Raw genomic sequence first — 135988 nt, forward strand, 5'->3', positions numbered from 1 at the left:
ATACATTATGGAGATAGAAAGTCAAAAGACTATCTAAACAACTAGGTACAATAAATAAAGATAATTTACACTATCTCCTATTTTAGTCCTTCTCACTTCACTAATTATAAATAGACTTAATAATTATTTTAATAATTCTTCTCAAGTTGAAGCATATATGTAGTACCAAACTTAGAACAAATAAATTCAATCTCAGATCTCCTTAAGGATTTAGTCAACACGTATGAGTTGGTTATTTGATCCAATAAACTCAGTATATATTTCTTTTGTCAACAATTTTTAACGAATAAAATGACAATAAATTTCTATATGTTTAGTTCTCTTATGAAACATTAGATTTGATGCAATGTGAAGAGCAGCTTGATTATTGTAATACATATTCATAAGTTAAGCTTTTGAAGGAACTATTTCACTTATATAAGTTCACACGTTAGTGACGTCATTGTCCTATATTCAACTTCAACTATTGATTGAATCACTACATTTTGTTTTTTACTTTTCTATGAAATAATGTTTCTTCCAAGGAAAACACAATACCAATATAGACCATCTACCAATAGGAAAACCTACCTAATTTGCATCACAATACCCAAAGACTCGAATGCTTCCTCTATCTTCATATAACAAATTTTGCCTAAAAGTCTTTTTCAAGTACCTTAGAATGTGAATGATAACATTCCAATGGTCAACACATGAGAACTTGCTTGAACTGACTAACCACTCCAATTGCAAAAGATAGATCCAACCTTGTAATAGTGAGATAAATCAGTTTTCCAACCTATATCTCTCTGGATCGAAGATTAATTCACCTTCTTCTGTCTTTAATTTCTTATTTGGGTCCATAAGATTGTCTACTTGTGTACAATTAATCATACATGTTTCTTGTAATATATCAAGAATATACTTCCTTTGAGAAATTATAACTCCATCTTTTGACTAAGTTACTTCAATGCCCAAGAAGAATTTAAGGCTTCCAAGATCCTTGGTTTAAAAAGTCTACACAAGTACTCATTTAGTTGAGATATTCCAATAATATCATTTTGTGTAACGACTATATCATCAACATATATTATTAAGCAAACACGTTTCCTAATAGATGTATGACAGTAAAAGACCGAATGATTTGCTTCAGTGCGTCTTAGCCCAAATTTTTAAACAACGAAGCTAAATTTTCTAAACCAAACACATGGTGATTGCTTGAGACCATATATAGAATGGTGCAATTTGAATACCATACTAGGCTCTCCTTGAGAAAAAAATCTAAGAGGTTGCTCTATATAAACTTCTTCCTTAAAGTCATCATGGAGAAAGTAATTTTTTATATCCAATTGATGAAGTGACCAATAACGAATGGCTGCCAATGCAAAGAAAAGATGGATAATACTCATCTTGATCATGGGAGAGAAAGTGTCACAATAATCAAAGCCATAAACCTGAGTGTAGTAACTAATCGGGATTTATGCCAGTCAATTTCACTATCAGGGTTAACTTTAATTGCTTACACCCATTGGCAACCAATTGGCTTTTTGCTTGGTGGAAGGGGCACGAGATCCTAAATATTATTGTGGTTAAGAGTTTGCATTTTTGCAATCATGGCTTATTGTTACCTAGGATGATCAAGTATTTCATTCATATTTTTGGGTATAACCATATAATACACTGAAGATAAAAGGGAACAATAGGAAGGTGACAATTTGTGATAACTAAGAAAATTATAATGGGATGTGGGTTTCGAGTCGAACAATTACCTTTTGTTTAAAGCAATGGGCCAGCTTGAATTATCTTCACTAGGAGTCATGGTATAAAGTGCAAGGGAGAAGAATCTAAAGTAGGGGATTCACAATTTTCTTGGAAAACTAGACTATCCATTGGCGGCTTGTGTTTAAGGATATCAATATGTGGAGGCGATGGTTCAAGAGGACTTTGATCAAGACTTAGATTGACAGAGACATTGGAAATATTGGACTCAACCACTGGAATAGGAAGGACCTACTGTATGACATGAACATCTTAAACAAATAGAGAGCAGTAAGGAGTTTGTTCAAAGAATTTAACATTGACAGACATGTAGTACTTCTTGGTTTCAGGAAAGTAACACCAGTATCCTTTTAGAAGTTATGAATAGCCTAAGAAGACACATTTGATAGCACAAGCAGAAAGCTTGTCTAGCCTTGGAGACATGTCATGAACAAAACATACACAGCCAAAAAATCGGGGAGAAGTGTGAAAGAGAGTATTATTTGTAAATTAAATAGAGAAAGGAACCTTATGATTGAGAGAGGAGGAGGGCATCTTTTAACAAGAAAATATACAATTAAGATGGCATCCACAATGATGGACGGGAATATGGACATTAAGCAAAAGGGTACGAGAAATTTTAACCAAATGTCTATTTTTCTTTTCTGTTATACCATTTGATTGTGGTGTATGAGGACAAGTGAACTAATGTAATATACCATGTGAACCTAAAACTGTAGAAAAAATGGATGTCGATGAACCGATAGAAAACATTTATTGACAGCGTTAAACAGTTTCAAAAGACAATGAACAATTACAAATAGAGTTGGACAACAACGAATGGAGTTGGATAATTGTGCACGACAATGACTAGTATCGGTGGATAAAACAAGACAAAAACTAGAACATGATCTACCCATTTTAATACCAACTTGAGATTAAAAAACAGAAAAAATTAATTTTACAAGCCTATTGGAACTTCTCATATTATATTATTTATATTAATAAAAATAAAAATAATAAATAAATAAAATGTCAAAAGACTATCTTAAACACTTAAATATTATAAATAGAAATAACCAACACACTATACTCCATTTTAGTCGTTCAATAATTATAAATAGACTTAATAATTATTCTAAAATAATCATTTATCTTTTAAATTTACTTCAGTTTTGTATTTTCATCCATATTTAGAATTAATGTTATCAATAGTTATAAAATAGCGGTAAAAAACCAACATAAATGTGTCATATTTAAGTTTATATATATATATATATATATATATATATATATATAAAAGTATATATATTAATTGATATTTTCATGACTAATATCATAATAGTTAATTATAGGAATTAAAGAAAAAAATGAAAATAATTCATAATTTAGAAGTACAAAAACTGCAAGCGTAAACATATTAAAGCCTGTCTAGAAATTTTAAAGGTCACAAGCCCTTTCAAAAGATGTTTAAATTTCATACTCAATTTTTTTTATATGGCTCCCTGCATTTTAAAATCGATTCAGGGATTTATTATCCTATGTATTTTGACCAAAAAAGTCTAGAACAAAATTATTTCACCCAAGCATGACCTAAATTCGAAGTGAATATTGTTCACTTTTATAAAATTATGTTTTTTCTTTTTATCTATATGTTTGAGCCCATACTCTTAAAATTGATTGAGAGTTCCAGATCCCATAGAACGAAATTAAAATCGGTTTCATTACGCTGAAGAAGGAAATCACATACCCAGATTTTTAACAACCTTTTATTTAGTCTCACCCCTCAAATCATTTCGAATTTGATAATTTTATGATTAAATGTGTTTTCCCATTTAAATTTTCCTAAAATGTTATAAATTTTTTAAAATTAATCTATATATTGATTTCATCTCTATGTTTAATAAATATTATGTAAAGTATTTTTTTCTCCATATGTTATATAGAAGACATTCTACGTGTTGTCAGAGGAATATTTTACATAACTTTCGTAAAGTGTAAAAGAAATTATATAATTTTTAAAAATAATTTAAAGAAAAAATAACTTTAAAACATCAATTTATAAAGAATTTGGAATATTTTGTCTTACTCCTTAAAATAAAATTGTTTGTAATTTCTTTTTTCCTCCTAAAGTTTTGATCGAAACTCTGTTCTTTGTAAAGTTAGTGGGCATCTCGATTTCGCCGAATAGAAAGTTATAGGCCCTGCACCCTACTTTTTTTTATTTCCTGCAGCTCCAAAATTTCGTAATTCCTATTTTTACCCTCTAATATTTTGTTTTCCGGATTTGTTGTGACACCTAATTCCAAGATTCATTTACACCTCATTTTCGGATTCATTAATCTGGTTGTTACGTTTGATTGTCTCAAGGTTTTGATTAAAAAATAATGTTAATGTAGTTGGATTCAAATTTTATTAATGTTTATGTCTTTTAGTGAACTTTTAATTCGATAGGTCAATCGTAGTTTCAAAATCAATGGTTTGTTTTGGTGGTCGGCTCAAAACAAAACTAGTGTAGAGTCTATCTTAACGAGATTTATATGAACATATTGTTTCACCCGCTATTGGATTACTATCAGACCATCTATTAATGTCTAGTTTTACGCTCGAGATGTATATACCTTATTGTGAGGATGTTGAAAATTCTACCTCAACTAAAGATAAAATCAATTTACAGCATATAAATAAATGTAAACCTTACTTTTCAGTTTTTTAGAATTAAATTAGACTTAAAATTCACTTTTTAATATGTATTGAAAGTCTTTCGATCGAAGATAAGCACACTGGAGTTTATATTACGGGTGTGTGATAAGATAATTATAGAATGTGGTCACATGGTTAACCGGAACATACAAAGATATTTCTTGATGATGTAATTCAACAGTATAATCCGATCACCTTTTCCTATATCCAAAGATAATAATCTAATTCTGCAGTCTGGTAACTACATCCTAAGAAACACCAATGGATTGTGTGTTTTGGTTTATGACATCCTCGTATCACGTACGTAATCTGGTGATCAAACCCATATCTAGAGATTTAAACCGGATTTTATATTTCAAGGTACACAAAACAAACCAAGATTACATAATCCGGTTCATGTTACACCCACTCCCACCCGCAAACTACCAGAACCGGAAAACCCACACTCATAATACTAGTATTATACTTCAAATCCAAACCATACCTTGATTCAATAGGTGAACTTGAAAATCAAAGCTTTTTGAAGTAATCCGTTGCAAAGAAACTACAATTACGAAAAGTGAATACCTAGTTATTTAATATATAATTAACAGGGCCCAAAGTTTAAATTGAAATGAGCCTATTCCGTTGGGCTTTACGATTTCTTAAAACCCATTTGTTGATTTGATTGAAGATGATGACGTATTTATTATGCAGGTGTGTGGGTGGGTCCTGAATCATTTTTGAAGTCAAAGTAAATGTATGCTGCAATCATTCGACAAAACACAAAAGGAAGGAAAATGGGTGAAAGGGAAAGGCCATCATTGTCCTGAGCAGTTGGTAATTTGAGAAAGAATCATCATGAAATGATTCCTAATAAATTTTGATGATGGACCCAACAAATTCTATATCTTTTCTACTCATTCATCTTCTTCATCAAATTTGGTATCAAGTATTCAACCATCATTCCTCAAAAAAAGAAGGGTTTTTTTTAATCAAAATGTCCTTAACAAATATGGTATCATAAAGTAATCACTTGAAAATGTATTGATGAAAGAGAGCAAAAGATTAATACGGTTTGGAAGGTCAAGACAAAACTTCGCAAACCAAGTTATTCAAATTTAAAAGAAGATTGTAGTGCTAGGGTTTAGGTCCTTCCTATCTTATAATCGTTTCCATTTAATGGTCATTTGATTCATCTAACATTAATCTATATTTAATAAGTAAATTGTGATATTATCATTAAAATATTTTAGTTATTTTAAATAACATTAAAGGAATATCTCTATTAAATGAATATATTGAAGATAATAGATAAAAAAATTTATGAAAATAATTACATTAAATAAGAATAATAATGAAAATAATAATAATAATACATTGAAGAGTTTAACTTAGAGTTCTCTATATTTTCTAGCTAGAACATTGAGCTTGTCTAGTTTTAGAAAGTTTATGTAAAATGAAGATGAAAGAGAATTCCACCAATAAATTATAAATTATAAACACATAAAGGTATTTGTTTCTCTACATAGAAAATCTTTTATCTTTTTTACTTAAAATATTAAATAACTAATTCTCTTAAAATATTAAATGAACAACTCAAAATATAATTCCAACTTAAATAAGTAATAGAGAAGGATAACAAAATAACAATGAAATGAAGTTTACTAACTTGTTTAATCAATAAATTGTTTTAAAAGAAAAAAAAATAGTTGACCACTTTTTTTTTGGACTTTATTTTTTAATCAGATTTTTATTTTATTTTTTATATATTTTTTAGTTTGGATCATAAATATTTGTGAGAGAATATGTTCTTACAAAATCGACAATGTATTTTGTAAAGACTTCAACAATTTTATAAATGCTTCCAATTTTTTATCTTTAAAATGTTTGTCCTCCTCTTTAAAAAGAATAAGAGTTATGTTTAAAAAAACACTTTGATTGTTTATGTAAGTCTCTAACATCATCTTAGAATTAAAAGTGTAGTTAATGAGAACATAAAAAAATGTTTTGATGATTGTGCTATTTATAAAATTATCTCACTAAAAAAACAAGCATAATCGATAGTAAAAATCCATAGAAAGCATTAAAAATTTGTCGGTAATGACATATCTCGATAGATTTTTTTTTTGTTGGGTCGGGTTGCGGGTAGGCACTATCCGTGCCCGACCCGACCCGTTGCCATCCCTAGTCTCAAGCAAGGAAGAGTAATCAATCAAGAGAGTATTTGCGTTTTTATCTATGAGATTTGCACGTATTGGTGCACCGAAATTTTGTAATTTCTATACAAACTTTGTGATTGTCTTTGCTAAGTAGGCAAGGTTGTAAAAGAGTGTATGTTTAGCCTTTCTGGATTTGTATTTTTGTGTGTTAGAGTGTGTGAGAGGATACATTGAGAGATTTCTTGTATTCTTGAACATTATTAAATAGTGAAATCTCTTCAACTCAGGTTGTTAGATAATGATTAGATGTAGACGCGATTGAGAGTCAAATAAGTATAAAATTGTTGTATTCTTTTGTTTAGTTTATGCATTTTCCAATGTTGGTTAGAAAATTCTTTGAAAACAGATTCCAAGAACTTAATGTTTTAAAAGATTTTCAAAAACTGATTTCAATCCATCTCATCCCCCTCTTGGGATTGAGATATAGAGACTTCAATTTTAACACAGAAAACTCTTTAATACTTAAGTTAATAGAGAGTATGAATCGCATGACTATATAGAGTATTTAGTATTGAATGATAGTGTTTACTTCCTATTATAGAGTACATATATTTAAGATTTAATAGACTCTTGTGTTATGTTAATAACTGATATAAGATAATAATAATATAATAAAAAAATAATTGCATCTGAATATATTAATGAACATGGATTGAGCCAATGCAATCTAGGCTTCATGTCTAAGAGTTGAATCTCTTTATTTTAAAATGATTTTGGGTCTTGAGTAGCCTTGGACCAAGTACGAGTCCTCCAAACCTAAACTCTCTAATGTAGGTGGATTAAGATGGTGATTGATGTGATTGTTTTGATTTGATGTTGATCGAGTTGAGATCGAAACCAATACTATTGGATTTTGGTACAAAGTCAGTTAGTTGTAAGGTCAAGCTTAAGTCAAAACTTATCTATCCGTTGTGAGCTCAATAAATGAAATTATTGATTAATGTGTATGTCTTCTCTTCCATCTTATTAATCTCCTATAGTTGTAAATGAAAAATTGCCTAGTGGATCTTCGTCCCTATATCCTTAGAAGTGATGGAGCCTTCCCTGTCTTTGTTGATGATGGTTCCTACCGTCCCAACAGAGCCTTCCTTGCAAAAGTTAAAGGTTGTGCCAGAGGGAACATTCCATCAGAAGTAGAAAAAGATCTTGAGGCAAGATTAATTTCCCAATATTTCTTACCCAAGTAAAGATAGGGTATATATGAAATCAACATTTGGAGAAGCCGACTTCAACTTTGTATAGGAGTGTTCTTTTCAAGAATTGTGTGTTGTGTACTATGTGTGTATCGAACAACATTGACCGACTTATCTGAACCGACCACCCTTTGCTGACCATTCTAGGTCGACCACCCTTGGCCAAATATTATGGGTCGACCACCTTTGACCGACCATCCTTTGACTAATCATCCTTTGGCAACCACTCTAGGTCAACCACCTTTGGCCGACCATCCTTTAGTTGAACTCTGAGCAGATCATTTGTGGCTGACCACCCTTTCACGACCACCTTGACCAAACGGCATGGTCGACACATTACAAAATAAAGGTCAGATTAACATGAATGATAATCACGAATCAACCTACTATGATTGCTAATTAAGGTATAATTAGGCTGTGATTATACCGATAAAAAGGTAAAAGCCTATAACGACTAATATAAATAAAAGTCTAAGGTATAACTTTCATATACATGCGCAACACATGCATCATGCAACTAATGCGTTTCTGCTTAGTCATCTATTGACTTTAGCATTAGAGTACCTTTTGTAGATACCATCCGAGTAGTTTGGATGCACGGGAGGCTCCTCAAACCAAATAGCATTTACATTTGTAAGCGACTAGTTGGAGACCAACCAATTGACGTGAAGATCGCTTAGAGTTCGGCTAGTTGACGTGAAGACTTGCCAAGCCCTCCTTTAAACATGTTGTATCCTTTGACTGATTTTGAGTGTGATGTGTATTGGGCTTTGAATATAGTCTCCAGTCAACTTCATCCTAATAGTCAGGCTTTTTAAAAATCTTTCAGTCTTATGTCATCAACTCGATATCACCTTCATGAATAACATTTTTATATATTTCTACCAATTGAAGCACGGTCCCAAGGTTGTATATGATTCCTAGAACAGAGCTCAATATGGTTCCCTTTTGACCATGTACACCTAGTCTCTCGAGTACTTTAAAACTAGGTTATTTGATTTGAAACACATCCAAAGTTGTTGACTAAGTCTTGTTGTTTAAAAGTGATTGTTCTCCTAAGTTTCTGTTGCACTGGCGTTACTCTTATAAATTCAAATCCATAGGTGAAAATCAGTTGATTGTCGACGAGAAAACCAAGTATGTCCAGTGTTTTAATCGCCCACCTCGAGTTGATCATGTTTCTACCAAATTGACTAGAAGCAACTCTCTATGGCACGTGAGAATGAGGGGACACCATGCTCAAACTGGCGGGAGCGGGTTTCCCATCCCTTTTTATGTTGAGTTGTTAAATGTAACCATTCATGATATTAGTTTGGATGTTGTTGAGATAATGATGGTGCACTACCCGACCATCCTTCATTATTGGCGAGGATATGTGACTTCTCATACCCAAGCAGTTCTGGAAGTATAGTAGTTGAAAGAGTCCCTTGTGAAGCTTGTCTAAGTTGCTTAAGTGTTGAAGGTGGAGAAGACTCGTCTGCAAAAGCTAAATCATGGTCTTAAGTGCAAGCTAGATTAAAAATCTTGAAGTTAAGTTAGAGTTGTTGAAAAATCAAGTGGAGGATAGGGTTGCAATTAAGACAAGAGTGTTAGTTGTTGAACCAATGACAAATGCACCGGTCGCAACGTAGCAAGTGATAAATATTGTTATCTCTCAAGGAAATTGTACAACACTCGACAACTTTTGCACTCTAACTCAATTAGATCATAAAGTTCACAAAAAATAAACTCTTTTTTGTATTTTCATAAAACAGTTGGTGTGCAATGAAATATAACACAAAGTATTTGTAAATTTGTTAAGATTAGAGTTCAATCACTTCATTCTCATGCATTAATAATCATTTCAATTCCCTACTCAAACCTTATCCGTAGTGACTTTGAGTCTATGATAACTTATGAAGTCTCAATTCCTCGAATCCTCAAACAAGCAACCAAACATTAAATTCAAGAGCATAAGATTAGTAATCAATTAAGTTGTATTTTCATATACAAGCATCCATTAAGCATTCAACTTCAAGTTTAGATTCTAAATTTCAACACCTCAAGAATTACAAATCAAACAAATATCATTAATGTCATAAAATTACACAAAAATTTCATGTTTTATAATTAATTCCAACAAAAAGGTTAGTCCTCCATGCTAAAAAACTTAGGATTCTAGAAATTAAGGAAATAAAGAAGAAATGAAGAAAAAATGCAAGCTTTCTCTCAAATTTTTTGACAATTGCTTCATCGTCCCCAAAGTTGACAAGATGGAACACACTATACACTTTCCAAATACTACATTATTTTTTTAATAAAATAAATATTGAATTGGAAAAAAAAATTAAGAGCACATTAAATAAACTTATAAATATTAAAAAAAACTATTAAACCAAATTATTTTTAAAGATGCGCATTACCCATCCAAGGTGAAAGCATATTCACCACTGATCTCAAATACTGAAGAAACACGCAATAATATAATAAAAACATGGTAAAAGCGTAAAATGAAGTAAGCCAGGCACGACATTTTAAGGGATAAAATAAAATAGAAAAATATGATTAACTATTAGAAGAGAAAAAATAAAAATAAAGAAGGGTACCGCGCCTACAACACTGTATTATAAACCTCAAAGTTTTGTAACTCTTAGGTGTCAGTTGTCATTTTCTAGCAACGATGACTAAACGGTGCTTCATATGGCTGGCAGACAGAAAGATTTAATTTTCCTACTTTTTCTCTCTTTTTCTTTTTGAAAAAACAAAAAAAAAACAAAAGAGGACAAAAAGTCTCGTATTTGATTTATTGTGTACCTCCGAAAAGAATTTCGACGAGTCCCAAGGATTCTGTGATTTTTATAGGATACCTATTGTATGTGTCCACCATTTATGAGAAATACAAAACGCAAGAATGAATGGTGTTGGATGGAGCCAAATTGCACATTGTCGTTTTTTCTACTAATCCATATTTTACGTATTTTATATTTTCTAATATTTAAATATTTTACTGATATGTTAAGTATGTAATCATATAAGAAAGATAACCCTGTTAAAGTAAAACCATGGATTACTAAAAATAAGAGAATACGATATGACTAATTAATCGAGCAAATTTTTAATAGTAAATCAAATCTAACAACTATTATTATATGAAGTATTTGTGATGTATATGTCTGGAAGTCAAGATTTGAATAAAATCACTTTATTTAAATATATGGTATAAAACAAAATAGGTTGTAAAATTTGACGAATTCGCTTTAAGACAGATACAGCGTAGTTTATAAATTTTAGCCCAACTGAGTAACAAGTGGACTTATGAATGGACCCATCCATGGGCCCACGATAGCCCGTTTTAGATACGCCATGACGTTGAAGCATGTGTAAGTTATTAAATTTTCAATTTTACTTTTATAATTAAACTCCCTCGTCATCCTAATTTTGATTATTTTTATAGATTAAGCAAGATCTCACAATGAACTAGTCAAAAGAATCCTGTATTATTTTTTGTTGAAATTTTCAGATATTTGAAATATTTGTTACTTCTTTTGTTTTTTTACTTAACACTCCTACCAAGAATCAAGAAAAGTCCTTAAAAAATAAGTGTTTTTTTTATTCTTGCATGTTTGCATACGTATGCAGACAAATGTGAATGTTTGTATTCTTTTGTTGTTGTTTATTTTAATTATAGACTTAACTCTTTAGAAAATTCTGCATTAACTTGAGAAGATATTAATTTTAACATTGAAAAAAAAATGTAAATGATATGAACGAAATGAAACAATATTAGTGATTTTATTGAACTATTCAAGATATGACGAAATAAAATACAATCAAATAAAATATATTTATGTTATTAGTTATTCTACGTGCTTCTTTTATATTATCTGTGTTTTAGTATGTAGGAGAAAATCATTAATAAATGTATATTTATAATTTTATCAAATTCTAAGAAAATTAAATAGATATTCTATTTAATCACCTATTAATTTTATTTCACTTTTTCCAACCTCGTTTACTGTATATTTAAATATTGAAAATTAATTTCAATTTTCCTTATAAGATAAATTTAATACTTTGTGCATTTATCACTATATATTAAGAAGAATAAATGTTAATTAAAATAAATGAAATCTTAAAAGTAGTATAGATGACAAAAGTTGTATTGATACGTTAAATACCTCATTTAAATTTAAAATAAAGTTAAATGATATGATATCATGTATGTGGGTATAAAGTTTAAATTAAAATTTTACCGTATTTATAAATGATCGGACGAACACTTTTAACTTCTTGATACCTTTGTTTTTTAAGTCACTCTTATTTTTCTTTTATTCGGTATTAAATGAAGTAATTAGTATAATTAATTATTTTACCAGAACCTCCTATTTATATTATTTTTAATGAAATTTTACTTAATATCAATTTAATTATTATTCAATTATGTTTTAATATAATTATTTAATTGTTTTGTGTTAAAATGTTTTTGCAAATTAATGCATCAGATTGATCAATATAAGGATCTACCTCAGCGATCAACTTATTAATGGATTCACAATCATTAAATATTATATATATATATATATATATATATATATATATATATATATATATATATATCGATTAATTGAATCTATGTCGTTATTGATCGTTAAAGTTCTCTTATATTACGTTGTAAAACTATTAAAATCAAATATAATAATTTTCTTATAATAATAATATATCCTAACTTTAGCTATTATTTAAACATATTTTTTGTATACTGACTATCATATAAACAATATAAATTGAGAAAAGAAAACTCAACCAAAACTTCACGTAAATTTGAAAAAAAAAATTGAAACTTTAAAAATGGAACATCTTAAAAAAGTAAAATCCTGTCTAAACATAAACTGGACCTTAATTTAATCACTTTACATAGTTGTAAAAAAAAATTGACTGGACCGAAAAGTGACATAAGATTTAATTATAAAAAACACATCATACTAACCGAAACCCAAACCAATTATAATGAATGAATCTTTTTCATTAAATGTCAAATAGTCCATCATATATCTGTACTAATGATGATTAATCCTCATTAATTTAGTGGTGGGGGATCTTATTGACAAATCAATGGCTTCTGTGGCGGACCCCAAGGAAGAACTACCGCAATTAAATGAATATTTAGTCCTTAATCAAGCTACAAATTGTGTACATAACGTAGAGCTTACCGGTTTGAAAAGATGTGGTTAGAAACTTTAACACAGTTGATGTAACATTAAGGATATATTTGACCAAACTCAAGTTTTACGTTGTCAAGAAATTGAGTTAAGAATAATTTATACACAATTACGTCGAGTTTTCAAATAGATAACATTATTATGCAATGATTAATTCTAATTGTTATTATAGGATGAGAACTGATCGATTCGATATGATTGTATGTTTAGTCAAATGAACCAAACAATCAAGGTATGAAAAAAGATTTTCCAGCCGATTAGTCAAAACAGCAATTGAACAGAATTAAAACGTAATCAGTACGGTAACTGTTATTGATGAGTGGTTAAAGTTGATATTAATGACCATTATAAAGTAAATTAATTTGTCAAATTCTTTCAAACTTTCTAAATAAATGTTTAATTGTAAGGTTAACGACATTTTTTCACAATTAAATTACTTTACACCTACAAAAAAAAATTATGACTGTCTTATGTAGGTCAACTCTTTTAAACTGATAGGTACCTATAGCATAGTGGAAGTAAACGTTTGTCTAGACAGAAGTTCACAGGAGAAACACTAACCATGTTTTCTTAACAAAGCTCGTATAAAAACATAATATATGTATTAAATTCGAAAATAATTGGTGAATGAGTGCTAAATTTAGAAGCGACAAGGTCATGGAGCATCGTTTTATAGGATAGTGGCGGCGCGTAAGTTGCAATATTGTAACAATGGCGTAAATATAAATAAAGTTAACTAATTTCATTTTTAAACCTCACTTATTGTAGATAAATTACGTCAGCTAGTAAGTGACATATATGTAGATATAAAAGTCATAACAAAATACCATTCTTTTAAGTGTTTTAGTTTCGTTTTCCAATTCGAAATGTCAGACAAAAAATATATGCTACGTAAGAACAAATGCAGAATTAAGATTTTCTAAAAATATTAATTATATTTTAACTAATTCAAAACCAATAAACAAATAATAAAACAAAAAAAAACATATTGATTATATTTAGCCATTTCTAACAAGTTTAACCTCCACTAAAATACCCCGTATTATAAAAAAAAATTAAAAACGTTAAAAATTACTAAATATTTGTTTATTATTGTGATATCCACAATATATCATCACAACATAATGTAGTCAGGTTTTGAAACAAAACTTTTGAAATATATTGACATTTGATTGTTATAAACTTTAATAAATTCTAAACTGCACTTCATATAGAGACAGAGAAAACAAAATAATAACTAAAAATATTAAAAATATTTAGTGAAAACTCAATAGAAGAAGCTATGAGTAACACTGATAAAAATTATAACAAGAATTATTATTGAGCTTACCTCAAACGGACAAATTACTGTCTAAAGACAGTAATCGGTTTGTTTAATTAGTGGTTTCCGTTTTTCTTCAAGAACTCTATAAATAGAGTTATCCTCTTTTCATTTCAGTTGTAACAAAGACATAAGACATATACTATTACAGAGAATAAAGAAAGCGTGTATTTTTCTTACCTCCGACAAAGCCTCTATTTTGAGCATATTTTTCCTTTCGCCAAACGTCCATGACTACATCGTTCTGGAAGGTGCCATTCCACTTCTCTCTCTAGCGCCTGGCAGAGCCCTAAGCTCTTTCTCTCTCTGTTGTCTGGGACGAAGATTGCTCCTCCGTTAGCAATCTTACCCAAGAGATATTTCATCTCTCTTACAGGCCTCCAATTCAATTGGGCCGTCCAATCCTCAAATATGTATTGGCCCATATTTTAATATGGTATCAGAGCAGGTTTTAAACCTGCTCTGCTTCCGCTGCCTCTGTTTTCAAGTCTAGCAACAATTCTTGGACTGTTTCTTGATTCCTCCTTGAATTGTTTCCTACTGATATGGAGCACATGGATCAATCTGTTAATCCTACAAGCCCTTTCTACTTGCATCCTGGGGAGAATCCAGGACTTACTCTCATCTCTCAAGTTCTAAATGACAATAATTACTCTTCTTGGAGCAGAAGCATGAGGAGGGCTCTTCTTTCCAAGAACAAAATCAAGTTTATTGATGGGTCAATCAAGAAACCTCAAAGAAGTGAGGTTTTATTCGATGCTTGGGAGAGATGTAATATGATGGTTCTTTCCTGGATGATAAAAACTCTTTCTCCAGAGATTGCAGAAAGTGTAATATATGTTGAAGAAGCAAAAGAACTATGGGAAGAATTGAAAGAAAGATTCTCTAAAGGTGACTATTTTAAAATTTCTGATTTACTCCAAGATATCCATTCGATTAAACAGGGAGAGAGAGGCGTTAGCCAATTCTTCACAGATTTAAAAATTCTTTGGGAAGAATTAGAATCCCTTAGACCTATACCCACTTGTACCTGTGATATTTCTTGCAGCTGTGAACTTTCAAAGATTTCTCTGAAGTACAGAGAAATAGAACACGTGATATGCTTCTTAAAAGGGCTGAATGACACATATAATACTGTAAGAACCCAAATTCTTTTGATGGATCCTCTCCCCAACATCAATAGAATTTTCTCCCTCATCATGCAGCAAGAAAGACAGGAGAGACAAGATTTGGGCATTGTCAGCCAGAGTCAAACTGCTGAAACCAAGGTTCTAGCCAGTACTGCTGATAGAAACAATCACGGAGATCTGATCAGAACTGGAAAAGCCAAGGGCGTGGAAATGGACCACGTGGTCAAGGAAGGGGGAGAGGAAGGAACCTTAACTATGGAAAACAATGCTCCTATTGTAATAAAATGAATCATACCGTAGATGAGTGTTATTCCAAACACGGTTACCCCCCTTGGTATAAGAAAACTAACAGTAATCTGGACAGGAAAGGAGACTAGAATTCTGCTAATGCTTGCCAAAGCAGTTCAGGTCCAGAGGGTGTTCAATCTGCTCACCAGGTCAGCACCAATGCTGCCTTCAACTCTTTTACCCTTGAGCAGATGCAAAAACTCCTCAAAATGATAGAGAAGGTTGATGAACCCACTCACAAGATCAACCAGGTGCAGAGAGATAGCATAGAGGTCAAACAAGGTATTTCTTCTTGGATTCTTGACACCGGGGCCACAGACCATGTGACCCACGATAAAAGAAACTTTGGTTATTTTCTAACCAAATAACACTATTATCATTGCTGAGCATGCAGGGACTGTCCAATTTTCTAAAGTTTTGGTTATTTTTAATGTTCTGTATATTCTTGACTTTTGTTTCAATCTGATTTCTGTCCAAAGTCTTATCAAAGACTTAAACTGCAGTCTAACTTTTTCTTTTGAGATTTGTCAGATAAGGGAGAATTCTACATTGAAGATGATTGGGTATGCTAAACCCTACCAAGGTCTCTATTATCTACAAGCCTTTCCTAATCCGGACCAAAATTTCATTTCAAAGTCTGTTTTCTCTTATGAACATGTTGATGTAAATTTGTGGCACTATAGGTTAGGTCATCCTGGACATAAAACTATAAAACAGATATGTGAAAAGTTTCCTTATGTGCAAATGGGTCCTGATATTGTTTGTGATGCTTGCCACTATGCTAAACAACATAAACTACATTTTCCTAGAAGTAATTCTTTGACTACTGAATGTTTCGAAATGGTTCATTGTGACATATAGGGCCATCTTTCAACTTCTTTTGTTCACGGCCATAAGTATTTTCTTACTATAGTTGATGACTATAGTAGGCATACTTGGGTCTTTTTAATGAACAATAAAGGTCAGACAAGGGATTTATTGCAGAATTTTATTGTCAAGATTAAAAATCAATTTGATAAAGTGATTAAAACTATTAGGTCGGACAATGGACCTGAATTTAATTGTGTTAATTTGTATGATTTGTATGGCATTGATCACCAAAAGAGTTGTGTTGAGACCCCTGAACAGAACTCTGTTGTGGAAAGAAAACACCAACATATTCTTAATGTGACCCGTAGTCTCCTTTTTCAATCTAATATGCCTAATGCCTATTGGTCCTATGATGTTAGTCACGTTGTTTACCTGATAAATAGGTTGTCTTCCCCCATTCTTAATAACAAGACTCCTTATGATCTCGTTTATAATGTTCCCCCTACCTATTTGAATCTCAAAGTTTTTGGGTGCCTATGCTTTGCTTCTACCCTTGAAAACAGCAGAAATAAGCTTGACCCAAGAGCTAGAAAGGGAGTTTTCCTTGGTTACAAAGGTGGTGTCAAAGGCTACGTTGTTCTTGATATGAACACTAAGGAACTTTTTATAAGCAGAAATGTTGTCTTTTATGAAGACATTTTTCCCTACAAAGACCAACGTGACAACAGGGAAGTTACTGACAGAGGAGAAGGTAGAACCACATCTCTTAATGACCTCCTGGGAAGTCACAACCCTATTGATGATGAAAGACCTACGGAGATGGATGCCAATGAGCAAAGAGAGATGCAACAGACTGTCGCTGACAACAATAACAGTGACAGTACTGCTAATGGTGAAGAAAATCATAGTTGCAGGAGATCTAACAGGGTTAGAAGGACTCCAGAATATCTGAATGACTATGTGCATCAAGTTAATCAATCCTTATCTATGAAAAATAATTTTAAAACCCCTTATCCCATTTCTGATTTATTGTCCTGTGACTCTTTGACAGAAAAACACTTAAAGTATACTATGACCATTACTGCAAATGATGAGCCTCGATCTTATAATGAAGCCAAAGGCATGTGCGAGTGGGAAGAAGCTATGCAGAGGGAAATCAAGGCCTTGCAAGACAATAACACCCGGTACTTAACACAGCTGCCTCCAGGAAAGAAACCTATTGGTTGTAGATGGGTATACAAAACCAAATACAATGTTGATGGCACTATAGAAAGATACAAGGCCCGCCTGGTGGCAAAAGGATACACACAACAAGAAGGGATAGACTATTTAGACACTTTCTCCCCTGTTGCCAAACTCACTACTGTTTGACTACTTATTGTCCTTGCAGCCTCTAATAATTGGTTTCTACATCAACTTGACGTGGAGAATGCTTTTCTACGTGGGGACTTAAATGAAGAAGTTTACATGGAACCACCACCTGGTCTTAATACCCATAAAGAGGGTCAGGTTTGTAGGCTTACTAAGTCACTATATGGACTAAAACAAGCTAGTAGGCAATGGTTTGAAAAATTGTCCTCCTTTCTCATTTCTGTCAACTATATCCAGTCTAAATCTGACCACTCTCTCTTTATAAAAGGGACTTCTACAGATTTTACTGCCTTACTTGTCTATGTAGATGACATCATATTGGCTGGAAACTCCATGACTGAAATCAACAACGTAAAGACTTTATTGCATAACAAATTTCAAATAAAGAACCTAGGAGAACTCAAATACTTCCTAGGCTTGGAGGTGGCCAGATCTAAGAAAGGTATTCATCTATGTCAAAGGAAATATGCGCTGGACATCCTTAAGGAAACAGGAATGCTGGGATGCAAACCATCTTCTACCCCATTTTTAAGTGATACAAGCTCACTGTATAGAACAGACAGCTACTTAGATGACCTTGGCTCCTATCGAAGATTGATAGGGAAGTTACTCTATCTCACCAATACCAGACCTGATTTGTGTTTTTCCATTAATCTATTGAGTCAGTTTATGAAATCTCCCACTAACCATCATTATCGAGCTGTGCAACATGTTCTTAGGTACACAAAATCTAAGCCTTCGGAGGGATTGTTCTTTGGAGATGATTCTCCAGTTCATCTAAAAGCTTTTAGTGACTCAGATTGGGCAACGTGTCCAAATACTAGAAGGTCCACTACAGGGTTTTGTGTATTCCTTGGATCATCCCTCATTTCGTGGAAATCAAAGAAGCAAAGCACTGTTTCCAGATCTTCCACCAAGGCGGAATATCGTGCCCTAGCAGCCACTCTATGTGAGATACAGTGGATTCACTATCTCCAACAAGATCTTCAAGTACAGGAAGCTGAAACTCCTGCTCTATACTGTGACAACAAATCAGCGCGACACATAGCTCATAACCAGAGCTTTCACGAAAGGACCAAGCACATAGAGCTTGATTGTCATGTTGTTCGTGAAAAAATACAGGAAAATCTCCTACGACTTCTCCCTGTTCGGTCAAATGAACAGCTGGCCGACATCTTCACCAAATTTCCCCATCGTGTGCGGTTCAAATCCATAGTTCCCAAGCTTGGATTAGTGAGTATACACCATCCAGCTTGAGGGGAGGCTATTGAGCTTACCTCAAACGGACAAATTACTGTCTAAAGACAATAATCGGTTTGTTTAATTAGTGGTTCCCGTTTTTCCCCAAGAACTCTATAAATAGAGTTCTCCCCCTTTTCATTTCAGTTGTAACAAAGACATAAGACATATACTATTACAGAGAATAAAGAAAGCGTGTATTTTTCTTACCTCCGACAAAGCCTCTGTGCTGAGCGTATTTTTCCTTTCGCCAAACGTCCATGGCTGCATCGTTTTGGAAGGTGTCATTCCACTTCTCTCTCTAGCACCTGGCAGAGCCCTAAGCTCTTTCTCTCTCTGTTGTTTGGGACGAAGATTGCTTCTCCGTTAGCAATCTTACCCAAGAGATATTTCATCTCTCTTACGAGCCTCCAATTCGATTGGGTCGTCCAATCCTCAGATATGCATTGGCCCATATTTTAATAACTATAAACAAAATATTGAAATGTGAAAAAATTCTTACAATGCAAAAAGTAAAATTCATGGATGGGTTAGTCAATAAAATTTTACTATGGTCAAATATGAATTCAAGAAAGAAATTAAAAATATAAACATGTGCATCCAATTAGTCAATATATTAAGTAATAATGTTCTTATTTAAAAAAATAAGTAAAAATAAAATAGTTATAGGATTAATTTCATTAATCATCTCAAATTCATTAATTCAATTATTAAAGTTAAGAATTATATTTACAAATCTATGTCAAAATTTATGTGCGATTCTAAAGAAAGATAAACACTAATAAAAAGAAATACATAAACTTTAGAAGTGTTTAAAGTACGTTGAAGAAGATAAATATGAAAATGAGATAAATTTGTTTGTGACAAATAAGGAAGACAAATTAGCTATAATAATGGTTAAATCTATATTTAATATTTGATGTTTGTTTATTAACGTCATTTTTTAACTTTTACATAGTTTTTTAAGGTGTTGCAAAGGTTTGAAAGAAAAGTCAACAATTAAATAATTTTTTTCCAGTATATATAAAAGAAAAAGTTTTGTATAGTAATACAAAGTTTTCATATATTTTTTAATAGATAATTAAGTACACATTTGAGTTGAGTTTTAACAGTTCTCCCATGCGTTTATTGAGAAAAATTAACATTAATGTACAAATAATTTTAAAGAAATCACTAACTATTTTATACTTAAATAAAAATTAAAGAGTAAAAGATTATGTTTAATGTTAATATTAAATGCATGCCAATATTATTTTTTTAATAATATCAGATATATATTTAATTATATAAATTAAAGTTGTGGCATTAAGACTATTTTTTTATATATTGTACGACAAGTTGGAATATATTAATATTTGATATATTAAACTAATCGTTTACTTCTTCTTCTTTTTTTGTCAAACTTAAATTTTTCACCTTTTTTATTATTTTATTTTGATTAAATATGTTTTTTATCACAGTAATATAATAATTTTTAATTTCATTTATACTAAACATTTTCAATTTGATTCTAACTTTTTTTTAAAAAAAAATAAGTGAATGTAATTTTTTTCATCAAAATTACTCCAATATCATGTGATATTCATTATTTATGCTAAGTATTACTTTTATTAACAAGTGAATTTTGATAAAATGTTATTCATTGTTCATATCACATAATTTAAAAATTATACTGTATTTATTTATTTTAGAAAAAAATTTAAATGAAAAGTACTAAAGGTAATAAGATAAAATTAAAAAACTCATATGATTAGAAAAATTCTATTTAATCATTTATTTTTATATGTTGGCACCGAACCCAACATGATTTTTCATGAAGTTGAAAAGGAGTGTACCCATAAGCATTCTGTAATTGGATCTCGTGAGTAAGTTTTTCTTTTTCTTTATTTTTTAATCACGCTTTGATGTTGATGTATCATCGTCGTCATTTTTTACGAGGTATGCTTTCAATAATAGGCTTCATATCATCCACTCAATTTCACAGTAGAAGCTTATTTCTTCCAATATGTATAAAGTAATTCATTATTAAATGAAAACAACAAATAAATAATAGAAATATGATGCAAAATTTTATAATTAGTTAAATTATTACTTAAAAAATACCACTCTTTAAGGTCTCATGTCACATATTGTTAAGGACATCTCCCAAATTTTTTATTATTTCGTTAGCAAAAAAAGAAATACTTTCTTAGCACAATTCTTTTTTAATGACTGGAGATTTCTAAAATGATACATATGCTAAATAGTTACTATAAATACATAATTTAATAAATCAGAATACTTGGATGAATGATGGATTCTTTCATAAAGAGGGAAATGACTATGATGACAAGGTAATTAATTTAGTTTTCATTTATAAATAATTCAGTAAATAGTTTAATATTTTATTTTTATGTATTTATTTAAATTTTTTTAATATTTATAATTTATTTATCTTTAATGAGGTGTACTTTTTTATTAAAAGTTTAGTATGATGTTCTGTCTTTTATATTTCTTTTTTAATAAATTTGTATGTGAATACAAATAATTATTGTGTTTTAAGGTGCCAATATTGATATGTCAAAATTCACATTATTCATTATTTTTTAAATAAAAATTATCTATAAGTTCAACAATCTAACTTTATATATATAGAAAAAAGTTTAAAATTTGTTTTCAACAACTAAACATAAAAACAAATTACAAGGTGAAATAATATAATTTGTAAAAGACATAATTTGAATAAAAAATTGATTTTACCAAATAAACTTGTTTGTTATAAGTTTATTTAATTTGTTATAATATTTAGGGTGTTAAGGTGACAATCCATCTCATACATATTGACTTATTATAGATTAAATTAAAATAAGTCTATTAGATTATTTTTTATTTAGTCATAAATTTTGTAAATTGTCTCAATCCATTATAATAGATTAACTCACTTAATAATGTTTTATTATTTTCATTATTTTATATTTAAAAATTGACCCCACTCGTATTTTTATAAAAGTACATTGTTCACCTATTTTATTAAATATGATTATAAAGATATTATTTAAAAATTAAAATATTAATATACATAACTTAATAAATAAATAAATTAAGCATCTCAATTATTCAAATATTAGTGAATAATTTTTTAGTATTTAAAAATATTAAATTGACAACTCTATAATTAAAAATAGTAAATAATTATAATAAAATATGACTGATTAAAAATAGTAAATAATTATAATAAAATATGTCTGAAATCTTTATTTGGTTTTCATATTCGTTCTAATGATGCAATTTGTTTTTTTAATTAAATCTTAGTTTTTGTTAAAAAAATTTAATTAGATATTTTTTATATCAATATTATCATTATATTTTTATACGTCGTGTGTCAATTTGTAACATTTTAATTTTTTTAATTTTTGATTTTTTTGGATTTTTTGTTATATGGTCATTGTCGTGCCATATGATAATATCTATGCTATATGATTCTAAAATCATGCATGACGAAAGAACATGTATGTTAAGTTGAGCTACCAACATTCATGAGAGATCATTCAAAGTTCGAGCTAACACAAAAGTTTGACATTTGACCTTAGGTCTATATGAACTACATATAAGCGTTAACATAAGTTAAAACTTTAGTCAAGATTCATTTTATAGTTTAAATTTTATTATTAGATATTATTGTAAAGGAAAATTTTGACATGTTGATATTATCTTTATAATATTTATATTTTGTTATTATTCTTTATAATTAAAATATTTTTTTATCTTTTTTAGAGAATAAACTATAAATGATTTGTGTACTATATGAAATATATCGATCTTAGTTAATGGTCATTCATGAAAAATTATCAGATATTAATAGGTCATATTATCTTGCGCTTTATAAATATACGGTATTAATTATTGATTATTGGGTTTGATTCCGTACAAATATACTCATAACTAATCAATGAACTTGATTGCCACAAACTCTGTAAATAATACAACTGATGTCAGGTACAATCATCTTTTTCTATCATAATAAAACAGTGACCTCTCTTTACGAAACATATCTGACTTGAGCGTCAGAGTGTCTTCTGCAGGTCAACAACTCATCAAAGTGAATTACATTCTCGGAGAGTATTGAAGATCAAAAGAGAGCAGAGCAAGGAAGGACGATCAACCCTCAGACCAATTCAACCGAAACATTTTGGCGCCCACCGTGGGGTCGAGCGGCATCCCCATGAAGCCACGAAGAACCAGACGCGCGCTCGGTCTCGACATCGCTATTTCGGATCAACACTCCGTAATAATTCCTAAAGGCATGTATTTTGTTTTGAGAACTTTCAGGAAAGTTCGGTCCTACGTTCATCCTTGATAGGAAGGTTCAGAGCTGCGTTCTACCGACTCTTAATTCTAAATTATAAATTATAAAATAATATTTATAGGATGGTTCAGAAATGCGTTCAACCTTGTCAGGTTCTGCCGACTCTTAATCTTAAATTATAAATTATAAAATATTATGCACAGGATGGTTCAGAAATGCGTTCAACCTTGTCAGGTTCTATCGACTCTTAATTTTAAATTATAAAATATTATACACAAATGGTTCAGAGCTGCGCTCAACCTTGTCAGGTTCTACTGACTCTTAGTTTTAAATTATAAAATATTATGTGCAGGAAGGTTCAGACCTCCACTGGGTCAGGTTCTACCAACTCTTAATTTTAAATTATAAATTATTATAAAATATCATGTGCAGAAAGGTTCAGACCTACCTTCAACTGTGTTAGGTTATAATGGCCGCTCGGGGGAAGTCAGAAAAATGACCTCAGAAATCCCCGCTCAACGTAGGAAGTCAGAAAAATGACCTCAGAAATCCCGCTCAACGCAGGAAGTTAGAAAAATGACTCATGCCTCAAGACCGCTCGGGGGAAGTCAGAAAAATGACTTTAGAAATCCCCGCTCAATGCAGGAAGTCAGGAAAATGACTCCTGCCTCAAGACCACTCGGGGGAAGTCAGAAAAATGACTGCAGAAATCCCCGCTCAACGCAGGAAGTCAGAAAAATGACTCCTGCCTCAAGCTGCTCGGGGGAAGTAAGAAAAATGACTTCAGAAATCTCCGCTCAACGCAGGAAGTCAGAAAAATGACTTATGCCTCAAGACCGCTCGGGGGAAAGTCAGAAAAATGACTTCAGAAATCTCCGCTCAACACAAGAAGTCAGAAAAATGACTCTTGCCTCAAGACCGCTCAAGGGAAGTCAAAAAAATGACTTCAGAAATCCCCGCTCAATGCAGGAAGTCAGAAAAATGACTCTTGCCTCAAGCCACTCGGGGGGAAGTTAGAAAAATGACTCCTACCTCAATTCAAGGCAGAAAGTCAAAAAAATGACTCTTGCCTAAAGACCGCTCGGGGTGAAGTCAGAAAAATGGCTTCAGAAATCCCCGCTCAACGCAGGAAGTCAGAAAAATGACTCCTGCCTCAAGACCGCTCGAGGGGAAGTCAGAAAAATGACTTCAGAAATCCCCGCTCAACGTAGGAAGTCAGAAAAATGACTCCTGCCTCAACTCAACGCAGGAAGTCAGAAAAATGACTCCTGCCTCAAGACCGCTCGGGGGGAAGTCAGAAAAATGACTTCAGAAATCCCCGCTCAACGTAGGAAGTCAGAAAAATGACTCCTGCCTCAACTCAACGCAGGAAGTCAGAAAAATGACTCCTGCCTCATGACCGCTCGGGGGGAAGTCAGAAAAATGGCTTCAGAAATCTCGCTCAACGTAGGAAGTCAGAAAAATGACTCTTGCCTCAAGCCGCTCTGGGGAAGTTAGAAAAATGACTTCAGAAATCCTCGCTCAACGCATGAAGTCAGAAAAATGACTCCTGCATCAAGATCGCTCGGGGGAAAGTCAGAAACATGACTTCAGAAATTCCCGCTCAATGCAGGAAGTCAGGAAAATGACTTCTGCCTCAAGACCGCTCGGGGGAAGTCAGAAAAATGACTTCAGAAATCCCCGCTCAACACAGGAAGTTAGAAAAATAACTCCTACCTCAAGCTGCTCGAGGAAGTCCGAGAAAGGGCTTCAGAAATCCCTGCTCAACGCAGGAAGTTCGAAAAAGAACTCTTATCAGTCAACTACTCAACAGGTTCAGCTTTGTCAGGTTCCAATGCCTTTTCATTATAAAAATAAATTATAAAATATTGAAGCGTTTACTTTACTTTATTTAAAAGCATATTTTTTGGAGTGAAAATCTTTTGCACAGGAAAAAGTGTCAAAGAGAACTCTTAGCATTTTCTATTCAGTCTATGGAACAGATCCAAAGAGAACTCCTAGAGTTCGCCGCACGGTACAGAGAGCAACGAAGACTTAAAGCATCAAAGATAGACTCCCTACATACAACGTGAGCGACCTCTTTTAAAGCTCATAATAATTCCTACGCACCTCTTTCGAATAAAAGAGCTTGCTTGGACTTGGGGGGCTTATGTACTATATGAAATATACCGATCGAAGTTAATGGTCCTTCATGGACAATTATCAGGTATTAATAGGTTAGATTACCTTACGCTTTACAAATATACGATATTAATTATTGATTATTGGGTTTGATTCCCTAAAAATATACTGATAACTAATCAATGGACTTGACTGACATAAACTCTATAAATAATAGCTGATGTCAGGTACAATCATCTTTTTCTATCATAATAAAATAGTGACCTCTCTTTATGAAACATATCTGACTTGAGCGTGAGAGTGTCTTCTGCAGGTCAACAACTCATCAAAGTGTATTGCATTCTCAGAGAAGATTAAAGATCAAAAGAGAACAGAACAAGAAAGGACGACCGACTCTCAAACTAATTCAACCGAAACACCGAAACAATTTGATTATAAATATAATATTAACTCTTATAGTTAAAGGAGAAACTACTTTGACCTTAGTACTATTTACTTAAGTAAAAAAAGTTCCGTATCTTTTGATAAAAAAAAGTTTAAGACTATAGGAACAATTATTAATTAACATACACTTATTAACTTCCTATTTTAATTAACCAATATTGTGATGAAAAACAATTCTAAACTTTAATGTACAAATATTGTGATGAAATGAGATTTCAATATTTACAAATTTTCTTTTTTAATTTACTGTATGGTTATATATAATAAAGCTGGAGTTAATATATACAAATTTATTATATTCAACAATGAGCGTATATTTAAATATAATTTTAAAATTTAAAATATAGATTATTATTATTTTTTTATGAATGCACGTAATATTACATAAAATACTCCAAAACTTGATATAATTACTCAATTTAGTTCTCTCCTAATTTCTCTTTTAATCTTTTTAATAATTTAATTTATTTGTAACATAGATTTCCTTTTTAATATAATTTTCTAAAATTGAAATAGCATCATATATTTTGTCTTAAAAAATGCGTGCAGTTAATAGTTACCACTCATTTTTTATTTTAATTTTTATTAACATTTATTGAAATAAAAGTATGCACCTGCAGTGGTTGAAATTGATGAATGTGAAGAAAAAACTTGATCCCGAATTTTCCCTCAATTCAGGATTGGAATCGATGCCATTTTATTGTGTCAAATCTGAATTCATATATATATATATATGCATTTATTTTTGTTACCTTCCAGGATCTGCTTTTTCCATTACTTTTCTGAAATTCTATTGGACTCCTCATATTTTAAAAGAATAAGGAATATTATTATATTATACCTAGAGCTTTATCATGATGAAAGTGATATAGCATAACACACTATTTACATTAATTAACAATATGTTAACACTCATAACTTTTCTTTCTCAGGAAAACCTATTGCTTGATCTTGAAGCTTAATCATTCTCAAATCAATTCGATCAGGGATCCTAAAATTTATACCAATGAAATGTTTTTATTTTTGAAAAAAGAAAATCCATCTATTTTCTAAATTCAACTATGCCTATGTTGAAAATTTAATTAGGGATAATATTTGGCATTAGTAAGAACAATGTGTTATGTCAAAAGATATGCAATAGTACATAATTTTGGGTTTAATTTTGATTCATTGGTGAAGAAGCTAGCTTGAGGAAGTGTCCATTAGAGTTTTGAAGGAATTATATTTATTGTGTTTGTTTAATTTCTAATTTAACCAAGAAGATAGAGAAAGTTTTTTTCTTTCTCTTTTATGCCTGCACATTCTGAAATGGTTTTTGGTCCATATTTGAAGTTTGAAGTTTGGACTTATAATACAGGAGGAGTAGGTAGATGCTGCTTCCAACAGTTGCAAATGTAGTGGGGAATAGATGTTTGCTCGGATATGTTGTACATGACAAAATTTCTAAGAATTGTTGTTCCTTCATATGATACTGGTTTTCTGATAACGGACAAGAATATGGTACAGTTTTCTTTTTTAAAAAATCTTATAAAATGATATGTTTTCTTTATAACATCCATTTTTTTTCCTATTCCCGAGGGCTTTTAGCTCATCACAATAACTTAACACTCATGCAAATTGTCCCCAAAACCCACGTCATAATTTCCCAAATCATGATGTTTTTTCATTATTTCATAAAACAATCTCATTTGAACCTAAAAACAAGTGGCTATTTAAAATAAAATTCAGATCCTGGAGCGACGTTTTCCCTAGAAAAGTAAATTTATAGAGTAGTCATAGAAATATTTGTTAGGTATAATTACTATTTGGCACATGAAGTACCAATCAAAATTGATATATGATACAAGTAAATGTCATTGGAAGTGGTCTTTTAATATATTTAATTTGTAACGAAAACGATTTTTTGACTAACTAAACATTTTCTCGAATCTAAAATCATCTTTTCATGAGATACCCACCACATGTAATCATTTTGTTCAAATTCAGTTAGTTTTGAGTGCAGCATCATTCATCAGACCACACAGCCGCTCCAACATTTTTTTATAATATCCCCCTACAAGAACGCAGGCACAAAATCTAAAATAAAAAAAAAAAATATATATATATATATATATAATTATTTCTGAGTCCCTGAAGAAGTTGGTTTTTACATTATTGGGAAGTGAGAGGGCAAGTTTTGTCGTTTTGTTGGGTTTCTAGCTTCTACCTTGGTCTATCACCCATCATCCTCACCTCTGCTTCCTCCACTTTAGTTACATAACAATAATAATAAAAACAACTGGTACTAAAATCCTGACCCCTACTTTTTTTTTTCTCTTCTCTCTTCTCATATAATAGGGTCCGATCCAATCCCTTCTCACAAACTGTTCCAACTGTCACCGTCCGATACTTCCACATCCACTCAATCTCTACCGTCCCTTCACTCACCCTTCTGCTATGTCTTCCCCTTACCCTCTTTCTTTCATCCTCTCCGATTGGCTGCTTCAGCGGTACGGTTCCGATGCGATTGGCTCGTTCTCAGTGCAAAATTCCTGAATCCTCTTATCTTCATCGTTCATCGCACTCTCGAATCTTCCTCTTCTTTTATTCTTCTTTTCCCACACATCTTTGGCGGCGCCGCTTTTCGCACGTGTAGCATAATCCCTGGGCACTCTTTTTCGACCTGAACGGGACCGATCCAAGAATTTGAGATCTACTGAACCGGAGACTGCGGCCGTCATGGAGGATCGGGATGCCCGCCGGATGGCGACTGCTACTAAGCTATCGGATGTGGTTCTTGACTGTGTGATGCCGTACATCCATGACCCCAAGGACAGGGATGCGGTGTCGCAGGTGTGTCACCGGTGGTACGAGCTCGACTCGCTCACACGGAAGCACGTCACGATTGCGCTCTGCTACACGACCACGCCTGACCGGCTCCGGAGGCGGTTCCCGCACCTAGAGTCGCTGGAGCTGAAAGGGAAGCCCCGGGCAGCTATGTTCAACCTCATACCGGAGGATTGGGGAGGTTTCGTTACACCGTGGGTTAAAGAGATCTCTCAGTACTTCGATTGCTTGAAGTCACTTCACTTTCGCCGCATGATTGTGACAGATTCCGATCTTGAGGTTCTTGCTTGCTCGCGTGGTCACGTACTTCAGGCGCTCAAGCTCGATAAGTGCTCCGGATTCTCCACGGATGGCCTTTATTATATTGGTCGCTTTTGCAGGTGATTTTTCTTTTCTTTTCTTCTTTACTGTGTTTTTGCTGCTTGTCACCTAAATATTGGGCAAATCATTCTGTTTGTTTCTGGTTCTTTTTATTGTTTTCATTACCTTGTTTTATGTTATTGTTACGAGTAGACTGCTTCCGAAAACCAGTTCATGCTTCTGATTCATGGAGCAGTTTCACGCTTGAGAGTCTGTGTTTTTCATTTAATGTTGGCTGATTTTGGATGGTGCCATTCAAAAAAAGAAATAATTATTTGAACTTGAGTAAATACTTTTACTAGACACTACCACTTATAACGTTTAGCTCTGTTTACTCTATTTACCAAGTTTGGTGAATTCACGGAAACTATAAAAATGAATGCATATTGGTAATTTGATGTATTTTTGGGACTACTACATGAAAGTGTAATTCTATCATAAGTTTCTATATATGGAATGGTTGTTGATTAAAATCATACCAACCTATTTACAACCTGTGTCATTCAAACATAAATTTCTACCTATAGTAAATTTATTGATTTTATTATATATGTAACAATCATATTGGTGATTGTTTTTAATTGGTTGATACATTCCTAGTTTGTTGTCTATATTTCAGACTGTAAATAGAAATTAAACTCTGTTATCAGTTCGATTTAGCATATTTGAAGAAACCCTATATTCAGCTTATGAACAAAGAACAAGAATGATAACATAATTAATTTGTGCATCAAAATGGACAATGTTTTTTTAATTGGTAACGTCAGTCAGGTGTTTTAATAATTGAGATAATATTTCTGTTTTGGCTTTATAAACTCTTAATGCTTTATAATGGCATTTTGTAATGGCACGCGTGGTATCTTAATTGGTTTTTCAAATCCTGAAACTTATTCTGCAGTTCATATATTGTTTTGGAAGAAGATTTTTTTTTCCTATCCTTTTTCCATAAGATGCTATGTGCCATTTTACTGTATTAGTGGTGAGGAGATGTGAGAGTTACTCCGTCTTTTATGAACTTGAAATGAATTGGCTCATTAAATGCTGTTGGAGTTTCCAACAAGTTCTTATAACCTTATTAATTGATAATTGATGAGTTAGTGTAAAGAAGATGAAGTTCCTTTAAAAAAAAAAAAAAAAGAACAAGAAGAATATGGAATTCGTTTAACTTTTGATTAAAACCAGGCATCGATACCTTATAACCTTTGAAGAAGATAATAGCCGAAGTGCTTTGAATCCTTAACTATAATACTGTGAAATAGAATTAAACTTGTATTCTTCCTTTCTTTTAGTCTGGACATAACACGCATAAGGTGGATGACACATAATTCAACTTCCAATCCCTATTAAATGAAAACTGTTTTTCACATCTAATTATAATACTATAATTATGCTTTTAACCTGTTTATTCTGATTTTACTAGCAAGAACTTGCCTCATTTTCCATGTTGTGTTTAATTCCAAGTCTATATTCTGTTGCAGTCATTAATTACATTATCTCGGTTGTGTTTTATTTTTTATTGTAGTTAGATATAATTGTTTTTGTAACTTGTTTATTCTGATTTTACTACCTAGAACTTGCCTCATTCCAAGATGCGTTCAATTCCAAGTCTATACTCTTTTGCACTCATTAATTACACTATAAGTTACAATATTCTCCTATCAATACTTATTTTATATATAGAATAAGATTCTGTTAGATGTCAAGAATATAAAAATAGAAATATTTTGTTGAGAAAGAAATGAAATTGATGATTTTATTGGTTCTAATATAAAGAATATTTTCAGTACCAGTATAAATTTTTTCACGCTTTTTATCTCTATAATTTTTTTAGAAAGTGTTAAAAAAATCAATGCATTCAGTATATTGAAAATGTAGTTTTGAAAATCACAAATATCGAGAGTAATAGTTAAAGAATTATTGACATAGATTTTTTATTTTTTTTATTGGGAACTATTGTATTAATAACAAATTTTTAAACTTTTTAATAAAATAATTCACTTTTTAATTCTTTAAGTATTTCTTTTAGACTGATGACTAACAACCATTCAACATAAACAAATGCTAATACCTTTTTCATGTAAAGTAATATAAAAAAGAAATGTTATCGGAGGATTTAAAAAACTTCAGTCTTTCATTTGACTTCGGTTTTATCCAATTTCCTAGTCATTCAAACTAAAGGTATTCATTTAGGAGAAATGGTAACTTGTGGCTAGGCATTGATTTTCCAAGTATGGAACGTATGCCTGTCATTATAAATTTGTGTGGCTCTGACAGTGAAATTTCCTTTTGGCAGGAATTTGAGAATCTTGCTTTTAGAGGAAAGCTCACTTGTTGAGAATGATGGTGACTGGTTCCATCAGCTTGCTTTGAATAATACAGTTCTTGAGACCCTAAATTTTTACTTGACTGATATTGCCAATGTCAGAATCCAGGACCTTGAACTTATAGCCAGAAACTGCCCCAACTTAAACTCAGTGAAAATTACTGATTGTGAAGTATTAGATTTGGTGAACTTCTTTCGATATGCATCTGCTCTAGAAGAATTTTGTGGAGGTTCCTACAACGAAGAATCAGAGAAGTACGCTGCTATATCATTGCCAGCAAAATTAAGTCGTTTGGGTTTGACATATATTACAAAGAATGAAATGCCCATAGTGTTCCCTTATGCAGCCTTACTGAAAAAATTGGATCTTTTGTATGCAATGCTGGATACAGAGGACCATTGTACGTTAATCCAGAGGTGCCCCAACTTGGAAGTACTTGAGGTAAGTTTCCAACATTCTGTCATTATATTTGCGATGATTGTTTTAGTTGTCTTAATTTCTTTTGATCTAGCCTTCCACCTTTAGCCATGTACCTCTTGATTAGTGCTTGATTTAAGTATACTCCACAAGCCCAAACGCTTTACATAGATTAAAGCACACATGACATTGTAAAAATAATAAAATCAATGAAATAGATACGTAGTTTAAAGTGCACATGAAATTGTAAAATTAATAAAATCAATAAAATGGAAGTGGATATTACTTAGAGACAATAGTTTATATTGAATTAATCAACATTTGAAATATTGATAATCAATTAATAACTGTTCCTTATGGGCAGTCAAGGAACGTGATTGGAGACAGAGGATTAGAAGTGCTTGCTCGCTGTTGTAGGAAGCTTAAAAGGCTTCGGATTGAAAGAGGTGACGATGATCAAGGAATGGAGGATGAAGAAGGTGTTGTTTCACAAAGAGGACTGATTGCTTTGTCACATGGCTGTCCAGATCTGGAATATTTGGCCGTTTATGTATCCGACATTTCAAATGCATCTCTAGAACACATTGGTACTCACTTGAAAAACCTTTGTGATTTTCGCCTTGTCTTGCTTGACCGTGAAGAGAAAATAACTGATTTGCCACTTGACAACGGAGTGAGAGCTTTACTGAGGGGTTGTGATAAGCTCAGAAGATTTGCTCTGTATCTGAGACCTGGGGGCTTGACCGATGTGGGACTGGGTTACATAGGACAATACAGCCCAAACGTGAGATGGATGCTTCTAGGGTATGTAGGAGAGACTGACGAAGGGCTGTTGGAATTCTCTAAGGGCTGCCCCAGTCTTCAGAAGCTTGAAATGAGGGGATGCTCCTTTTTTAGTGAGTATGCACTAGCTGTTGCTGCAACTCAACTAACTTCTCTGAGATACCTATGGGTTCAAGGGTATGGAGCATCTCCTTCTGGGCGTGATCTTTTGGCAATGGCTCGGCCCTATTGGAACATTGAGTTGATTCCTTCTAGACGCGTCGTTGTGAACAATCAACAGGAAGAACCTGTAGTTGTTGAGCATCCGGCTCATATTCTTGCATATTACTCCCTTGCTGGCCCAAGAACAGATTTTCCAGATACTGTTATACCTTTGGATACTGCAACATATGTTGACACTTAAAGCTGTAAATACCATTTTTTTTTTCTTAATCTTTCCCAAGTTTTATTTTTTTGGTTTTCTTCCCTTCAAATCTTTGTTTGTACTTTGTAAGTGGTTGACAATGTTTTAGTTTAGAGGGTTTCAATTTTCTCTGTAATTCCTAGACGATAGGCTTGTAATAAGCTCGTGTTCTTGGCTTCCTATAAACTCTTGCAGAAGGTAGTTCCCTTTCCACTGAAGATGCTCAATTTTGTGAATATAAAGCATGGGGTTGTTTCTATTTCTTACTGTCTCTATCTTCTTATTTCTCCTCGTTGTTCCATTTTGTAATCTTGCGTAAGTTTTCTATCGTCCTGTCAAGTGAGGGATTCAATTTTCGTTGGGGTTCCAAAAAAAAATTGTACATCTCCCTTTCCACTGAATTCTCTGTATTTTTTTATTTTAGCTGCGCTGCCCACTATCATTTTTTCACCATGAAGAATTCAGTTCTTTTTAGTGATGAACTTTGCTTATAAAAAAGCTATGGGCTTCGCACATATATCCCATGAGTTAAGATCAGATATTGAGTGACATAGTAGGTTCAATTCTCCTCCTTTCTTTTCTAGCATCTGAGTGTGTGGTGAGCTTATTAATATTTGATCACAGTAATCTACACATGTCTGTTCTCAAAATTTTAAAAATTGTCTTTTCTTAAAATAACAATACTTTTACTGCCCCCAACTTGCAATCAGGTGCTGTCACTTTAGTGACCACTACACCATCAATACTGTCCAATCACCGTTGTATGGAAAAAGGACCAGTTGTGGGTTGAAAAATAAAAAACCTGCGGTTCAAAATGCCGAAATATTAAGTTTCTTTCATGAAAATACAGATGATTTGAATAAATATAATTGAGACAGTAAAAAGAAATAAATAAAAAATGTACATTGTATCTTATTTGTTCCCCTTCTACGTATTACAACTTACATTACTTTTTCGATCTTTACAAGACTTTAATCTCATATATACAATGACAAATAGACACAACTCCCAACAATAGTCTTACGATGCAAAAGAGGTGCTACGGTCAAATGCAAAAGCAAAATCGAAATAAAAACTTCATCATAAAAATCATAAAAGCCCATCTATATTTGATGAAGACCTATCACTGTAAGGGTTTTCTTCATGCACTCCATTCTTTTCTTCCTCTACCCTCAACATTAGCTTTCCTTCCCATTTTTCTCTTACAACAAATTCACCTATTATGGTAATTCTCATAATCGATTATATACATACACCTATTTTTCTTCGACAAAGAATTATGCCCTTCAATTTTATTATTATTTTTTTCGGTAATTAACACATAATAAGTTTAATCTTACATTTGCTTAAAATCAAAATATTTATGTGTCACCAAAACTCACTTATTATTTTATTTATTTATTATTGTATTAGCATACAATAGGACGTTTTGGTTATTAGCTATATAACTCAATTAATTTTAAATTTTTTCTTTCATATCAATCAAATAAAATAATAAACTTTTGACTTGTGTTTTACTTACTTCCCTTTACTCAAATAACTTCATCTTTTACTCACTTCCCCTTCATTTATTTCTCTTTCCATGCTCACACCAGTCCAAAAGATAGTGTATTTAGATTTGATGACTAGTTATTTGTAAAAAATTGAAAAGTAATACAAATATAAAATCAAGATCAAAATTAGGAAAAACAAAGTGGAAAATGAATTCTAAAATTTTCACTACAAGGTACAAAAGTTTACAAAGAAAATAAATATAAAAATATTAACCTTTCTCTTTCCCTAATAGATTGGATATAAACAATAATAAAATACTTATTAAGGTAATTGATTGCTTAAACTTATCTAATAAATTACATTAATAATTATTTTAATGTTATTTGTTTTAGATTATGAATAAAAATAATGTTTTTAAAAACCAATAGTGGAAACACTTTTTTTATATGATAGTAAAAAGTAATAAAATTATTATTATTATTATCATTATAAAATTAAATATAAATAATTTTTATAATTTTATTATAAATAACTTTCATTTATTTTGTATGAAGTTTTATAATTAAAAAAATCTTAATTTTAAAAAAATGGTTAAATAAAAATAAGGATTAAATTTTGAAAAACAGTTATTTAAAGAGTAAAATTAATAAAATGTTTATTTTAATTTTAAAAAACTTTTAGTCAAAGAATAAAATTAGACAATAAGTTTGTTGATAAAGAAAAGGAAACTCTTCTTGATACATAAATATAGATCTCAATAAGATCATTTAATGTTTACGGTTGGGTCAATAATAGAACATTTGATATCTTAAATTCTCCATCGAGGATATTTAGTAATTTTTTTAGATTTTTATTTAGAACTTATGTTTCTACCATATTTAATAATTTTATATTGTTTTGGAATTGAGGTAAAGTGTAATTTAAATATTTACTTCTCCTTTCATATTTTGAAACATCTTTTAAAGAGAAAATCATAATAAATTAGACTTTAAAATAAATAATATTTCAAATATATGATAATTAATCCGAACAATGTTACTCGACGTAATAATATAAATTCTTAAAAATATAATGTGAGAGTTTATATTTAATTCAATGTGAAAAGTTGAAAAGTTGAAAGTACATAGAAAAAAAAGTTGAGAAGATAGCACGTACTAAAGAAGTTTATAACTACTTTCGTTGGCATTGCTCTAAACAATAAGAACCGAAGATGCAATAGATAAAGTAATTTACTTTCAAGAAGTTTCTTCTTATAAAAGGAAGATGTTTTTTTTAACATGTTGAATTAATTAAATTGCCAACCTATGGATTCATGGCATACGAGATATTTTTTTGGTCGACAAATATGATATAGTTTTTAATCTTACCATTTTATCATATTTATTATACTTTTTAGGATTTTTATCATATTTATTACCATTTTATACCGACAAATATGATAAAAGTCCTAAAAAGTAAGATTAAAAAAAGGAAATAAAATTTAAACTAATTAGCCAAAATATTTCATATAGTTTTTTTTTAAATTTTTCTTAATTTAAATATAAATTAATTATAATCAATAATTTTTTTTTCAAATAAAGTCATATTGGATATTAAGATAAATTTTAATTTGAGTTATATTCACATTTCAAAGTTATTGGGAATCATTTGTTAAAAAAAAAAGGAGAGACAAAAAAGTTCAACATCTGAATTAAAAAATATTAATTGATAATATTAAAAGCCTTGATTATATAATATTGATGGTTACATATACCACCATCCTTAACTTTTTAAATAGAAGATTAGTAGTTTAAAAAATAATACAAATATAATATTTAACACTTTTCTTTTTAATAAAACCATTTTGATTAGACGAAATAATCTAACTAGTAATCACTGCAAATCTATCTTCTAGAATTTTTGTAATGATTTTGAAACAAAATATAGAAAATGCTATAGGATGAAAATTAGTTATATGTTCTGTTCCATTAAGTATAGGAATAAGAGAAACAATATCCAAATTTATACTAGAAATGATCTAACTCAACTAAAATGATTGTTAGAGAACTTTATAAACATCAACAGCAACAATATTTTTGAAAGAGTTATAAAAGCATCTATTAAAGTCATATAAAACAAGAGCGCTATCGCTATTAAAAAAAATAGCATGTTTTACTTAATCAAAATAAGAGCATTTAATCAAAATTTATTCATCAGTGACTAGAGAAAAAAATATAAATATCAACAAAAAGAAATTACATAGAAATACTATAAACATCAATAATAATAATAAAATATAAATAAATATAAAAAAACAAAATAAAATCTTCAGTCATATTTTTAATTATATTGTCATTAAAAACATAATCAAAACATTTCACAACTAATGAAAACCGATCCAAATTAAACATCCTCGTGCGTGTTCCGTCTAGTTTATTTTAGGAAGCTTATTGCTTTTTTCCCAGCTTCCCAAGGCCAAGACCACTTTCAATTAAAAATAAATACTTTTAAAAAAAAATTCGTAATTGATTTTTGCCAAGTTCCTAAGGCTAAGACCACTATACTGATGATTCGTAATTGATTTTTGTCTTTATCTTTGATTCATGTTAAATTTGGAATTTCCATTTTTAATAATAAAATACGATCTCTTAAGAGAGAAAATATATTTTAATTTTCTTTCCAACGGGACAAAACTCCAATTAAGCATTATAGTTTAATAAGATTGTATTTATAAAGTTTTGTGGATTATGACGCATGCATGATGCGATTTGGTAGACTGTATAAAATATTTCATTCTACAAAGATTTCCAAGTTTAAAATAAATTTAAATTATTTTTGGGTCCTTAAACATTACATTATTATTATTTAAGACTTTTGTGGGTGGGACTTATCTTCTTCAAAGTATATTTATTCGGTGTTGGATGTCAAACACTTAACTAACTATTATAATCATATAATAATATACACAACTTGACACATATTGATAAACAGATTTTGATTCTCAAACAGTTATTAATTAGTATAACCGTGTGAATCTTATCCTTATATTTTATTTTATTACATTATAGTTAATATTGATAATTAAATTTATTAATTTTTAAACTATAGATACTCATATGTGTCAATACATATGTCCCTTTGAATCATTATCTTCTCACTTTCTATTTTAATTAGCTTATATTATCCTTTCAACTAATTGATTATAATATATACATTTTTAATTCTTATACACCTTATCAAATTGATTGCTATATTTTTATCTCAATTTTTATCAAACAGTTTCGTTTTGTTATATATACGATGATTATATAAAAATTGAAAAATAATGATAAAATATGCTGGAGTAAAAGCTTAAGTAGGAAAATATACAAAAAAGGTAGAAGTTCAATGACAAAAATGATTCAAAAATATAATAATAAAATTCACATATAATAATTAAGTAATAAATTTAGAATTCACTCTTTTAATTACTGCACGCTTTTTATTGATATTATCTTCACTTCATCACTTTCAGTTTTATTCTTTATGTAGTGTCTCACTCATTTAAAAATCAACTGTAGCTACATTTAAAATGACCATATAATAAAATCAACTCGTTGGTACAGATTAAGGTAAATTAGAATTTAATCCTTCTTGTTTAAAAAACTAATCCTTATTCTTCAGACTGTATTTTTAAGAATATCCTTCTATTCAAACTGTTACTAAAGGCATTAAAAATCTTTCTTAGACTACCTTTTACCTCATAAAATTTTCATTTATGCCACTTTTTATTTCTCTTTGTATTCAATTTCTGAAATTTGTTAACATTTTCTCAAAAGCATGTTGTCACAATTTTATTATATGATACACTTAGTAATCTCATTTATAAAACATCTTTTGAGGACAATTGTAAAAAAAAAAAAAAAAAACTTCAAAACAAGCAATTCGGATGTAATAATTAACCTTAATCATATTATAACAAATTTAAGACAAGAACATACAAACATAAATTATGCGAACATATTAAAATTAATTTAGTAAAACATTCGTGATTTTTCGCTGGTAGATATTAAATATATAATTTAATTTTGTACGTGATGTGAGAAAGAAAAAAATTAAAGAGTATATATTTATAAAGTAAATATCATAACACGTTGACTTTTATTACTGTTACTACTAAGTAGGTTAGACCGATCGGTCATGCAGGGGTGATGGAAGTCAATCATTCCTGATCGACCACTAGAGTAATACTCGTGTGAACTCTCCAGCCGTTTGCTGGAGACAACCTTTGAATGTCAATAAATGCATAATTAATGAGGTAACGGTCACTGTGGAGCGGTTAAAGTTTGCATTGATCGGTAAATTAATGGATTATATTCCTTGAAACCCTATAAATAACAACTGATTAGGAAGGTAAAAACTCTTATTTCTGACTTTAACTAGACTTGCGGAGATAAATTCTAACTTGAGCGTCGAAGTGTTTCATGCAGGTCACCCCCATTTTGGCATTGAGAGAGGAAGATCCAGGCGGTAAGAACGGAGCAAGGAGGACCGATCGGCGGAGGCGGAGCATTCCCGAGCAGAAGTAGCAGGAGTTTTCCTCGTCCCATTTCAGCAGAAACATTTTGGCGCCCACCATGGGGCCGATGATTTTTGAAGACACCATATTGAAGCCATAAGGATGGAGCAGGACCCGACAACGTTTATGCAGGAGATGAGAAGAAGAATGGAGGCAATGCAAGCAGAGATTGAAACCCTTAGGGGCGAGCATGATGCGGCTAGAGGGGCGCAAGCTAATCGACAATCTTCCGCACGCGCTGCAACACCACCTATCGTAGAAATGTCGGAAACGGAGCCGGACTCGGAAGAAGACACAGATCCTGTCGGTGACAGTCATCACCAAGATGAGGGTCAGGCCCGCCATCAAGGGGAGGATCATAGCGAGGCCGACTCGCGTCGGACCACAAATCGTCCGGTCCCAGCCGGCCGAGCGAGAACACTTCATCCGTTCACAACGGCGGTCATGGAGGAACAAATTCCAGAGAGAGCATTCCCAGTCCTGGAGAAGTATGATGGATCAGGTGATCCGGAGGAGCACTTGAGGTCCTTCGTTAACGCTATGACCATCTACTCCCCCAATGAAAATGTATGGTGCAAAGTTTTTTCCTTATCAATAAAGGGAGAAACATTAGCATGGTTCCATTCACTTAGACCCCGAACCATCAACGATTTCGCTACCTTGAGGGACATGTTTGAACGACAGTTCTCTACTAGTAAAGCTCGAAATTTGACGTACATGGAGTTGACGAACATTAAGCAAGAGAAGGGAGAAAGCCTTAGAAATTTCATGGACCGGTTCAATAAGACCGCTCGACAAGTAAGGGGAGTAGGCAAGAAATTTACAATTAGCACTTTGGCCACCACGTTGAGGCCTTCCCCTTTCGCCGATAATCTGTTTGGAGAACCCCCATTAACCCTGGATGAGTTGCAAGAAAGAGCAGTAAGGTTCATCAGAATAGAGGAGATGCAGGCTGTTCAGAGGCGACAACAGGAGAAGAGCTCAACTTCAGAGCAAGAAAAGAAGGAAGGGAAGAAGTTGTTCGTGCCTGGCGAACGGCCAAAAGGCCAGAAATACATAGATGGTCCAAAAGGGGCTAGATTCGAAAAGTATACCCCGTTAAACATGCCAAGGGCTAGAGTCTTGGAAGAAGCCCTAAGTGCTGATCTTATCCGTTTAAGACCTTCTCGGTCATCACCCAAGGCCGACGGGACTAAACATTGTACCTATCATCTAAACATAGGACATACCACCGAAGACTGCACTGTGTTGAGAGATAAGGTGAAGGAGTTGATTCGAGCAGGTCATCTGAGAAAGTTTGTGAAGGAGGACCAGAGGACGAGAAGTCCACCGAGGAGGACTAGGATGGAACGAAGTGATAGAAGAGATGATAGACGCCCGGATTGCAGGCGAAGTAGAAGTCGTAGCCATGACCGATCATTACGCGACACAATAAACACTATTTCTGGAGGTTTTGTTGGAGAGTCATCGGCGTCAGCAAGGAAGAGAAACCTGAGGGAGTTAAACCTGAGGGAGTTAAAGAGTGTTCACTGAATAGATGTGAGGAAGCGCTCAATGCCGCCAATCACGTTCATCGATGAAGATTTTCATGCTCCTGATCCTGATCAAGACGATCCGATGGTAATAACAGTTGTTATTGCTCGATACAGCGTAGGGAAGGTTTTGATAGATCAAGGAAGCTCTGTTAATATCCTTTACTGGAAGACATTCCAGCAGATGGATTTATCAGAGGATTTGATAGCTCCGTATAAAGAGCAGATAGTAGGATTTTCGGGAGAAAGGGTGGATACAAGAGGATATGTAGATCTAAGAACCTACCTGGGGACCGAGCAGAATAAGGAGTTGAAGACCAGGTTTTTGCTGATAGAAGCGAACACATCCTACAATGTGTTGTTGGGCCGACCTTGCCTAAATGCATTTGGGGCGATTGTTTCCACACCCCACCTCACACTCAAGTTTCCATCAGATAATGGAACTATTTGTACCGTTCGGTCATATAAGAGGATCGCCAGAGAATGTTACGTAGCAGGGCTGAAGGTTCAGCCATCCTTATCCCGACAGAGGAAAAGACGATCGGAGATAGCCATGGCAGATTTGAATCCAATAACTAATACCGACGACCGGATGAAATCAATGGGAAAAACAAGGCCTTTCAGCCTAAAGCATAAGAAAGAACAAGTTACTATCATTGGAAGTGAGTTAACGGAGTAAAACTAAATTGCTCTTATTTGCTAGTTGGTTTATAGGATCTTACAGTTATTTTAATTTATATTTCTAGGAATCAATTCCGTAAAAATGACTACCTCAAAAATATGTTTTATTTCTTGTTTTTTGCACATATGCCATGTTCTTTCCTTTTATAGGTAGTGACAGACACTTGGAAGAAAGGACGTAGAATCTATCGGTATAACTTTAAGTTATTATTAAAAAAAAGTTAAGAATATTTTGGAATTAAAAACTCCTAGTACCACTAATATTTGAAGAAGGAAAAAAAAGAAGAAACATTTATAATCTAAACTCTGGAATGGAGATATATATGCTTATTCTCATGAAGACTGATGAATATAGTCCTTCCAGAAGTTGAAGAGCCCAATCTGCAATTATAGTCCAAGGTCGGTTGCTTTATTCCTGGTAATGGTTTCGCTTAATTTTTTTTTTGTAATTTTCTAAAGTTAAATTATTGTAAAGAAATAAAAAGAGGAAGAAAAGTAGATTTAAGGGTTATAGTTATAGTGTGAAGAAAAATGTGTTGATAGTGTATGGGGGGAGTAGAATATGCTATGGGGTTCTTGTAACGCCCCGGCAATTCACAGGGACCATCGACTGCCCCCACAGATCACCACCAGGCTTTCCAGAAAACTTTCCGGAAGGTCACCCATCCCAGAATTGCTCCAGGCTAAGCACGCTTAACCATGGAGTTCTTATGAGTCAGGCTACCGAAAAGCAAATGCATTTTGGTGATATGAGTAGCCAAATCAATCCCTTTTAAGCTATCCTTCAACTGTATAGTCCCATACCTATACAGTCTCCAGATCCCTCTCATTCCGGTGTATGTTCGATTCGTCCATGTACCCCTTCCACCCGAAGCTGCCAGGAGCCGCTCCTTGTCTGTGGCCCCTGCACCATGCCTCTTGCACCGGCGTCACTCCCCGCCCTCGTCTCCGTGCCCGGGTGTCACAGTTCTCAAGCAAAACAAAGAATCAAAACAAAGCATGATGCTTGGAGAGACTAGCAAAAGAAGGAACAACGCAAACGCAAAAGTGATGCCACCAGCGAAAAAGAGATTGGCGAGTACAGAAATATCAGAGAAAAGGAAGAAGCTGATTGGCCCAGAATCAAAATAAATAAAAGCTCACTGTGATAGTGTGAACCGCATTGGTGCATGCTTACGTGAATCTGCCTATTTATATTCTCACCCAATCAAGCATGCGATTCTGCCAAAGTGGAATGCAAACTCGGATTCGACTGCTAAAGTGATGCTAATCAAAACATGGTCAACTTGGCCTTATTGCTCACACAAACCAACTGCTCAAAAGAATTACCACATCAGCAAACCTAAATCTATTATCTTATGATTTTGAGTTGAAGATGGTATTAATATTTTATCTGGATTAAATTCTGGTCTTACTAGTATTATTTCTTTCATGGGATTTGATGCTGGAAAGATCCATCGTGCAGTTACATAATATTTTTACTATTTCATTTTCAAAGGCACTAGAGGTTACAATATCTTATTTTTTGTGCTATACTCTTTGACTAGTGTCACTATGCCGTTCAATTTATAGCTTGTTGGATAAGGATGAAAGGTTCTGATATTTGAACCCATGTTAATTAATCAGCGTGTGATAATAGGATTCAATTATTAGTGATGTTCGTCATGTTGCTTTTGAGACATAGCATGCCTGAATGGTACATCATATGATTGGGTCTCCAAAGAAATAGACATGATCACTGTGACTAAAAAGATAAAGAGGAAAACTTCAGAAGATTGCAGTTTTTCTTTTAGGATGTTCAATAACCATGAACTAAGTAGGTAGCGAGCTTCAGGTCATCTACATTAATCCTACAGAACAATGATCTAATGCAGTGGAATTTTTCTCATCAGGGTTGTCTGTGACTACAGTGCATGAATACCGAAAATAGCTTCATTATTGAAGTCTCTGGGAGCCATTCCGAAACCTGGAACTTTTACCTTGGCATAAGCCTCGTGTAAAGCACAGTCATAGAGATCCTGGCCTTGCATTTTCAGGGCCATGATATCAGATGAAGACGACACAAACAAGTTGTCTCTGTTTGGGTTGAAAACCATGAGTGATCCATCATTGCAGTGGCTGGTCCAGTCCAACTGCACTTTTGACATACTATTCAGCTTCTGCTGCGGTGTAATCATGAACGGAGACTTGATCTTATCCGATGCAGCAGTTTCTGTAAGATTAACAGTGGTTATATCATGGATGCTGGGTCTCCTTTTATCTTTTCCTCCAGAAACCTTTTGCCTTATGTAGTACTTCTGTGCATGGCTAGCAACTTGGGTGGGAGTCTTTGTCACCACGAAATTCCGAGAAATATTTCTCCAGTCCCCTTTACCATACTTGAGAAGTCCCATCAGAAAACGTCTGCATTTCAAAAACGACAGAGATTAAAAGACCTCAAAAAGTAGCATCACAGCAGAAGATTTCAATCAATAACAAGTGTATACAGGAAACAAGTAGACCAACTCAAGATTATGATGTTTAAATTGGTGAAACTCACCTGTGTTCCTCTTCAGTCCAGGGAACCCCTTTCTTTCTCTCTTGATCAGAACCTCTGACAGCTGCAGGTCTTCTTCTGCATCCATCATAGTTGTGGTTGTGAACAAGCTCAAAGGTGAAAGAAGAGGCAAGATAACCAGGAATTGGAACACGCCCTGCTTCAATTTCAATCACATCTTCTTCCAGTTCCCTATATTGCTTGATCACATCCAACACAGTCTTCCCAGGGATCATGGCTGCCACCTTGAACCATCTATCTGGGGTGTCCTTGTCATATATAGCAAGGGCACTTTCAAACTTCTTGTTATCCTCCCTACTCCATTCTGTGCTTTGGCTCTCTTCCACGAACCAATTTGAATCTGGCATAAAACAAGGAGGGTACAGGGTTTCCAATTCCATACCTCAAACCACAAGCATACAAAAAGCTTTAGTTCAATTAAGTCCCTAAAGAGATGGAAATGGAGAGGAACTCGAAAGGGGTGCTCATAAAACACAGGAGAGAAACACAAACAAGAAGAAATTATAGAGCTTTGAATCACTAGGCGCACAGATTTCAGAATCTTTTGCGCGTATGATCAAGATAAAGTTGAGAATCTACAAAAGCCATACCTTTTAGATTCGTACAAAATCTTGGAAAAATCATGCTGTACCAGAATTTTGGTGTGAGAGTCTGACGAATTCTGAAACTAAAACAACATAGATGTTGCTGTCTTGTGGATGAAACCAGGAATAAGGTAGAACCTCTCACCCCCACCAAAGAAAATGAGGTTTTTCTAAGGTGATCCTACAAAGGTGAGGTCCACGGTAAGAGAGAAAAGTTTGAGAGCCTAAGAGGAAGAGGGTGCATAAAGCTACGATCCAATAAAGAAAAGAGAGACTATTTACGATCAACAATGGAAAAGTTGGAAACAGGTTCTCTTTGTCGTTTCTTGGTGACCAAGCAAACTTTAAAACCTAATGCATGTATCAAACACATACATGTACATATATACAGTGGAAACTGATGCTACTTAGAGAGTAGGAATCAGGGTATCCAACGAGATAAGGAATAAGATTTGGATTTCTTAGCGGTTGTGTAGTGATTTTAAAGCAGAGAATGGAAAATTTTTTAAGGGTTTTTGTTAACATTGGGATTAAGTGTCACACGTGCTACTTCTTATTTTCATTCTAATTACATACTCAAAAGGGTTTAAATATAATTAAGTGTAAAAATAATAAAATAGACAAACTTTTTTTAGCGGAAAGGTACAATTCCCTCTAGATAAAAATAATATTTTCTATTTTGACATTTAATATTTTTGTCATATTGTTAATAAACTACTTTTGACTTATAAATTATGTACGATTTTCAGATATATGTTAAAACATTCATATAAAGTATAAAATTTAAGAATCAAACCATTTTGTTCGTGTAAGCATGTCAAATTAGTTTATAATTTAATTTATCAAATAAGAACAAAATCTATAGAAGCATAAGACTATAACTTTTTCAATCTACTCTGAAAATATAGATAATGAGAATTCTACTATGACATACATAGCCATTGCTTGCTTATGATCAACAGAAAAATTATATTATAAAATATGCTGGGTAATTTCAAAGTTGCGCTTGTAGCTCAGTGGATAGAGCGTCTGTTTCCTAAGCAGAAGGTCGTAGGTTCGACCCCTACCTGGCGCGTTGTTTTATCTTTTGTTGTCTTTTTATGCTATCAAAGCAGAAGCTGCCAACATAACTACCAAAATATCAACGATGGCAAGCCTAGCACTGTTGAAGAAAAAGATGGTGCTGCTGAACATAAGAAAAAATTAATATGAACATTCTAGAAAAGCCATTTGAACAATTTGAAGTTTCATCAAAGCACATTCATCACATTTTATGAACCCCAAACTGACAATAGAAAAACAAAAAGCTCTGAATTATCTACAGCAAGTATTTTATTGATCTCTGCTACAAATCCAACTTCAGAAACAGCCATAAAGAACTTGATGTGTTCCCCCTTGGGTGGTAACATCACCTCTCCAGTGTAATAATGTACACTCTTGTTGTCTCTCAGATTCCAAATTTCGTTCCTTTTACGTGATAAACTTTAGCACTTTGGAAGGTCGTTGGGAGGTGGAAACGGGGACTCGTTGGGACCGTTGCCGTTGTCTACTATGAATGCCATCTTAAGTCCCCATGTGGTGTGTACTTCTAAGTGGCAATGCAGGAACCAAACACCTTCACAGTTCACACATTATAAACATCAATTTAGTCAACATGAACTACATGTTGATCATAAAGTTTAATTTTCACGTACGGTAATTGTAATAGATTTTACAAATATCAGCAAACTCACTGTATATACAATTATTTCTGATTGATCGATACTGTAATTATGCATAATAATTGCATGGGAAAATTTTTAAGCACAAACAAACTCACATAGAAAGTGATTAGTAACTATACCTGGGTTATTTGCCCTGAATCTAATTGCTGCCCATCCACCATTGGGTACCCCAATGGTGTTTCTCTCAACTGGGTCAACAAGATTAAAGGCTAACGGATCCTTCTCTGGATCAAAGTTCCCTAGCCCCTGCCCTACAACAAAGAAATTGTAGCCATGCAAATGAAAGGGGTGATTTTCTGGAGCTATCATTGCAGTGCCCTGGAGAATAATTTCAACAGTTGAATTGAAATTCAATCTGTACAGTCTTGTGCCATTGTTGGTCTGAATATTAACCGGTTGAGTACCAGTATAATTGAAAACAATAGGAGGGTATGCAGGGAAATCATCTGTGAAAACACCCCTGACGTTGTAGTAATGTGCTTCAAGAAGTGATGTTGTCGGCAACAAAAAGGTGATGTTGTTAATAGCAGAGACAAGCCTGCTCCCGGTGAGACACGTGTCGCATGGATTAAGGCCAACGGTTATGGCAAAGAAAAGGGAGTGGTCGACGGTTAATGGAACTCTTGCAGGGTATTCTTTGGTGTTAAGGCTTCTAAGGGAATCGATGAAGTGAGTTGTTAAAGGAGTTGCATTCAGTGCAGGAATGGTGGTCAGAGTTGTTGTGGGATAAGGTGGTGTGGTTTTGTAGCGAAGTGTAGCAATGGAAGTAACGTTGTCGAAGCCTATGGGGGCATCCATGAATGGAGTAACTGCTATTAAGTACTTGCCAACACCTTGGTCGGCGGATAATAGGACATTGGTGGTTTGGCCAGGGCTCATGAATATTGTGTCTGTCTCAAAAGGTTTAACGTAGGATGCATCTGCTTCAACCACTGTCAGCTTGTGCCCCGCAATTTTGAAGAAGAGTTCATCGTTCAAGGCAGCGTTTATGATGCGCAGAAGATAGGTCTTGCCACTTTCGACATGTAGAGTGTAACCTGCACAGTTTGATTAAGCTCTGTATTTCACCATCTGTCAAAACATCTACAAACTGTTTCTTTCTCTTTTGTATTTTTACTTTAGCTATAACATGATTGATGCTATAGCTAATTTTAGTTTTTCTTAATTTCAATATTATGAAGACTTTTACATCAATTCTCACACTATTTTAGTCATTTACTTAATAGTAGAGAATATCATTGTTGTTAATATTAAATTCTTGAAAAATAAATAGTTAGTCTATAATATCAGTACCCCTAGAATTGCAACCGGGAAGTGGTCCTGTATGACCATTGATGGTATGAGCATCTGATATGTTGGGTGGCAGACCAGAACTTTCAGCCTGATTCAGCACTGCTTCAACGTCTGATTTCCACCATTCACCTGTAAATCATACAAAACAATATAAAGTACAAGTGATCAAGATTAGTTTTACTTTCTACATTTTATCCTATCAGGAAACTTACCAAGAATGATTATCTTTTCTTTATCTGGTTTGGGAAATGGATAAGAAATGCCTCGTTTAGGTAATATAACAATGGCACCATACACTGTGGCTCTTAGCCAAGTGATGTGTGCATGCCAGAGAAGTGTGCCTCTTTGACCTGTGATGGTGAAGTTGTAGACAAAGCTCTGCCCTGGCTGAATCGGACATTGAGTGACATATGCTGGCCCATCAGACCATCCATTTCGAAGCTGTTTGATTCCATGCCTGTCATGGTTCAAAATTTATGATGCAGTAAATTTTTCTATTGCCAAATTTCTAAGTTTCATGCTGTTTATTTAGGTGTAAAAATTCTCACCAGTGGATTGTAATATTGTACTTAACATGGTTAGTGACCCTTACAAGTACAGTATCATCTTCCCTTGCATAGAGAGTTGGCCCTGGACATTGTCCATTGACTGTGACAAATGATTTCGTGGAGCAAAGCTGTGTGGTATTCTTCAAGATCACCTGTCACATTGGCCAACATTAACTGGTCAAATGGCTAGCTAATCATGATTAATGATATTATTTTTATCGTAAGAGTAGAACTTTCAGTAATTTTCACTTGCGTTTGACACTGTCACACAGGAAGTACTTACACTAAACTTGTAATGACGCACCAAGGATTGAACAAATGGTGAGAATGAAAGAGCCACCAGAAATATTGGCAGAAGGCGTGACTCCATTCACTTGAGAAGTTAATGTTTTTGTGTGTTTCTTCAATTCTTCCTTGGCCCTTGTTAGTCTCCTTTCTTTTGAATACTAACACATGACCAAGCAACCTTATAATGGAACAAAATCTATGATGCTATGTCGTTTTACAAGTGGTAGGTGACTATAAAATAATGCTGGTCATGTATTTTAAGCGTTACAAAGTTTTCTTGCATGCTACACAATGTCGCCCTTAGTTGTCCACTTCGATGTAAGACATTTATGCAATTTTCAGCCGACAGAAACCCTTCTCAGTTGAAAAATACTTCTTAGCTGCAAAAACACTTTTCTTTTTCTTATTATCAAAAGCATGTTTTATAAATTTTCTTACCCATCTTTTTCCCCTGTTGAAGGTCTAATCCTCTCTTCCAGAAGATACACCAAGCACTGTTGAATTGCAGCAGCGGGTAATGATTCATTAATTCACATTTAGAGAGAGACTTGAACATGTCATCAACATGAAATTTTTATGGTTGGGCTATGATTTTCAGCTCATCCACTTCACCCTTGATTGGATGTTTCAAAGGTTAAGGAGAGCACAGAAAATTACACGCACTATCCTGTGCTATCAGAACCAACTAAATGATTCAAACGGCGCATCTTTTTCAATGTGGTTTTTATGATTCTTTGTCAAAAGATGCTGCTTTTGTACTTCATTAAAATCAATTCCGCTTCCAAGATGTTCAAATCTCATTTTTTTTCGTTGTTAAATAATGCTCAATCCTTCTCAATTGAAGATTTTGATTCATCAGCACTGCTGAAAAGGCTATCTTCATACCTCACATATATGGTAATCAATTCACGGTTAAGGGCTTTTAACTGTTTTCTTGTATAGATTTGAAATGCGAACTAAGAAGTTTGGTTGAAAGAGATGCCACCTCCTTTCTAACTATTAAAAGAAACACATTACACAGCCACTTGCAATGGGATATGTATGCTGCAAGATTAAATGCAGCCAGCCACAGAAGAAAAATGTACCAACCAACGCAATAAGCATCCTACCCAATAGTTTGATTGCCTTCATTCAGTAAGCAAAGTAAAAGGAGGGACCCAGGAGTTAAAAATAGGGGAATAACAAGGTAAAAGACAAATTATTGTATGTTCAACCAATTTACAAAAAAGAGTTACATCAAGTTAGTTTATCCAGAACCACACATGGTTTAGGATTAAACCATAACTTTTTTGTAAAAGACAATTTTTATACCCCATTAATTGCAAGACTATTTAGTTCTTTGCTGGTGTTTTTGATAAAGGGTCAAGAATTACTCCTTCACACTTTTTCACAAGTCTCTTTATGCACCTTCAATCTTTGTTACTGCTTTTATCAAATTCTTTTGTTTAATCTCAGGTCGAGCAGTATCTGTTAAAGACACTCTGACACTCAAGTCACTTTAAAGAATCTTATTGATAATCACAGTATAATATTAATTTCATAATAAATGTCATCATCTACCTTCTTACCTTATTTATGTATTTATAGGTTTTGAGGTGGACTTTTAATTAGAATTGATCCAATTACGATCCACGAGCCCATAAACATATTTTACTTTGTTAATCATATTGGATTTATGTACAAGTTCATAAACATATTTTACTTTGTTAATTATGTTGGATTTATGTTGATAGTTTTAATGTGTGGTACTGATCGGTCATCTATGGAAATTGTGACTGATCGGTCTATGTTCCTTCGGGTTAAGGAAGTGTTCATTCTCTTGTGAGAGTCGACCCCTTAATGAGGAGGAGTGAGTTGATAGGATGATTATACGGTGCATATGGTATTATCATTTGCACTTTGATTTTTTTCTAAGTCATAGAACTTCTGAACTAAAAGGATATGAAAGGGCGCAGTGTTTCATGTGTTGAAGTTAAGGAAGTTCTTTCACAGAATAAGGTGAGTGAATTCCTTTACAAGTAAACAGTTGGCCACACCCCAAGTTGAAACCCAAAGAAAATGACACAAAGCCCTTTCACATAACTTATAAAGAAATGGTTGAAACAATCACACTAGAAACATGTTAATGACTGTATCATATGACTTTCAGCAACAAAATTATCCAAACCAGTCCAACAACAAAGTAATTGAACCCCTGCAAGATTGTAATATATTTTGAAAAACTAATTTGTGAAGAAAGTACAAGAAGGAGTGTGTAATTGACTCTACTTCAATGAAATATGACAACTTAGTAAATAAGAAATTACTTAGTCTTGCAGTACACCTGATTATGATTTCGTTAGAATTAAAAAGTTTAGTTAATTGAATTAATAATATTAAATTTGACACTCTTTAATTCCATTACATAAACATAGCTAAGCGATGATCAACCTCTTCCTGATCCATCATGACCTTTCTCTGTCTTGTTGAAGAAACATGAAACCTGAAAGGGTTCATCTTCATCTCCAGCCAAAGCAGTGCATGTTTCCACCATTGGCATCCATTCAGGTAGTCTTTTTAGTTTGAGAGACCAAGCTCCAAACTCAATGGCCGAACAAACTATGCCACCAACTGAACCATGCCATTTACCACTTCCCACTTCAATAGCCTGCAGATATGAATGAACATTAAAATAATCTTTAACTATAATGAAAGAATGTGGCAACCTTGTACTGAATCAATATGCACTTAACTTGAAAGATGGAAATTAAATATATAATATTTCAAAAGTGTATATAAATTGCAAAGGGAAGACATATACACATCATACCATGTTTATCTATATGGTCTTATCCTGCTTTGGGGTTTGAATTAATTGGAAAGATCATTACTTATATGAAGGGTCATCATAGCATGCTACCAACAACTCTTGAGCTCCTTATTAAATCCTCAGCCACTAAAATGTAAGTGCATGTAGCTTACACATACAGCACGAAAGTTAGCTTTCTAGTACAAAAAAAATTCTAATTGTTGTAAAATATGAAGGCAGCATCTATCTCACCAAGCAATCGAGATATCCAAGACAAATTGTCGTGTTCTTTTGAGAAAGAGAACAAAAACAGTATTGGTGATTTCATTTTGAACTGGTAATCCTAGGTCAGACTTAGATGTTTCCGCCCAAATTATTAACATTATCATTATTACTCTTTTGATATTGTAAGCATACCTTACGTAACATAATATTATTCCTCTCCCTGTATCGTGTGTATTTCGTTTTTGCTTTGTAGTACTTTATATTCTATTCTAGTTTCTAAAATCATGACATAAGTGTTTATAAATTGTCATAAGGAGTTGTTATCAATTATGTTGAGAATCCTAGATATGATTTAAGAATGACACAATTGAGTTATTGGTGATTAAGATTGTTTCTGCTCAAGAAAGAGTGTAATATGAAAAGGTACTGGGGAGATTATTAAAAGTTTAAGTGCGGGTTTAACTTCCAAATTTGATAAAGTTGAACACTTTATATTAAGAAAATTTCATAAATTTATTCTATTAAGCTTTTAAGATAAAAGTGGAGTTATTCTTTGATGAGAATTTCACTTAGATTTTATTGGTGTTCTATCCCAAAAATCCAACAAATTATATATAATAAAATACTTTTAATTAATAGAGGTTGTATATTATGATATTTGAACCGAGCGGTTAAGAGAATTGACCGATCGGTTAACATCATATATTGGACTGTAATTGGGTTAGAAATTGAGTGACTTATATTAAAGTCTCATGATAGGACCAATCATTACTGGACCAATAAGTAATTGAGCCAGTAATCTAGCAAATAATAGCAGAATGATCAAATATGAGTACAAAATATTGATTTGGTGTTTATTCACAACTAACCGAATCTAAAGGTAAGTCTATTTTTATTTTATTAGACTTGAAATCAATTTAGGTTCCAATGGGATGACTTATAAATATAAGATCAGAGCTTGCCGTCAGGTACGTTCTATTCATTTTTCATTATATCCAAATACTTAACACTGATAACAATTAATTAAATATTCTATTGTGAGCAAAAGCTCTTTAAACACACGCCTAACTTGAGCGTCGAAAAGTAACAAAGTCACGTCAGAAAGGTTAATCGTCCTGCATATCCCTATTGAAACAGAGGTTAAATTGAATTAGATAAATAATAGAATTATAAAAATAATAGAACTTATTATTAGTTTTTTATGACGAGGTGAAAGTGTTGTTATTGCTTAATAATTGAATAAAATGAATAGGAAATGGTGTCATCCAGTAAAGAAGATTTAACTTAAGTTTTATATTGGTATCTCTTTATTAAATCTCAAAAGACCTATCAAATTGTATAGAATAAAATAGTTTTTTATTAATAATGAGTTTAAATTAAAGTACACAAATAATAGAATAGAATAAAATAGTTTTGTATTAATAATGAGTTTAAATTAAAGTACACAAATAATAGAACTACAATGATGATAAAATTTTATTATTATTGTTATTTGTACGCTAAGATAAAATTGTTGTTGTTGTTGGATAATCGAATAAGATGGATTTTTATTTTTTCAGATCTATTCTCTTCAAGATGTGAATGTATTGATTTTTAAACAAATAATCATAAACTTCATAGAAAATTCAAGTGCAATATAAAAGCTAAAGACTATTATCATAATTTTGTAGCCAAATTAATGACATTATTAGGTCAATATTGTTGATATTTACTTCAACAAAGAGAATCCAGATATAGATATAGACTACACTTAAAATATTTTATCATATATTTAATATATTTGTAACATAATTCAGATATTTTATAACAACTTAATCATCTTTTGTTTTTATCTCTTATATTATATTCTTATAATAAATTATCTTAAGAATACTTTTCATATTACTATTTATAATATATATATATATTCTTATTGATTTAAGCATTATAGTTTTTACAAGTGAATTTCTCCTCTGATCTCTCTAAAATCTCCTCAATTGGTACCTCGAAAATTCTCTACAAATTCCAGTAAGAACATTATACATTTTACTAATTTTATTAATGACTACTCAGTGGATTAACACATAAAGTTGTATATTGGGATAATTATTCGTACTTTTGTTTTAGTGAATAGCCAGGCTAAATTAATTTGGGCCTTACCAGTAAGTCCACTTCAGACCTATAATTTAGCCTTCCAGATTAATTTTTTTTTTAACCTTTCAACATTTCAAAGGACTCTCACCAATATTTCTTTATTTATTAAGACTGATTAGGAATAAATGTTTAAAATAATAAAACTAAGAATTGCGGCAAATACTTTGCATATGAGCTGTACAAGTATATACTTATTTTATATAATTAAAATTTACAACAAAGTCATAGTTTTAAACATAAACTATATCATAACTTAAATTTATAAAATAATTTTTAATTGTGTAGGCTATGCTAGTATTTTAATTTGTACAATTTCCATGGCAAATATTTAACTTATAAAATGTATACTTTTTAAATATATAATTTATATTACTAAATCAACAATTTCAAAACATGTGATAAATAATACATATTAAATTTATTTTTTAAAAACATTAAAGTTAAATTTAAAAATGATAAGTTGAAAATAAAAGGTTAAGTATCTTTTTTGCACATGATTAAAGAAAATATTTCTAAAATCATTCTCATCCAAAGTAATTCTTAGAAACAAACTATTATTTATTATTTGAGATACGTATAAAGGATTAAAACCTTACTTAAGGATAGAAAAATATATTCCAAGTATATTTTAACAGCATTAGTGAATAATTTGATTTGTTAATTGCTGTAGTGTTTGAGTGTATTTTCCTAAGAAGACGAAGGAGAGAGCCTGAGTGTGACTGCGTGAGGGGTTTGCGCTTTTCTTCCTCCAAAGCCTTTCATGGAGTTCGCAGCACTCTCTGGCGCTGCCCAGCTTGGGAGCTTCAACCCTCTTAGAACTAACCTTCAAAGTCCAAAACAACACAACCCTCTTCCATTTTCCTATGCTTCTTTCCCTTCTTCCTTTCGCAGAGTTTGCTCCTGCAAAGCCATCCTCAGCACCCACAAACCCACCTCCACCCACAAAATGTTTGGACCCCATTCAGATGATTTGGAACTCTCTGCTTTGACGGCGTTGTCCCCATTGGATGGTCGTTATTGGGGCAAAGTCAAAGAATTGTCTCCTTATTTGAGTGAATCTGCCTTAATCTATTTTCGGGTTCTTGTTGAGGTACTCTCTTGTTGATTCCCCTCTTTCTTGAGACCCTTTTGATTAAAGAATCCTTTTGTGTTTTTTGTTTTGAACATTTTATTCAGGGTATTATTGTTTTCTGATGTTGGATGTGTTGATTCAATTTTTTATTTTATTTTTATTGTTTCCTGTTAGATAAAATGGTTGCTGCAGCTGTCTATGATTCCTGAAATTGTTGAGGTTCCCAGTTTCAGTGAGAGTGCTAAGACTTTCCTACAAAGTCTGATTGATGACTTTAGTCTTGACGATGCCTTGGAGGTTAAAAACATTGAGAGGGTCACAAATCATGATGTCAAAGCGGTGGAGTACTTCTTGAAACAGAAATGTCAATCCAATGCTGAAGTGGCTAAGGTTGAGGTTCACTTCGTGTGTTTCTTTGTGCTAGGCTATGCACTGCGTTAGTTAAGATGAATTGTAATTCTAAAACCCTTTTGCAGGTGCTTGAGTTTTTCCACTTTGGATGTACATCTGAGGATATAAATAATCTTGCACATGCCTTGATGCTGAAGGAAACAATGAATTCTGTAATGTTTCCTGTCATGGATAAAATAATCAAAGCTTTGTGTGACATGGCTAAAGATAATGCACATGTTCCAATGCTTTCTAGGACTCATGGGCAGGTATGTTCATTTGTGCACTTGGGCTATTTCAAATAATAATGTTAGTTTTTTGTTAGCATAAGAATTCATACCTACGACCTATTCCTCTCACCCTCCCTTCTACTTATACCCCAAACCATCTTTATATCCATTTCACATACTTGACTTTGAAATGGCAAACAATTGCTTTTTAGCTTTGAACTCCTGCTGCATGAAAGGTTGTGGGTACTGGATTGTTCCTTTTTAAACAATTTGCAACTCATTAATGTTTATAGTTCTTTCACTTTATCAGTTGTTAGTTCTTCATTGTTAAGCTGTCATGATTGAACTTTGCAATTTCTCTGTCTACTCACCAGCCAGCTTCACCAACTACTTTGGGCAAGGAACTGGCTATCTTTGCTGTAAGATTAAGCAGAGAAAGGAAGGATCTGTCTCATATTGAGATATTGGGGAAATTTGCTGGTGCAGTTGGAAATTACAACGCACATGTTGTTGCATATCCCAATGTTAACTGGCCTCAGGTTGCAGAACAGTTTGTACATTCTCTTGGATTAAGTTTTAATCCTTACGTTGCTCAGGTATGTTTTTAACTTATTTTAAATTTTTTACCTGTTAAAGTTTGCCACATTTATGCAATTTTAAAAAAAAAAAACTCCATCTTGTGGCTGTCAGCAGCCATATAAAATTTTTAGACGTCTTCTATCTCTATTGTTATGTCCCCGTATACATTGTTTTGAAAAATTTCGTGGATTGTTAATGACGCTCAATTTTGTTTTGGTCTCTATTGTTATAGTAATATCGTGAGTACTCATAATCAAAGCTGAGTTGAACTACTATTTAATGATCATCTGATCCCTGGAAATGATAACTTAATGTACGGTGCTGATAATATTACTCTACTTTGTTAACAGATTGAAACCCATGACTACATGGCAAAGCTTTTTCATTCGCTCATCCAGTTCAATAATATATTAATTGACTTTGATAGAGATGTTTGGGGCTATATATCTTTGAGCTACTTTAAGCAGGTGAGCTTTCTCATGTACTAGCTATAATTAGGGTAGTGTTATAGTTCAGAGCAAAAATGATTTTTTTTTATTTTTATTTTTCTTTATACAGATTACTAAGGCTGGTGAAATTGGGTCATCAACCATGCCTCACAAAGTTAATCCTATTGATTTTGAGAACAGTGAAGGCAATCTAGGTGTAGCTAATGGAGTTCTGTCTCATTTAAGCATGAAGTTGCCAATTTCACGTTGGCAGGCAAGATCTACTGTAGTTTTTTTTTTTTTTTTCTGGAATTGTTATTATTCTAAACTATGATGTCAAGAGGGTTTTACTAATATATCTTCTGGAATTGTTTTGTTACAATTTTCTGTATCTATCAACACAGCTGAGATGTTGTAATTTATAGTCCAATTTGGCTATCTACTGTAAGAGCGATTTGGCTATGTTCGAAAGTCATATAGGCTCTAATTGTTAAATGAAAATGAATTGAAGGAGAACTATTGAACTTATCTTCCCCTACGTTATTAATCAGTCTCATTTAATGCAATAATTCTATTCATCTGTTTCCATCATTTCAAAATAGAGGCTTCAGGAACTGACATAACATAATTCTGTTTTATGAGACTTGTTAAGTTGCTTTATCTATTGAACATTACAATTTTGTATATTTCGAAGTTACTTTTCATTGTCTCAAAATCTTACTATTCAGAATTTAAAAATTAGCTTGGCAGTTCACAATTTAAAGGTTTTATAACCTTGTTTTAATCAGTTGATCTTTGAGCATAATTTAGTGACAGTTACAGTCTAATTGTGATAGCTCTTGGAAATAGTTTATTTTGCTTTAGTCATTTTTTTCCTTTTTCTGCAGAGGGACTTGACTGATTCAACTGTCATAAGGAACATGCCTGTAGGTATCGGTCATTCTCTTCTTGCCTACAAAAGCACACTTCAAGGAATTGGGAAGCTTCAGGTATTTATCACAACATAGAATTTACGTTGATTTTCTCCTACTATTGCATAATTATCATTTTTCTATTGGAAATACAGCATTATTAGATGATATGTTTTAGTAATCTCAACTGTTAGTTTCACCCTATAGTATGTTGTCATCTATAAGAAGGATGAACATGTAAAGTTCCTGTCACTGACTATTTTCATAACTATGTAGCAAGTTTCTCAGACTTTCTATTAAATCTAGAGAAAAGATAGCAGGTTTTGGTATTTTCATTGAGGTTTATTGTAACATTTTAATTGACAATTTAGGTTAATGAAGCTCGCTTGAGTGAAGACTTGAACCAGTGCTGGGAGGTGCTTGCTGAACCAATACAGACTGTAAGTATATGCTTCTGGCTTTATATTACTATTTAGTTTAATCTTTTTTACTTTATATTGAATTCTATTCATTATTTACTTGATATAGTTCAAGTAGAACAAAAGAAGTAAGTTATTCTTTTAACTTCATTCTCTGAAGATAATACAGTTTTCTAGTTAATGTGCTTTGGGAGAAGAAAGGCGTGCTCAATCTATATCTAAAACAATTAAATTTGCCAAAACCTGTCAAAGAAATATAATCCTTCACATGTTTTTGCAAAAAAAAAAATTAAATTAAAGATATACAAAATCTTGTAGAAGATCAATGTGCCAGTTTTCGCTCTGTCTTAGACTTGCTGTTATCTGCCAGTAACTCTGAACAGAAAACAGAGAAAAGGAAAGAGAGAATGTATTTCCTGTGAGCACTTTTTCTTCCCCGTAGCCACTACATTCTTCAAGCATGTTTTGCTCTGCAGCAGCCCCTGTCTTTGGAGTATTGTTTGCTCTACAACAGCTTCTGCACCCTTCAAATATGATTTGTTCTCCAAGAGCTGTTGCATCCTGAGCTCTATCGCAACCATTCTATCAAAGCTGCCCTTCTCTTGCAATCTCCATGCTTTCTGACTCATGGCTAACTGCCACCATCTGCTATTAGCTCCTCAACATTCACCTGCACACACCTGCATTAAATTAATGCGTGAAACTGTCATTATTGACTTTTCCAGCTTCACCAATCAAGTGACTAACATGTTCACTGAGTCTCTCAAGGAGTTTCATGTTGATGACATTGATAACAAATTTGACTCATGATACATATCTTCCAACTTGAAGAGGAGAGTGTTAAAGATATGATTTGATTACATCAAATAAGAAAATATCTTAACAAATTATCACTATCAATTATTGATTTTTTTTATTATTGAATATAAATAAATAAAAGTACAAGACACAATTACAAGCAATTCTTTCCATATCCTCTGACTTGATACTTTGATTCTACATCCACCTTTCTAGCTGTTGTTTGATCTCTTCTATTCCTTCGGCCTTCCCTCATTTTAGAGGTCGACCCTCCACTCGACCCTTTCTTTATTTTTCACCCTATTCTACTGTAGAAAAATTTGTTGAGTTTGTGCAGTCCGCGCTTCAACTTTGAAATACTGACTAGTAGGAATGATGCTGCAATCCACGAGATATGGTTTCGTGTTTATTTCATCTCCAGCCGCTGCAACATTGGTTTTAAATGAATTGTCCACAATTGTGTGCTCAATCCTCTTGATTTTGCTTGTTATCATTCCCTTAAAAAAATTTACTACTATAATCATTTTGCAAATTTTATTCAGGTCATGCGAAGATATGGTGTTCCTGAGCCTTATGAGAAGCTAAAAGAGCTAACCAGAGGAAAAGCCGTTAACAAAGAGAGCATAAGAGTCTTCATTGAAGGCTTAGATATTCCAGAAGAAGCAAAGACGAATCTGTTGAAGTTAACACCGGATACTTATGTTGGAGCAGCAGTTGAATTGGCCAGAACAGTAGAAAGTGTGGTGAACATTGTGAATGGATCGAATATTTAGTAAACAAGTGATCGAAGCAGTTTTCTCGATATGTCAATTAGTTAATGAGACTCTTGGGAAGACAATTTTGCATCCTCGCCATCCATTCACCATGTGGTTATTATTAGTGATATATGAACACTCTAAAATAAGATGTTCCATTTGAAAAAATGAGAGAAAGGACATGAACCTCCTTGATTACAAAAACATTCTGATATACAATGATATCAAGGATTTTGTAACATTTGGAACTTGTACTGTAGGAGTTTGAAGTGCCAGACCTGAATAATAATAATAACATAGGTCTGGTGAAAAGCATAAAGGATGCGCCAAATTTGAACCATACTTATTCAGCTCCTTGCACCATTTCCTGCTGTGTATGGAGTCCATAATGGCAATTTTTGAAATCTCGTGTGTAAATATCTAAAGTATTTTACTTGCATTTTCTCAGGAACTAAATACAGCCTAGGTAGTTTCAAAGAATTTAATCGGAATTTTTGTCAGTGCAAAGGAATTTAATCCTGCAATGTTTTATACGTTTAGGTTATGCAGTTTTGTAAAATTTAAATATTTAACATTATTATAACTCATTAATACAGATTCGTTGTGCTTAATTCCTATTCTTAAAAGCATGTTATTTTAGAGATAAAAGAGAATAGTAGTTGATAATTTTAACTGAGAAAGGTAAGCATTGTCTATCTGTCTTCTAGATTTCAATCTGATTTGATTGCCCCAAGCTATTATACATTATATTCGTTTATCTATTTATTATTAATTTTACTATTACTCTTGTTATGTTTAATTATTAAGTGGGGCCTTGGGAATCTAGAATCTTGCTAGCCACTACCAATTTTAACCTCACACCATTCTGACTCATGTGCCAAGTGGGGCTATGTGTTTCGCCATTTTTAAGAGGTGAATGTACGCAAGGACACGCATTCAACAGTATATCACACGTTCTCACAACCTCGTATAGTAAATTAATCCTCTGAATACTTTGTTTTTTGCCTAAAATTTGGTTAGCGTTTTAATTCATTTCTCGTAATGTTAAATATCCCAATATTCTCCTCACACTTTCTTTTACTTTAGTTGTGCTTAAATTGGTGAATACGTTTTCGTCACGCTATTCCAGGATAATGATTTCAGTAGGGTATACCCACGTTCTGGAAAATGACAGAGTATGAAAACAATTTGAAGTAGTGTTACAATTTGATTGGTAATTGACTGTGTTTGGTTGGTTATACACCTTGATTGTTAATACCACCAAAAACAAAGGATAAAGAAAAGAAGACTGATAGGATTACGCTGAAATCACTATTTTCTTAAGTCCAAGCTATCTCGTTTCTCAAACATGTTTAAAAAATGAATAAACCAAACAGTGTGGCCACATAACTATCCTGTAGAATCATTGATCTATATCTATCGTTTCAGTCAATTGTTTCCTTCCATGATTCACTTTGTTTATAATAATGTCTTTCTTGGATGCTGTTTTCTCTCACTGTCTTCCCCAATCACCAATTTAACAATACACATTCAGATGACGAAATCTGAAAAGATTTGATTTTTGAAGTTAACTGGGATGCAACGAACTGAAACACCGTTCTTTGGGTCAGTTTCTACTCTCTCTTTCATATTTGTTTTTGAGCCAAATAGTGTTATTTGTTGTGTTCTGTGTGATCGGAAGCAAGGTTGGTTAGGAACTTGTGGACACCACAGATCGTGTGCCCCCTGAATGTTTAAATTATCTAACATCGCTTGCATATTTTATATTCTTTAATTTGAAGGGTTGTTTATATTCTGATATAGGATCAGGTGATTCGGTGGTGGGAAATTCTCATGGAAAAAGAAAAGGGAATTGTTGAACAGTTATTTGGGGTCATGAGTTATAGCTTATTCCCCATTTCCTCATCCCTTTCTGTTGAAATGTTTCCTTGTCAAAAAACTTGGGAAGGTCTAGAAACAAAGCAAAAAGAAAAGATGTTCAATGCATTTGCTTGTAAGTTTTGGTTATATCAAAAGTGGAATCCAATCTCATTAAGTTGCATCTTTGTCACTGTTGTTGGATCCGATACCATGAACGATAATAAAATCTCTCCAAAATTTCAGGATGCCCCTTTGATTTCTAGTTCTGGAAGCAAGCAATTGGTGCTGCTTTAACTGGATTTTAGAATAGAAATTAGCAGCAGCTTGAAGTTATGTCTGCTTATGGCCATCAAATGGAGCAGATGTATTCTGCTCACAGTCTCTCTGGTGGTTCTGGTATGTAATGGAACCTTGTCATTTCAACTTATTATTATAGCATAATTTTGATTATTATTGGTCCTGTTTCTTTCGTGGTTACAGAGTTGAGGAGGAGCAGTTTTGTGCTGGAATCAGGATTCTACATCACATCCTTTGTTGCAACCATTCTTGTTGCTGCATTAGCCGCTGCCGGGCTTTTATTGATTACTTTATTGGTTTCACTGGCAATGATGCTGCAATCTTGTCAAAGTAGCCATGCTGGAATTATTGAGCTTCGGAATATAAATGACGAGTACAACTATTGCAAGGTCTATTCTCTGCATGCCAAGCTCAATAACTTGGAAGGACACCATTTTCCTAACCTTTGCAAGGACCTTGCCATAGGGTATATCAAGGGAGGTCAATATGCTAGAGACTTGGATTCAACCAAATCTCTAATGGATGATTATTTCAACTCTGTTAGACCATCAGATGATGATCTTGATGTGGTATTGATAGACATAGATGGAATCGTTTCCCCAAATCTTCATTCTACTTTGTTGCAGAGGTAATCTTATCATCCACCTTATCCCCCCTGTGTATGAGGCCATAATTTCATTGAAAGAGGAATCTTACATCTATGGTTCAGTTTTTGGGTATTTGTAAAAGAGATTCTTCTTTCTTTGAAGAAATACTTTTGCAGGGAAATTCTTGAAGTGACATAATCTCAATCTTGATGAACTTTGTCTTTTATTGTGTTACTTAACCCACCTTTATGTTCCTCAATTGTTGATGGTATAGAAATTGAATCATGGCCAGCTGGAATCATGGTGTTCAAAATTTTTATGCAATTTTTTTTTTCACTCCAACTTACATCTGTTATTCAACCCCCAGTTGTTGTTTTTTATGTATTTTTAAGTTGTCCATCTAACTTGATGCAGCTCTGCACATGTTTTTAGCAGTAACCTGACATGGTTTTTTCTTTTGATGTGGTTTTCATGATAACAGCAGCATTGACAATTGTATCGTAGAGGCAAAGAATTTAAAGTACATGTTTGTTTTAAGATTATACACGAAGCTTCAAGCTGGTGGATGGTCCATAATTTTGTTATCAAGAGAGCATGTAAAACACCAAAATGTCACCATCAATCATCTTCTCTCTGCTGGATTTAGAGGCTGGTCTTCTTTGATGATGAGGTATTCTGATTATTATTTTCCTTTGAGTTATCATGGATAATGATTAAAGGAGGATCTCAAATTCTGTCTCTTTTGGACCTTATAAAAAGCTCACTTTGAAAAAATCTACCCTTCTCTTACTTTAATCTCTTGTGAATTCCCAGATTATTTCAGTGCTTAGTTAGCACAGGCATCTTACCACTCTTATCAACAATATGTGGATGTTCCAGTTTCTAATTTCTCTTCCAAATCTCCTTGATTAATTCTATAACCATGTTTAAAATATTTGGTCTTATAAACAATCTCTTTCCCTACAAAACAATAGCTAATTCCTCTTTAGCTATAGCATACTAAAGAACTTCCATCTTATGCAACCAATGTATGATCTATGTTTTTGCAGAGATGATGCAGATTCTTCCAAAGGGAATGAGTTTTTTTCTAGACAAAGGAATGTGATACAAACGAAGGGATTCCGCATAAAAAGTGTCATCAGCAGTGAAATGGATGCTTTGACTGTTGATGATAGAGGAATCAGAGTTTTTTTGCTACCAGACCCTATATTTGACAAGTTTGAACAGCAAACAAGAACATAGAAGCTGGATATTAGTTTCATATCCTACACTATACCATTATTGATTTCTTTTTTTGATTCTCTGCATCTCCCATTTGTTCATATTAAAGGGTGTTGTAATCACATCTCATTTTCTGCCAAAGGATGATAGAGCGTAAAATTATATTTTTTTATCAAGATATATGCTGTCAATTTCTTGTATTATATTATTACTGTTATTATTATACTTTTTTAAAGAACTACGTATATTTTCATATGGAAACTATCAAAAAAGAAATAATTATTTCATTTTTGAAGTTCCTGTTTTCTTTCTTTTCCTTGGGTTAAAGAATTACGAAATAATTCTTTAATTTTTTGAAGTTCTTTTTTCTTTCTTTTTCTTAAAAAAAAAGATAAGAAGGAAAGTGGGTCTCCTTTTTCTTTTGTTCGATACCTCCGTATTTCTGAAGATAGTTATAATTTTACAAATGAACATCTTAATCTTTTTCGGAATAAAGAGTGACGAGGGAGTTATTGGTGATTCTTAAATGAAAAATGATATTTAACAATGAATTTCTTAAATAAAGTTCAAGTATTTCTAGATAGGATAAATTCGTTCTATCATGTTTATAATCTCATTTAAAACTTAAAATACGTGATATAAATATTAGTTTTAATTATTAATTTAATCTCTATATTTAAACTTTTGAATTTTTTTCTTATATTTTTTTTTGTTTTAATTAATTTTTTACTTTTGCAAAATGATTCACCCAATTTCTTTTGTTTAATTGATGTTAGCACGATTTTGAGATATCATGTGACAAAATATAAATTTGACAAATATTAAAATATGAGTCATCTTTTATTTTAGAACTTTTCAAAATATGAGGCATTTTTTATTTTAGAACTTTTCTTATTGACATGCCACACCAAATAGAAAATGATTTATTTTGTTTGGTAACAAATTCGTAATTTGAAACATGATATTTACAAACAACTTCATCGTCAAATTATCGAAAATAACCACATCGATTTAAAAAAAAGTAAATTTAAGTAAAAAAATATAAAGATCAGATGCCAAAATATATAAAAGAAATTTCTAACTAAATATAAATATTGACTATACTTAATTATATTTTAGTGTCTAAATTTTTGAACAAATTCCTATTTTCTTTTTCAAATTCAAAAAATTCATTTTAGTTTCACTTAAAAAAACTCATTTTTAGTCCTTAAGTTTAAGTTTTAGAGACCATTTTTTTTTTAATTTTGAGAAACAATCTATTTTAAATTTAGTCACCAAGATAAAAAAAAATACCATAAATTTTAAAGAATAAATGGTATATTAAATTAAACATATTGGAAAAAGAGGAAAGTAAAAACTAAAACATCTACTGGTCAAGAATCATGTATTCATGCTAGTTAATTAAAAATATAAAACACTATCTTAAGTTAGTTCTGTTCTTAATTTTCGAACCAAACTTTTGAGAGAGAAAAAATAAATTAAACAAAATAAACAGTTTTAACCCATCATGGATATTTGTATTGATTAATTTCAATAATATATTTTTTATTCAGTTGGATTTTGAGCGTCAATATACCATAAAGCGACTGAATTGGCATTAACTTTGGAATGATTGGGGAAGGGAAAGGGAAAGGAAGAAAGAGTTTTATGCCTTAAACCCTAAAATCAATGCATTGGATTTGTCCTATGTTCTCTTCTTGATATTCACATCTCAATCCTTATCCTTTCATTAAATATTTCTACAAACATCATGCACACTTTAATGTTAATTAGGTATGCATTCTCATCATGCATCAATCTCTCATTTTTTTATAAATAATTTGGTTAATGTCTCGGTCACAAAATGTTTCAGTAAATATTTTGTGAAACCGAGACACTAACATTTATGACGTATTCTTCTTGCCTTCGAACGTCTGAATTATCGAAGTCGTTCGTTTTCTTTCAATTCAAGCCGCTCGCTCCTCTACGACCGCTCGACTTTTAGTGGGGACCGCACGGTGATTTTTCTGGACAGAGGGGGGAGGTACCTGCAAAGACACTCCGACGCTAGAGTTAGGCGTTTGTTGAAGGAGTTGTTGCTCACAAAAGAATATTATGGTAATTGAGTATTATGAACTCAGTAGAGCATGAGTAGAATGTGAATGGAACGTACTTGACTTTTGGGCCTGACTTTGTATTTATAAGTTGTCTCATGGACCCTAAACTGACACAGACCCAGTAAAATATAAACAGAGTTACCTTAAAATCCAGGCGGTTACTCATAAACAGCTTTATGAATATCTTTTAATCATATATCTTTGATTATTTTATCCTCTGCTGGATTATTAACCCAATAACTTAAATGCTGGCCCAATTGTGGCTCAACATCTTTTAACTTGGTTTGAACGAGCGTTGCCCCGGTTTGACCTTGTTGATGAGCGCTATTGTTGACGAGCGATGTTGTTGACGAACACTGCTACATCGGTCTTGGATCTACCCCAGTTTGACCTTGTTGGCGAGCGTTGTTGTTGACGATCGCTGCTACAGTATCAAGATCGACCGGTCTTGGATGCTAACCGTTCGGCCTAGATATCATATTATACATAATGCCCCCAAGTCCAAGTTAACCGTTTGACTTTAGTCAGGGTTAAGTGTAGGACTTATATAAGCTTGGGAAAGGTCATCCTTGTTCTATTGGGAGGTTGTTTTGATTGTAATTTGAGTCGTTTTCTCGTCTCTGACCGAATGGTGGACTTCAGGAGTTACCTTTTGAACTTTTTACTAGGTCAATCGGCTTATGATGAGAGTTCTTTATAGAACTTTTTCCACGTTGACTAGCGACTTTGATAACATTTTGTTTATCTGCACTATGAAGCCGACTGACTGAATACTTTTTGGGCTAAATGGTCGAATATCTGTGAAGTCGAACAACATAGTACTTGTGAGGCCGAATGGCCGAATACCTGTGAGGTCGAATGACCATGTACTTGTGAATGTGTGTGAGTGAGCGTTCATCGGGAGAATGCCTTTACCGTTCGTATGATAGTCCATGAGGGACTGTCTCCACCGCTTGGTTTATAGTCCATGGGGGACTGTCTCTACCGCTCGATTTATAGTCCATGAGGGACTGTCTTTAATTTATAGTCCATATGTGACTGTCTTTGATTTATAGTCCATGGGGTATTGTCTTTGATTTATAGTCCATGGGCGACTGTCTTTGATTTATAATCCATGGGAGACTGTCTTTATTGTTCAGATGATAGTCCATGAGAGACTGTCACCACCGCTCGGTTTATAGTCCATGGGGGACTGTCTTTACTGCTCGGTTTATAGTCCATGGGGGACTGTCTTTACCGCTTGGTTTATAGTCCATGAGGGACTGTCTCTACCGCTCGGTTTATAGTCCATGGGGGACTGTCTCTACCGCTCGGTTTATAGTCCATGAGGGACTGTCTTTGATTTATAGTCCATGGGGGATTGTCTTTTTCGTTCGGTTTTGAACGAAGGAGTTCGGTTTGGAACGTTCCCTGGGTTTTATGAATGGTACGAACGGTTAACTCCAGATTGACCAAAGGAGGTGTGTGCCTGATCTTGTCTTATGCCTTGTAAGGCCGAATGGCTTAACACTTGGGAGGCCGAATGACTGAACACTTGGTAGGCCGAATGACCAAATATCTGTGAGGTCGAACGACAGAATCGAATGCATGGGATGCCGAATGGACGAATGCATGTGAGGCCGAATGGCCGAATGCATGTGAGACCGAACGGTCAAATGCGTGGGAAGCAAAATGGTTGAATACATGCGAGGCTGAATGGCCGATGGCATGAGAAAAAACGTGATAGTGATGTCATAAGTGTTTATTCCAACAAAAGAATTTAAACAACAAAAGTCTATGCCTTAAGAAATTGAAATAAGCATGATAGTAATGTTTAAGTAAATTTTGAGATTTGTCGCATTCCACATGTTAGGAAGGAATTTTTATCATATCTTCTAGTCGATACGGCCCCGAACTGAGCGGTAAGGGCTATGACTGCGGCTACGACTTTGCCTGTGTCTTCGTTCGGCCCTTTGATATGACCGTTCGGTTTCTCTATGCTGAGACTTTTCTCTGGTAGGACTTTTTGTTCGTGTTCTTTCATCTACAAAATTTTGCAGATGGCCTCCTCGGATGAACCTTTCTATCTCATCTTTTAATGCATCACATTCCTCTGTATTATGTCCTCGGTTTAGATGAAACCGGCAGCTTTTCTTTTCGTCAACGTCTTTTGGAGAAGACTTTTTCTGAATTGTAAGAAGTTCAGTATTTAGAGCTTCCTCAAGAACTTTTACCCTAGGTGCGTTAAGGGGAGTGTAATGATTATACCTGGGTGTTCGAACGAAATCTTTATGAAACGTACCTCCATTCCTCTCACTATTGTTGAATGATTGTCTGCCTTCTTTCTTGCTTCCGCCTGTAGAGACTTCTTATTGTTTCTTTCTTTGTGAGATTCGCATATCCTCCATACGGATGAACTCAGCTACTCTTTCTTGGAGTTCTTCCATAGTTTTTGGTGGTCGGGCATATAATTTTCAGCAAAATATCATGGTCTCAGGCATGAAGGGAAATTGTTGATAATAAAAGAGTGACTAACCTCTTTAACTCGCCGTGCGGTTTCGTTGTACCTTTTCATGAAGGCCTTTAAAGTTTCCCCTTTCTCCTGTTTGGTATTTACCAATTTCGTTGGGGTTATCTCTTGTTTTTTATTGGAGGCGTATTGCCTTCTAAAGAGGGTTTCTACGATGGCGAAGCAATCCAATGTGTTTGTGGAAGAGTATTATACCACTTCAATGCCTCGTCCTTTAGTGATAAGGAGAAGGCTATGCATATGACCGGATCATTGTTCGTGTAGAACGTCATTGCATTGGTGAAGATCCTAAGATAATTGTCGGGATTTGTCGAGCCATCATACTTCTCTAATGTAGGAGGATTCTTTTTCGGCATTGGAGTTTGTATGATGGTCATCGTAAAAGGGAGTAAACTGGTAGGCCGAACGGTTTGGAGGGGCGATGGTCCTCTCCTTCCTCGACCGTTCGGGTTGGTGTGCTGGGATGGCTGCTGATTATGACTTCTCTCATTTTCTTTCTCTTGGTTTGAGGCGGACCGCTCGGTATGGACTCGTTTCGTCCTAAGCGCCGCAATCTCCTCTGCGTGCTTTCGCTGCAACTCCTGTTGTGCTTGCGCCTGTGCTTGTATGGTTCTTGCCTGGGCTTGTATCTATGCTTGCATTTGTGCTATCAAATCTTTGGTATTATGTTGTTCGTCCATGCTCCTTGTTGTCACCATGCGGGCTTCTTCTACTTGCTCTCAGCCCCACGGTGGGCGCCAAAATATTTCGGTAAATATTTTGTGGGGCCGAGACACTAACCTTTCTAACGTATTCTCCTTGCCTCCGAACGCCTGAATTGTCGAAGTCTCTCGCTTTCCTTCAATCCGAGCTGATCGCTCCTCTAAGACTGATCGGCCTTTAGTGGGGACCGCATGGTGAGTTTTCTGGACAGATGGGGAGGTACCTACAAAGGCACTCCAACGCTCAAGTTAGGCGTCAATTGAAGGAGTTGTTGCTCACAAAAGAATATTATGGTAATTTAGTATTATAAACTCAGTAGAGCGTGAGTAGAATATGAATGGAACGTACTTGGCTTTTGGCCCTGACTTTGTATTTATAAGTTGTCTCATGGACCCTAAACTGACACATGCCCAATAAAATATAAACAGACTTACCTTAAAATTTAGGCGATTACTCATAAACAACTTTATGAATATCTTTTAATCATATATCTTTGATTATTTTATCCTCTACTGGATTATTAACCCAATAACTTAAATGTTGGTCCAATTGTGGCCCAACATCTTTTAACATGGTTTGAACGAGCGTTGCCCCAGTTTGATCTTGTTGACGAGTGCTGCTACAGTATCAAGACTGATCGGTCTTGGATCTGCCGCAGTTTGACCTTGTTGGCGAGCGCGGTTGTTGACGACCGCTGCTACAGTATCAAGACAGACCGGTCTTGGATGCTAACCCTTCGGCCTAGATATCATGCTATACCGTTAGTATAATTTCACTTGTAAGTGTTTCTTGATTCTTAATCAGTTAACTCTTCATTGGTTTTCATGTCTAATATCTGATTTAGAAAACTAAATGGTTGGTAATCCATTTAAATAAAACATAAAATTAGTTTAAACCATAATGGGTTAGACAAAAAAGAAACTACTGGAAAACATGAAAATGAATTATTTAATTTTTATTCTTAAAAAGTTAGAAGTCAACATAACATATTTTTCATTTTCTGTTTAATTTACATATAAATTTGTTATTATTAATAAATAAATATTGATAAATATCATTAAAATCTGAATTTAAACATTCTAACGTATTGCATGTACTTTAAATGTTAAAATATATAAATTTATGCTCTATTTTATTTTCTGTTATAGTGAAATAATCATATTGCTATTTTTAATATTGTTTTGTGTATTATTTAGTTATTATAGTAATTTTATTAATACCCACCATTTTCACCATAGTCCAATTTTAAAACATCACAATCACACAAAATTTAGTAAATAAAATGTACTGTATGGCAATCATCCGTCCAGTGAATGGACCATAGGTCGAGCGACTAACAACTTAGTAATTAATAGGTGAAGACACTCGTTGAAATAATTAAAAGATAATTAATAACGATAACAACCATCGATAAGTAGTTAATAAAAATTATAACAGTTATTAATAGATAATTAATTGATATGATTTAACTGTTGCCAAGTTTATAAATGGTTTGCTATCAATGTAAAAACATTTTTTTTCATGACTTAATTTTACTAAATTTTTAAAGAAATATATGTAATTTGAGTGTCAAGAACTTTTTCTGTAGATCAACCTCAAATAGATCGATAGTTCTGAGTAACAGATAAGTTAGATGATCAAGACTTTGGACATCATAGCGGAACAAGGAAGACGGATCCTAAATCCTTAAACTAAAACATAAAAATAAACTCAAAGGAATTTAAAATAAAAAAAAACAAAAAAAAAACAGGATATATTTATTTGTATGTTATGAAAAGGTTCTTTTTTCACCATACTATTCTTTTATCACGATTTTCACCACACCTTCTCTAACTAATACTAACCATCAATACTCACTTATGATTTTGTTATTTTAAATAAAATTTAACCTAAAGAGTAGTTAGAAGGAAATGTATTTAAGAGAAAATTATTTTGTAATCTTGTTTTTTCTTAATTTGACAAGTATTATTAGCTCATATAGATTTTACTGAGATATGATATAATAAAAGAAATACAAATGCATTTCAAAGAACAAAGAAGTACGTTTACCTATCTTGTAATAATGATTTCAATTTAAACCCAGTTAAAGAAGTTGTAAATCAATTTTATTTTATGCCACAGTTCATCCCACAATGAATAGAGTGATCCATTATTTGTAATCACCCATATATGGCCCAAATATTGGAGTGTAGCTAGAGGGAAATTTTGGGAGATAAATTCTAAATAAAATTGGTACGTATTTTTAATTACTTTAAAAATCAATTAAAGTGTGAAAACTCAATAAAAATAAATAATAAATGATAAAGGTACACGATCATCTTATACATACTTATTAAACATTTAACTTTTTTTTCTCATATCATATATTTCGTAAACTCTTCACTTTTATTTTCTTTAAATATATAAATATTTTAAACATAAAATTAATATTTTTTATAATAAAAAGTTTGCACAAAAAATTATATCATAGAAAGTGATTGACAGTACTGAAGATAAATAAATAAATATATAATATATATGAATAATTTAAGTTAAAATATTAATATTTTAATTATAGTTATTTTATTTATACATTCTTATGTTAAAGGAATTTTTTGAGATATTTATTTTTAAAGAGGGTGTAAAAAGTATTATTTTTCTATCCCAAGATCAAAGAGAATCGGCGTTCATACAAGAACCAGATGTATTGTTGTTATCTATCATGACATACAAAAAAACCTAATCAATCAAGAAATACAAAAGAGAAGAACCAATGTAATTATGGCCACGTCAGTCTCTGCATGAAGAAATTCCACAACAAAAACAGCACAACTCAACCGATAACAAAGTCACGCAATGACGAAAATCAAGAAAACGATGATCACCGTCACGCCAACAGGAGAAGAAGCAAGAGAGGAAGAGGAGAAATCCACGCGATACTTGACAGTTCCGTTTGCGTAGAGAACCCCCCAACTCCTTCCTGTTCCTTCGTCCTTATCGAACATCTCATACACGAAAACCTCGCGCACACCGTCCTTCAGCAACGGCGTTCCCATCCCGGACTTCAGGTGTTTCACCAGGCCCTTCAGGTAAATCCCGGCGTAGCCGAGGTTGGCATCGAACTCGTTCCCGACGGCGCTAAAGCTTGGCCAGCCGGTTTCGGTCACGACGAGGGGGATTGTCTCGTAGCCGGCGACAGCGAGGGCGGTGACAACGGCGTCGACCATGACGTCGAAGAGGTTGCGGTAGCGGACGCCGGTGGTGAAGTCGTCCCGGAAGTTGAAAGGATATTCTTGGAAGAGCGCGATGCCGAGGGGGATCTCGGGGTTCAAACGGTAGAGGTTGTAAGGGTAGAGGTTGATCAAGAAGCAGGAATCTGTATCCTGCAAGAATTGGAGGAGCGGACCGAAGAGTGTGATCCCCGGGGGTTCTTGAAACTGTGCGTTTGAGGGCGGGAACGGGGATGACAGGGCGGTGACGAAGGAGAACGACGTGGACACTTTGATCTTGCGGATGCCGAGGACGCGGAGGGACACATGGACGTTGGAGATTGCCGGGAGGAGGTCGTTGAGGGATTCCGGGTGCACGTCGGGGAAGGCGTTGCCTACTGAGATGGTGGTGATTTTGACACGTGGATAGAATGGTACTACGTGGGTGTAGAGCCAGGACTCTGCTACGGAGCGGTTTTGGGCGATTTGAGAGACCATGTAATTGGGGATGGTGAGGAAGAGCGTCGTGTTAGTGTAGAGGAGGCTCCGGGTGATAGAGGGGTCCGCGTTTTCCAACCGGAGGGATCTCGCCTTCAGCTGCCGGAGGCCACCGGAGATGCGCTCCACCTCCTGGGAGTGGTGGCTGGAGGAGCCGCTGGGGGCGGAGTAGGTGACGCCTATGCAGGGGTGGGGGAGAGCGTGAGGGAGGAGGCAGAGAAACCAGAGAGCCACGAAGAAGAAGCGCAACATGGTTGTTGTGGCTCTGCAAGAGGAGAGAGAAACAATGGAACAGAAAATTAGTTAGAGAGGCTTTCAAGTTTTAAAATGTGGCGGGATCTATACTTTTTCCTCTTTCTTTCTTCTTCTCTTGCTACCTGCATGCATTTACACTCACTATATTTTAATTTGCTTTTTCTGAATTTCATTACATCAAAGATTAAATCAACAAGTTCTTTACAAAAGAATATATACACACAATTCATTGAAATTTATTTTAGTATCTGAATCGTTTTTTTCAGATTTTTCCTTGCTTCTTCTGGTACACTGGTCTCAAATAATATAACACCATATATAATCATAGAAGCTTCCAGATGTTTTGGTATGTTCTATTTTTGTAAGCCCTCTAAATGACTAAATGTGACCAGAGCAAGTCTTTGCACACTGGTTCAGTGAGACTTGTATTTTCTGTCTTTTTGTCAAGTTTTTCAACGTATTTAAAATTTATAGAAATAAAGAATTTTTCTATTGATATTTAATTTAGCAAATAGTTTATTCTTTTTTTTTAGTAGTAAAAAGACTCGTGTTTAAATTGGTTAAAAACTTATATTAAAAACACATTAATCATATACAAATATAGGATTATTTATTTATTTCACTTTTTCTTTTGTATTCGTTAACTAATAACTTAATAACATGTCCAATCTCTAAAAAATTGCATGAATCTAGAAAATGATTACACGGTATGGAAATACTATATATTACAAATCAATTGTTGCATAAGATATAACAAACAACTTTGTACAATCTGAGCGCATGTCGAAGTTTCTCTTCAACTAAACTGTCGAAAAAGATATTTATCTTTCAGTTTGTCAAGTGGGTTATTTCAATTATGTAGAAGCTGAAGTTGTTATAAATTAAAGGCCAAAAATCTACATTAGATTTGAAAGTGTTGGTGGCATGTTTGGTGAGCTTAGATCTAAGCAACGGAAAAGATATCTTTTATTAGCACTTAACAAAAGACCAAGACTTGTGACAAAAACGGTCTATTCGGTTGATAAGCTATCTACCCGATTGCATCAAGTGCTCTCATTGCAAAGGAACCTCAAACGTAGATTTTGTTTCTTTCATTTCATTGTTTTTTCCCTTTCAGTTGCATTGTTGACATTACAATTGCAACGATTATATTGAATATATGTTGGATTTTTTTTTTCAATTTTAACTTCTAAGTTCTTACTTTTGGCTCCCATTGTTGATGATGATCTTCATGTTTCAGTTCAACAACTATTCCTCCGTGGAAGATGTTCTTTACTGTAAGCCTCAGAATGAGCAACTCTTCAAGGAGGCAGACTCTTTCAAGAAGAACTTCCACTCCCATATATACTCTTTCTTAACCTCTTTTTTGAATTGGTGCCTCAATAATTGGTGATAATTTCAATTTGAATAGCTATCAAGCAAGCTGACAAAACAACTGCTAAACTGGTAACAATCTTCAATTTGCCTTTTTAAAACTTCGTTTTGGAATGAGCAATTTATAATATGGGTTTACGGAATTGGGTGTTTCTGTTTACTGTTGATGATACCTTTTGTTTATTCTAGACAAAGGTCCCCTAGTAAAGTTGCTAGCATGTTTTCTGGGACCCAAGAACAGTGTTCGAGAAGATAGGATTCAGAAAGCTCATTAACCCTTAGTTGCATATTGGTTAGTGACAAGTGTTCATTGTTGAGGCCCTAAGGAAATGGATCTGTTTCAATATTTAATCTCTTGTTCACTAGTTGTGATGTCGCTTGCTTTGTAAGTGACCAAAATATAGCATTCGCGTATGTTTTTAAAAAATGAGGGGTTTAGTAAAAAGCTGCCTCCTATGGAGATAACAAGAACAAAAATGAACTTGAAAAGCAGAAAATTCAAAATGAAGAAAGCTACACTTGCAAGATCAGGGCTACTAAGGAGGAAGAAAAGTAAAGTGATGACCGTCTATTCATGTGTATGATGCAGTTGGGTCATCCCAACTTATCTTCCTAACTTTGCCCAAAACTAAAAACAATGGTATCGCATTTTGAATTACTTAAAAATTATACAAACAAAAAAAATTAAACGAGTTTCCTTCAAATTATTTTTATAAAATAAGTCAATGCAGATTCTAAATATATTTGTAAAATAAAAAAGGGTATCTGACTACATTCTAACACATAATGAACAAATAGTTGTATAATTTCCTAGTTTGAAAGACTAAAGAATCTCCTCAACCCCCATTAAGAAGAAGATATTACACGCTAGACATTGTTTTGGGATAGGCAATACAGAACTTTTGCTATGAAAATAACCACGAACTTTATCATCAATAAACAAATGTAAACAACAAATGAGCAGAGGATCCAATTCTACAACTCTTTCTTCAAAGAGATCAGTCACTTATTGAAACTTTGTACTGTGGGCTATTTCTGCACAGGTGCTAAAACGGTGGGGAACCCGTTTAATGAGGCTTTCCATGTGGGGTAAAAAAATTGTATATATAGTCTGAAACATCCGGATTCTGATCACAATCATGCTAACAAATTTGCCTCACGGAATCTCGAGGTTGTCCGCACAGGGATGAAAACAAATATAGGGAATCCATTGCTGACTTCCCAAATCTCATGAATGACAGCATCTGTATCACTTGCTTCGCTTTTTGGCTTCACTATAGAGTACTACTCCAAGGACTGTGAATGAATAACCCATCATTCCAGTGACTGACACTGGGTTTCTAAATATCAGAATTGAAACTACTACTGCTACAGCCCCTTTAGCATTCCCAAGTACCTGCAAGAGCCGACTCTCGGATTAGTTGTTAGAGCATGAACTTAACATAAGTTTGTGCAAGTATCAAGTCCTGGACTGTTTATCCAGTTATTCTCACTTGAATCAGACTCCTTTGACCTTTCACGAATCCAAAAGAATATGGTGTTACAGACCCGTTTACAAAGAAAACGTCTAGAAACAAATTTTTAAATCTGCATTTCCACGGCAAACACCCCTAAACAACAACTCCTATAATATCTATAATCAACTTAGCCAAGGTATCTCTAATGAACTGAATCAATAACATCTGAAATGTCACTGAACAGTTAACAGATAGCCACTCATTTTACGGAGACTTTCAGTCAATAATTTGGCACCATTACAACTAGAACCCCATGACCAGCCAGATAGCAGTATTTGAAAATAGTGCCCCGGCACTAGTTTTAGAGATGCAATAGAAAATATTCCTCATTAATCCTTATGAAACGGAAACTGGAAAACTAAGTGCTTGAAAATTTTGAGGAAATCCACTAGTTACTAAACAATCTAGAAAATGAAGGCACTAAAGAACATATGGAAACGAATAAATTAAAAAAAAAATAGCATTGTGACGATAAACTTGTGTGTTAAGCACATGCGTTCATTGAGTAAAGTATTAAAATTTGCAAAAGCAAGGACGTACGCCTGTATAAATAAGTGAGGCATACCTGCAGGGTAAGAGCACTGGTATGTTTGGTGACCAAGAAATTGGTCAGGTTGACAAGATAAGCAAGTGCTGAATTAAATAGCAGATACCAAATGATCTTCACATCATCTCTGGCAAGAGCCAATGTAATGCCAATCACATTTTCTTCCATCAGTAGTGTGGCAGGGAGAAGGAAAACAACAGCAATTGGAGCCATATAAAGAAGAAGGTTCATAGAATTCAGCTTCTCTCTGGAACACGAAAGAAAGGAATCAGTAGATATTTAATACAATATATAATCTGATCACAGAAGAAAACATAGTAATGAACTAAACAGCATGTTCCTTATACATACCCTTCAGAAGAAAGTAAAATTCCTTGCAACACTGATTTTAAGGCTCGGGCAGCTGTAGCTGCAACACATACTATGAATCCAAATAAATGGAAGCTCGGTTCACTCTATAAACGAAGAAAAAACAAAGAACAAGTACATCAGAAGCTATAGATTATTTTTGTTTTATACTCATCAATACTTGAGTAATACATAAAAGGGAGAAAAAAGATCTGCCAATGCTTAATTTGTCCCTCGCCGACAGTTGAATTTGATTCAACAGCATTTAAAACTTCTAAATTCATGAAAAAAAATTCCCAGTTTCTAAAAAAAATCAGCAAGCTGGGGACAGAAAGTGAGTATAATGAAAACCAAGAATGCTACACAACATGAACGAAACAAGTTTTTATTTCTAACCGGAAATATCACACATAAAGCAAAGATACCTCTGCTTCTCAAACAAACATAACCAAACATTTTCTTAAATTAAGTAACTACAGAAGAGATTCCGATGTACAATCCAAACAATATAACAGTTTCATGAAAAGTAAAAATTCCCCAATGGAGCTGCATAACCCTACATCCTAGCGAATTGAAAATAAAACATTTCTAAAAGTCATAATATTTTGCGATAGTACCGACAAGTGCAACCAATCAAAAACTCTAACTTAACATAATAGAGTAACTAGCATGAATCAAAGAGCTTTAACAGTCATCTAGTAACAAACTGCGATACATGATAGGTGTATTGACTTTTGGAAAAACTATATTAAAAACCATAACAACTAACTATAATTTCTAATTGATTGCGAGAATTGAAGATTACACACCATAAACCAAAAAAAGAATCATGCTCGATAAGACTTTATAATATCACCCACTCAAAAACCATCTTGTATAAGACTTCTAAAGTAATTAATATAAAATTTTAAAAACTTCACATACGGTAAGTTCTGTAATTGGATGAATGGCATGACTAAACAAGATTGTTTTCTTTATTTTAATAATGATTCCAATAATAGTACACTCCTACGTTAAAGTCGTGGAGGGCTTGTCTGCAAGTGTCGGTGCTATAATTGCCTAGCATTTATAAATAGGTATTCGTAAAACCGCGTTTAAAAAGAAATAATAATTTTTGTTAATTTCTGACAGACTAAAAGCAAAGCGATAATTTAAATAATTTTTCTATAAAATTAAAAAAAAGCGCGAGGAGTAGGAAGAAAAATAAAATAAAATACGAAATAAGTTAGATTGGGAATCGCGACGCATTACCCCGCTGGCAATGACGACGCCGGCGACGACGGGGACGAGGGTGAGGTAGGTGAGCCAGGCCTCTCTCTTGAAGGTGATGAGATAGGCGAAAACGGCGGTGAAGAAGGGAGTGGTGGCGCCGATGGCCTGGTTGAAGGAGACGGGGAGGTAGCGGAGGGAGACGTTGCCGAAGACGACGGAGACGCAGAAGACGAGGCTGAGAGCGGCGATCTTGAGGAACTGGAGGCGGGAGCGTATGGTCTGCATGGGAACGAGCCTGAGCCAGGCGATGGCGACGTAGCTGAAGAGGGAACAAGCGGTCATGTGGCACATGGTGAGGAATATAGGGTACTTGAAGCCATAGTTACTGAGAAGGTACTTGTTAAGGAGCAAAACCCCAATGTTGGTGGCGTACCAGGCGGAGACCAGAGCTATGGTGAAGAAACGGCTCCCACCCTTCATTCTGTGATGGAGAGAGCGTGGATCTGAGAACCTTCCGTCTAAAATTCCCTTCCATCAATCTCACAACCCGCTCCTTCCTCCATCGCCACCGCTCACTGATTTGATTTGATTTGATTGATTGATTCCAATGTTCCAATCGAGGGCGAGGGACTGTTTGTTTCGGCTCAAAACCCAGCAACTGATTTTATCAATGGATGCCAAAGGCAAAGCGCGTAAACAAACAGGTCCTTCGCTTCCCTCTGCTTTCTTTTATTCCCTTTCTTCCTTTTTATTTTATTATTTTTATTTTCCCTGTCATCAAATGTAATGGGTTGGTAATTTTGTTTTAAAAAGAAAAAATAGAATTAATGTAATTAAATTTTTACAACAATTATTTCTCTTTTTAGTTACTTTTCTGTGTATTATTCTGATTATTTTTAACCACGTAATTTGTCGTATAATAAAATAAACTTTCACATGTAAGAAAAAACAAGATGACAACTGTAGATGGATATTTTCAACGTTCACATTAATGTGGGTGTACACCGGAAACCTACTCTCCCCACTGGTCGGAAATAGATTTTTAACGGATTCTGATTTTAATATTTGGTTTGACCATTTTAAGATATGATTGGATTATATTTTATATTTTCTTTTTAATTAAAACAATGACGTAATAACAAAAAACAATACGTAATAGGTAATATTTTGATAGATATAATAATATATTATTTTGAAAGGAATTTTTAATTTTATTAAATTACAGATAATATAAAAAATCATCCTATCTTGTTTGGGTTGTAGTCTTAAAATATTTACATTTTATTTGTAAAAAAAATTTAAGAAATAATGATTTTATTTCTTTGTTTATAAGCGTCTATGTAGTTGAAATTAGGGAAATAGAATGGATGCAAAAAAATAAAGCGGTAAAATAATTAAAACAAATAGATAAAAGATTTAAGTGAAAAATAAAAAGTTGCTTTTAATTTTTTTTACTTTCTATTTCAATAAAATTATTAGACAAACCTAATTTTATTATTTATTTTGTCTTTACGTTCTTGATAGAAGAAAGAAGAATGGTTTAAAAATGATTAGAACAGTGTATTCTTGGGATCAGGATTACTAGAGTAGTTTGGAGTCTAATTGGTTGATAAAAAAAGAATTAGTAATATTATGTAAGAGAATAAATAAGAAAGTAGAGAGTGCAGAGGATTAAGGGATATGTTGGGGGGGGGGGGGGGGGGGGGGGGGGTGGCGCAATTTGTGCAGAAACATGGGTCTGAAAATAGGTAGACCTGACACCAACCTATCAGTGTAAACGTATGAAAGGAAAAAGAGAGGATAAGAGACTCTGAAAACGACACACTGGATCTCATAATTAAATTAAGGTTTAATTGCTTCCTTTGTCCCCAGTTTGGTTGAATTGTGTCAAATTCATCCTCATTTTTAAAAAGTTTCATTGTCGTCCTCACGTGTAAAAGTTTCATTGTCGTCCTCACGTGGTGTAAAAGTGTCAATTGAATCCAAACATAGAAAAAATTTGTGTCAAAGTAGTCATTTTTTCTATATCTCTGTGTCTTCCTTTCATACAATCAAGTACAGATATTCATTTTACCTTATCCAATTTAAGGCTTTTCATAGCTCCAGAGAAGTGACATATGAAAGGAAGACACAGAGATATAGGAAAAATGACTACTTTGACACAAATTTTTTCTATGTTTGGATTCAATTGACACTTTTATACCACGTGAGGACGACAATGAAACTTTTTAAAAAATGAGGATGAATTTGACACAATTCAACCAAACTGGAGACAAAGGAAGCAATTAAACCTTAAATTAAATACTAAATCATAATTAATATACACCACCCCTTCGTCAAGGAAACTATATCCCACCAATTACTTTAATAATTACTTTAACAATTACTTTAATGACGTGCTTGGATTAGAGAGTATATGTGAAAGTAGGGTTTAGAAAAAAAAAATGTACTCTACCGAAAAGAAATTCAAAATAAATTTAAGAATTAGAATTGAATTGGATAAATAAATTATTTTTTATAAATAAAGTTAATTTAAATAGATAATTGTGATTGAATTTGAATAATAGATTCGAATTTTATAAATATTTGATTTAATTTTAATTTTAATTTTAATATTTATAAAATTATAGATATATTTTTAATATGATATTGTTTTATTAAAATTCATTAATAAATTATATAAAATCATAATTTATTATAATAACCAATGTATTCTTTTAGTTCAAAATTTATTATATTTATGTCATTTTTAAGTAAGATCGTAAATGTTATTATAAATTTTGACATTTTAATTATGTTTACATTCTAAAATTTATAAATCATTTCATATATTCAAAACAAAAATGATATTTTTCATAAAAAATAATTTAATATAAATTTTCAATTCAAAAATATCTAAACTTAACTAACCCAATAAACTAAATCGCCGTATATGGATATGGTATAAGTATTAAATAAGATATTTAAATTTTAATGATATGTTGAATCATGTTTATAAGTGTATCACACGACAAATAATAAATATATAATTTATATTATTTTATGTATTAAACTATGTTATCTACACTTCAAACTCTAACGGATATGTCTAAGGTAACTAGAATCATTAAATTAAAATAAGACTATTGCTTCCAACACCCTGTTAAATTTCTTCTTACACCTTATGTTCTTCTACAGGATATAGGAAGCGATATTCTTAAAATTAGGCTCGGCAAAAATAATTGATTTATACTATATCTAACTATCTTATATTATACTAAAAAAAATATTCATTTTTATTAAAAGTTAAATATATTGTTTTATGGTTCAGTTTTAAAAAACTAAACTGTATTTTTAAGAGGACGGTGACAGAGTTGTATTCTCAAATCTTAATGTTGTATGCATGTTGTCTCGGCTCTCACACTTTTGAAAATGTTTGGATTTCATTTAATGCAACGATATAATAATTAAAAAAAGAAAAAATAATTTCAATTTTTTTTATTTGATGTGGACAAAGTCTATTTTCTTATATCAATAAACTTATCTTTAGTTTTTGTTTTTAAATATTGACATTTAATCTCTAATTTATTAATATATATTATATTAAAAGACTTATAAAATTAAATTAAATTTATATATACTTGAAAGTTTTAAAAAATATTTTATTTATTTTTGTGTAAAAAAATGGCATCAAAATATTCAACATATTCATTGAAAGACAGGAATTAAAATATTTATTTTCATAATTGATGTAAGATAATTGGTGAGACTTATTGGTCCTTCCTTTTTTTCTATATTTTATTTTCTGGTTTCTTTTAATTAACTTGATTTTGTTTTGTTTTTTTTTAAGTCTGTCACTCCAATTATGGTCTTAGTCAAAATCAAATCATTATGCTAAAACTATCACTTAAATTTGAGTGACAATAAAATTATAATTTATTTTTTTAGAAACTTTATGTACTGTGTTGTTAAGAAATAATATATAAATATTTACTTATTTAAATATTTAAGATCATACCTCCTATAATAATATTATCAAATCTTTACTTATTATAAATCTTATTATTTTTTAAGAATATTTTAGATTATTTTATCATATTTATTACTACTTATAAGAAAAGTAAAATAATAAATAATCAAATAAAAAATATAAACAAATAAAATAATAATAATATTGTGAAATTTTAAATTTGTATTTTATTTTTTATTGATATTTTAAACCACTATAATAAAAAGGGTTAAATATGTTTTTCGTCCCTTAAGTATCACACGATTTTGGTTTTAGTCTCTATTCAAAACTTTGATGGTTTTTAGTCCTCGTAAAACTATTAGTATTAATCCTTAAAAAATGGACAGCGTTAAGTTTTAGTAAAAATATCAAATGGCGATGTTCAACTGTGCTCTGCACTTTCTGTCACGTTGCTGGTCAATAAAAATCTGACACTGAAGTGGCCATTCTCGTTCTTCCTCCCTCACCCTCACTACTCACATTCACAACATGACTCATATCTGGCCTTTGGTTTGGTTCCCTGGCAGTGCAGTGCCCAGCTAACTCGGCAATGATGGAGACAATATCGAACATCTCTTCCTTTATGTCAAGGGCAGGGTCAACAGCAGTCATTAGTTTCTCCTTGTCTGATTTTACATGCCAGAACCACGATGCCAAGTACTGGCTTTCCTCAGGTCTATCTTCATCAAGTGCCATTAATCCAATTAACAGCTCCATTAGAACAACGCCGAAACTGAAAACATCTGCTTTGGTGGTAACTTTTCCTATCACTGAAATATATAATATAAAAAGAAGAAATCAGTGTAGTCTAGTGTGTCAAACACATCAGGATCATGCATTTGGGTTTGTAAAAGTTTCAATATGGTCCCTGATAATTATATCATGCAGAATCATACTAAGTCTATCCTCCCTGGTGAGATATTTCTCTCTGTTTTCTGTGAAAATTTTTAAAATTGTATTCACTTATTTTCAAGATTTCCCATTATGGCTATATATATATATATATATATATATATATATATATATAGAGAGAGAGAGAGAGAGAGAGAGAGAGAGAGAGAGAGAATCAACAGAGCATGTAATAGCATACAGAATCAACAGAAGTCACAGAAAAAATAAACTGATTAAATTCGGGAATATTATAAAATTTCCTATTATAAAAGATTTTCAAAATAAAAAAATACAAAATTACCTGCATATTCTGCTGCCAAGTATCCAAATGTACCAGCAAGCCTGGTCACTACAGATTTTTTGCCATCAGGGGCAAGTTTTACCAATCCAAAATCGGAGACTTTTGCTCTAAAGTCATACCCAAGCAAAATATTTGATGATTTAAGATCTCTGTGAATGAAGATCTGATGTGCCAGGCTATGAAGATACTCCATTCTTCTAGCAACATCCAAGGCGATATTGAGCCTCCTCTTCCAAGAGAGTGGCTCTAGTTGCAAGCTCTTCCAATGGAACATATGCATACTCAGAGCCCCTTGTGGCATATACTCATAAACCAGAATCCTCTCATTACCTTCAACTGAATAACCCAAAAGAGATACCAAATGCCGGAAGAGCACTGTAGCGAAAACCTAGATCTTCGCCGTGTGAGAGAGGAAGAACGAGAATGGCCACGTATTCTTATTGGTCAACGTGGCAGAGAGTGCAGATCGCAGTTGGATATCGCTGTTTGCCACATCTACTAAAATTTAACGTCGTCCATTTTTAAGGACTAATATTAATAGTTTCAAAACTACGAGGACTAAAACTCATCAAAGTTTCGATTAGGGACTAAAACCAAAATCGTGTGATACTTAAGGGACTAAAAACATATTTAACCCTAATAAAAATGAATTTTATTTCAAAACTAGTTCAGTGTTAAAATTAGTACAATTCAGTGTAAAATTAGTATAGTTAGTAATTCAGTTCAATTTATATTGCAGTTTAGTATAATTTAGTATAGTTCAGTTCAGTCCAGTTTCATAAAACAAAAAGCAGTTCAGTTTGTTTGAACTGTTTTACAGTTGAGTTCAGTTTAGACAAATTAATTTTTAGTTCAGTACAGTTTTTAGTAGTGCAGTGTAATTCAGTTCCATTTGCTTTCCTCTACTTAAAATGATAGTTATAGCATTATAATATCAAAGTGATAATATTGCATAATAACATGTGGAATATACATATGTCATCCGGAGTATTAGAAATTTTATTTAATAATAAAATTTATAAAATTACTTTCTTTTACATCATTATATATTTACCTATTAATTTATTAAAACTTTTAAGTTAATAAAATGATTTACTAGCTTAAAACTCATAAGATATTAAATTATCACTTAGCAATTATCTTATAAACTTTAACTAGCTTAATTATACACAAATTTTACCAAAAACCCCTTAAAGAAAATTTAAAGATAAATTTGATTTTCTCAATATAATTAATTTAACATAAGCTAGGATGATAAATAATCAACCTCGTCTCTCTAAATATGTAAATTGGCTCTAAATATATAAAATGGTAGTAATTTATTTATGGAAGGAAACAAAATTTTAATGTAATCTATAATTAATTTCTAAACCTTATAACTTATATTGTCAATTTTTATTCTTTTAAAATACATTTTAGTCTCAAATTGTTTATTTCACAACAAGTAAGTCTAATAAAATTTAACAATAAGAGGTTATTATCACACTTTTTACCTATTTAGTAATTAGATAAGAACTTTTTGTTTTCTGTATTATAAATTCACATTAATTTACCATTTCAAGGCTGGTAAAATAAATGAGATTAAAATTTTGAAATAACTACTTTTAATTGTAAGAAAAATATTTTAAACTTTAATTTTAAAGAATTTAGTAAATAAAAATAATTACATAGTTATAACATTCCAAAACATGTACTATTAATAGCGGGTGGTTAAATATTGTAGGTGAGAGGACCTTGTCATCACCCGTTTCAATTGTTCACTACAATTTTTGTCATCAACATATATAACTTTTTTTTTTCTTAATAATAAAGTCGAATCATATAGTTTTCATTAAGACATTATTGATTTAAGTAAAAAATTTATCAACTGACACATGTTGTTCTTGCTTTGCTCTTCTGGTAATAAAAGTTCTATGTTTTCTTAATAATAAAAAATTGAACAATGAAGATTGGTGAAGAGTAGATTTTTTTTTTTAAATAAGACTCAAATACTTTATTGTTAAAAGGTCAAATAAATTTCATTTAAACGAATTTTCTTATAAAAACTTTCATCTCTATATTTCAGCTCTACCTTACAAAAACACTAAACAACAACACAACACAATTAATTATTAATTATTTTACATAGATTGAAAATAATAAATTTATTGTATAGGAGTCAATATAAATCTCAATTTATATATTAATTTTCTAAAAATTGATATAGACTTAAAAATCTGTTTAATATTATCTTAGTTTTTACTTCTTTTGAATAATTTTTTTACATGGAGGAATGTCTCTTTCTCATATTAATGCTTTATGTGTTTCAATGAGCTGCATCAACCAATAAGAGTCTCACATTTCTTTCGTTATACTTTATCTGTAATATAATTTAACTGGTGAAATTCAATATTTGACTCATGAAATTGTTGAGCCCTCAATCACTAAACTCAATTTCGACACTTATAACAATGAAAATATACTTAGTTAAATATATTATACTTGATATACTTGGATGCAAAACTCCAAAATTTTGATATAATTTAGTTAAACTTAAAAATAAATAAATATAATTTTTTTTCTTAAATTAAATAATATTTTAGATCAATATTGAAAATAAAATATATAAAATGATATAAACAGTTTAAACATTAATTTAAAATGTGGTTCAGACGTAAGTAAAATGTAATGAAATTGAGTTAATTTTTTTTCAGTTGGACGGAAAATCAAACTGTGCTTTGAGATAAAATTAAATTTTGAATTTTATTAAAATTTAAGAACTTAAAACTTATTTTATTTTAACGTTTTTTTTATATTAATGTGTGGAAGGAAAAGAAAAGAAAAAAAACGAGGATATTACAAATATTTTTATGAGCCACTTCTCAACACCAAATTTCGTTCGGATTTCATCATGAGTGTAAAATAAAAAAAAATAAAAAAAAACATCAAAAAATACCTTTTAAACAACAAACAATCTTTCTACCCAGAAGTAACTACGTGATCCTTGATTCTCCATCAAAAGTGGAGATACGTAGGAGCAAGGTTAGCCCTTGTCAGATTCACTTCCCAAAAATCCAAAATCATTTCAAAACAAATTTTCAAACAATTTCCAAACAAATTTCTCAAACAGTTTCCAAAAGAACTACGTAACCCTCATTTCTCATTTTGAATGAGAATACAATAAGAATACGTATGAGCAAGATCAATCCTTGTCGGGCCCAAAAAACTAAAAAATATATTTTGTGATAGTTAAACATTTCGAAAACCACATCATATTTGCGCATTTAGTTAAAGGTACTGCCTTAGGCATGGGTTGTAGGGTGCTAACATCTTCCCTACGCGCGTAACCGACTCCCGAACCCAGAATATGGTTTTCGTGGACAGTGTCTTATTATTTTATAGTTTTTCCGTAGTTTTTCAGAATAAACTATGGTGGCGACTCCAAATCTCTTTTTCAAAACCCCGTTTATTTTTTGGATCGTTGTCCCGTCGTGATTTCCGATTGCGGCACCACTCATTTCCTTGTATTGTACGTGTCTTTTAGTTGGGAAAACTCGAAAACACGTGGGTAAAACGGCGTTTTATTTTTGGTCATTAAGTTACGTTGTTTTGAAGAAGTGACATTTACGTAGTGAAAACAATATTAGGTTATTGTTAAGCCCAATTTTTTTTAAAAAATAGCTTTCTTCATGGAATCCCAATAATGCAAAGCCACCTGAAGTGGTGCGTATTACACCGTCAAATTTGGATTTGACGCGCGAACTTATAATAATAATAAAAAAAAAATAATGTAATAAAAAAATCACAAAGCATCACTTTAGCCAAAGTCAAAGTCAAGAAGAGGATAGGATAACATTTGCTATTTTTCAGAAGTGATAACATCAAGAAAATCTTTGAGCATGTAGGTTAGGTTTTGTTTTTATTTTAAGTAAGATTACTCATTTTATTTAATAAATTATTTATATTTATTTTAACTTTCAAAATATTTATTATGTACTCATATTTGAATTATATTTTTTGTTTAGTGTCAAAATCAATTTAATTTAAAAAAACATAAAAAATTACATCTGTTAATATATTAATAAATGTAAATTTAAGTCTGTTAGTGATATAACAAAACATAAATTCAAGTTTGTTGGTGAAATAATAAAACGTAATTTTTTTATGATTTTTTCTTAAAATTATACTAAATTTATTTTGGAGAGAGAACCAATGTAGTTCAATTATGTCCGAGTATATCGAACATAGAAAATATAAAATAAATTTTTTTAAAAGAAATAATGTTAGTGTATTATTGTCTTTCTGCTGAATTTTAAAATATATTAATACATAATAATTTAATATTTTATAATATATTAACATTAATGTATTTTGAAAGTGCATTAATGGATAGCAAAAAAACAAAGTGGGTTTTGAACCTATCCATTAATGGATAGCAGTCAAGAATGAATTGTTGTTAATATGCACTTGGATAATGTGGTCTACCAAATTTGTCAACCGAAACCTAATTTGCCATATCTTATTGTAAACATGAGATTTGTTTTATAGAGGAGGGTGGGGAAGGTGAAATGCACAATCACATCAAATGGGTAGTGAGTTTTCAATTACCTCATTAGACATTTCAACATTCAATTGCATGCTATATTCAATAAAGAATTATAATTGATTTTGTTTAAAGAATTAAGATTGAAATAACTTATTAAGTTCATGATATTAAGATTTAACTACTACCATATTATATTATCAAATAACTTGTTATTATTGTATATCCTTGTGCTTCCAAATTTCAGTCCCTTTAAAATAAAAATATTCTATTTACTTTTAGATGTAATATAACACATTTAATAGAATATATTAAAATTAGTTTAACGAGTATAGTTGAGAAAATATTTACCTAAGTCTCTTTACTCAATTCATATAGTATTTATTATTTGAAGTCACACATTGGTTATATAGACCCAATAATGAGCTTTAAGTCTCATAAGAAATTTTGATTTAAAAATTAATTTATTATTTACCTAAGTTGTTATATAGACCCAATAATGAGCTTTGAGTCTCATAAGAAATTTTGATTTAATTAACCACTTTTGTAATTTAGAAAATATTTAAAAAAAACGGAGTTTATATTTTATCTTGAAAATATATGATTTATAACTAAAATACTTATAAATAAAAATGCACATCAAGATTATTGTTAACTGAGTTAGATTATTCAATCTTTATTTTTTTTTTCTTTTGCACTCAACTTTTTTTCCAGAACAATATGATAATATTATTTTACTTGTATATTTAATCCTATTGGATAAGTATTATATCTATTATGTATGTAGTTTACTGAATATAGCTTGTTGTCGTGTTGAGACTGCCAATCGTATGGTATCTAGATGACCAACAGAGACCTTAGTGTCTTCTTATAATCATTAATTGAAAAACAAAGAAGTAATTTTAAATAACTTATCGACTGTAATACAAAACAAAGTTAACACCATTTTTAAGGTCAAAATCCCCTCCGGTTCTTATTCACGTGCCAGCTCAGCTCCCCTAGAGAATACCCTAATGGTCTGCTTTGATTAAAATGCGAGTTAAAAGATTCAGACGGACAAAGAAAGAGAAACAAGTCAGATTATTTTGGATTAAAAGGATCATGAATAAATTTTATCAGAAAATTTATAAGAAATGTAACTGAAAAAACTTACATTTCAATATTTAATTTTTTTTTCAAATAATTATTAAGTATACTTTTATAACAATGAATAAAAACTTAATATTAATTAAAAATAAAAATATAATTTATAACTTAATACAAACTATTTTTAGTTTAATTATTTATTTACTTATATAAAATACATATTTACATAATATTATAGTACTTTAATTAATTATTTTTATTTAAAAATTATATGATAAAAATGATTGATTAAATATAACATTTAATTCTTAATAACTCGTCAAATGCTAAAATAATTTATAAATTGACGAGTGTTAGCTGCTGTAAACCATTATAGAAGAACTATTTGTAACAAATTCCTATTAGCAATTTTTATTTATAAAACTTGCAAATCTAACTTTTCTAGCAATTACTCTTTCAATAAGAATTTATAACAATTTAGTGGGGGACTACGTCATTGAATTTTTGAATTCCAAAATTTGAGTGGACACCAAACTGACAATAATGTGAAACAGTTGAGTAAAAAATCCATTTATAAAATTGAGACTCGAAATCCTCCTTGACGAAGAAACATACGATTCATTCGTCATCCTAAACGAGATACAATTCTGCTCACGAGCTAAAAAGAAACATAAAAAATTAACTCGCATAATGCAAATGTGTTAAGTATCCAGATAAACAAGCCCCACGACCAACGAGTCCTGAGAATCTGCAAAATCAACGTGCAATTTCAGATCCAATTAGATCATGTAGATAAAATAGGGTCATCATACTTGATATTCTTAAGTGCACAACTACCTAGCAGAAGCATGTTAACTTTTGGGATTTTATTTGCCGCAGCTATTCAATGACATTATTGTAACTTTACAATCAGATTTCTTTCCTATGATTTTTGACGATACTCCCCTAGTCATAACTAAACCGTGTAGCCAGAACAGAAGCGTTATCTATCATGCAAATTAATACACAGAATAATTACTTATACGTATACGGCATATATTAATATCAACAAACAAAAAGCAATCTACCATAAAGGCAAATCCCAAGCAATATGAAAGGTACCGTGAATATTGCCTTCAATACCTAATTGCAAAATCACCACAAAAATTCCATCTTCAAGAAAACTGATGAAGATGTAAACCAATTACATTGGAGCATATCTCCATGGACAAAAGAAGAAGGCTCAAGCAGAAAGGTTTTTCACTTAATATCCGCACAGATAAAATCCTGAGAATTGATTTTGTCAAACAGGTTCCCAAGAAGAACTGTGTGCGACTTTTCGAAGAAAGTGTTCAATTCATCCTTCAAATAAAGAAATAGGACGGATAGAACAAAAAAACAATACACTGGCGAGTTTTTAAAATGAAGGAATTAGCATTGTCTTACAAAATGAAATATGGTAAAAATATAATAACAATGATTTGGGTTATAATCTGAAAACTATTATTAACCGTGCCTTCTACACCTTAATATGCTGTAAAGAGACACCATAACAAATAACAAACAAATTTTCAGAATCTGAATGAAACTGTGAGCCAATTACATTGGAGCATATCTCCATGGACAAAGGAGAAGGCTCAAGCAGAAAGGATTTTCACTTGCTATCTGCACATATAAAATCCTGGGAATTGATTTTACTAGGTTCCCAAGAAGAACTGTGTGCAAACTTGAAATAAGGAAAAAGCGAAAAACACATACACTACAACAGAGTTTGAATAGAGGGATTAGCATTGCGACATATGACAAAAGGAGAAATAAACTAACAATCAATTATTAGACTCAGACAAACTAGATGAGCAACATTAATTCAATGAAGACAACATTAAAAAATGCATCTCCTCAGGCATTATACTTTAACTAGTATTATAACTACAACATTACCTTAAAACATCATATGAAATCTCCACAAACTGAATAAGCATACTAAATTTAGAAAACAAACTTGGTCTAATATGAATAATGGACAAGGCCTTTCATCAGCAACAGATATGATTACTATCAAATTTTTCTATTAAATTAAACTGAATTAAAAGGAAAAAGAGTACTTCGGCAGTTTGGCAATTGCATATAGCTTAGAAGCCATCCTTCTGTCAAAGAAAGTGATTAATTGAAGCAAAAATCCTTCACTGTTTCCTTTATTGGGACAGTTTGTATTTTAAACTAGTGCATACAGTTGGCGGCATCCACACTGAGATCATAGTTTTCAATGAAACATAGCGGGCTAACAGTTGATAATGCATATCTCAGTGAAAAAAGTAAATTTACCTCATATATTGCTTGGATACATAAACACTCTCACCCTTGCTCCCTGCAAAGGCATCAACAGTCAACACTAATAAACCACCAAAAAATGTCAAAAACAAAAACGAATTATGTATCAAAAAGTTTACCATCGATCTTGGCGGCAGATTTGACTTGAACTTAGCTCTAACGACACCACTGTTACCATGAGGTCTGGTGACCTTACCCCAAATGCATCGATAATGGCTGCCGTTCTTCTTTACCTTGGCTTTGTAAATGTAAGCCATGCGCTTCCCAGCGTACCAGGCAACTTCTTCCTTGGAGTTCACATTCTCAATCTGGATGAGAGAAGTATTTGGGTACTGATTTGACTTGGACCTGAACAACACAATCAATTTCTTTTTCTTAGCACGAATATAGTCCCACTACTTTAATCAACATCTATTATCTACTATATAGACATGGCACAGAATAAAACTATTATGAGAAAATCATAAACCTAATACTGCCACTGTCGCACGCACCTTTGAAACAAGTTAACACATGATACATAATTGAAAAAAAAAATGAATCTAACGTTAATCGAAAAGAAAAAGAAAAACAGCATACCTCTTGTATCCAAGAATTGAGCCCCTGACATAAAGTCTGGCAAAGGAGAAAAACCACGATAGCATAAACAAAAGCTCATGAATGTGCATTCCGCTAAAGTTTGTAAAAATGAAATTTAAGATTACAAAAGGTAAAAACTACAGATCGCAAACCTAACACGTTCTCCTTGGCGTCCTTTAACCATCTTGGTGATGAAGATGCCTCCTCCTTCTTCTCTTCTCTTCTTCTGAGCTCGGCGGAAGCAGGTTCTGCAATATCAGTCTCTGGGTTCTTATAAAGACAGTATAACAAAACGGGCCAGCTAGGGTTTTCTGCAAGGCCCATTGAATTGGGCTTCCCAAGGCCTTGCTTCAGTTTTAAACCCTCTTTTAAAAATAGATTATTAGTAGCTATAAGGATTTAATATTTTTTTTTAAAAAAACAAAACATTAGTTATACACTAATTTGCTTTAAGATTTGGATAAAGGAATTCCAAAAATACGGAACCATTTAGTAATTATTTAATTAACTATTATAATTTAAGATAAAATATAAAAATGTTAGGCTGGAACAGTTTTAAATTTGTTAAATGTTAAGAACTGTATAATTTATTTAAATAACAAACGCAATACGGACTACGATTAGATAAAACAGAAGTTACGATTCGTATTTGTAATACTTTCAATTTTTTATTAATAGGTTTTTATTATAATTTAAAATTGACACAAGATAAAGAAAATAACGTAAAGAAAAAACAATGAGAGAATATTGGTGAAAGAGGGATAACTAGTGTAGATAAAAATGGAAATTTTGCAAAGAGTAGATACCTTGACAATCATATATTTTATAAAACTCGATATAGCAATTAGGATGAAAACTAAAAACATTTGAAACAAAGAGAGTATATCGGCTGGAGTTTCGGTGCCATGACATATAAACTAATCGTTTATCTATAGAAAAGCCTCACCAAAGGAAAAAGAAGAAAACAAAGTCTATGACACAAGTCCAACTTTCCACCAATGCATGTTTTGTTTTCATAACCTCACACTCCCTTTTGCATCCTTCACCTTAATCTCTGTAATAATCGCTTATTGTCTTTTTTCCATGTAGTGAATAATCTCGTACGTGCACCATGTTGACAAGGAGGAACATGTCAGAAGGCACAGAAGAACGACATGGATTGATGTCTTCTGGCATTAGAGGCATGTCTCCGCGACGTAAAATACGACATTGGCAAAAACTTTTCAGGCTAAAGCTTGGACGTCATATGTTTTGGGGCTTAATGGTTTTGGTTTTTATGTGTGTCATTGCCAAGTTTGTGTTGTTGAATATGTTTTCTGAACAGTTGGACTTTGACCCTATAAATCATACAAATGTCCTAAAGCACCTACCGTCACCAACAAAGTCACCGGTATACAACATTTTGTTCCATCTGTTATTTTACCTGATTGTAATTACATTTAGATTTAGATTAGACTGTGATGCTACTTTTCTTTGATATCTGTTAGTTAGACTTTCAAAATATGGAAGCATCCCGACAGTAACAACTACCACAAATGCATTGATTCAGCCAATGGTCACAGTGAGTCCAAAGTTTTTTATTGCTCAAAATTTGAGAAAACAGGTCATTATAATTTTTTCATATTTTTCCATGATTGTAACTAGAAAACTTTCTATCCTGTAGGGAAGGGAAATGCGACCAATGGTTACCTTCTGGTGCATGCAAATGGAGGGTTAAATCAAATGAGAGCTGGTGTATGAAATCTGTCTTTTGTTCATTTTTGTTTCTTATATATTGTTTACTTACATCTTATGAGATACATATAAACATATTTTCCACCCAATTGCAGATAAGTGACATGGTTGCTGTTGCAAAAATCATGAAAGCCACTTTGGTTTTACCTACATTAGATACTAATTCCTTCTGGACGGATTCTAGGTGTGAAATCTCATTTACCTGAGTTCCATAACAAGAATATTATCCTCTCTAATTTTGCAACTGTATTGTGACAGTGATTTTAAGCAAATTTTTAACTGGAAGAACTTCATGGAAGTTTTAGACGATGATGTTCATATAGTGGATTCTCTACCACCAGAAATGGCGAAAATTAAGCCATTTTTGAAGGCTCCAGTATCTTGGTCTAAGGCAATAACACATCATCTCCATAAATAGTTCACAAACTAGTTATTACGATTTTCATATATATAAACTTTTTGTGTACTTTGAAACATGTAGGCCGCTTATTACGCAGGGGAGATGGTGCCATTGTTGAAGAAACACAAAGTGCTAAAATTTACGCATACTGATTCTCGGTTGGTGAACAATGGTTTAGCCAATCCAATCCAGAAAGTACGTTGTAAGGCGATGTATGAAGGGCTTAGGTTCGCACTTCCAATTGAAGAGCTTGGAAAGAAGTTAGTAAATAGACTAAGAAACAATAGTACTCCTTACATTGCTCTTCATCTAAGGTAATTAATCAGACATACTTGATTAAGGGTACATATGTATGATTAATTAAGCTTTGTCTCACAAGCAAGTGCCAATATTGCAGATATGAAAAGGACATGCTTGCTTTTACAGGTTGTAGCCACAACTTGACAAGAGAAGAAGCTGAAGAACTTAAGAGAATGAGATATAAGGTGAAACATTGGAAGGTGAAGGAGATCGATAGCAAATCAAGGCGCTTACGGGGTAGCTGCCCCATGACTCCAAGAGAGGCTGCTGTGTTCCTCCAAGCACTTGGTTACCCTTCTGACACAAAAATTTATATAGCTGCAGGCGTGATTTATGGAAAAGATCAAATGAAACCTCTCCAAAGGAAGTATCGTTACTTGCTCTCACACTCCACTTTGGCCACTGAAGAAGAGCTTCGACCTTTTAAGGATCACCAGAATCAACTTGCTGCTCTCGATTACATCATAGCAGTAGAAAGTGATGTTTTCGTTTATAGTTATGATGGACACATGGCCAAAGCAGCTCGTGGTCATCGAGCATTTCAAGGATTTCGGAAAACTATTGACCCAGACAAGTACTAGTTATGTTTGTTTTCAATGATTTTGTTCTATAGTTAAAAAATGCTTCTCATTAAATAGTGAAAACTGTCCTCTGACGTGACAAATGGCGAATCAATCTTTGTTGACCAGGAGAGAAATTTGTGAACTATATCTAACCTGATTTGTAGTTTGTCACAGTCAACGATATTGGACTAAAAGACCGCATTCATATATTTTTTTTAGTATAAAACCTAACAAAACCATAGTTTGAAGAAAAAAAACATTATTAACCTTAAATTTATCATTCGTGTGAATATAATTTGGTTCTTTGTACTTGTAGACAACGATTTGTGAGATTGATTGATCAACTGGACAATGGTTTGATTTCTTGGGATGAATTTTCATCGAGGGTGAAAAGTATACATGCAAATAAAATTGGAGGCCCACATCGTAGAAAAGTTCGGCGACACCCCAAATGGGAAGAAAGCTTTTATGCAAACCCTTATCCGGGTTGCATCTGTGAGGAGACCCCTGAGACAATGGCAATGTAAATATTCAAAACATTTAGTTATTGGAGTAATCAAAGCCAAATGTTCAACTATTTTAAATTGTGTATTGATAGACTAATGAATAGTTCTAAAGTAGCTCCTGTCTACTGATGTCAATTAATATTTTCTTATTATTTATTAAAAATATTTTATAAAGTATATTTTAAAATAAAATTAAAAGTTAAAGTAATTATTTAAATCTAACGAAAAAAAATCTTTCAAAATTCAAACATTATTTTTTACGCTAACAAATATAAGATAATCTAAATAATAAGTCCTCGTAATCAAATCCTAATAAAAAAACAATTCAGACACATTCACAAAAATGTAATTAGTATATTTATAATTACAATTTTCATTAATTATTATGTTTATATTTATACTTATGGAATTTAATTTTCCATATTTTTTAAATATAAAAATTATAAGTCCATATCATCTCTTTTAAACAATATATTATATAATAAAAGAATATTTAGATGTAATATCCTTGTTAATAGATAAAATAATGTTTATCATATATTTAAGAGATATTAAAATTAGGCTTGAAGTACACTCTTTAACATGATATCAATGTTATGGTTAAAATCTATTCTAGTGATATATTTTGTTTGTTGGACATGTTGTTTCATCCACTATCGGGCCTCATTAATGTTTAGTTTCACGCTCGAGATGATGTCTATACCACGACGTGAGGGGTGTGTTGGAAGTTCTATATCAATTAGAGATAAGATCAGGATGGAAACTTCACCTTACAAGTCGATTTTGTGAGGTTGAATTAGGCTTAAACTCCACTTTTTAATATGAAACATATTTAATTCTCCTTCACTATATATATATATATATATATATATTTAAGATTATTTAAGTTTGTTGTTCGAAATTTTGATCTAAATCTTACTCAAAATTAAATACACACTAGTGCAAAGTCAGTATTTTAAATCGTCCATTACACTTCGGTTTTCGAAAAACCAAAGCGTATTAAAACGTGATGGCAAAGTTGTAATTTTTTAGACACTATATACCTCGGTTCTAAGACAACTGTTGTCTAAGGAAATATACTACCTCGGTTACTCAAGGGACCGAGGCAGAAAACACTACTTACCCACTACAAATTAAGCTTTTGACCTCTTGATGTTTGGAGATAAGTCTATTGTCTCGGTTCTCTGATGAACTGAGGCAGAAACCTATGCAAACTGACAACTTTCCACCTCATAGTCTCTTACAAGATCCTCCGCTACAAACTTGGCATTTGCCCATTCATTCGCGCCACTATCCTTCCATCGCACAAGGTACTCCAAATTCTCTCCCTTCCCTCTCCGTTCAAGAATCTCCCTCACCTCCGCGTACTCGAACACAACCCCTTCCAAAACTCTAACCACTCCCTCAAGCCTAATCTTACGTCCGAACTGCAATGGATTCCCCTTCAGCATCGCCTTCAGAATCTCTCGCCCCAGATCCAACATCGTTCTTTAAAATAATGAATTTATATATATTTATTATATGTTATCATTTTCTTTTTGTTAATATATAACTTAAATTTATATTTAAAGTCTACTAATTATTTTTTTAATAATATATATGTGTATATATATATATATATATATATATATATATATATATAACAAATATGTATTTAGTAATTATAAAAAATCTTTAATATAAATTTTATTAAAATTAATTCAATATTTTTAATTTTGGATAGAGTTCATATTTCTTAAATAATTATATTAAATTATACATTATATATTTTATTTAGTAACACAATAATAAATATAATATAAAAATATTAATTTAAATATAATAAAATTATAACATATTAAATTATTTAATAAAACATATAATTTTATGTATATATAAATAATATTATTTCTAATAATTAATTAAAATTTTCTAATAAAATCAAACTTTAACCTCACCACTTAAGGGAGAGCTTTGAAGATAAGAGATCTTTTTAACTCACCCTAACCACCTGATTGGAGACTTTGAAGATTAGAGTTTTTTTAATCTCCATTTAACATATAGAACGAGAGTTTTGTTAAGAATAGGTTATTGCTGATAACACCTCTAAATTTATCCAAATTTAAAAAAATCTGATACATAGTAGATGATCTTAGGCAAGGTTGGGTTCTTCTCTTTAGTGGTGTGCTTTTATTGTTTTCTCTGATTTCACCGTTCACCTCCACTTCTCCGCCGCCGTTTACACTTTCCTTGGTGCTCCTCTCTCAGGTTACTCTCTATCCCTCCATTTTTGTTTTCATTTTTTTTTTATATTTTTTATTCTGCTGTTCTTCAGTTTTGTGCCCCTGTTCAACCGAAGTTTTAGGTGGTCATTTAGTTCGTTCTCTTTTGAAACTCAATTTTTTAGGTCATATGTACTTTAGGATGTTGGATTTGTTGGCGGATCTAGGGTTTCGCACTCGTCAAAAATTAGTTTGTATGTCTGTTGTTTGATCCGAGTTCATCTGTCACTGTGAACTCCGATCTGTCTTAAAATCACTCTCTCCTGCCGATTGTTCAATGTTTTTGAAGTGAGTACTCTGGTCTACACTTATTGACATCCAAATAAAAAGAAGGGGTATAATACAGCCGGAAAAGAAACTACCATTGAAGTGTTCGTATTTCATACTTCCAATTGAATTAGAAATTTCTCGATTGAGAATGAGAATTATTTGTAAAATTAGGATTATCTAGCCTTCATCTAAGGTAAAATTGTCAACCTTGTACTAAGTCTGTCAGTTCTTTGCAATGAAAGCATCCTATTGCTGTATTCTCCCCATATGTTTCAACAAAGTGTATTATCTACCAAATCAGATTCAGGGATACCATGCTGCATTTTGATTTAATGGTTGCGATTACTTTTCCTTGAGCCCTTATTTTGACTGCTATGGTTAGCCAAGTACGAGGCAATCTTAAGATTATGATTTGGTCATATAACACGCGTACATAGTGCTGCTAGCTGTTTCATGCTTATGGTTAATCATACCTTTTTCTCCAAAAATTATCAGTTGCATTATTGACCACTGACCTTTTTGAGGTAATTTAGAGTAGTAAATGCAGGGAACTGCTGGTTTTGTAGAAGCCGATGCATAATTTCATACTATGTTTCTGGCTGTTATCTGCCTCGGTCAGTACTTTAGAATGAATTTGATCCTTATTCTTACTTGCCAGTGCATAGTTTTTCAGTGATTTGTAAAGCGTTAAGTAGTCTTTATATGATCATATATTCCAATTTTCTGTAATTCATAAGTCATGTTTTTGTATTCAGAAGAATGCTAGCAATTCCCTTATTTATTATGAGTTCAATTTTGATGGATGCTATTTGTAAAATGTTTACATTGTCAACCTATTAATAATCACCCTAATTATGATTTTTAAAAGTAAGATTCTAATGTTTCTCCTTAATTTGAAGAATATCAGGGATGCAGTATTTTATTTGATAAATTAAAATTAAGCCTCCCTTTCTTATAGAATTTTTCTAGACTGAGACAGTTCATTTGGAGGGGATTGAGGGGTGTACAACACCAAACTTTTTTATTTGTCGTAGTCATTTGTTATTCTCCACTTCTGTTTATAGGTGAGCAACAAAGAAAGACTAGTGCAAATGACTTGGAATTTTTTGTAAGCTGTGTTGGTTTTCCTTACGTTGCAGGTAAATGGGTTTGTGGACATTACTTGAGGGGTTCCTTCTTCTTGCAAATGCACTAGCAATACTGAATGAGGACCGATTTCTTGCACCTAGAGGATGGGGCTTATCAGATTTTTCAGCTGGCCAGACAAAGTCTTTCAAAGGCCAGGTTTTAGGTCTCATTTATGCAACACAGTACCTAAGATTTCCTCTTATACTTCTGAACTCTATCTGCATTATCGTGAAGTTAGTTTCTGGATGACGCCAGCAAGGTGAGATGTCAATACATATGTCTGGTTTAAACGTGCATCTAATGTATCATCGTTTTTATTGCTATTAAATGCTATTTTAATTTAATTACTACAAGTATCTGTTTTTAGTGTGAGTGCCTAGGACTTTTTTTAAAATTTCGTGTTCTATACAAACAAATCACATAAAAGTGAATTATATGTTGACATTACAGGCAAGATGTATTTTTCTACAAGTGACCGTTGTGACGGATATTGCAGTACAACGCATGCACACAATATATACGTACTGAATTTAGTTATAGATTGTGAGCTCAGTTTACTAATTGTGAGCTTAGTTTAATGTGGCCTTTTAACTTATGGAATTTACATCAGACCAAACCAAAACGGATAGTTTTAAACTTACCTTCGTTAATTTTGAAGTCAATAATTTTATTTGCATGTTTGATTCACTTTATATTGGACAAGTAATATGTTATTTTGTTGGTTTCGAGAGGCTTTTTAAAACAAATAACTTCTTGTATTCTAAAAAAAATAGTTTGTACCAAACATGTAGAGTGAGTGTGGTGAGCAAAACTTTTCCTTATCATCTAGCTAAGCATTCTTGCCTCCTGCGTCGTTTCCCTTAAATGCTCATTGAACAATATGCCTTTGGTATAATGACGTTTAACACGATTTCTGTTTCTTTATGATGGCAGGTTCAAGAGTGATCATCAGATTATTTCAAAATGTTCTTAGATAGGAAAATTGGACAGTGATTATCTACCCAAAAAGGGTCAAATTCTAGTGTAGAAATATACATTAAAAGTGACCTTTTTAGGATATTTGTTGTCGTCAAATCAAGTTTGCCATAGTGACATAGCGAATCAGAAAATGAGTTCATCGTGGTTTTGATATTAATTGGGCGGGTGTTGTATTCATTTTTTAAGAGTTGGTGACCCTCTTCAAATTTTCCTTGTGTAAATTCAGATTGATTTTAACTGCTTTTTGCTTGATAGGTGATATGTGTCCGAATTCACACGGTCCAAATAAATTTTACAAAAACATACGATTCTCAACTTGACGGCTTTTGAAAATGCTTGTTAATTCTTAAATCAGAAGTCTGTTTGCTACCACAAGTTAATTAAGTGGAAGTTGAAGTTGTATTTGGCGAAAGGAAAATTTTAGGTTGCTGGAAAAATAAACAGAAGTAAACAAATGTTATTGAGAAATAAATAAATCTAATACTTAATTTACAAGTTATTTAATTATTCATTTTTTGTAAGTGATTAAAAGTATTTAAATAGTATAAACTCCACGTTGTCGAGGAAGGCTTAGTTGAAAAGAAAGCTACGATTTGCGGGTTTTTATATCTTGAAAGAAATTGAATTAATTTTAACCTTACTTTGGTAAGTAGTTTTGGTTCACATGGGAAGAAAAGGTAAATAAAATTTTAATATATTTAACCAGTACTGCTATTTTGTAAGACTTTTTAAAAGTCAATTTCTTTAAATTTAAAATAAGTAATTTTGAAATAAATACCTTTTTAGACTAGTTAGTTAAGAAATAAATAGGATTCGCTTCTTAAAAAGACATTATTATTTTTAAAATGAATAGACTAGATAGAATGTTAAATAAAATTTTCTTACATGAGAAAAGAACCCCTTTGCATCATGGAGACATCCCAAGTAGTTATTTTTAACGAAAGCATATGTGAAGCAAAACCCACTGTAACTACAATTGCCGAAAGAATATAATGCATTTAATCATATATCTGCAAAAGGATGGTAGGTTTTGGAGTCTAAAGCAATAAGCCGCAGGGCTGCAATAGTTGCCGCAGCAGACAAGATGGCAAAGAAACAAATATTGATCCAATGCCAGAGCTTCTGGATGGACGTTAGTTTGTTTTTCTGTGTCACCAGGTACATATGGTTTGCAAGGATAAATGTAAGGGGAAATGTGCTGATTGCTCCAGTGAGGCTCATGAAATCTCCAAGAAATGGCAATACAGCTGATACAAACGTATTTATAGCGAGGTACCCACCTCTCACCATGATTCGAAATGACAAGTTCCTAAAAGCCAGAGCACTCCCTTTGATCCCATGTTTGGTATCCAAATACTCATACATTGGACTCGCAAATATCTACCAAAATCAGAAGAGGGTATTAGGCCAGTGATACAGTTTAAATAAAATATTTAGTGGCACATGAATTGCAGTTTAGAAAGTTACTATACATGCAATGCAATGACTGATTGAAGAAAAGCTGCAATATTGGCCATGGCCTTAGCCCAGACTGGACCATTTACACCAGCCATCAAATAGGTTGGTGTTGAAGATCCGTAAGCCCAGTATCCTCCAAATGTTACCATATATAACGGCAGAACTCCAACGGTAAACTGAAAGTACAGAGCTTTCATCATGTTCTTCACAACCGGCTGCTTGATGGTTGCCTGTGATGGTTACAACCAAATAAAACTCATTTTCAAGTGGGGTTTTATTAATCCACACAAAACTCAACAAATCAATATGTATAAGCTTGCATGTTACCTGTATCTCAGGAAGCATTCCTGTATTATATGCAAACACAAGATTAGCAGATGCCCCAATTGTTGTGAATATTTTACTTGTTGGTGTCCCCGGAATACTATAATCACGAGGAGGTGATTTTATACCTATTGATGCAAGGGAGGAGATTAGTATGCAATCCAGTTCATCAAGCATAAAAAGAGAATAAAAAGATTTTAGAATGAGAGATTACCCTCTTTGACCGACAGAACAAATGCTATAACAATATACACCAGGCTCAAGACTGTTGAAAATCCCAGCCAAATTCCAAGAGCCGATAAATGGGGAATACAAATGGCAAACATTGCACAAACCAATCCAGCTATGGCAATAAAATAAGGAAGCTTCATCCCATCGTCTTCCCTAAATAGAACATAAGCAGCCTGCACAACAGTGAACAAACAATGATCAGAAATATTCGAAACAATACTTAACGATTTCTGCATCACTTTTTCTGACACAGAAACATAACAATGCAGTCAATACAACGCAACTAGAGAATAATTGACAAAAAATGAAGCAGTTGAAGTATCATTAATGAACCGTTCATATGAAGATTCATAAGCGGTACATTCTGCATAAAAGAGGAAAGAAGAAAAAATTATGACTGCATCAATAATACACTTGTTTGTAACGGTATGGTAGAAGGAGAGATGACAAGACAAATTTTAAATAAACTACCAATAAAATTTAGTGTCAGTCTAAATAAATTTCTCTGTACAAAGAAAACTAAGTTTTTTCAAGTTGACTCTAGTACAAACTTTCTATCAAAAATAGAAATTACCTAAAAATACTTCAATTCGATTATTTCTTTCTGAGAATCAATTCCTCAACTCAGAATTAAACACTTAAAAGTGACCCAAAATCAAACAAAGCAGTGTCTCAACACGGTTAAAGAAACACAAGTGTTGCCCCCATTTACCTTCAAAGCCGAACCAGCCAAAATGATGTAACCAACATTTATCATGAAAAGATTGATATACTGCAGAGTCCATGTGAGGGAATAAGCTTTGCTCCCTGCAATAAGAAAAAGGAATGAGAGATATAACCAAAAGCATGAGCATATATGCTCATTTACTTACGTACAAAACAAGAGAAAAAGACTGTTGATTTATTCAGAAGCAGATATATAAAAAATACCATATATAAATCCAGCAAGATCTCTGTATCGAATATGCCTTGTTCCTCCAAATTCATGAAGCCTAGCAATAAGAGCGTTGGCGTAGAGCGAAATCGCAGTGGCGAGAATCAAACCAATCACACCCCATTGCCAACCCAGGGGTACCATGATGGTCCCAGAATATCCAAGCACATACGCGCTGTTGATGCCCGTCGTCAGCACAAACCCCACCTGAAACCACGAATCTGCAAAATATTCCCCAATTCATTCAATCTCGTAAATCCCCAATTCAGTATCAGTGTATAGAACGCAGCTAAGAAGAAGGAACGCACCCGTGCTAATTTGATGCGCGGTATCGGGGATGTCAACAACCGCAAGGTTTTCCTCATCGGAAATCAGCGTGACGCCGAGCTGCTCCGCCGCCGCCGCAGAAACGTTCTTCACCGCCAGCGTGAATCTCTATTCAATTTATAATTAAATAAACAAAAAAATAAATCAGAATGTAAACCTTCCTTATAGTTGCAGCAGTAGTAGTTAGTTATAGTTATAACAACTGTAACTGCCGCTGCAGAAGATTGCGGTGCGGTGCGGTGGGTTGGAGTTAGAGAGCACAAATAAGGTACCAACAATTTCCTATGTTGTTAAGTGTGTGTTTACGTCTGTATGGTTGCGCTGCCACTACCTCTGTCTGATGCTACGGTTGTTGTTCACTTCCTAGAGTTTGGTGGGTCCCGCATTTGTGGTTTCGCCTCAATCGTAGCTTTGAAATTTTAAGCAATAACTTTTTGCTCCTGCATCTACGTACTCTCAGTTTGTTTATATCATACGAAATATTCGTATCCTTAAACAGTATTTTTCTTCTTGCAAAATCTATCTGCGAAAACTGCTAAATACGTTTCCAACTGTCCCCTTCTTTTAATTTTTCCGACAACTTTATTACTGTGTAACAATTTTCAAATTCTCGTTTTTCTATTAAAGGTTTTCTGTTGGTTTAATTGTATTACTTTTAAATGGTCTATCATTTAAAACCAGTCAACCAAATATTAAAATCTTCAGTTACCTAACCCGAAAACCCGCACAACGAAGAGTGGTTCAAAACAGACGAAAGAGAAAGCACAGAAGGTAGGTACGGGAAAAAGTGTTTTGAAATAAAATAAAATAAAACAAAAAATCCCATTTTTTATAAGATATTTTAAATTTTAACAAAATTCCACTAATTTTTCAGCCATTTAAATTCATTTGATCCTGCACCGATGCTACTGATTTAAGTATGAAATCATGTATAGCTCGGTTTGTGATGAGAATTATCACAGATAAAGGATGGTATGCATATGTATATGTATTTTTTTTTATGAATCCACAATTTTTTTTCTCACTTTTGTTTTTTAATTTTTATTACTAAGTTAATTTTGTAGCTTTTTAGGTTTGTATGAATGATTGAAGACATCTTATGTTAGGGTAACATGAATGAGTGAGGATGGTGAGAATTGCTCAATAATTGTAGGTAGTTGAGTGAAGGAAGTGATAACTGGTCGGTGTCTGTTTCTGTTGTCCACTTTTATGTGTTACTGTATCTGGTTTTGTGACATGTTTGATTAGCTCGGTTGATTAGGGCATGGCTTATCCATTCTGCTTTTGCTGTGGGACTTCAATTCTTGCTGTCTCTTCTTTGTCTACCTTAGACACAGACTAATACTGTGTGTTTGAATAAATGTTTTCATAAATACTTTAAATAAACTTTTTTTTAAGTTTATTTACTTAAAATTGTGTTTTGGATAAATGAACTTGAACTTGTGAACATAATTATTTTATGAAATATAATAATATTGTGGTCTTCTTTTTCTTCTCATGATGAGAAAAAAAACATCGTAATTAATCTGAATGTTGCTATTAGAAGATATTATTCTTGGAAGTAGTAATGGGGGCTACATGGGAATATGCATGGCTATCGTTTGATTGGATTCGAAGATACCAAACCCAAAATATCACACTTTCTTAAATTGAAAAATATAAGAATGTGAAGCACAAATAATTTTGTAAAATGGAAAATGATTTAACGAAATAAATGTGAGGGAATGGACAAACATCCCTCTCCTTTATTCTTAGCATTTTTGTTTTTTCTTATAAAATAATAGCAGATTTTTCACTAAAGACAAGCATGGGTGAAAAAGAATATATGAGAATGTATATTTAACATTTTTTAAATGGCCAATGTGATTAAGGTGAACCTCTGATCATATTGGCTACACTTTATATTTTGTTTTAGCTTTTATGGTATTGTCTTTTCCTCTTGTTTGAATTAATAGTGAGCCATCAATTAATTAAGATAAGAGGTAAACCAAAATTATTAATTAGGAAAATTTTATTATGACACCTGTTTAAATATTCAGGTATTATTTACATGTATTCAATATGTTTGTATAAATAATATAGTGACTTCAGTTTCATGCTAATGAATTTGGTAGAATGAATTGACATGATATACTTTTTTTTCCTTGTTATTCCCTCATGATTTGTTTTTTCTAGTCTATAACTAGAGTGAACTATTTTTAATTTTTTATGAAAAGAATTATATTATATATTTAAAATATCAAAAATAATTTATTATATTAAAATAAAAATTTAATTACACATATTTCACTATACAAAAAGATTTTCAACTTATTATATTGAAACATGTCTAAAAAGTTATTTTTTTCACATGTAATTTATATGTTTAATTACGGAATGACAACTTTTAAAAAAATTATTTACATGGAAAAGTCATGCTAGCATGATATGACTTTACTAAAGAAGAATTTGTATGAAGAAAGACGACTTCTAATTAAGTGATAATGATGATGACTTATGCTAATTAGGTAATAATAACGACGACTTCTACATATTATCATTCGATTATTGTTTAATATGGGGATTAATTATTTTTTTATTATTCAAAAGTGAAGTCGTGTAGCGATTGCACGACTTTTGCACAAATATGGGATGAAAGTCATCATAGGTGTAAATGACTTCAAGTTGAAAAAAAGTCTTATAGTTATGTAATATGTCAAACAGATTCGCATTTTATAAGTGAAAGATGCACTTCTACTACAATATTATCGTCTGTGACAAACCTTCTTGACTCCTTTACTTTTATTAAGCTCAAATACATACCTCGTGGAGATAACATGAGGGTCGATGTGCTATCCAAACTGGCCAACACCAAGAAGAAAGGGAGGTATAAGTCTCTACTACAACAAGTGTTATCGTCCACTGTTAAAATGGGTGAATGCATGATTGTCGGCATGGGAAAGGAATCATGGATGGAACCCTGCATACACTATTTAAAGATTAGGGATATTTCAGAGATGATGGACAATAGTTGGGTAAAAAAAGTTACTCGCTATACTCTGCTAGGCGACTATCTCTTCAGAAGAGGTTATAGTCAGCTTCTACTAAAATGTGTCACCTTGGAACATGCTGACTACATACTCGAGACACATGAAGAGATTTGTGGTTACCACTTTGGGACAAGAGCTATGACGGTTAAATCCTCCGAGTTGGGTACTTTTGGCTGACTATATGGAGGTGGAATGTGTTACCTACATCCAAAAATGCATACCTTGCTAAAAACATGAAAATATCATACATAGTCGACACGAAGAGCTTCACCATATTTTTTCCCTAAGGCCTTTTGCACGGTAGGGGATATATATTTTGAGCCCTTTTACTCCAAGCAAGGGACATATTAAGTTCTTTTTGGTTGGTATCGACTACTTCAGCAAGTGGATTAAGGTCGAGCCCCTAGCCGCTATCACGACTCAACAAGTCCAACACTTCGTTTGGAAAAACATAATTTGCCGGTAGAAGTGCCAAATACCAATAGACGCGAATTCATCAACAAGGAGTTAGCCAAGTTCTACACGGGACTTGGCATAAAGCATATAACCAACTCAGTGGAACACCCTAGTGTAACATGCAGGTCGAGGTTACCAACAAGGTCATCCTGGTTGAATTGAAGAAGCGATTGGACTCAACCAAAGGTAAATGGACATAAAACTTGTTATAAGCGTTGAGGGCGTATCACTACACACTGTAGTTGTTTACTAAGAAAACTTCTTTTAGCTTAGTATACAACACAAATGTCATGATCATGGTAGAAATCGGTGAGTCATCTTTGTGATGACAATTATAGGATGAAAAACACAATCAATATTGTCTGAACACAAATTTAAACCTGTTAGTTGAAAGACAAGAGAAAGAAGATACAACTCCTAGAAGAGGTGATCTAGACGACAATGTTTCTAGACAACAACTTATTCGGAAATTGTTCCAAAATCTTCACAATTCTCTAATCCTCCTCAGATAGGATGTCCTTATGCCATTCTTGGTATTTCAGAGGGTTGTAGGTCAAATAAAAGAATAATTTTTTGTTACAATTTTTGTCAAAGAAGTATGATCGCCCAGTAGGGTTGATCACCATCCTTAAAAACCCATTCTTATGGGCTTAGGAGATAGGCTTTCGGCCTTCTCACTAAAGACACTTAAGTAGTTGGACCCCTCGGTCGTGGAAGGTAAAAATATAGGAAACAACCTGGAGATAGAGACAAATATAACGCTTTACAAATTAACCTAAAAACCTACACCAACCCCAACTATTCAGATGTAACTATGTGGTAGCTACATTCAAAAGCCTAAGGACACCCATGGTGAACTCGTCAAAAGGTATACAGACATTTAATTATACAAAGTATTCCATATATACATAGACCCTCTTCATACCCTTCTCAGTCGTGACAAACGCTATCAATGACACTTACCCATTTTAGAGACACAATAAAAAACTTATATGTTCTTCAACTAGGAGTTCAAAATCCTAGACCACTTAAACTTTGAAAATTGAGTCTTAACCAAGGGGTTCACCACTCATACCCTCCCCTCCTAGGTCATTCAAACTTTGCATAGGGTCATCCATGTTCCATACAACTATCTTTGTACCTGCACCAATACCCCGGGACGAGGTTGTATCTGAAATACCACCACGAGGTTGAGGGACTACTATATATGTAAGGTTATAACCTAGGATGACTATTGAATATCAACATCATGGTTTTTATCATCTATTATGCAAGAGTTTTAATGTGAAAATATGTGTGATGAATTGTTTTTTTTTCCTTAATGTGTGGTGTTGAAAATGTATAGATATTATATTTTTATGAGACTTGTTAAAGAGAGAAAAAAAGTTAATGTGGGAGTGATGACAAAATTAAAAATAAAAGTTAAAAATAATAATAAAAAAGGAAAATAACAATTAAGCCCAATTTTTCTTAATGTATTTTAAAAAAAATAATAATTATTAAGATAAAAAAGGAAATAAATATGATCTCTTGGTTTCTCTAAATTATATTTTTAACTTATTTACAAGTTATGAGAAGGTTTATTTCATTTTTTTTTAGTTTTTTTTAAAGAAAAAACTTATGTACAAGTTATCTGAAAGTTTATTCAGTTTTTTTTTTTAATTTGTTCTGAAAAATACTTAAGAATAATTTTGCTCAAATAACCTCAATAATCATATATATTGTTGAGAAAATGTAACTGGGATTATTAAATAAGTTGTGAGTTTATGTAAACTCTTAACATATTCAACTCTTTCTAATAAAGAAATAGTAAAGATTTATAAAAGATAAACGGTCAAATATTCAATATAATGTACTAGAACACCCATTAAAAATTTAAATAGGCTTCTTTATTAAATTATGTAAAATTCATTATCTTATAACTTTTTTTCATCTGTTTCAACATGACTTGTTGAGAAACCGTTACGTGTATAAGAGCTAATTCATTTACAATCTTGTATTTTAACAAATATTATAGAAATGTTTAAATTTTTATACAAATGTATAAAATTTTATGAGAATATCAAGTATAGAAAATATATTAAAAATTTTTACATAAATATCTAAAATTATATATTATATATATAAAATTTGGAGGCCAAAGTAGCCTATGTCTATACTAAGGTCCGCACTGTGTACTAGGTTTCGTTACATTAGAAATTGTTTATTTAAATGTTATTGGATTACAAAACATAAGAAAAGTCAAATTATTGATAACTTCTTTGGAAATAAATTTATTTGAATAATTTTCATTAAGATGTTTAGTTTACAGCATTAATTTAAAAATATAGTGAGCATGAATTACGTATTAATTTATAAGATCTTTCTTTTTCAATGTTTCCACGCACAAGGTGTATATAAATATATTTACACACACAAAATCGAACAACTCAACGTGAAATCGATTGATTGATAAATTTCCCATTAGATATTCTATCGTTGTAGCTTTTCGGTAAAATTAATAAATTTAATAATATAGTGAAAGGACGAGTTGTTTTTTTATATATGAAAAGGATAATATCTAATAGACCTTTTTGCAACAATCATGAAACAGTCTCCCCTCACGCAACATATTTATTTAAAGGCGTTTTAAGAATTAAAAAAATGCGATTATACTTATAAGAATAAAAAAGATATTAAAATCTTATACTTGTTTTTTGTTTTAACAAATTTGGATTTCACTTAGTTAAATATAAACTAATTTATAAATTCAAATATTTTTAATTGATTTTTTTAAATTTTTTTATTGATTGAAGTACTTAAATTTTTTATATATTTTTATTGAGTTTTACTATTTAATTGTTATTTATTATATTTAATAAAATTAAAAAAAGTGAACAAAAGTTCAGTTAAAAATATATAAATTCATAAAATGAAATTAAAAATTGATTAAATATTTTAATTTCTATTTGTTTAAAAATGTTGTCCCCAATATTTTATTTTTTTTTGTAAAAACGATTAAATGCTATTTGTTATTTCTCTATCAAAATGATAATATAAAGTTGATGAACTGACATTCAGCTGCTTGCTTTTTTCTCAATTGATACTGTGATCATGTTTTGATTTGACCCACCAAATCCTAATGCCACTAACCACAAAAAGACATTAATTAGTGCGACTCTGATCAATTATCATTTGAAATAATGTGAGATCAATGGAGGAACTAAATACACAAAATTGAAAAAAAAAATTAGAGAAACGAAAAGTGTCACTAATTCTTTTCCTCTTTCTTTAGGCATCGAAATCGTGTTTGAATTGACCTTACGATTCCATAAAAGAAGTGTCAAAGAAACAAACGTTGAGTTTTCTGAATCATTGATGCGCCACGCTTCGTAGTTCATACATTATGTATAAAGAAATATGTCTTTGTATTTGCTACGATACGACCCACTTTAGTATGATGAAAATAAATAAAATGAATGAAAAATAGGACAATAATAAAATCTCTATTTCTAAAACTGTTTCCATCCTTCTAATATTGTAAATAATTTTCATTCGTCAATTTTTTTATAATTTTTTTTCTACCAAACACAAATCACTCTCTAAGATCCATCATGTTTTGTGCTTTTTGACCCACCATCCAAACAAGTTCTGGCAAGGAACTGAAAACCAAGGCCCAGTAAGACATCTGAACAGTATTGTAAAACAATCCATTATTTTTCAAATAAATATTCTTCTATTGATGTTTTCTTAAGTAAATACCACATTTATCTTTTTAGAGGAGATAATTATACTCGAACTAAATAAGTCAATATGAATAATGAAAATCTATTTGTCAATATTTAAATTAATTATAAATAAAATCAATTTTTGAGTAAACAACTCTCACATTATATTTTGATTTTGTAATGATAATTAAACTTAAATTTATCATCTTAGTATATTTAGGGATCTTTATCGAGTATATTGTGTAATTCATCGTTATTAGAATGTTATTAAACCATTACAACTATATAATCTTAAATGTTTATGTACATATTTTATTATAATAGAATTTAAATGTTTATTTTTATATATAATATATAGCGATACATATGTATAAAGTGATCGACTAGATACACTCACGAGAGGGACGATCGACCTAAATGGTGTCATCTAACCAAAATCGTTAGTAAACAAAATATTAGTTGACCACACGACCATAAAAATAGGAGACAAAGAGGTCATACGACCTCCAACAATAGGAATCCCTAAATATAATTTTATGATGAAATATAATTTTTTTAAATTTTGAATTACATAATTACAATAATTATAGTTATAAATTATTTAATTGAAATTGTTTTATAAGAAATTCAATTTAATTACAAAAATAATTAAAATCATGAATTTTATTTATTTAATAATATTAAAAAACTTTAATTATTAATTAGATATAATTTTAATTATTTTAAATATATTTAAAAACATTATTTACAAATTATAAATGATTTTAATTAATAAGAAAAATTAAAAAAGTAAAAATGTGGGGGGTGCACGACTTCAATAGAAGAAGTCGTTAACCCCCTGCAACTTAGATTTTTTTTTAAATATTTTTATGAAAAAAGGCGTGGTAATCGATTACAAGGTCGGGTAATCGATTACCATGTCCTAAATTCGATTTTAGGGTGCACAACTTCACCTCTGACCATTATGTTAGGGTGAAGTCGTGCAAGGGGCACGACTTTTTCATTTGAAGTCGTTTGGGCCCCACGACTTGTCTATTTTTGTAATTAGAATTTTTTTTTTTGCTTAAATCGGTAATTTATACTTCAAATTTGCCTAGTTTCATACAAAAACCTAAATGTTTATGCCATATTTTATTATAATAGAATTAAAATGTCTATCTTTATATGTATTTTATAGCGATACAAATCTATACAGTGATCGACTAAATACATCCATGAGAGGGGACGATCGGCCTAAATGGTGTCATCTAACCAAAATCGTTAGTAAACAGTATATTAGATGACCACACAACCATGGAAATAGGAGACAAAGAGGTCAGATGACCTCCAACAATAGGAATCCCTAAATATTGCTCCTAATCAATATTACTAGTAAGAATTACTTAGCATAAAATGAACCATGATTGGGTCATAATTAGTATTCTACTAATCACAAACACATCTCGAAACCTATAAATAGAAGTCCAAGGTGAGAAGGTAGGTGATTGCAATTATTGCAAATTTAAGATTTTACTGTGACTCCGCTGGGATTAATTGCTAACTTGAACGTCGAAGTGCGATACATCCAGACGATTTGGAATTCGGACAAGGATGAACGGTAAGAGTATTCAGGATGACCCAAACTAACTTGAAAGAAAGTGTGAAGAAGTGTTTATAGAAATCCTTGACCCAACATCCGAAACACCATATTATTATAGTAGAGATTCTACATTATTAAAAATAAAATCAATTTTTACCATTTAAATTATTTATAATGAGTTAAATATAACGTTATTTATTTAACTATATATTCCAACTTAGAACTTAAAAATAATGATGACATAAAAAAAAATGTTAGTAATTGATGTTCGACAGCATAAAAATCAATGTAATAGTTACATATAAGTGTTGATCTAATTCAATCATTTCAACATATATTATATCGAAATATATATAACTTGTAAATTACATTAGATATTAATGAGTGTTTGATACAGCGAATGGAACAATAAATTTAATAAAAATCAAAATATAGATACTAAATTATAGTTCTGATTGAATATTAAAAATTAAATTTTAAGTCTAATTATAAAATTAATTTGTAATAAGATGAATATTATGAATTAATTTTATTCTAATTGATGTGAAAAATGGGAATGAAAGATGCAGAAGAGATAAATTGAAGAGAAATGAGAATAAAGAAAGCGGGAAGATGAATGAAAAGTTGTGCAGAGCATAAAGTTGCATATGATCTAAAAGTGCAGAAAGGTATAGGACACAAAACTGGAGGAGTGAACGAGCAGAATCAGAGTAATATATAATGTTCCGTCGAAGCTCCCAAAAGTCCTCTCACGAACATGAAATCATTTCTTCTCACCGCAATATTTTTATATAAGCGTTACATAATTTCCAATAATTGGCAAATTTTTCTGTTATTTAAAAAATTGAATATATGATTTTGCAGTTTGTTTTTATAAAGGAACAAAAAGAAAAAATGTTGTTAAAGAGAAATGTAATAAAATATTTTGCTACATTGTCCCCCACTTGCATTCTTCTCATAGCTAGGCAACTGTATTACTTTCTGTTGACGGTTGATACTATCATGTTGACTTGTTTTTACATTCTTAAATTCTACTATACATGTTATTTTAGTTTACGTGAATAATTTAAGGTAAGTTACAGTGTTTATGATGATGAAAAGATATTTATTTAAAGGGTAATGATAGATATAATGAGAAAGAGAGGTTGTTGTTGGAGCACATGGGGTTCCACCTTGAAGAAACAGCAATGGCAGCATGCAGCAGCAGCAGCAGCAGCTAGCACACACCTATAGAGGGCCAATATTGACAGTACTGTCATCCCACTAATGGTATTGTCGTGGCTACTCTTATGCAATATGCACTGCACAGTAGCTGGACCACGCCATTTATATATCATCATCATTCATCACCATCTTCTTTTATATCAATCCAATTTCTGCACACCCCTCAATGCATCCTATATATGCAACACTTCCTCCTCTCACCTTTTTTCCAACAACATTTCATAAATATTCATTAAAACTTTATTTTAATTATAAATTTCAATGTCTTCTTATGGATTCAAGGATCAACACCTACCTACCCTCCTTTCTTCTCTTTTATTCACCTTTAATACCTCAAACCTAGCTCTCTATATTTGATCACTCATCGGAATATATAATCAATACTATGCATCACCTTTTATGGGGTTAATTATATAACTACCAACACAGAAATCTATATAGCCATTTCTTTTGTGGACAGTGAATGAACTTGAATAATGAATCTTAATGATCCACACCATTGTTGACTATGTTGGATTTCTTATTGCTTCACAAGATCTTCATTTCTCTTATCGATCCACCTTCGTATCCTTGTGGTGGTAGCTGTGTTTGGCCAAATTAGTTGTGCATATGGTGCGAGTTATGGTGTGAAACTCGGTTATCTGGTATGGATAATAACGTTCATTCAAAAGGAAAATTTCACAAAGTGACATCATTAGTAGTGTGTGTATTTTGAAGGTGTTTCAAAAGTTTTTCGGATGTTAAGAGTAAACTTTTTCTTTTCACATGTGATAAAAGCATAGCATTGATTTGGTGGGTAAGAATTGGACTTGTATTTGACAAAGATGTCAAGTTTGGATTTCACTCTCAAGACAAGAATTTTTCTGAGTAATTTGCAACAATTTTTGTGAGTGTTATTGATTTATATATGGACCCTTTGAGATGAATAAGATAAAACTCATGTCAATCCATTTTTCATAATTTCAAATAATATTGGACTTTTATTTTTGGACTTTTAATTCAATTTAACAAATCCATTCATATAATAAATTTTAATTTTTTAATTTATTATTTATTTATTTAGAATAAAGAAAAAAAATTGTATGTAGAAAACACAAGTTACACTAATAAACTAAGGATAGTAATATGGGTTAATCCGTCCTCTTTTGGTCCATCTGCATTTGATGAGTTAAAAATAAGTTGAATTGGCCTAATCTCCATAAAAAAATTCAGTCAATTGCATAACATCTGGTCTACAAACTCGCGGATTAACCTGCATAAGATTTTTTATTTTTTAATTTTATTATTTAAATTAAAAAGTATAATACATTAAAGACTTTAAAAGAAATGTAATTTAAATGTGATTAATAAAATATTTGTTCAAAACAAAATAACAATTATACTTTCTAAATCTTAATTTTTTCTTAAGTTTTTTTTATTGAAATTATAGATATTATTAATAATAATAGTTAGATTATATGTACACATGAATGTGTTAATTAATAACTTTTATATTTATACACATTATTACAAATCACCTAATGAAATATTTTTCTTTCCATTTAATGTTAAAAACAATTTGTTTTTTACAATTTAAATTAATACGGGCCATGTGGGCTTGCCCGTCCCGTTCTGTGTGGGCAATATTAAAAATTATCAGTATTATGTTTTTTTTTTAATCGTTAACAATTTGATATTTCGTCTCATTTGATTAAAACATTTTACTCCAATAAAGAAAATTAAAACATAATAAGATTAAATTGTTTTCTTAAAAAAAATTCTTAAAAGATCAAATAATTAAAATAAAATAAATTTAAATTTAATATATTTAAATATTTTAAAAGTTATAAAAGTTCCTGTCAAAATGTTAAAGAGTGTTTGATAATTTCGGGTAGCTAGACATGTATTTTTCATCTCTTTTTTCGGAGGACAGCCAGTGGGCTTTAATGTTTTCTTCCCCAATTTATCTATTTTATAAGACTTCCATTAAAAGTAATTTTATTAGATAAAAATTAATGAAATTAGATGTTGAAATTTTAGTTAATATTGCATTCAAAAGTATTCTCAAGTTATATGAAGCGGGTAGTATATCATGCAAACTCTATTTTGCTTGTATGACTAGTTAAATATACTTGTAAACATATATAAATAGATTAATGATATATTAATATTTTTATATTATTTATATTTATTTAAATAAATTAATCTGCCAAGTCTATTGATCAAAGCTTAATTTTTAAATAATATGTTTTTGAAACAATTATATTTGATTTGATAACCTGAACTAGAATATATAAACTAAGCTAAGTATAGTTTTCAAATTTTGATTTTTCTTTAACTGTAATAATTTCAGTTTGGAAAAACACCCTTCATTCCATCGAAGCACAATCAAGGTTTGGATATTGTAAGTTTCCTTAATAATTATATGAAAACTACGAGATATATATATATATATATATATATATATATATATATATATATATATATATATATATATATATATATATATATATATATATATCCAGAGTCATAAAATTTATAAAAAGGTCTGTAACATGGTTTTGGATTTATTAAACATTACTTTCTTTTTCAAATGTATCAAGAAAGATTCTCATGAAACTAAAATTAGAAATATTACATTCTCATATATTTGATATAAAAGTTTTGCAAGCATATTCCATGAAATCAAATTGCCAAAAATATAACTATTTATGTTTTTCTTACTTGTTGTTCTTACAGTAAAAGATAGGAATATTATACACTTTTAAGATGGTGGAAATGATTTTCTTTAATAATTAACTTGTCGTTCATTCTTGACGACACTGAATATATATGCATTGAGTGTTATGATTTATGTATTTTTGTGGAAGAATTGAAAAGCAAGCAGAGAGAAAAAGTTAGAGAAAAGGAAAAAAGAAAAGACTAATTGTGCGAGAGGGACATGAAAAATAGAGAGGGGTAAGTGAGAAGACAGTTTCACGTGAAGATTTTGATAAAGTTGAAGTGGTTGATTTTACCGTTTGCACGATAAAGGAAGACAAACTTAGTCCTCAAACTTTACGAATGATAGGAACATTTGAGAAGCATGTACGATGAGGGTGTTTGTTAGAGAAAATGAATTAAACTTTTTTAGAGGCCTATTAGTAGCCATGATCATGTGGAGAAGATTTATATGAGATGTAAAGAAAGAAAAGAAAAGATATGAAAAGGATCTAGACAGCTAAAATACCCGCTTAATGTGCCTATCCATGTGCATTTTTACTAGATTCCATTGCAAGCAAACAAATGCTTCTCTTTTGGGTGCCCATTAAAACCCTTCAAATCGCACAAAAACCATTTCCTTTAATCTTTTCTTTTATTTATTTATTTAGGATTTTTATGCAAGAAACTTACTAGAAAAGGAACATGAAATCAAATACTAAGTTATGATTTATAATGTTGTTTATTAATGTAATGCGTTATATTAAGCATCTTTGACCAATGTAGACAAGTTGGATTTGTTCAAAATATCCACCCACTGTGCATATATTTAGTCTGTGTTAAGTCATATGTATGATCATTCATATCATTGATAAAGTATATTTAATCATGCGTACATATAATGTCATAATTTTTATAATGCAGACTTCTGAACCAAGTATTATTATTATTATTATTATTATTATAGTTTGCTGTGTGTGAGTGGGAACATGGATTGGACCACAAACTTTGATTTAGTTAAAGAGGAAAAGAAAAATTTAGAGAATAAAATTGCTTTTCTTTGCGAAGACAGGGAATAAAATTGTAATATATATTGCTAGCCAACTTGTAGAGAATTTCCAATAATGGATAGCTGACCCATTGTCGGGTAAATTTTCTTTCGGGGTGTCTGGATTGTTATGGAATGGGGTCTACATCTCAATTAATATCATAATTTCCTCAAAAAACATTTTCGGATTATTCTGCATAATCTTCGTAAATATAATCAATTCATGAAATAAAAAGAAACAATCATGGAAAGAGAGTTTTTGTTGTTAATATAAGCACTTGTTCTCTTTTGCTTTCAAACCCTCTCCTTCAACCTTCAACCTTCAACCCTCAAACTCACACACACCCTTCCATGATCCATTCACTTTCCTTCACCACAAAATCCTTCAGAGACAGAAGCATAAAGTATATATCAAACACTCTCAAGAATCAACCAAGAAGGTGGACTTTGGTTACTGTAATCCACTGCAACTGGAGGAGGCATCCAAAGGGATCGCATTGATCCCAAATCTCAGATTTATCACTTTTTCCTTCTCTTCCTTCTTCAATGTTTGGGATCATGCTATCCCTTTGGATTCCTCCTTTGGTGGCTTCTACTGTTTCTCATGGTTTTGCTGGACAATCTCTAATCACTGTTCTTGCCTTACAAACTGCATTCTGCATACGCAAGACAGTAATACAATTCATGTGTAAGTCCGTGTTATCAATCTTCTTAATGCTCTCTCGCACTCACCAACCCAATTTCTTTCACTTTTCTTTTCGCTTTTAACATATTTGACCGTGTCATGTGATTTATGTAGTGGATCTCATCTTGTGTCACACAACTTTCTTCCTGTATTATTGTTTTCTTCTCTTTTTCTTCTTCCTTCAATATATATGAAGTTAACTTTTTTTTCCAGAACCCAACACCCTTAAATTTAGCAAAACATAGTCTTAATGATTACCTTATTCATGCTTTCTCAGCATGGTTGAATAGATCCACTAATTCAGTCCAAGAGGGACTGGATCCCACCAAGGTAAATTATTCTTGAACCAGGTATATATTATCTCATTATTAGGTCTTTCTGCTTTTCACCACACACACACATACACATATATATATATATATATATATATATATATATATATATATATATATACGTACACTTATAAATATATAATTATACATTTTACAGAAATAGTTTTCCGTGAATGTCAGTGTATATGCAGTACATTATTTCAGTCACTAGAATGAGGTCACCTTCCAAACATCTTACAAAATTACAACATGCAAGTTAAATGCTAACTTTTACTAATACGGAGACACATTTTTGCAATTGATGTACTGAGATTTATGAGTTACTGATATGAATTTAAGTGCGCTATAGAATTTTTGTGTTTCTGATATGTATGAAGAAGGTTGTTAAGATATTTTAAAGCCATAGACTAAGAGCAACTTTGACCAAAGAATTAAGGACATTTCCCAATATCTTTCATATCTGTGAGTAACTTTCTTGATTTTAATCGGAAACTTTTTCTATGGGTTCAGAAATAAATGGCAGGAAAAAGTTAGTCTCTCTCCAATGTCACAGATGCGCATATTCTCCCTCTCAATTACAAATTGGGGATGCCACTGTTGGTATTTAATTAAGTACAATACATAGCAAAAATGGAAGCGTTCAAGCTAGTTAACCGGGTAGTTTGCTATCCATCCGTATGAATAAAACAGTGCTAACTATTAGCTATATGCATTCTAATCAGTCGGCCAAAAGTAATTTCCACCCCATTTGGAAGGTTTTTGAATTTCGATCATTACCTATATTCAACAAATCAATTTCACCTTTTGATAAAGCAACTTTTCCCCCTGCTGAACATGGTCATTTTATGCACAAAAGCTATCTGGGCAAACCTGGCACTCATAGTCATAGTTCACTGACCGACCACACTCGAGTTGTCATATGTTGACATGATATATTTTTTTTTTGTGTTGCCATATGAGTGCTGGAACAGGCTTCATTTGTGTCTCACACAGTCACAGTAGCTATGATAGCCTTATAATATTAAATTAGCTTTTCGTTAAAAAATGCAAACAGTGCAGGAAAACCCCACTGAAATCTTGGTAAACTAGAGCTGAATATAAAACTACACATACAGTAGCCAATTGAAGCAGCATCTGAGAGTCTAAAACCACTGAGCTTGAGTCAATTGCACTCCGAAAAACACATGGTTTTTTGAACTTTAATTAGAATCGAAGGCAGTGAGAGTTGTTATTGAGGCAATTCTGCATATTGCTTTGAGACTCACACTGAGTGTTCCATAGGAAATGGAATCATACACGTGCCAACGTTGCAATATATCTTTAGAGGGTATTTTATTTTGATGGTTTTACGTGCTTAGAGGTTATTCTTAGCACATGAGTTGTAAAATTTAGCCCACACTTTGGTGAGGATCGCTTTTATCACATGGTTGGAACCCCTAGCTACCGTGTCTCCTGTTCAAGAATGAGCTGTTAAATCTCTTTATCAATTTTGCTGAAAGGACAAAAGATTAATTCTACACTAAACTATTAATGTAGGAGAGGGCCACTAAGGAACACAGTACACACACTTCTGAAGGATGGCCCTCTTGTTTCACTGTCTATTCTGTCTATTTCTTCTAAACAACAATGCTATTTACACAGTTCTCTATCTACACATATTTCATTTCAATTTCATAAATAATATAGTTTTTGCCAGCTTTTAAATATGTAGTTTAACTGTTTGGACTCTTGTCCTCATCGATTTGATTGTTATGCGTGGTAATACTTTTTCCTTTAATCATTTTCCACAGGCTCGCAATAAAGTAAATCATAAACTATCTGTCAGAGAAAAGAATACCAGATCATAGATAATCACGTCTTGCCGTTGCTAACCATTGTATTAAGAAGACTAAACAAATATTTTATCTATATGCATACGTGAGATGTCAGTGAACTTCTTGCCATAGAATTTATTCCAACAAATTTGTTGTTTATTAGACGTTATCGAACAAAATTTATTGTTTGTTGGGTTGATTCACTAGTACAAAATAGACCTTCTAACGCGCTATATATGCCTCAGTTAACACGGAACCGAAGCGCAAGGGGTCTACTACCTCGGGTCACAAAAAAACCGAGGCCTAAAGCATTACCATGTTGACCATTAGCTGACAAACTTTTTAAATTCATCTTACTGCTTCGGTTACATTCAGAACCGAGGCCGAAACCTTTGCCACGTAGCCTGCTTCTCTGCTGCTCTCTCTGACAAACTTTTTAAATTCATCTTACTGCCTCGGTTACACAAAGAACCGAGGCCGAAACCTTTGCCACGTAGCCTGCTTCTCTGCTACTCCTCTGCACAACGTCTGATTGACAGGAATACTGTTTCGGTTATTGGCAGAACCGAGGCAGAAAGCTTAAGCTATGACATCGTTTGGGTGCAACCGAGGCATATAGTGATTATATTTTTTATTTTCTTTTATTTTCTGCTAGTATAGGCACCGATTGTTGTTAAAAACCGAAGCAGTATACCATTAGTACCTCGGTTTTTTTGCTAACCGAGGCAATATATCCTGTTTATCAGCCCCTCTCCCGCGACGTTTCCATTCTTCTCGCGCGAACTCTCGCCTCTCGTTCTCCGTCATCGTCGCCCCACCACGCCGTTCAGTCCCCGCCACACTCCGGTGTTCTCACGCAAGAAGGAGCATCGCAGTGCTTCCTGGCCAGCTTCTCGGCAACGTCGTGGCCAGCTTCTCGTCTCCGGTCTTCTCCTGCAACAGCGTTGGTGCCTCGTCGCTGCCTCGCCACCGCGCTCCGTCTGCCTCGCCGCCGCGCTCCGTCTGCAACGTCGCCGGCGTGCTGTCTCCCCACCACTGCAGCAGCGCTCCGTCCCCATAGCCAGCACGCTCCCTACTGTGTCCACTACACCGCCGTGGTCTCTCCCCATTGTCGCCATTCTCTACGAAAATTGGTAATTTTTATTGGATTCATATTGATTTTGTGTTGTTATATTATTATCTAAATAATTTATGTGTTTGTATGACTAAGAATTAGTTAGATGGATTGATTATGCATTTGTTTGAAAAATGGTGTTTGGAAAATAGAAATTTTTTATAGTAATGTTTGTATATGTATGTTGATAGGAATAACTTATGAACAGAACTTAGAAGAAAGGAATTCAAAAAATGGAAGTGAAGTTAGTTAAAAAAGTAAAGATTGAGTATTTTAAAAAGAATTGATTCAAAGAGTGTAACTCAAGGTAGTTAACAAAATATAAGACATAAAAAAATAACAAGATAGATAGATTTTGAGAATTGACGTTATTTACTCTTGGTTGAATATATTGTTTGCTTGAATATATTGCATGTTGCATATGTTATTATTTGTTTGGTTGAATATATATTGTTGTTGTAATTTAGCCTTAGTTTCCCGTTTGAGATTCAATACAAAAATTATTTACTATCTCCAGACTTTTTGAACAAATTTACTTTTTACAAATGGAAATAGAGGAGATGGTAATAATAATTTACAAGTATTGAATCTTGAATTGTCCGGTTGGACAGTTTAAGAAGAGTAATAACTTTTTCATAGTTTATTATAACATATCAATTTTAATATACATGTCTTAAATTTCATGAAAATTTGTCGTTGTGTTTTGTATTGATCTTCGGGTGCATATTTGATTGTGACTTATAATCACTTTCATTTCGTGTAACCTGAAGACCAATGCGAAATGCTGGCAAAATTTCGTGAAATTTAAGATATGTTGTTTAAAATTGATATGTTTAATAAACTAAAAAAAGTGAATCTTCTTGAATGGGATAGGGTCAAACCTTGAATACAAACACGATCAAAGTGATCATTCAAGATTATTGAAATTGTGTAAACAATTTCAGTAAACATGCGTACGGATAGAGGGTGGATTAATTTACCCCGCATCAGCACTGAGTACGAGAGAGGGGTAGAAGACTTTATAGAGTTTGCGCAACGTAATGCGAGTACAAGTGGTGATGATGAAGTCAAGTTCAGATGTCCGTGTGTGAACTGTTTAAATGGGAGGAAGTTGAACGCAACTGATATTAGGGAACATCTTATCTGTGATGGTTTCATACGAAGTTATACAACATGGATATGGCACGGCGAATTAACAGACTTTCCAACTGTCTCTCCAACTGAAAATGTTTATGATTCCACAATGGATATGGTAGATGAAGCAGAAGAAGACAACTTAGAGGACATGATCCGCGATGTTGGCGCAGAAGCTTTTGCCCAAGCGCATGTGTATGAAATGATGTCCACTGATGCGGAGACTCCTTTGTATACGGGTTCAACTAAGTTCACACGGTTGTCAGCGGTGTTAAGGCTCATGAATTTAAAGGCGAGCAATGGATGGAGTGATAAGAGTTTTACAGAATTGTTGTCGTTGTTGAATGAAATGCTGCCAGATGGAAATACGTTACCTAATCGTAATTATGATGCCAAAAAAATTCTTTGTCCGATGGGTATGGAATATAAACGGATACATGCATGTCCGAATGATTGCATATTATATAGGAATGAGAATGAAGTTTTGATAAAGTGTCCAAAATGTGGGTTATCACGATACAAGTCGAAAAACGGTGAAGAAGGTGGCATCACAGAAAAGAATGGTTCTGCTTTGAAAGTAGTTTGGTACCTTCCACTAGTTGCCAGACTTAAGCGTTTGTTTGCGAATCCCAAAGACGCTAAAAACCTAAGATGGCATGCAGATGAGAGAACAACTGATGGGATGCTTCGTCATCCGGCTGATTCCAAGCAATGGAAAATTATTGATCAAGAATTCCCCCAATTTGGTGAAGAATGTAGAAATCTTAGGTTTGGCTTAGCTACTGATGGAATGAATCCATTTGGTAATTTAAGTACCAATCACAGTTGTTGGCCAGTTATCCTGATAATTTACAACTTATCTCCTGGATTGTGCATGAAAAGAAAGTACATGATGTTGTCAATGTTGATATCTGGTCCAAAGCAGCCTGGAAATGACATCGATGTTTATCTAAGGCCACTAGTTGAAGACTTGAAGTTGTTGTGGGTTGATGGGGTTGAAATATTTGATGCCTTTGCTTCAGAAACTTTCATGATGCATGCCATGTTATTTTGCACCATTAATGACTTCCCAACTTATGGTAATTTGTCGGGGTACAGTGTGAAGGGTCATAAAGCATGTCCTATTTGTGAAGAAAACACTGCAGCTCAACAATTAAAACACGGAAGGAAGACAGTGTATATGCGTCATCGGCGATTTTTACAATCTAATCATCCATATCGAAGGTTAAAGAAAGCATTCAATGGAGAACAAGAGAAAGACAATGCACCCATTCCACTTACTGGACTTGAAGTTGTTGAGAAAGTTAATAAAGTACATCATCAATTTGGAAAACGTCGAAGAAGTCTTCTGTAGCGACCCCTTGGAAGAAGAAATCAATATTCTTTGATCTTCCATATTGGTCAAAGTTAGATGTTAGACATTGCATAGATGTCATGCATGTTGAGAAAAATGTTTGTGATAGCTTGATTGGTACACTACTAAACATCCAGGGAAAAACAAATTTGATGATATCCAGACATACATCACCACCTGCTTTGGAACGGGGAAGGAGATATATTTTCTCCCTTATATACATGGGTAAGTGAAGTTTGTTAACTTCAACACATTCATTTATTAATTTTGGTATATCATTCATAAGTTATTACCAATTTCAGGTGTCATTGGCAGCTACTTGTGATCTCCGTACCGGAGAACACGGCTGTTTGGTTTTGTTCATTGCATAAGTCTCCTCCCAGCCCTCTTAGACATGCAGTAGATTGGTAAGAATCTCAATGTCTGGTCCTTTTTTTTATATAAATGTATGCTAAAAGAATTTCTTTTGATAGTTCCCTTGCAGCACATATGATGTTATCTGGGAGATCTACTGCTATAGCTAAAAAGCTTGCATGGGTTTCTCTTAAGGTTTGGTATTTTAGTCCATACTTTGTTACATTTGCTTCCATTCAAATGATGTTACTTAACATTTTATAATTATGATGATATATTGTAGTGTAATAGACAAATGGGGTCATACGAATGTGGTTACTACGTTATGTTTTGGATGATGACCATCATTCGTGCACATTACACCACTGGATGGGAAACGGTAATATTTAGGTTTGAATTTTATGTTCTCTATATTTGGATTTCATATACACTAATTGAAATCATTGTACTTTATGTAGAGATTTAATAGGACTGCTCCAATTCCAGAGAAGTCAATCCAACTTGTGAGGAAAACACTTGCAAGATATGTAATTCATTTATATAATAGTATGTAGTAGTAGATATTAGGATATACTAAGTTTTAAGTTTATGTTTCTAAGTTGTTTTATGCTTTTCTACGTTACTATAAATTGAACATGTACATTGCATTGATTTATGCTTGGTCCCTTGATTTATGATTGCATTGGATTTATTTATGCTTTTAAGAATTTGATTTATGATTTGATTCAATAAATTTATGTTTTAATATAGATTTCATTTAAAATATATGTTTCTGCAACATTCTGGACTGTTCTGGTTATTGAAAAATATGCAGGTCTGTTTTTGTGAATGGGAATGTTGCAGAAACAGACACCATTTTAAAAAAAAAACGTACTTATATGCCTCGGTTCTGGTCAAAACCGATGTCGAAAGACCACTTACGGCCTCGGTTGTGGTCAAACCCGAAGCAGAATGTGTAGCAAAGGAGGAAAAAAAAATTGAATCTACTGCCTCGGTTCAGGACACACCCGAGGCAGTAAAGTGGAACTTACGACCTCGGTTGAGAAGAACCGAGGCCTAATGTGCTACGAACAAATAAATTAAAAAAACGTAAATCTTTTATGCTTCGGGTGGGGCTCAACCGAGGCGGTAGAGTGGGACTTTATGCCTCGGTTGCCAACCGAGACCAAAAGTGTCTAACTTTTTACCTCGCCTGAATATGTCTCGGTTCGTAAACCGCTGCCTATAGCCAAAAATAATCGCTGTCGTTTCCCCTTTTTGTACTAGTGATTATTATGTCTGTTCTCAGATTATTTAAAAATGTCTAATACTACACTGTATAACTTAAGATGAAAGATACATTGAAAGTATATATTAATGCAAATCTTATTTTAAAAAACAATTTTATAATATTGAATTAGACTTAAAATTAATATGTTAACATTTGAAATTTTGAACATTTTGACTTAATAATTTAAGGAGGGAGGTGAAGAAGTGTGAGTGTAATGTAAGAGGAAGAATAGGTGAGTGATGAATGTTGTAAGAAGGAGGGGTGGGTGGGGTTAAATTGTGAAAGGAAATGACGTTGAAATGAAATTGAAGAGGAAATGGGGTCCTAGGTGAAGTAGAATTTTTGGACAAAAGAGTGTACAAATTGTCTACAAGTGTGAGTATGTAGTTGCCATGTCCCCTTCTTGGACTACACAGGATTTATGAAGAAGACATGAGGTGGGAAAAAATAAATAAAATAAATAAATAAATAAAAATGTGAATATTTTTGTTGAATAATTTTACGTAGTGTTTAAGTGTTGAAGTTAAGTTGGGTGAGTGTGCGTGGCAGGGATAGTGGCCCCGTAAGGTCCTTCTCATGTCTCCAAATTTCAACCCCTTTCCTCAATTTCTTCTACCGCACTTTCTCACTCTTATCTTCCAACCTTCGTTTTCAGATCTTATCATTTTAGTTTAATCCAAATTTGTTTTTGTAGAAAATATAAATGTGATTTTAAGTCACACTATGTAAAAATGAAACACATAAAAATTCATAAATCCATTATTTTAAAGTTATAAACTGAAAATAATATCATTTTCTTATGTAGTTTAATTCAGATTTTGTTGATATTATGTCTCTGAGTGAATTTCTTTTTTAAAATCCATCAGTTTCTCAATTATTTTAAATAAAAAAAAATACTTAAAAGTGAAAACAAGTTGATTACGTATTTAAGTTGCATTTATATATTAGAATGTAGTCATATGTCTAATTATCATGAAATTTGTAATATATTTTTTTTACATTAAGAAATGAACATTTTAACATTATAAAACAAATTTATAAAATAACATTTACATCTTATTTATATATAACACAATTTAATTTAATTTTTAATTGAAATGATATTTTTAAATGTGGCAAATAAAGAAATATTTAAGGTATGTTCTAATTAAAATATAATCTCTCCATATAGGTGAAACAGTGAAGATATATAATGCATCGATTTACCTTTAATTTTAAATTTTTTTAAGATAAATATTTTATAACATAAAATAATAAAGAGTTTTATATTTGGAAAAAATATATATGATAAAATAGTAAATACTCGAGTTAACTAATATCACTCGGACTTGAAAGTCGAGTTTGAGTTTTTTTACTTGTTTATGAACTTTTCAAGACGAAAATATATTATGGATTCTCCCATTCTATGCATTACTTGCAGAAGTTTGTTGAGAAATAAAAAATATATATTTTGACATAATAAGTTTTTGACTATGAATTTGATATAAATATTATTTATTTTGGTTTTAATTATGGTGCATGGAGTGGAGAATTTAATTTCGATATTGTACATGAACTGTGAAATAAAACAAAATATGTATTGGTTGGTAGTAGTGAAGTGGGGAACAACTAATGCACGATTGAATGAAATGGTTGGTTTCAGAACCCCACCAAGAATAAAGTGTCTCATAAAATTTCATGTTCTTTATTATTCCTTTTATTTTTCTATCATTTTTCTTTTATTCATTTTTGTTCTAGGATATGGTGTTCATTATTATCAACTCATAATCATTCGTTAAATGCTGCTAATTAATTTTATTTAGGAGAAAATCAACATTCAAATAAATCAAAAAAAGAAACGAGATCCACTATCAGTTGTTTGAAGTTTTCTTTTCAATAATTTAGAAATAAAAAAATAGAGCGAGAATAATAAGGTGATAGTACAAAAAAAATGAAACATTTTAAAACAGCCATCTGCATCTGTACTACATGACAGTGCATTACATTCACAATTAATGTCCAACAAATTAATTAAATACGCTGGCTCAAAATATTTAATCTTTTACCATTTTTCTTTTAATATTTGGGCTGTTATGGCTCAATAACAAGGTTCTGTTGGACTGTTTCTTTCTGCACCTTCTTTCTTCTTTTTTCACCCCATAGATGTGATGAAATGACAAATTTATTCTTTCTTCTTCTGTGTTTAGTCTTTGTATCAGGAGAAAAGAAGAAGAATATTTTTTAATTACTTAGAATTTTTTATTTTTTTCGTCAGTAATTTTTTATTGTTGATAATTATTTTAGTTTAGAAATAGTTAAATTTTAAAAATAATGTCAAACAAAAACAATAGTTAAATTAAAAAATACAATTAGTTAAAGGACAAAATAAATGAGATAAATATTTTACTTTAATATTAAAGGATAAAACTAAAAAAAATTATGTATGTACACAAAAAGAGTGAATAACCTTTATATATAATGGCATAGTTACCACGTTACGCAGTCTAGAAAATATTTTTGAATTCAAAATACTAGATTTTGAAATGTAACTTTTGTAATTTATTAGGATTCAACTGTTCAAAAAATACTTTTTAGAATATATCTTTTAAATATAGTTTAGAATGTATATTTTTTAATTGTCTTAATACCTATTTTAGTTTCTATATTTGTCATTTTTTTTCCGAACTTTTTTCATGTTTAAAGTAGTCTCATTCTTTGTAAAATTTATTCAATTTAGTTCGTTTTTAAGGCGTCTAAATCGCTCAAATCTCCTTCGAACATCAATCATAATTCGCGCAACGATCACGAACCTTTTTAAACCAGAATCCTAACCCATGCAGATTGCGTCTAACCCCTAAATCAAAACAGAGATCCTCTATCGTCGTGCAACCTTCATCATCTTCCTCGCACACTATCATCAACACAAATCGCAAAAACTCAATTTGCGATGAATCATCAAATCGCGAAATCGTGTCTCCTCCATGGAAACCTACAAAATTCCAAACCACGCCACCATTAAACTCGTTCAACCTCCATTGATGACGCACTTTTCTTTAAATCACAAAACCCTACAGAAATCATAATCAACAACAAACCATCACCGGACTTTTTTGTCTCCACCACTGACTTCGCGACAATCGGACCAAAAATCTTCAGAAAACCCAAAAAGCAGTTCAGATCCTTGCGCCAACCACCATCTCTTTCGCAACACCATCATGAATCGAATGTGTAAAATGCGAAAACCAATTCGCACCCAATTCTGACCAGAAGTCAACCACCATACCACTAAATTGCGAGCTAGTCACATTGAGCTCTATTGTGTGACAGCTTATTCCGCTTTTCTTACGTGGACTCTACATCGTTAGCGATTTAGATATTGTTAGCGAAAATGACCAAATTGAACAAATTTTATTAAAAAAATGACCATTTTGAATATAAAAAAAAGACTCGATGATCACTTTGAAAAAAATAAAAAAATGTTGGAAGTCCCACATCGACTAGAGATAAGGCCAATTCATAGTTTATAAGTGGGTGCAAACCTCACCCTACAAGCCGGTTTTGTGGGGTTGAGTTAGGCTTAAAGTCCACTTCTAACATGGTATCAGAGTCATGATTAGATCCTATCCTAGCGATAGTTGTTGTTTACTAGGCATATTGTTCCACCCGCTATCGGACCACCCATTAAAAATGTGTAATCCCACGCTCGAGATGTATATATCTCGGCGTGAGGGGGGGTGTTGGAAGTCTCACATCGACTAGAGATAAGGCCAATTCATACTTTATAAGTGGGTGCAAACCTCACCCTATAAGCCGGTTTTGTGGGGTTGAGTTAGGCTTAAAGTCCACTTCTAACAAAAAAAAATTAGAAATCAAAATAGGTATTAAACCTTTTTAATTTGAAAATATATTTTGAATTATATAATCTGAAATACATTTATAAAATGAGGAGCATGAGTAAGTAGATGAAATAGTCTCTCAGCTACCATTGGAAATGGGCTGCTCCAAAAGTAGGTTGGCTCAACTATTGAACCTCTAATAGAAGTTTTTGCCACATACTTGAACAAGGTTTTATTGTTTTGGTACTCAACCAAAAGTTTCCATAAGAGAAACCTGATTCCACCATTAACATAAGCTTGTCAAGTTTCTTTTTAAATATGTATGATTAAACTTATCTTTATTTGTATGGTAATGTGATTATACTTGTGTTAGGGTGATTGATTATATTTGTATTTGTATTGTAGTGTGATTACAATCCTTAATGATTCTTATGTCTAAGACTTGTTGAATATGAATGAGAATTATAATATTCAAGGAGGCAAAATAAATGAAAAAATAACGAGTAATATATTAGAAGTGGGTTTTAAGCCTAACTCAACCCCACAAAACTGACTTGTAAAGTGAGGTTTGCACCTCACTTATATATTATACTTTGGCCTTATTTCTAGTCGATGTGAAACTTCCAACACACCCCCTTCACGCCGAGGTATAGACATCTCGTGCGTGATAGTAGAAATTGGGTGGTCCAATAACGGCCCGATAGCGGGTGGAATAGAAGAATATAGTCCCCACTTAGAACTCGCTAAGATAGACTCTATGGCTCTGATACCATATTAGAAGTGGGTTTTAAGCCTAACTCAACCCCACAAAACCGGCTTGTAAGGTGAGGTTTGCGGTCCGATAACGACCCGATAGCGGGTGGAATAGAAGAATAAAATGCCCACTTAGAACTCGCTAGGATAGACTTTATGTCTCTGATACCATATTAGAAGTGGACTTTAAGCCTAACTCAACCCCACAAAACCGGCTTGTAGGGTGAGGTTTGCACCTCACTTATAAACTATGAATTGACCTTATCTCTAGTCGATGTGGGACTTCCAATACACCCCCTTCACGCCGAGGTATAGACATCTCGTGCGTGATAGTAGAAAGTGGGTGGTCCGATAACGGCCTCATAGCGAGTGGAATAGAAGAATAGAATGCTCACTTAAAACTCATTAGGATAGGCTCCAACTATGGCTCTGATACCATATTAGAAAGTGAGTTTTTAAGCTTAACTCATCCCCACAAAACCGGCTTGTAGGGTGAGGTTTGCACCTCACTTATAAACTATGAATTGGCCTAATCTATAGTCGATGTGGAACTTCCAAGATAATAACAAATATAATATGATTATTACGTATGCATATTTTCATAAATTATGTAATCATACTTTTTGTAGGAATTATATGCATTTTTATTTACATGATATTATGAGTTAAATTTATTATAAATATTATTAACACAGCAACTTTTGATTAACTTACTGAATACGTGTTTGGTTGTCGAAATTAATTAAGTAATATTTTTTTCTTACATTTTTACTAGAGCCAGGAGAATACTAGATAGACATTTGCTATATAATTATTTAAATAAGGAAATCAGCCATGGACTTTTTGTATTTGAAAACGAAAATAAATACAACATTTTATATAATAAAAAGATAGAAATTCAAATAAGAATTTTAGATTTTTGTAATAAAAAAGTTAGAAATTAGATTTACATATTTAGTGAAAATGAAAAGGTTGACTGACATATAAGAAAAAAAATTACAAACATTAATTTTAATTTTTAGGTTTTATGTTGAAAATGATATCATATTCAATTATATGTGAAACTCGAACCTTCCTAAAAGGTGTTTAAGTGTCTGAAAACAAATATGTAACATTGAGGTGGGAAAATAGAAATCTAAATTTGCAACATGACTTTGGAAGAATGACCATAATTAATTAATTAAAAAATCATTATTAATTATAAACCTAAAACATGATCAACACACGTAAAATCCACTAAACAAACATATTTTTTATTTATTTATTTTCACTATCTAGTTTAATTCAATTAGTTAAGAATACATTTTTCGTTTATTTCTCTTTTCTTTTTTCTTTTTCACTTTTTTACTATCTACTATAAAGAGAAGGACATTATATACAAAGAAATGGGTTGGTTTGGACTTGATAAGGGAAGGGCGAGCCCAATGGCAAGAATTTTTATTTAGTTTAGAACTCACTTTTTGAGAGCAGTCTATTAAGCAAATTTAAGCTGGGCCTCTAGAGAAAGAGGAATAAACTTAGATTTTATTTTATTTTTTAATAAAATCACGGAAAACTCTTAGAATATTATATCGAAAAGCATTGGTTAAGAAGAAATATAAAGTCCCTCCATCTGGAAAGCTTGTGCTGAATTGTGTCTGGCCATGTTGTAGGGTTTGGTGGTAAAGTATCTGAATGTGTAAGGTTGATGTAGCCATCAAGACCTGCACTGTTTGCTACTTTGCTTGGATGCATTGAGGTTTTCTTTTTCCTTTTTCTGTCTTCTTTTTCAGCTGTTGATACCAGTTCTGTCTCATAATGCAAACAGACAATGGATGCTAAAACCTATGTCTTGGAATATGGTATTTGCTTCCTCTATGATTGAGTTTAACAAAAATTACACGGTAAAATATAAAGTGAAGAATTAATATTACAAAAAGTTATTTCTATTAATGAACTTTTTTTCTCTTTATCTAACTCATATATATCTTCCTACTAAATTTCTTACAGAATCTGCACTTACAGATATTTTTATATCCAGCATGGCCTTTCAATCATCTTTATCACCGAATATTGGCACATGTTGTTGCTTCTGCCACTCTAAGCATGCGGCAGTGGAAACATGGAAACTACTTCAGAATTTTACAACAAAATAGTATATAAATGAATGCCGGTCTAAAAAATTTACAGCAATTATATAACTTGTATTTTTATATTAAATATTTATATTTGAAAATAACTATTAGTTCATTATAAAAAATTAAAAGTGATATGATATAAAACATGAAGTACAACTGGGCTGCAAACTTTGTGATGTGTTATGATCCATTCATCAATGGTAGATGTTTAGAAAAAAATTACTTTGATCTTGTTTTTGTTTTCTTGAATTATAATTTTCATAATAAGAAATTCTCAGAAAAATAGACTGAATCTATTTGTTTGAATTTAAATATTAAAGTGAGGATAGAAATTTTGTGAATCGTTAAGAAGTATAAAAACCAAAAATAGATTTTTCACACTTGTTGAAGTTTAAGAGAATGAGAAAGACATAAAAGACAAGATGAAGAAAGAGAAAAGTGAAAGCGGTGAATGGGAAAGAGGACAAAGAATTTTGTGCTTTTCACAGTTTTATCTGTGATAAGCAGCGGCAAAAGAAAGAGCTTTTTTAGGTGTCTTCTCTATCTGTCAATCATAACCTCTCACTCTTCAAATTCATTCTCTTCTCTTTTCGTTTTCCTTTCCCTTTTCATCCTTTCTTGCATTCTCTCCTCAGTTGCACTCATCATTTGCAGCCCACAGTGAAAAACCACACTGGTTTCTCACCATACTTCATAAGGGAAAAAGAAGCATGGGCCCCACTTATCCAACAACTCATCACACCATGTCACTTCACCGTGAGTGACCCGTGTTCAACAATCTCTCTTGTTTTAAGGTTTCTTTTGCTTGTTATAATGGTAACGACATGGTATAGACACACAAAATAATAATAATCAGACATTAAAAACTGTGTATGCTTTGGGTCTTTGAGACGAGAGACACTGTTAGATTTCCAAGACCTCTCTTTTTTTACACACAAACAAACAAAACAATAGGGAATTTTTATTTTTTTGCTATATTTCTCCCATCAGATCACTGCATAATCATAATGCTGTTTCTCTTATATCATCTCTTCTGATCCATTTCTCTCTCTCTCAAAGGTCCTCCTGTGTCAGGGTCTCAGAAGAGAGAGATCACATACCTTGCACACAAGTCACACAACTCGTGCTGGGCTTCAGAAAGACTGAAACTTTCTCCCTAAAAACTTGTGGGTATTAATGATCTTTGCCTCACTGGGTCATTACATGAAGATTCTCAACTTGGGTGCTCAAAATGTTGGTCACTACTGAGGACAAGTCTCATGTTGTTGTCGTTGACATACACAGTGATGGCTGTTGTCAACGGAGCTCGGCCACCGATGAGGGGTGTTCTGACGCCACCGACCGGTCGCATGAGGAGCAAAGGTCTTCCCATGATCCTGGCTCTGAGATAGTAGGAGTGTGTGAGAAGGAGAGAAGATCCTCTGCTTCAGAGTGTTCGGTGGAGGTGGATCTGGAGGAGGATTCAGTCCCCGAAGTTAAGGTGCATTTGGATAAAGTGGAGAGGGATTGTAGGATTTGCCATCTCAGCATGGATATGACCAACCATGAATCTGGTACTCCCATTGAGCTGGGATGCTCTTGCAAGGATGATTTGGCTGCTGCTCACAAGCAGTGTGCTGAGGCTTGGTTCAAGATCAAGGGCAACAAGTAAGTACACTTTTATGTCTTTGGAATGGCTTGGTTCCTGGAAAGTATTGTGATATTGTAAGATTGATCAACACACCACTTTTAAGTTCTTGGAGTTTTTCTTTTGGACTGAAGTTATGAACAAGGTACCTGGTGGTCTTGCTTTAGTTTGAGATATGGATAATCTATTCTTTTCCCCAAATCTGGTGCTTTGAGTTGACTTGTCTGTTTTGTTGCTTCTTGCCCTATAGCAATTTACCCTGTGCTTATAATACCAAGAGAATTTGGGATAATAATGCAGGTTCTTCTTTTTCTGTAAGAAGGTCATTGTGTCAGCTAAATTAGGCCACATGGTTTAGGTAAATATTAAATGCTTAAAGAAAAATGTTGGAAGGGGAGATGAAAGTATCATATTTGCAGATTGGACTGTCCAAGCATGTTTGATTTGCTTATGTACCTCTGTATCCAGTTGATTGTGAATAAATTGAATTTCAAAAGTATGCTTGAGAGAGTGAGGTTTTGGAGGATAACAATAAATATTTTCTCATTTTTGTAATTTTTAAATAAAGAAATGTTATGATATTCTAACCTTTTGTTTATTTGAATGAACAATATAGAACTTTTAATTAAAAAACAACAATTTTTTTAAACCTCACTTGTTGAATGTTTGAAAGCTTTATTTATTTATTTATTTTTTAAAAACTAATCTTGCCTTCAATGCTTTGTTACTTTTAACGAGACACCATGTATGGTCCATAAGTAAAAGTCTACGTGATATGAGAAATTTCATGTAAAAGAAGGATTTTGTAAAAACAGTACATTTATGGAGGTGGGTGTAGTTTCCCAATCAAGAATGTTAACCTGAGAGATTAGTATAACCATCTCTTTATTCATTGATCTGACCCTCGTCATTAAATATTCATTCCTTTATCTTTCTTTCAAAGAAATCATGATCAAGTGTATATTATTCAAGAGGACTTTTGTGACCCATTGACACCTGAATTTCATGAAATAATAATCACCAATTCTTGACAAGCTCTTCTAATTTTCAAAGTCAAAAATCTCCTAAAGGATAGTCAAATGGTGGGTGTGCCAAGAGAAAGATAATTTAAGAAGTTAAAAATATAGTTCTATGGGTTTCTTGGATGAGTAAGAGGAAAGTTGAAATTTTGGGAATGAAAATCAGAGTGAAGAGTGGGTATGTATGATGTAGAAACAGTTCAGGTTGATTTCAGTTTGAAGTTTGGAAAGTAATTCTGTGAGTTGCATATAAAGAATTTCAATAAGCTAAATAAAGAAAAAGAAAATTGTTGTCTCCAATATATAGTCAAATTATACTCGTTACAGATCAGATTTGATCTGGCTTTCCATACTTAGCAGCACTAGATAAATTAAACTGCTGCAAGTGTGAAACTTACTTCTATGACATTTTTGCTCTTGTTTATACTTCATTTACCTATTTTTGCTTCTATTTATTGAATTTGCTCTGTAGTTGTGACATTCTAGCGATCCTGAAAGTTACTAACTTTAAGTGGGTCATTGTTATTTTGTAGTATTTGTAGGGTGGCCAAGTGCCATGCATAGATCGGATCATTGAAAAAAGTATTTTTGTAAAAAAATGGCCTACTTCGAGTTTTGATGTATTTTTTTTATCATTGAAATTGTAAGAGTTTCTACTTTGTAAAATTTCACTTTAACAACATTTAAAGGCTAAAGCATATGAGTTTCTTTATGTCTGCATTGGGTTAAAATGCTGAAAACCTAGAGAGAAGCCAAAAAATGAATAAATCTAATGGTTAACACGTAGAAAGCTAAATGAAATTTGCTGTCCCATTTGAGATGATATTTTCTTCTTTTTACTGTTCTATTTTCAGAAAGAAATATGCTGTTTTACTAGTGGGACTGCAAAACACCAAGCCATAAGAGAAAATCAGAGACTTTAATTCATATAAAAGAAACAAGATGACCATTCGGAATTGTTTTCTTGACAGCCTTGTGTGAAAACATAAAAGCAGAAGCAGAAAACGAAACTATCCAATCATTGTTTCTCTCACGATAACTTTCTCGTGCTTTTACCTTCTAAAACACCTATGGTATAGTATATAGTAGAAAAAAGCATATTTGATGATCCGAATGTAGTATTTACAGTGCTCTGCCCATCGTAGAGTTATAAAAATTATGGCAACATGATATCAAAACATGCACACTTGTGCAGTAAGTTTACTTCAATTGAGTGCACCAATGTTACACTTTTACATGTAATAGACTTGAAGTTGTACTGAGTATTTGATCTGTATGATTAACAGAACATGTGAAATCTGTGGATCAATTGCACGCAATGTAGCTGGAGCTATTGAAATTCAAATGACAGAACAATGGAATGAGGGAAATGATGGTTCGACGGCAGCACAATCTGGAGCCGCAGGAGCCACAGAAAATAGAAATTTCTGGCAGGGTCATCGTTTTTTGAACTTCCTGCTAGCATGTATGGTGTTTGCCTTTGTGATATCATGGCTCTTTCACTTTAATGTACCCTCTTGAATTCCTGTTTAACTTGAGGATGAAACAGGTTAAGATGATGGAGGGTTATTAGACCCTCTTCAATTCCTCTTAACACAGGTATCAAACTCAATACCTGTGTCTGCATACTTCATGGATCTTTATGCTCATTTTCTCAATCAAATTTATATAAAATGCTCGTTGTCTATCTTAGAACTTTCAAAGTTAAACTCTTGTCATTTCTATCAAACTTATTCCTAATTCATACTTCCTCCAATGGTGATCCACTTTCTTGGTTAAGCAAAAAAGAACATGCAACTCTTCAATACATACAAAACCCTCCTTAGGAAGTTTATACTTGATAACCTTAAGCTAAAGTTGGTTCAGTTTTATTAGCTTTTAACTTATAATCATGTTATAATTAAAAATGAGAATATTTACGTCAAATTATATCAATTGACCTTTTAATGTGTTTATGAATCTAATTATGAACTTGATTTTGTAAGGATAAATTGGTATAAGTGTTATTCTTTTAACTATTTAAAAAATAGTTATGAGCTATGCTTCAGTTCTTGTACAACTTAGTTGCAAATTATTAAATGGGTTAAATATGTTTTTAGTCTCTAAACTATTGACGGCCGTTTCTGGTTTTCGTCCCTCTTTCAAAATAAGGTACAATTTGGTAAATAAGATACAATTTGGTCTCATTCTTTTCGAAACGTTTGTTTTAGTCCTTGAAAACTAACACCGTTAAAAATTTGGTCCTCATTTAGTCAACAAAATGAGGACTAAAACCAAAGTTTCGAGGACTAAAACGAACGTTTCGAAAAGAATGAGGACTAAATTGTACCTTATTTTAAAGGAGGGACGAAAATCAGAAACGGCCAATAATTTATAATTTAGAGACTAAAACCATATTTAACCCTTATTAAATTTAAGACAGGTTAATGTTGGATTTGTTTTATGCTAAAACAAAT

The 135988-nt window shown here is 32.5% G+C and overlaps 13 protein-coding genes, 2 long non-coding RNA genes, 1 other non-coding gene and 1 pseudogene across 26 annotated transcripts; 9 read left to right on the forward strand and 8 right to left on the reverse strand.

Annotated features, from left to right (window-relative positions):
• Positions 1 to 4575: 4575 nt before the first annotated feature.
• LOC128197664 (uncharacterized) lies at positions 4576 to 19569 on the reverse strand. Its single transcript, XR_008250288.1, has 2 exons — positions 19402 to 19569; positions 4576 to 4984 (listed from the first exon to the last, which is right to left on the reverse strand). It is a non-coding gene; the product is annotated as an uncharacterized LOC128197664 (long non-coding RNA).
• Positions 19570 to 28165: 8596 nt separating this feature from the next.
• Positions 28166 to 33413, forward strand: LOC108338542 (coronatine-insensitive protein 1). The gene is made up of 3 exons (XM_017575479.2): positions 28166 to 29247; positions 31521 to 31992; positions 32333 to 33413. Exons 1-3 carry the CDS (start codon positions 28760 to 28762, stop codon positions 33152 to 33154), a joined length of 1782 nt encoding a protein of 593 aa, XP_017430968.1. The 5' UTR covers positions 28166 to 28759; the 3' UTR covers positions 33155 to 33413.
• A 5874-nt stretch (positions 33414 to 39287) lies between these two features.
• Positions 39288 to 40718, forward strand: LOC108336577 (uncharacterized). The gene has a single exon (XM_017573052.1). The coding sequence runs from the start codon at positions 39288 to 39290 to the stop codon at positions 40716 to 40718; it is 1431 nt and encodes a 476-aa protein (XP_017428541.1).
• A 2326-nt stretch (positions 40719 to 43044) lies between these two features.
• LOC108336220 (transcription factor DIVARICATA) lies at positions 43045 to 44965 on the reverse strand. 2 transcript variants are annotated; one of them, XM_017572580.2, is made up of 3 exons: positions 44546 to 44965; positions 43938 to 44295; positions 43045 to 43801 (listed from the first exon to the last, which is right to left on the reverse strand). In XM_017572580.2, the coding sequence occupies exons 1-3, from the start codon at positions 44577 to 44579 to the stop codon at positions 43303 to 43305; spliced, it is 891 nt and encodes a 296-aa protein (XP_017428069.1). In that variant the 5' UTR covers positions 44580 to 44965; the 3' UTR covers positions 43045 to 43302. The 2 variants fall into 2 exon arrangements, with proteins under 2 accessions (XP_017428069.1, XP_017428068.1); XM_017572579.2 differs by having other exon boundaries at positions 43938 to 44337.
• Positions 44966 to 45541: 576 nt separating this feature from the next.
• On the forward strand, positions 45542 to 45614 carry TRNAR-CCU (transfer RNA arginine (anticodon CCU)). Its single transcript has one exon. It is a non-coding gene; the product is annotated as a tRNA-Arg (tRNA).
• A 118-nt stretch (positions 45615 to 45732) lies between these two features.
• On the reverse strand, positions 45733 to 48563 carry LOC108337390 (laccase-4). Its single transcript, XM_017573910.2, has 6 exons — positions 48388 to 48563; positions 48105 to 48256; positions 47769 to 48013; positions 47557 to 47685; positions 46383 to 47300; positions 45733 to 46154 (listed from the first exon to the last, which is right to left on the reverse strand). The coding sequence occupies exons 1-6, from the start codon at positions 48472 to 48474 to the stop codon at positions 46024 to 46026; spliced, it is 1662 nt and encodes a 553-aa protein (XP_017429399.1). The 5' UTR covers positions 48475 to 48563; the 3' UTR covers positions 45733 to 46023.
• A 5619-nt stretch (positions 48564 to 54182) lies between these two features.
• LOC108338588 (uncharacterized) lies at positions 54183 to 59537 on the forward strand. The gene is made up of 9 exons (XM_017575552.2): positions 54183 to 54628; positions 54785 to 55000; positions 55087 to 55269; positions 55605 to 55826; positions 56160 to 56276; positions 56368 to 56511; positions 57125 to 57226; positions 57520 to 57588; positions 58908 to 59537. Exons 1-9 carry the CDS (start codon positions 54299 to 54301, stop codon positions 59136 to 59138), a joined length of 1614 nt encoding a protein of 537 aa, XP_017431041.1. The 5' UTR covers positions 54183 to 54298; the 3' UTR covers positions 59139 to 59537.
• Positions 59538 to 60397: 860 nt separating this feature from the next.
• LOC108337083 (uncharacterized protein At2g39920) lies at positions 60398 to 63263 on the forward strand. 4 transcript variants are annotated; one of them, XM_052879841.1, is made up of 6 exons: positions 60398 to 60725; positions 60924 to 61113; positions 61224 to 61376; positions 61461 to 61905; positions 62349 to 62534; positions 62914 to 63263. In XM_052879841.1, exons 3-6 carry the CDS (start codon positions 61313 to 61315, stop codon positions 63104 to 63106), a joined length of 888 nt encoding a protein of 295 aa, XP_052735801.1. In that variant the 5' UTR covers positions 60398 to 60725; positions 60924 to 61113; positions 61224 to 61312; the 3' UTR covers positions 63107 to 63263. The 4 variants fall into 4 exon arrangements, with proteins under 4 accessions (XP_052735801.1, XP_017429017.1, XP_017429018.1 ...); XM_017573528.2 differs by having other exon boundaries at positions 60403 to 60725; positions 62346 to 62534; XM_017573529.2 differs by having other exon boundaries at positions 60403 to 60725; positions 60930 to 61113; positions 62346 to 62534.
• A 7794-nt stretch (positions 63264 to 71057) lies between these two features.
• On the reverse strand, positions 71058 to 72843 carry LOC108336578 (probable glucan endo-1,3-beta-glucosidase A6). Its single transcript, XM_017573053.2, has one exon. The coding sequence runs from the start codon at positions 72328 to 72330 to the stop codon at positions 71221 to 71223; it is 1110 nt and encodes a 369-aa protein (XP_017428542.2). The 5' UTR covers positions 72331 to 72843; the 3' UTR covers positions 71058 to 71220.
• A 1557-nt stretch (positions 72844 to 74400) lies between these two features.
• Positions 74401 to 78106, reverse strand: LOC108338135 (probable sugar phosphate/phosphate translocator At3g11320). Its single transcript, XM_017574861.2, has 4 exons — positions 77371 to 78106; positions 76123 to 76226; positions 75790 to 76018; positions 74401 to 75103 (listed from the first exon to the last, which is right to left on the reverse strand). Exons 1-4 carry the CDS (start codon positions 77809 to 77811, stop codon positions 74957 to 74959), a joined length of 921 nt encoding a protein of 306 aa, XP_017430350.1. The 5' UTR covers positions 77812 to 78106; the 3' UTR covers positions 74401 to 74956.
• Positions 78107 to 81736: 3630 nt separating this feature from the next.
• LOC108336579 (receptor-like kinase TMK4) lies at positions 81737 to 87128 on the reverse strand. Its single transcript, XM_017573054.2, has 3 exons — positions 87099 to 87128; positions 82512 to 82899; positions 81737 to 82089 (listed from the first exon to the last, which is right to left on the reverse strand). Exons 1-3 carry the CDS (start codon positions 87126 to 87128, stop codon positions 81737 to 81739), a joined length of 771 nt encoding a protein of 256 aa, XP_017428543.2.
• A 1545-nt stretch (positions 87129 to 88673) lies between these two features.
• LOC108338136 (60S ribosomal protein L35a-1) lies at positions 88674 to 91310 on the reverse strand. 2 transcript variants are annotated; one of them, XM_017574862.2, is made up of 5 exons: positions 91161 to 91309; positions 91009 to 91044; positions 90549 to 90777; positions 90424 to 90466; positions 88674 to 88867 (listed from the first exon to the last, which is right to left on the reverse strand). In XM_017574862.2, exons 1-4 carry the CDS (start codon positions 91190 to 91192, stop codon positions 90425 to 90427), a joined length of 339 nt encoding a protein of 112 aa, XP_017430351.1. In that variant the 5' UTR covers positions 91193 to 91309; the 3' UTR covers positions 88674 to 88867; position 90424. The 2 variants fall into 2 exon arrangements, with proteins under 2 accessions (XP_017430351.1, XP_052735802.1); XM_052879842.1 differs by lacking the exon at positions 88674 to 88867 and adding an exon at positions 89384 to 89393 and having other exon boundaries at positions 91161 to 91310.
• An 809-nt stretch (positions 91311 to 92119) lies between these two features.
• LOC108336580 (O-fucosyltransferase 19-like) lies at positions 92120 to 94532 on the forward strand (annotated as a pseudogene).
• Positions 94533 to 96528: 1996 nt separating this feature from the next.
• On the forward strand, positions 96529 to 99385 carry LOC108337334 (uncharacterized). 2 transcript variants are annotated; one of them, XM_017573836.2, is made up of 4 exons: positions 96529 to 96758; positions 97576 to 97656; positions 98182 to 98429; positions 99104 to 99385. In XM_017573836.2, the coding sequence occupies exon 3, from the start codon at positions 98186 to 98188 to the stop codon at positions 98417 to 98419; it is 234 nt and encodes a 77-aa protein (XP_017429325.1). In that variant the 5' UTR covers positions 96529 to 96758; positions 97576 to 97656; positions 98182 to 98185; the 3' UTR covers positions 98420 to 98429; positions 99104 to 99385. The 2 variants fall into 2 exon arrangements, with proteins under 2 accessions (XP_017429325.1, XP_017429324.1); XM_017573835.2 differs by lacking the exon at positions 97576 to 97656 and having other exon boundaries at positions 96541 to 96758.
• A 575-nt stretch (positions 99386 to 99960) lies between these two features.
• LOC108337079 (proline transporter 1) lies at positions 99961 to 102941 on the reverse strand. Of its 4 annotated transcripts, none has more exons than XM_017573526.2 (8): positions 102754 to 102941; positions 102404 to 102530; positions 102092 to 102316; positions 101874 to 101968; positions 101145 to 101334; positions 100934 to 101058; positions 100621 to 100836; positions 99961 to 100528 (listed from the first exon to the last, which is right to left on the reverse strand). In XM_017573526.2, the coding sequence occupies exons 3-8, from the start codon at positions 102237 to 102239 to the stop codon at positions 100151 to 100153; spliced, it is 1152 nt and encodes a 383-aa protein (XP_017429015.1). In that variant the 5' UTR covers positions 102240 to 102316; positions 102404 to 102530; positions 102754 to 102941; the 3' UTR covers positions 99961 to 100150. The 4 variants fall into 4 exon arrangements, with proteins under 4 accessions (XP_017429015.1, XP_017429013.1, XP_017429014.1 ...); XM_017573524.2 differs by having other exon boundaries at positions 102699 to 102941; XM_017573525.2 differs by having other exon boundaries at positions 102695 to 102941.
• An 18731-nt stretch (positions 102942 to 121672) lies between these two features.
• On the forward strand, positions 121673 to 123492 carry LOC128197665 (uncharacterized). Its single transcript, XR_008250289.1, has 5 exons — positions 121673 to 122802; positions 122880 to 122984; positions 123051 to 123126; positions 123215 to 123310; positions 123390 to 123492. It is a non-coding gene; the product is annotated as an uncharacterized LOC128197665 (long non-coding RNA).
• A 7999-nt stretch (positions 123493 to 131491) lies between these two features.
• Positions 131492 to 135241, forward strand: LOC108337309 (uncharacterized). Of its 2 annotated transcripts, XM_052879844.1 has the most exons (3): positions 131492 to 131642; positions 131946 to 132533; positions 134819 to 135241. In XM_052879844.1, the coding sequence occupies exons 2-3, from the start codon at positions 132118 to 132120 to the stop codon at positions 135051 to 135053; spliced, it is 651 nt and encodes a 216-aa protein (XP_052735804.1). In that variant the 5' UTR covers positions 131492 to 131642; positions 131946 to 132117; the 3' UTR covers positions 135054 to 135241. The 2 variants fall into 2 exon arrangements, with proteins under 2 accessions (XP_052735804.1, XP_017429294.1); XM_017573805.2 differs by lacking the exon at positions 131492 to 131642 and having other exon boundaries at positions 131736 to 132533.
• The last annotated feature ends 747 nt before the right edge of the window (positions 135242 to 135988 follow it).

This window comes from Vigna angularis, chromosome 7, assembly GCF_016808095.1.
Source record: "Vigna angularis cultivar LongXiaoDou No.4 chromosome 7, ASM1680809v1, whole genome shotgun sequence".
In the NCBI taxonomy this organism is placed as follows: Eukaryota; Viridiplantae; Streptophyta; class Magnoliopsida; order Fabales; family Fabaceae; genus Vigna; species Vigna angularis.

Bases quoted from the DNA above. Each gene is read 5' to 3' on its own strand.
- LOC108337083 (XM_017573528.2), top strand. From the start codon at position 61,313: ATGTCTGCTTATGGCCATCAAATGGAGCAGATGTATTCTGCTCACAGT. The intron at 61,377-61,460 runs GTATGTAATGGA...TCGTGGTTACAG, and splicing joins CAGTCTCTCTGGTGGTTCTG to AGTTGAGGAGGAGCAGTTTT. The intron at 61,906-62,345 runs GTAATCTTATCA...TCATGATAACAG, and splicing joins CATTCTACTTTGTTGCAGAG to CAGCATTGACAATTGTATCG.
- LOC108338588 (XM_017575552.2), top strand. From the start codon at position 54,299: ATGGAGTTCGCAGCACTCTCTGGCGCTGCCCAGCTTGGGAGCTTCAAC. The intron at 55,270-55,604 runs GTATGTTCATTT...TCTACTCACCAG, and splicing joins TTTCTAGGACTCATGGGCAG to CCAGCTTCACCAACTACTTT. The intron at 57,589-58,907 runs GTAAGTATATGC...AATTTTATTCAG, and splicing joins TTGCTGAACCAATACAGACT to GTCATGCGAAGATATGGTGT.
- LOC108337334 (XM_017573836.2), top strand. From the start codon at position 98,186: ATGGGTTTGTGGACATTACTTGAGGGGTTCCTTCTTCTTGCAAATGCA.
- LOC108336577 (XM_017573052.1), top strand. From the start codon at position 39,288: ATGGAGCAGGACCCGACAACGTTTATGCAGGAGATGAGAAGAAGAATG.
- LOC108338136 (XM_017574862.2), bottom strand. From the start codon at position 91,192: ATGGTTAAAGGACGCCAAGGAGAACGTGTTAG. The intron at 90,778-91,008 runs GTATGCTGTTTT...TGTGTTGTTCAG, and splicing joins TCAATTCTTGGATACAAGAG to GTCCAAGTCAAATCAGTACC. The intron at 90,467-90,548 runs GTAAACTTTTTG...ATGCCTTTGCAG, and splicing joins ATCTGCCGCCAAGATCGATG to GGAGCAAGGGTGAGAGTGTT.
- LOC108336220 (XM_017572579.2), bottom strand. From the start codon at position 44,579: ATGATTTTTCCAAGATTTTGTACGAATCTAAAAG. The intron at 44,338-44,545 runs GTATGGCTTTTG...TTGTGGTTTGAG, and splicing joins ATTTTGTACGAATCTAAAAG to GTATGGAATTGGAAACCCTG. The intron at 43,802-43,937 runs GTGAGTTTCACC...TTTGAAATGCAG, and splicing joins TGGACTGAAGAGGAACACAG to ACGTTTTCTGATGGGACTTC.
- LOC108337390 (XM_017573910.2), bottom strand. From the start codon at position 48,474: ATGGAGTCACGCCTTCTGCCAATATTTCTGGTGGCTCTTTCATTCTCA. The intron at 47,301-47,556 runs GTACTGATATTA...CAAACTGTGCAG, and splicing joins TCCCGGTTGCAATTCTAGGG to GTTACACTCTACATGTCGAA. The intron at 46,155-46,382 runs GTATAGTTACTA...TGAACTGTGAAG, and splicing joins ATTCAGGGCAAATAACCCAG to GTGTTTGGTTCCTGCATTGC.
- LOC108337309 (XM_052879844.1), top strand. From the start codon at position 132,118: ATGTTGGTCACTACTGAGGACAAGTCTCATGTTGTTGTCGTTGACATA. The intron at 132,534-134,818 runs GTAAGTACACTT...TATGATTAACAG, and splicing joins TTCAAGATCAAGGGCAACAA to AACATGTGAAATCTGTGGAT.
- LOC108338542 (XM_017575479.2), top strand. From the start codon at position 28,760: ATGGAGGATCGGGATGCCCGCCGGATGGCGACTGCTACTAAGCTATCG. The intron at 29,248-31,520 runs GTGATTTTTCTT...TCCTTTTGGCAG, and splicing joins TATATTGGTCGCTTTTGCAG to GAATTTGAGAATCTTGCTTT. The intron at 31,993-32,332 runs GTAAGTTTCCAA...CCTTATGGGCAG, and splicing joins CCAACTTGGAAGTACTTGAG to TCAAGGAACGTGATTGGAGA.
- LOC108337079 (XM_017573526.2), bottom strand. From the start codon at position 102,239: ATGGTACCCCTGGGTTGGCAATGGGGTGTGATTGGTTTGATTCTCGCC. The intron at 101,059-101,144 runs GTAATCTCTCAT...TTGCATCAATAG, and splicing joins TGTTCTGTCGGTCAAAGAGG to GTATAAAATCACCTCCTCGT. The intron at 100,529-100,620 runs GTATAGTAACTT...TGATTTTGGTAG, and splicing joins AATCAGTCATTGCATTGCAT to ATATTTGCGAGTCCAATGTA.
- LOC108336578 (XM_017573053.2), bottom strand. From the start codon at position 72,330: ATGTTGCGCTTCTTCTTCGTGGCTCTCTGGTTTCTCTGCCTCCTCCCT.
- LOC108338135 (XM_017574861.2), bottom strand. From the start codon at position 77,811: ATGAAGGGTGGGAGCCGTTTCTTCACCATAGCTCTGGTCTCCGCCTGG. The intron at 76,227-77,370 runs GTAATGCGTCGC...CTTCGTTTATAG, and splicing joins GCGTCGTCATTGCCAGCGGG to AGTGAACCGAGCTTCCATTT. The intron at 76,019-76,122 runs GTATGTATAAGG...TTCGTGTTCCAG, and splicing joins ATTTTACTTTCTTCTGAAGG to AGAGAAGCTGAATTCTATGA.
- LOC108336579 (XM_017573054.2), bottom strand. From the start codon at position 87,128: ATGCAATTGAATGTTGAAATGTCTAATGAG. The intron at 82,900-87,098 runs GTAATTGAAAAC...GCGAAGATCTAG, and splicing joins ATGTTGAAATGTCTAATGAG to GTTTTCGCTACAGTGCTCTT. The intron at 82,090-82,511 runs GTAATTTTGTAT...TATATATTTCAG, and splicing joins CTTGGCAGCAGAATATGCAG to TGATAGGAAAAGTTACCACC.